Here is a 122871-nt window from a genome sequence, read left to right on the forward strand (position 1 = left end):
GGAATAGGGGACTGTATAGCGTCAAAGGAATTTAAACAGAGTGGGACTGTATAGCGTCAAGGGAAATTGAACATGGGATTTTTTTTTTTAAATTTAAAAAAAAATAAAAAATAAAAAAGGGGTAGGCAATCGAAAGTCATTCTCTTTTCGAGAAATGTGGGTGGCCCTGAAAAGGGCCTTTGGGCTTATGTTAATATTAATATTAACATAGATGGCATCTCTCACATCTTCTTCTTCTTCTTAAACTCCTTCTAACTGCAGGTCCATACACAAGTACCCTCTTGAGACATCCTTGTCTTTCTATGTAAACTCTTCTCATCCATACACTAGTATCTGTCCTATCAACAACAGTCCACTTGGACCGGACATACATGAGCATGTCCGTCCTAAACATCACTGAAGACACAAGGGTGGATGATTCAACTGTGGTCCACATCTTGAGGCGACTAGAACAGGTGAATCAATGCAGTGAACTGCGCTTATTTATAGGTAGAGGAAGGATTGAAACGGATTGAGTTCATTCACCAATCCGAACACGCGTTACAAAATTCAGTCAGCCCGCATCCAATCCGAAGGGAGCAGTCTGTGACGTCACGTGGTCTATATAGATTCGCTAGCGCCTGTGTGCAGTCAATCTATGCGACAGTGATTCAACAAGACAGAAACTTAGAAAATGATCCATTGGGGTGCACCAGCAGTGGAGACCGCCCAAGGGAACCCGGACTTACTTTCAGAAGAGGTAAATTGGGATTTTGTGGATTTTCTTACCTCGCAAGAATTTGTTCCGGAACCTTCGTTACCTTCTTCGTTACTGCAAGTGGAGAATTTTAGACAGAGACAGAAAGAAGAATTGGAGAAATTTATACAACGACAAAAGGAAGCGGAACAAGCTTTTCTCCTACAGCAACAGCAGCAAGAAGAAGAGGTAAGAAAAAAACAACAACAACAAGAAGTAGCAGCGAAGAAACAAGAGGGTGAAAATCAAACGGTCACGGTACTGTTGGACATTTTAGCGGAGTTAAGGAGTCTGAAACAAATGTATCAGACTTCTTTATTACGACCGAAGAGAATACGACCTTCCCGAGCTAAACACGTCAACCCTGTGACTAAGCCTGTCGTACCACCCTTAGTGATTTCAACCCAATCATCATCATCATCAACAGTACGCAGTCCAGAAGTAGGAATTGGCCGTGGCAAAGGCTTAAGGCAGTTAAAGTTGATTGTTTAAACTCACCCTACACTAAAAAAGGCCCTTTTCAGGGCCACCCACATTTCTCGAAAAGAAATACAATTTCAATTGCCAATAACTCAAAAATCAACAAAACAACCCATTTTACCTTTATAGTACGTGTATATGAGTGCGTGAGTGTAGCTTCTTATTTTAAAATCAAAACTCAAAGACACTTACCTTATGTAATTAATTTATTCTTTTATCCATAGTTACAATCCAATTCACAATTCACAACAGATCACTTTAGAAAGTTCATACACTTCTTCTGTCTCCTTGTTTAGTCTCTCTGTTTTTTAAATTTCTTCACCGTCACACTCTTTTCCTCTTCTTCCTCCTCGCTTTCTTCCCTTCTTCTTTTCTTCTCCTGTTTCTTTTTCTTCACCTGTCTGCTTTCTTCCTCTGAAGAATCTCTCTCTTCCTCAGAAGAATCCCTCTTTTCTTCTGAAGAATCCCTCTTTTCTTCTGACTCCTCTTGTTTCTTTTTTGGGCAATCTGGAGACCAATGTCCTTTTTCTTGACAATAATAACAGGTATCTTGACTTTTGTCTTTTCTAGCCCCTTTTTTCTTTTTTGACGGTCTGGACACTCTGAAGACCAATGCCCTTTCTTCTGACAGATATAGCAAGTATCTTCACTTTTATCTCGAAAGGAACGAGAGTAGTCCGTAGGCTGGTCTGAAGAGAATTTTCTAATGACCCCTCGCAAAGCTCTGATGAAACGTTCGATTTGGCTAGTCTCTTCCATCGTTGTGCTCGGTTAGAGAGTGAAATGAATAGTGAAAGGACAAAGACACACACCCTTTTATATACGCTGGTCTGCCATGACTATAAATTAGCCCATGGTGTTTAAACTTTAGTCATTTGACGTTTTTCACTCAAGATGAAACGATCCTATTCATTCGAGAAGAAAGAAGAAGAAAGTAAGAGGCAGAAACGTGATCTATCTCCTCGTACCAGGGCTGAAGTCTTGGCACAAATTCATGCCAGTGATTTTGAAGAGGACATGAGTGAACCAGAATCCGAACCCTCTAAACCAAGTTCACCACCCTTAGTCAACCCTGAAAAGTACTATTCCATTCGAGAGACGGAAAAGCGCTCCTCTAGAAAATTTAGAACCACGGCCTACAAATACACGGTGAAGTTTAAAGATTTCAAGGCTGAAGTACCGTTAGAGAAAGCAGAAGGGTTCATCACCGGAGTGTGGGATTCTTTGCTCACCACACTCAAGCGACAATGTCAACCCAAAGAAGACGATCGCTTGAGACTTTCCATACAACACGACGGTTTGAAATCCCCTGTTTGGATCGAGTTTAGCACCCCTGCAGATTTGACCACTTCCAAAGTCATGGACAAAATTCAACACGTACAACAATATAATGACCGGTTTGACATCACCGATGGAAAAGCCACACTGGACATGACCCACGTCTCTCCTCCTCAAGGGACTGGACGCAAAAAGATGTTATTGGTGAACGAGCTTCGCAGCAATAAGCGTAGCCTCGTCCAAATTCACAATTCTCAAGACCAGATGTGTTTAGCCCGAGCCATCGTGGTGGGACGAACCTATGCCAACAAGAACGACACGACAGAATGGAAAAGAGCCTGGAAAACTATTCGACAATCGGACCGAGCCAAACAACGAAACCAAGCAGAACTCCTGTTGCAACAAGCCGACTTGCCCAAAGACAAACCCTGTGGCATTCCTGAGATGCAAAAATTGCAAGATGTCCTAGCTCCACGATACACTTTGAAAGTGTACCCTCAAGAAATGCGTGGGCCTCTGTTGTTTCGAGGCCAAGATTTTTAGGACGGAAAATACATTCATGTCTATTATCACGATGACCATTTCGATACCATTACCAGTATCACTGCATTCCTGGGATACGGTTATTACTGTGAGAAATGTGACTATGGTTATAATAATCGAGAGCAACACAAGCATTGTGGATTGAAATGCTCAGGATGTTTGGATTCTCCACCCTGTCTGAGCGAAGGACAAGAAAGAGTACATTGTCCTGCTTGTCTGCGCACGTTCGTCAGCCCTACCTGTTACCAACAACATCTGAAGACGCAAGGTTCACAGCAGAAATGTGCTTGTCAACTGCTGAGATTGTGCCCTACGTGTGGACAAAGCCTACGTACCAATAGTACCAAGGCACACGTATGTTCAGGAAAGAAAAAATGTCACATTTGTCACCACATCGTGGACTTGGAACACCAATGCTACGTGCAAAAATACCAACCCCCACCAGAGAAAGAGGACGGTCACAAGAAGAAAGGCAATTTCATCTTTTTTTATTTCGAATGCATGCAAGAGACCGGTATTCACATTCCTAATTTCTGCGTGGCTCATCGAGCGTGCGAGAAGTGCATTCAGGAACCTATCTTCAGTCATTGCCCTCACTGTAGCAAGATTCCCGGAGGGCGTGAAAAAATCTTTCTAGGACCGAACACGTTAGACGATTTTGCCCAATGGGTTTTAGACCCCATCGACAAGACGTGGAGCCAAGAGGACATCGCACGTTACAGAGATTGTCATCGTCATGCCACGGTGATGGCTCACAATTTCTCCGGATACGATGGACAGTTTCTTTTGAGATACTATACGGAACAAGGTACCGAGCGTCCTAAAGTGACTTTGAACGGAGCCAAAATCATTTTCATGCAAGTGGGACAAGTACAGTTTAAAGATTCGATGAGCTATTTGGCCATGCCTTTGAGCCGAATGCCTAAAACATTTGGAATGACAGAAATGGCTAAAGGGTACTTTCCACACTTTTTCAATACGGAAGCCAATCAACACGCCGTTCTACCCCATTTACCTGAGGCTCACTATTACGACCCTGCCAACATGCGTACCGAACAACGAGAAGCTTTCTACGCTTGGTACCAGGCTCACGCCTCGGACCCTTTCGACTTTCAGGAAGAAATGTTAAAGTATTGTCGTTCCGACGTGGATATTTTACGGCGTTGCTGTGGAAAATTTCGAGAACTGTTCATGGAACACGGAGGGGTCGATCCTTTGAAAGAAGCTTGCACCATTGCCAAAGCGTGTTCCTTAGTGTATCGACAACGATTCATGCCTGAAAACACCGTAGCTGTCATCAGTCCTCGGTCAAAGCCCTACGTTGGTTACATTACTTGTGCGACAAGGAAGACAAGTGGATTCAGCATGCTCGCAACGGAGGGGGTGAAAAGACCATCGTAACGTATTCGGTAGATGGCTGTGACTTTGAAAACCCCAAGATCGTGTACGAGTTTAACGGTTGCTTATTTCACGGATGTCCCGTCTGTTACCCTGACCGTGGCACTAAAAATCAGTTTTTACAACGAACCATGGAAGACTTGTACCAGGACACCTGTCAGCGACGCCTAAAGGTAGAACAGCAAGGATACCAAGTGGTGGAAATGTGGGAACACGAGTACGATCACCGTATGAAAACCGATCCCGAGTTTAAACGCCTCGTAGAAAGTTACCAGTTCATGGACCCGCTGAACCCGAGGGATAGTTTGTACGTAGGAAGGACCAATGCCACCTGTTTGCTGTACCAAGCCGACGAAGAGAAAGGAGAAGAAATCAAACACTTGGACGTGTGTTCGTTGTATCCCTACGTGTGCAAATATTGTCGCTTTCCTGTAGGGCACCCACAATTGTTCACGGAACACATCGACCTGAAAAACATTCGACAATACGAAGGTCTGATCAAGTGTAATGTTTTGCCGCCCACGGACTTGTACCATCCCGTGTTACCTCACCATTGCCAAGGCAAACTGATGTTTCCTTTGTGCCGTACTTGTGCCGAAACGTGCAACCAAGACCAACCTTGTCAGCACACCCAGGAAGAACGGACCTTGACGGGAACCTGGGTCAGCGTAGAATTGTTCAAAGCTCTGGACATGGGATACCAACTGTTAGAAGTGTACGAAATTTGCCACTTTCCCAAGACACAACAATACCACAAGGATGACCTCAGTCAGAAAGGCATTTTCGCCGACTACGTGGATGCCTTTTTGAAACTGAAGCAAGAAGCCAGCGGCTATCCTTCCTGGTGTCATACTCCCGAAGACCAAATACAATTCAAAGAGAAATACTATGAACAAGAAGGCATCTCTTTAGACCACATCGAGAAAAACGAAGGCAGGCGATCGTTTGCCAAAGTGATGTTAAATTGCTTGTGGGGTAAAATGGCACAACGACCGTGTTTACCCAAGACGGAATATTTGAAAGAACCTTCCCGCTACTTTCAGATGATTCACGACAAAACCAAATACATGAAACACGTAGACGTCGTTCGAGAGGATTTGATCTTGGTCAATTACGAAGAAGATCTGGACTTTGTACAAGACGACCCTTTTGGAAATGTCATCATTGCGGCTTACGTGACAGCTCATGCTCGCTTAAAATTGTACGAAGCTTTAGAACTGTTAGGGTAACGCGTCCTGTACTTTGACACGGACAGTTGCATTTACATCCATCACCCGAGTCGACAGCACCCTGACATCGAAGGAGACCGTTTAGGAGCCTGGACAGACGAGCATCCCGACGACAAGATTCTAAGTTTCGTCAGTGGCGGTCCCAAAAATTACGGCTACGAATACCGGGACCCACAAGGAGAAGTGCACACGACGTGCAAAGTGAAAGGACTGACTCTGAATTATCGTACCATTCGTGTGGTCAACTTTTGGGTATTGAAAGAAGCCTTGCAATCGGGAGAGGATGGAAACTTTAAAGTGACCACTCACCAACCGAACAAGATTGTACGTTTACCCACTCACCACATCGTCAGTCGGCCCTTGGAAAAAGTCTATCAAATCGTGTACCAGAAGCGAGTTCGACTTCCCAATCATTTCACCTTACCGTATGGACACGTCGGCATTGGTCTGTATATAAAAAGGAACCCTAGGCAAGATCGATAGTTCATTGTGACTACCAAGACCGAGCGAACAAGATGAATACTTTCAGAGAAACACAAAACAAGTTGTTTAGAAAGGCACAATTCAAGTGTGGGGCTTCTGAAGTGGAATGCGATTGTGAGCCTTGCGATGGGTACGATGCTGTACGTTGTGACCTTAGCGATGCCGTAAAGCATCATGGGAACTTTAGTGTCACTACCCCTATCATGGAAAGTGATGCTGTGCGTGTCAAACCTGAGGGATGCTAAAGCGATGCCGCTCGTCCTCTTGGACATTTTACTGGGTTTCGTTTTAAAGGTATATGTTCACCTTCACGTCTACCCCCCTAAGGATGTCATCCAGCCCTGAGCAAACTCCTGTTCATGTCAACCAACCCTCATCGAAACGAATCTGTGAAAGACGAATATTCGTTTCCTGTGCGTTTGTCGGAATACTGCGACTTTGAAAATCGTCTTCAATCGTTCAAAGGAAAATGGCCTAAGTATCTGGGAGGACCGACCCCCGAAGAATTAGCCAGAGCCGGATTTTTCTACTTGGGCGAAGGAGATAAAGTCAAGTGCTTCAGTTGCGGTGTGTCACTTCACCACTGGGAACCGCAAGATTCGGCCTACGTAGAACATGCTCGATGGTCACCGAATTGTCATTACTTACCCTTAGTGGGACCGAGACATTGAAGTAACTTACCATAATCTGTTCATGGATACTTTACACGAGAACATTCGTGCTTTGCCTGTGGAGTTGAGAGAACGCATTTACCGAGAGCTGGTCAAAATACAAGTGAAACGTAAAGAACAATTGCATCCGTTACGTCACCGGTGTTTGAACCACTGGTACTTGAATGCTATAAAAGGACTGATTCAGTTGAAAGTGTTCCATTGGACAGACATTGATCAACGATCCCCTAGTTTTAAAAAGGATTGGTTTGCTCTGGATGATTCTATCTACTACATTGTAAACTTACTGCATCGAATTCCAGAGGAAAAGTTAACGAATTACCGACATCTTGTTCACAATGTCAACTTAGTGAAAGAGGAAACTTCTGAACGAATTGTAATGTGTAAATTAGAAACTAAACGATTTAAATTCGACACTGAAGTAAAACCATGTCTGTGCAAACGGTACATTTGTTGTGTCAGACAAAAGAGGATTTAGTATGACCTATTTATGGATACTTTGCTAGAGAACATTCGTGCTTTGCCTGTGGAGTTGAGAGAACGTATTTACCGAGAACTGATCAAAATACAAGTGAAACGCAAACGCGAAGTTATTGAACCGTTTTTAAATTATGCTCTGTTCCAAAGTATAAGAAGACTGATTATGAGTGGATATTACATCAGGCACAAAGGTAAACGAGGCTATTGGCCACCACCCAAGGATTCCAAGAACAGTGTATATACTTATGGATACTTTACAAGAGAACATTTTGGGCTTGCCTGTGGAGTTGAGAGAAAGGATTTAACAAGAGCTGGTGAAAATACAAGTCAAACGTAAAGAACAATTGCATCCGTTACGTCACCAGATCTTTAACCACTGGTACCTGAATGGCATAAGAGAAATGATTCGTCAGAAATTGTTTCAATGGTCAGACATTGTCCAAAACTTTGAGGTCGCCAATGATCGACATGTTCATAATTATGGTTACTTCGAGATTCACCTAGTGCAACGCATTGAGGAAGACAAGTTAAAGGATTACCAACATACTTTACGTGGAATCTACTTAGCGGAAGAGGAAACTTCTAACCGAACTCTGACGTTTCGGTTACAGTATGCAAGATTTAGATTCACTACTGGAGAACGAAGATCTCTGGCTAGAAAGTACGTGTATTGCATCCGAAAAAAAGAGAATATAAAAACAGGCTGCCATGCCACGACTTATGTCACATGTCATTGAACAGATTCCGTGGAAGGAACTCAATGACCATATTCAAACCGTGGATCATTACCATCGATTATTACAAGAACTGTATCCATTCAATTTGGGTCGACAAGTGGTGTGTGTCTCAGTGACTTGTTTTCTGGGATTTCGTTTACCAGCCGATTCTTTGTGGACTCTTTACGATCAGTACTTACCACATCCCCCATGGCCTTAAATGGTCACGAAAAACTCCTTTTGCTCAAAGCCATGCGTTTTCATCTGGATACTTCTCGACCTCAACAGGAAAAAAAGATTCGTCAACTTTTAGCTACCCAAGACGTGTATGACGATGTGTGTGTAGCTTGTGACTTACATCCCCATTTGACAGATGTCCGTGCCTGGAAAGAATGGGATTTTGAGGCTTGGACCCAAGAAGTGGCCCAGTATGCACGAGAGTTGTTCAAGGAAAAAAGTTACTTTTCAACCCGTGTTACTGACGGTGCCAGAAGAACCCGTCACCCAGGACAGGACTGTCGTGGACAGGCCTGAAAGACCCTTTCGGGAGGACACTTGTGTGACCTTACCCCCTACTATAGAACTGGTTAGAACATTACCCAAAACATGTTGTACAGACACTTGTGTTTATTCCACGTTAATGGTTATCATGTGCCTTTTATCCCTGTACTTAAGCCTTTGGCTTTTATGTATTTTTGTCTTTCGTATTCATGTTTGAAACATTCAATAAACGTGTTCTGAAAAAAGTATATAAACCCTTGTCTTGTTTGTTTTCGTGTCACAAGTGACATTTCTCACACTATGGCTACCTCTGCTGTCTCTGCTCCTTCTTCCTCTACTGTCAAAGTCATCGACGAACACTTAGATCGTGCCAGTTGGGAGGCTTTGTATCTTCGCCATCCCTTTAACATGCTCATTGCTGGACCTATCGGTTCAGGCAAAACCGAATTCGTCAAACGTTTGATCGAACATAAACATCATTTGATCGATCGGCCACCTCAACGGATCGTGTGGTGTTACAAAGAGTGGCAATCGGCGTACAGCCTCTTGCGAGAAAGTCAAGACGATTCCATCGTGTTTGTGGAAGGCATTCCTAAAGAAGACGACGGCATCGTCTCTGACTCCCGTCAAACCCATTTGGTCATTTTTGACGACATGTTAGGAGAAGACGAAGAAGAAATTAAACTGTGGTTCACGCGCAAAGGGCATCACCGTAATGCCAGTGTCGTTTACATCACCCAAAATTTGTTTCAACAAAGTAAAGCCCATCGCACCATCAGTCTCAATGCGCATTACGTGGTCTTGTTTAAAAGCCCTCGAGATAAATCGCAAGTGCAAGTCTTAGCCAAACAGTTAGGAACGCCTTGGCTGACTCAGGCGTACGACGATGCCACTCAAACACCACACGCCTATTTACTCGTCGATTTGAAACCTACAACCCCCGAGGATTTGCGATTTCGTACCCACTTGTTTCACCACTGGTGCCAAGACGGAGGGCCTGTCTTGTACACGTCTCCGTCCTCGATTTAATTTCACTCCACAAAAAAAAATCTATAAAAACCTCAGACCCTTTTCGTACTTCTCACACACATGTTGAACATGACGTCCCTTCAGTCGCATCTTCCCGTCAAATTGATTCGTGCCTTGTATGGCATCAGTCGAGAAAAAATCCACAAATACGAGCTCGTGTCTTAGAAGCTAGTCTCAAAGAAGTCTTACGATGGTTCACGGTGACGGCACGTCAATTACTCCAAGGAATCATTCAGATTCCTCATCAAACCAAACGCTTTTTTGATCGAAACAAAGTCGCTTTGGTAAAACTGGACGATCCCCGCATCGACACTCAAACCAAAAAACAAATCATTTTGAAACCTGGAGGGAGCGGTACTCTAGGAGGGGTTATCATTCGCTCTCTCTTAAGATGGGATCCTAATGCCCCCAAACTTCTCCCCAAGAAAAAAGTCAAACGAAGCCCCAAGAAGAAGAAAAACACCAGGTCCCCAAGGAGAACTTCTCCAGTGGCGGGACCCTCCTCTTACCAGACGCCACCACGGAAAAAGAAAAGAAGCCCCCAGAAAAAGAAACAGAGAAAAAGTCCCCAGAAAAAGAAAAGCCAACAGAAGAAAACTCGTCGCAAGAGAGGCACTTCTTCTTCGGCCAGGACGCAACCTTACACTCGCAAACCACGACCTGCCACGGCGGAGACCGCGTCTCCGGCAGCCTCAAGTTCATCCACTTCTCCGTTGATGACACCAAGAACTGAAGAGTACTTGGAGACGTTGATCACACCAAGAACTTCTCCGTTGATGACCCCAAGAAGAACTTCCCCAGTGGCAGGACCCTCCAATTTAGTGGCAGTGGCTGCTGCTCACAAAGTACCTTCTCCCAAAATCAAAGTCCAAGAAAGATCGGGCATGTTACAAAATTTACTGGATTTGTCCAAGCAAGAACTGGCTCGATTTAGTCCGTTGCGTACCCCTGCACGACGTGTCATGCCTGTCCTCAAATTGATACGACGTAAAGACAATCAGTGGCGACGCGTTCCAGTATAAAAAAGGTGTGTGACCAAGTAGGGTATCAGTGTTTTTTGGTGCTGCTGAAGACTCAAAGATGTCACCCTCCAGAAAACATCAGTCTTCTAAACATCCCCAAGGAAAGAAAAGGAAAGGACTACCACCACGTTTAGTCAAACATGGGGACATGTTATCTGTCCTGTCCAAAGCTTCTCCACCTCTACGAAAAAAACTCATTCAATCGGCCTCCAAAGAGGACATCGATACCGTGTGCGAATGTTGTTTGAACGTCTTGAAAGGCACGATCCCTTTGTCCAAACACCAGAAACAATGCTTAGGCAAACATCGTCACGTTCTTCGCCAAATGGTTCAAAAGAAAATTCCCCTTCGTCAAAAGAAGAAGATGTTGGTCCAACGTGAAGGCATTTTACCCCTCTTCTTAGGTCCCTTACTGAAAGGAGTCTTGGGAACCATGTTGGAAGCACTGGTGGGAGCAAGATAAAAAGACCCTCGGAAGTCCCAAGATCTCAGAATCGACCCCTGACAACCCCATGGAAGGACGAAAACTAGCTTTAGTGCCTTACAAACGATGGATGGAATACCATCGTTGGCAAGAACAACGCATCCCGCATTTACCTCCCAATCCCCATTTGAGCGAGATGTCCCAGTTACAACACGAATTGCAGTCCTTGATGGATCGCCAAGATTTGTCCGAAACAGAAACATCGCAAAAGTACGGTCAACTCTTGCAACGACTGCAACTCTTTCACCAGAAAGCTTTAGACGAAACAGTTCTACCCACTCTGAAAGATTTTAAGTCCAGCACCATCACCAGTACCAGTACCACCACTACCAGTGACCAAGACAGAAAAAGGAGAAGAAGAAGAAGAAGAAGAAGAAGGGTTTCAAACTCCACCAGAAAAAGTACGCAAGTTAACAACACCACCTACCTCCAGAATTGGATGGATTAAAAAGATGATGACCACCCCTTCTTCATCACAAGAGAAAAAGAAAGTGAAGACCGAAGTGAAACAAGAAAAAATATCCCCTGTTCCGACATCCTCCTCAACACCTATTGCCGGTCGCACACGCAAAGCATTGCAATCCAAGAAAGTACCCCAAGAGAAAAAGAGTAGCATCTTCCAAGAGTGGGTGCCTTATTAACACACAAACGCAAAATAATGGAAAAAGTCTTAGCCAGCATTTACTACGATCCCTCGCATCCTGCAGGTTACGCAGGAGTTCAAAAATTGTATCGTGCTGCCAAAACGCGACTGAAAAGTCTCCGTTTACCTCAAGTGCAACGATGGTTACAAGAACAAGCTACCTACACTTTACACAAACCCATTCCACGCAAGTTTGCCAGAAGTCGCACCCGAGTGGAAGGCATCGATCATCAATGGCAAGCCGATTTAGCCGATGTCTCTCATTTGGCCAGCTACAATCGTGGCTACAAATATTTGTTTTGTGTCATCGACGTCTTTTCCAAATTTGCCTGGGTCGTGCCCTTGACTTCCAAATCGAGCAGCGAGTTAGTGCGAGCCCTGCAACGAGTTTTGAAACAAAGCGGTCGTCACCCTCTTCGATGGCAAACGGACAAAGGTACCGAATTTCTGAACCAAGCTTTCCAAAAAGAATTAAAGAAACGTGACATTCATTTTTTTACCACCGAGAATCCCGAAACCAAAGCCAGCATCGTGGAACGTTTTCAACGCACTTTGAAAGAACGCATGTGGAAATATTTTACGCATCACCACACTCTGAAGTACATCGACATCTTACCGCACCTGGTGCAAGCGTATAACCAATCTTACCATCAAAGCATCGGACGTGCCCCGCAAGAAGTGACTCCCGACAACGAAGTGCTGGTGTTTGAGCGCCTGTTTTTGGTACGTCCCCGACGAGGGCTGTCCCCAACAAAAGTGGAGAGTTGACCGTAGGAGATTGGGTGCGTAAAGTAGGCAAACGACGTGTCAAAGAAGTCAAAGTACGTTGGAAAGGATATCCACCCAGTTTTGATTCTTGGATCGACGCTTCGCAAGTCATCGACTATAAAAAGAAGTGACCATCATGCCCTTTCACACAGACGCAGCTACGTCGACCACTCCTTCACCTAGTTCTTCTGTGCAAGATTAACAAAAAAAACCTTTGTGGGTGTGGTGTGGAGAACGTGTGCCTAAAACGCAAATCGTCTTTTTCTGCCAAATCTTCGTGGTGTATTGTGTCATCGGGGCAGCCATTGCCAATTTGAGTTGGCAACAAGGAGACAAACAATTGTGGACCATTTTATTGAGCAGTTGCATCGGTTACCTGCTTCCCAATCCCTCCCTGAAATTCTCTTCCAACAGGAACCACGGGAACCTTGTGTCCAGTGCCAGTCACCACTCCAACAACAACCACAACCAGAACCCCATTTTGGGCGGAGACACGCCTCTGACGTCCAGTAACCCCTCGGACAGCCACAGAACTCTGGAATTATGAGTCACCAAAACCAATTTTACTTAACCTTACCCAGTGACAGTTGTGCTGTTACACGGCCAAATTACCTCAGGCCATCCCCTTAGATCACGAAGCCCATTGGGAAGTGGCTTTGGTAGAAATGATTTACCCAACACAAATCAAAAATATCACTGAAACTCAAAACACTTTTGACGTCGAAATTCTGGACCCAACAGTGCAGCAAACCATGACGGCCACTTCTCAACATAAATCACTTCCCAAGGCCCCAATACTCAGCAGTGACACTTCTCCTCCTCTTTACGTTTATCACTTTAAAATTAACTCAGGCCATTATTTTAGTGGTCAACATCTGGTGGAGGCCATCGCTGACAAATTCTATGCAGCATTTGACAACGTTCTGACCGGACTAAAAAAACGTGTCACCATTGAGTACCACAAACTATCTCACCGTCTACTCATCAGATTTGAAAGTGAGGAAAAAAGTATACGTATTAAATTTTGCCCTGGATTGTATGACATTTTGGGTGGAGACCTCAATATGGTCACGGATAAGCAGACCAAAAAGATTCACATCGCAGACATTGACAACAACGGGCATTTTGCGAGGTACTTTCGTTTCCCGGTAGAACTGAACCAGGGACTGAATTTGATCTTTGTGTACTCCGATGTGGTGGAGTACAACGTGGTGGGACACACCTCCGTGCCGTTACTGCGTGTCATTCCTTTCAAAGCAAATTCTGCCACGGCCACTGACGAGGAAGGTGGAAACACTTATCACGTCAACCGCGAATTTGTACATCCTCATTATTTGCCTGTCAACAAGTCGTATTTGGACACGGTCAACATTGCTATAAAAGGAGATCTGGGACAAAATATTCCATTCACCAAAGGAAAAGTCACGGTGAAACTCCATTTTCGAAAACGGTTCTCTCTCGACTCGTAAGTCATGTATCCAGTGTACCGAGGGGTTGCACGACAGCGAGGACACGGTTTAGGAGATATGTTAAAATCCGCCTTTCGTTCGGTGGCTCCGGTGTTGAAACCGATGGTGACACGCGGATTGCACGCCTTGAAAGATGCGGTACTGACGCAAGGCAAAGAATTTCTCCAAAATGTCATCATCGACAAACAAAACCCCAAAGAAGCCTTCATGAGGGCAGGCAAAAATGTCTTGCTGCAAACGGGTAAAGACCTTTTGGGCCGACGAGACACACCTATAAATGCCCTGCACGCTACCGAGTCAAGCATTCAGCAAGGACAAGGCAGAAAGAGACGACGAAGAAAACATCCTTTCACCAGACTTCACACGTCTAAAGCTAGAAAGGCCAAGAAAAGAAGAACCGTTCGAGACTTAGACGTTTTCGATTATTGAGACACAGCAACAAAAAAAGAAATGATGCACCAAGAGTCTTGTGCCTGTTCCAAGTCGGAAATGGATCTGTTTGCCATGCCACCCACCATGATGACCATGCAAGAATCCCAATGGGTGGAAGTTCATCCGGTCTCCTCATTGACAGATTCCGCTCCCATCGAGTTTGAAATCAAGGGACAGCCCGAAGATTACATCGATCTGAATAGCAGTTACTTGTACTTGAAAATCAAAGTTCTAGATAAGGATGATGGTGCAGTAGAAGACACTGAGAATATAGCTCCCGTCAACAATTTCATGCATTCCTTGTTCAGCTCAGTGGACTTGTACTTGAATAACAAACTGGTTAGCAGCAGCATGGATACTTACCCTTACCGTACCTACCTGGAAAATCTCTTGACGTACGGAATAGATGCCAAGAATACTCATCTCAATGCTTGTGTGCTATGGGAACCTGACGAAGTGACCAAGTTTGACGAAATAGATAAAGACAATGGCGGCTTTGAGGAAAGACGAAGCAAAATCTTAAATAAGAAGAGTTTAGAACTGATGGATCGTTTGCATTTGGACATGTGGTTGCAAGAGAAATATTTGCTGAACGGTGTCAATGTCCGCTTGAGATTGAATCGTAGCAGTGCCGCTTTCCATTTGTTGGCTGATACTGCTGCTGGCAATCCTAAAAGCAAAATCGAGGACGTCAAACTCTACGTACGACGCATGGAAGTGTTACCCAAAGTGGGAAATGACATCAGTCAAACGTTGAGCAGAACGACCGCCAAGTATCCCATACGACGCGTGGAAGTGAAAACGTTCACCATTCCCGCTAGCCATCATTCCATGATCGAAGATCATATGTTTCAAGGACAGTTACCCAAACGTTTAATCCTTGGTATGGTCCTGAATTCAGCCTTCAACGGAGCCTTCCATCAAAATCCTTTCAACTTTCAACACTTTAAGGTGAAGAAAATCGAAGTCGTCGCGATGGCAAGACCTTGTGTACCCGACCTTTCGAACCTGACTTTAGTGACACGAAGATGAATTACTTGAGATCGTACTTGTCCTTGTACGAAGACACCGGCCAGTTAGGAACCAACACCAGTCACGGCATTACGTACGAAGATTACGCAGGAGGCTATGCTTTGTGGGCTTTTGATTTCACTCCAGACCAGGGCAGCGACGAGGGACATTTCCACCCTATAAAATCCGGCCAAATTCGTGTGGAAATTCAGTTTGCAAACCGAGTCCCTGATGAAACGGTGAACGTCATCCTGTATGCAGAATTCGATAATACGATAGAAATCAACAGTTTGAGAGAAGTCATTCTAGATTATTAGAAGCAATGGAAGACTGTTATCCCTCTTTACCTAGTGGAGAAACTTTAGACATGGAATGTGTGGAGACGGTGGAAGAAGTAATCATGATGAAGTCGAGATGGCCAGAACAAGAAGCCCATTTAGTCTCCTGTTTTGCCAAACACTTGGTCGAAAAAATGACGGAATTGATCAAGAAAAATTGCTATGGATGTCAAAACGATCATCCCAGTCAAATTCAACACGATAAATGCCTGATGTTGAGTCAAGAAGAAAAATTGGACGAGTATCTGGACGAAGCTTGGAGTCTCATCTCGGACGAAGTCGTGTTGCATCAGTGGTATAAAGACTTGCGTGAACATTCTTGTCCACCATTAACCACTCAAGAGATCCATCGTATCGAAGCTCTCCTGAATCAGAGTGAGGAGACGAAACGAAGAAACGGTTATTTGTCAGACATTTTCAAGCAAAATGTCAGGATCGAATTGATGACTTATTATTACCTGTGAAGAAGAAAAAAAAACACACAAATGGATACCTGGGAACTTTATTACCTTTTGAACCACAGTTCGTATACGGCTTCTTGGAATCCTGTCGTCTGTGCTAAAGATGAACTCCCTCATCGCAAACCTCAAGACCATCTAGCTTACGTGATCAACACGGACGACAGTCATCTCCCAGGAACCCACTGGGTAGCCGTCTACTTTCCTCAAGAAGGATGTGTGGAATATTTCGATTCGTACGGATTGCCTCCTTTGGAAGACGATATCATTGACTTTATGAGAAGAAATGCTCAGACCACCCGATTCAATAATGTGAAATTACAAGGCACAGATTCCTTGGTGTGTGGACAGTACTGTGTGTATTTTCTGCATCATCGCAGCCTGGGCTATTCCTTAGAACATTTAGTGACTCATTTTGATCCTCGTTCTTCTTCTAGAAACGATGTGAAAGTAGATCGATGGTTTTGTGACCATTATGCTTATCTTTTGTCTCAAGCTAGGAAACGTAGTGTCCATCAATGGCCTAATGACTTCCAACAGTGGAAATCACAATTTCATTCACAACGTTGTCAGCCCTCTTTAAAGTAGAGTGTGAATTGAAAAAAAATGTTTGTGATTTGAAAAAAATGTTTGATGTTATATGGTTGGATTATTGTTAAAAATGTTAGAGTTGTTGGTTAGTGCTAAGTGATTTTTGAATAAAAAAATGTTGTGTTTTGAAAAAAAATGCCTTTGTCTTTTGTTTGGCTATAGGAATGTTGATTCATGCTCTTTAATTTCTTACTATCCCTCTCATGACACTCATTGAACGTTGCGGCTCGAAAACCGTGGAGGAATGTTTTCCTTCACGTCCGCGCTTTGACTTTAAGAACCGGGGAAGTTTCCAGTCTAACCATCCATTGTCGACTCATCCTCCTACGAAGATGTGCTCCAAACTAGCTAAGCTAAACGAAGCCTACATGAATTTGCATAGGGTCAGACACAGTCTGATACCGAAGCCAGAAGAGATAGAGAATGTGAGAATGTTAAAAGTCACTGAAGACCTGATAGAAGAGCTCTTCAGAGAAGAAGTGAACAGGGAGAAAGAAGAATGGACAGAGAAGTACAGACTTCAGAGACAGCAGCAACAGCAACAACAACAACAGCAGCAACAGCAGCAGCAGCAGCAGCAGCAACCTGAACCTGACAGAGGCTTTGTCGATTGTCGTATCGACACCAAAGAGTTCTTCTTCTCTTTCCGAAGAAGCAGACCTATCGTCAGAAAATCTATCCTCAGAGGACGTCGCATTCTTAGAAACTAAAAGATTGCCATAGCAAACAAAAAAAAAACAAAAAAAACAGCCCTTTTCAGGGCTACCCCAATACTCTAGAAAAGAAATGACAATCGATTTGCCAATGTGTGTAGGTAGAGTAGTGTGAATATAAACACTGACTCTTTTTTTATAGTGTGAGTGTATTTGTGTATAGGATTGTTTGTTAGTAAGTGCTCACGTACGTTGGTGTGGATAGTAGATTAAGATGATGTTTTTTGGCTGTTTGAGGTGTGGGGAGAGTAGATTTGGGGATGGATTGGATTGCTTTGCGTATGTGAATAGTATATTGAAGTGGTTAATGAAAAAAATTTTAGAATAGGAATGGGTAGTATAAAAAAGTGAGTGAGTGTTTCTTTTAGGTCCGCGCGTTGTTTTGGTCATGATCTAGCTTAGATCAATTTTATGTTTTTAGGGGGATGTTTTCCTTCACGTACGCGCTTTTAGTATAAATTAAAAGTCACTCGTCAGTCCAGCTACCCTTCTTGATTGATCAACACCAGAATGAACACCAGACTAGCGAAACTGTTGGAACTTCATGTGCGTCTGGAATATGCCAGGCACATACTAAATGAACTGGCCGCGGAAGCCATTGTGGAAGAGGGAAGGATGAAAGAGGAGGAGAGAAGAAACAAAGAAGAGGAGGAGAGAAGATACAAAGAAGAAGCGGAGAGAAGATACAAAGAAGAGGAGGAGAGAAGAAACAAAGAAGAGGAAGAAAAGGAGAGAAGAAATTTCAGAATCCCAGAGACAGAAAATTGGGATTCTGAAGCTATTTATCCCGCCTCTGCTCTCTCCCCAAAAAAAGTAAAAATCAACTGGAGAAGAAGATGTGTATGTGGCGCCAGGCCTGGAAGGTGCCATCATTAACCAGGTGTCCATGAAGTTAAAAAAATAACAGCCCTTTTCAGGGCTACCCAATACTCTAGAATAGAAATAACCATCGATTTGCCAATGTGTGTAGGTAGAGTAGTGTGAATATAAACACTAACTCTTTTTCATTTGTGTGAGGGTATGTGTTTGTGTGTTTGTGTTTGTAAGAGCTCACGTACGTTTGTGTGAATAGTAGATTATGGGTTTGTTTATTGTTTCTTAGCGTATGTGGAGAGTATAGTTTGGGTTTTGTAAATGCTGACGTACGATTGTGTGGATAGTAGATTATGGATTTAGTTTTAATGATTTGCGTGTGTAAATAGTAGATTTGGGGTTTCTTTATTGATGGTTCACGTATGTGGATAGTAGATCATATGAAATGAGAAAAGTAGGGGATGTTTTCCTTCACGTCCGCGCGTTGTTTGGTCACGATCTAGGTAAGATCAATTTTATGCAAGGAAAAGACCCTAACGATATTAGCTCCTACAGACCCATTTCCCTAACAAACAACATTTGTAAGATCATGGAAACCATAGTCACCAACCGACTCAAACACCACCTAGAGATCAATAATTTAATCTCCGATAATCAATGCGGATTTAGAAACAAAAGATCCACCACGGATCAACTAATACGATTAGAAACCGCAATTAAATTGGCGTTCAACTCCAAACGCAAAGCTGATAGGAATTTAATTGCAGTATTTATTGACCTCGAAAAGGCATTCGACCATGTATGGACCAAAGGCTTATTAGCCAAACTCAACCACTACGCCATCGCAGGTCGAATGTTTAAATTCATTGAAAACTTCCTCGCTGACCGTAAAATATCAACCAGAGTCGGCGACACCTACACTGAACCACACACACTTGAAAACGGTACACCACAAGGGAGCGTACTCAGCCCAACCCTTTTCAACATCATGATTAATGACTTGGACACCAACTTAACATCAAAACTAATTGAACTCTCACAATTTGCTGATGATAGTGGATTATGGAGAGCAGGAAACCCCTCCAACCACAAAGTAATCAGCGATATTCAAACAAGTTTAAACAAAATAGGGAAATGGGCTGATAAATGGGGTTTCAAATTATCCCATGAAAAAACCATAGCAGTATTATTCACCACCAAACGTAAATTACAAAATCAGTTTCCCAAACTCACCATCCAAAATCAAGAAATTAAATTCGTAAATGTAGCACGATTTTTAGGAATGCATTATGACTCCAAGCTAAACTGGGGACACCACATAAACGAACTAGTCAAAAGGTGCAATAAAGACCTTAACCTCCTTACAACCCTTAAAGGAACCACCTGGGGATCCAATCAAGAAACCTTACTAGCATTATATAAATCGTTAATTAGATCTAAACTAGATTACGGATGCCAAATTTACAACTCGGTACCGCAAAATAACCTCAAAAAACTAGATAGCATACAAAGAAAGGCCCTAATTATTTGCACTGGTGCACTACCATCCACATCACTAGTGGAACTTCAGATCTTAACTGGAGAACTGCCGCTCCACCTTAGAAGACAAGAACTCACCCTCAGATATGCAGCCAGGCTAACAACACACCCCGACACACACCCCACCCGGCTAGCTATAAATAAATGCAACATACCTTTTAGAACTAAATTATCACAAAACATACCAGCAGGGAAATTAGTCCATCAATTAGTTGAACAACTTCCTATAGACAAACTCCAAACAGAAATTGCAAATCACTATGACAAAAAACCATGGATAAATATCAACCCCACAGTTAACACCCTCATTACGAAATATGGCAATAAAAACGAACAGGAACTCAAACTAAACACAATCTGTACAGAAGAAATCAACTCAAAATATTGCAACTACATTAAGATTTACACTGATGGATCCAAAATTACAGAACCACCCAGAACAGCAGCAGCTTACGTAATCCCCGAACTTAACATTAAAGTAGGACGAAGACTACCTAACCTCTGCTCTATATACACAGCTGAATTCTGGGCCATACTTGAAGCACTCAAATGGATCAAAGAGAACAAAATACCCCAAGCGGTAATAATAAGTGACTCGCTAAGCGTCATAAACTCAATACTTAATAACAACACCAAATCAAGAGAAAACTATCTTAGGCAAACCAATTTATTGTTTAAAATACTGAACAATAATAACTTACAAGTAGAATTTATGTGGATACCATCCCATATTAACATACCAGGTAACGATATGGCAGATATAACAGCTAAACAAAAACTAAACGAAACCACTCACATCAACCTAGATTATAGCATATGCGAACTCAATAGCATATCTAAAACCCTCATTGATAATAAATGGCAGGAATTATGGAACACAAGCACTCAAGGCAGGAAACTAAAAACCATCATTAAAGAAGTATGTAGAAATAGGAAACCACCCAAAACAAAAGGCAGTGAACAAAAATTCATAAATAGAATACTCACGGGCAAAACCAAGCTGGCTAACAGCTTCGGACAGTACATAGGACCACAACCACATAACCCTAACTGCTACCACTGCAGGGTCCCAGAAGACATAGAGCATATTTTTAACAACTCCCATACACTTGAAAAAGAAAGGGCTAAGTTTAAAGTTAAACAGCATAAAATTGGATCCCCTACAACATACCCAGAATTCTTGATGAACACAAACCCCAATATTAATCTAACATTCAAAAATATCATAAGTTTTATACACGAATCCAATCTACTCAAAAAAATCTAAGAAAGTAAATCAAAGACCAGTTAAAAATATAACAAATCACTGTTTGGGAATTATGACGGCCGGCTTGGTCTCGTGGGTTCACAGACTGACACAGCCGTTCATAGCCCAAATAATAAAAACCAGTTAAGGACGAATATTACAAAATCACTGTTTGGGAATTATGACGGCCTGCTAGGTCTCGTAGGTTCACAAACTGACACAGCCGTTCATACCCCGAATAATAAAAACCAATTAAGGCCACAAAAAATTAAAATAGGAAAATAGGAATTAATTAAAACAGGACTCCATAATAACATACAAACAACCATAAAACAAGTTTTCATTCCAAACCAATAAGATAGGGAATCAAAATAAATAAGGAATTCATGAATAAAAAAAAAGAAAAAAAAAAAAAAAAAATACTCCTAACCGTCTCCTTGTCTCTTAAACAACATCTGGCTGAACTTTTAAATCAAGCTTCTACAGCTATTTCTACTAACATACTCAGCCAAATCCAGGCAATGTTGGCAGACGACACTGAAGAATTTGAAACTTCCACGCTGGCAGCGACCCTGGAAGTATCATCATCCAGCGGCGATGAAGCTGATGAACCTGCACCACCTAAACAGAGTGGAAAAAAGGAAGGCTCTGTCTACCGGAATATCGGACTGGGAAAGGCAATTGATGATATCAAAAAAGCGGGCCACTTCGTCAATGCCACAAGACCGGGTGTCCTAATGTGACGTCATCGCTGCCGACCAATCGTGGCGGGAGTCACATACTGCTTGGTTTGACACCTGGGGCATTTCAATCCAACTAAGAAACACGAGTGTGTGGTGTGACTATTCCCACTCATGTCTATTAGCCTTTCAGTCAGGTTGTTAAGGACTAGTTAGTCCTACACCTGAGTGGCTAAATTAAAAAGTACTCTTTGAGTACATAAAAGCCTGGAGGAGTAATTAAAAATCACGCAGTGCGTGAATAAAAAAGTGGTACATGTTCAAAAGAACGAAAACCACTATAATCCAACTAACTAACTAACTAACAATTTTATGTCTTAGGGGATGTTTTCCATCACGTCGGCGCTTTTCATATAAGAACCCAAAGTATTCGTCGTTCAAACCATTCTACAGAGAAGATGGCTTCAAACCACCTGGATAAAATGCAAACATTGCAAGACGTCCTAGACAATTTGGGCATGATGGAACAAATGCTAGTGAGACTAAATGAAGACCACTATTCTTATAGTCCCCATCGAGTAAAGATGGAGATTAATAACTTAAGAAAAGTAAAGGACATGATAAGTGGTGTGATGAAAGAAATAAAGGAGGAGAAGGAGGATGAAGAGGAAAGGATAAGGATAAGAGAATGGAATGAAAAAATTGAAAAAGAAGAAGAAAATGAGAAGAGGAAGAAAGAAGAAGAGGAGAAGAAGAAAGAAGAGAAAAAAAAGGAAGAAAAGAAGAGAAAGAGTGTAGGAGAGAAAATAAGAAGTTGGTGGAGAAATAGAAAAAATTAGAAGCAGAAGAAACCCAAAGGCCCTTTTCAGGGCCACCCACATTTCTCGAAAAGAGAATGACTTTCGATTGCCTACCCCTTTTTTATTTTTTATTTTTTTTTTAAATTTTAAAAAAAAAATCCCATGTTCAATTTCCCTTGACGCTATACAGTCCCACCTTGTTTAAATTCCTTTGACGCTATACAGTCCCCTATTCCCATGTTCAATTCCTCTTGAGGCTATATCGTCCCACGATTTTTCTCCATGTTAAATTCCCTTGAGGCTATATGTTCCCACGATTTTTCTCCATGTTAAATTCTCTTGAGGCTATATGTTCCCACGATTTTTCTCCATGTTAAATTCCCTTGAGGCTATATGTTCCCACGATTTTTCTCCATGTTAAATTTCCATTGAGGCTATATGTTCCCAGGGGGGTCTGTAATATTAATTCCCATTGAGGCTACGGTATCCCCATTCACTACTTGCCTAACCCTCCCAAAAAAAAAAATTATTTTTTAAATGTGGTATCAGTGTTTATAATCCACGATATATTCCCATGTTTATTTCCCTTGACGCTAGGCAGGCCCATGATATATTTCTATGTTAATTTTCCCTTGACGCTATACAGGCCCAGGTTGTACTTCAAAGTACTTGTCGCTATATCGTCCCACGGGACCATGTAATGGTAATTCCCATTGTCGCTATAACTCTTGTCGCCATATAGTCCCAGGGTGGTTTGTAACGCTAATTCCCATTGTCGCTATAAATATTGTCGCCATATCGTCCCAGGGTGGTTTGTAATGCTAATTCCCATTATCGCCCATTCGTCCCACTTACTACTCTGATGTCTTTCTTTAAATGTTGGTCTACATCTGAAAGTGCTCTACAGGCGTAGGCAATAATCTTTCCATTATTAGTTAATAATGTGCCTAGACCGACAGGAATTGCATGTACAAGTAATTGCGTTTCCTTGTTAGGATCGAATTACGCTATTATTGCGTTATTTTATTAAATTCTGTTTGAGTTTTTCAAACGCTTTATCGTTTTTCACTCCATTCCCATGGTTGATTTTGTTTGGTTAAGGCTCGAAGAGGGTCATTGTTTGTTTGATGGAACGCAGCAGGCGAAGTACAAACAAAATTACATTATATTCATTTCAAATAAGGAAGATAACTACATTCATAATTGCATTACTACATGTACTGCATTCCATTGCTTTTGTTGATTTTATACATACTATTCATTTCCTTATTGACGATTCATAAACCCATGTATGCATAACTTAAAACAATATCCGTTAAAAAATGACCCGGAAATCTGATCGAAATTCAACGCTGCGATCAGTTTTCAACGACTGTGAAAATCAAAATTCAACGTTAAGAACTGACCCTGGGTCAACTTTCAACGTTAAAAGCAGACCCGGAGGGTCGGAATTCAACGTGGGTCAAAATTTAACACTACACCGGCATTGTAGAAAATATGAACTATGTGATATGAAAGAGTCGCGTCATCTTAGAAATTAAAATTACATGACTCTTGAGGTCTCCACTAAATATAGAAGTTTAAATGTTAGGTTCGCACTTTATCAATAATGTATTTTTGGATAATTTAATTGCAGTGAAGTTAATACAGGTTGTTCATGAACTCATCTATCTTGCCTTGGCATCCGTCCGTCTACGGGAGACGATGGCATAGCTCCAAAGTACGCTTTTGCTTATCCTTCTTTTTAGCTCCCTTTTCAGCTTGCTTTATTCTTCTCTTTTCCTCTGCGTTTCGAACTCCCTGCCTGACAGCTAGACGCCAGCTGGAACGGTTGTTTGCACAGCTCTCCCAGTCGTTGACATTGATGTTTGCTGTCTTCATATCCTTCTTGCAAACATCTTTGTAGCGCAGATGTGGTCGTCCAGTTGGTCGTGCACCTTCTGCTAGCTCCCCATATAACAGGTCCTTGGGAATGCGACCTGGGTCCATTCTCTTGACATGGCCGAGCCAGCGAAGGCGCCTCTCGCTGAGTATGGAGAACATGCTGTTCATGTTGGCGCGTTCTAGAACCTCTGTGTTGGGTACTTTGTCCTGCCACTGGATGTGCAGAATGCGCCGCAGACATCTCAGGTGGAAGCTGTTGAGTTTCCTCTCGTGTCTTGCATAGGTGGTCCATGTTTCGCTGCTGTAGAGAAGTGAGCTGAGCACGCATTCTTGGTAGACACGCAGTGTGGTCTTCTCTGTGAGGTTTGGGTTGTTCCAGACCCTCTGGTTAAGTCTGGCCATCACTGCTGCTGCCTTGGCAATCCTGCCGCCCACCTCAGAATCAATGGAGAATGAGCTGGAGATGTTAGACCCGAGGTATGTGAAGTTCTCGACAACTTCCAAATTGTACCCATCGATGGAGACAGAGAGAGGGGAGTCTGCGTCCTGTGCCATGACATTCGTTTTCTTCAAACTGATGGTCAGTCCAAATTCCTTACATGCATGAGAGAGGCAGCATACCAGCTGCTGAAGTCCATCTTCCGTGTGTGATGTCAAGGCTGCATCGTCGGCAAAGAGCAATTCACGGATGAGTACCTCTGTGACTTTAGTCTTAGCACGGAGACGGGCGATGTTGAACAGCTTGCCGTCAGCCCTGGTATGGATGTACACTCCCTCGTTGCAGTCCTTGAATGCGTACTGGAGAAGCATGGAGAAGAAGATGGCAAAGAGCGTCGGTGCAAGGATACAGCCTTCTTTGACTCCGCTAATGACTGAGAATGCTTCAGATGTTGCGCCATTGAAGCACACTGTGCTGTGCATGTTCTCGTGGAACGACATAATGACAGAAAGCAGACGTGGGGGGCAGCCGATCTTCTGCAGGAGTCTGAAGAGTCCACTCCGACTAACCATGTCAAACGCCTTCGTCAGGTCTATGAAGGCAATGTAGAGGGGCATCTGCTGCTCGCGACACTTCTCCTGCAGCTGACGTAGTGAGAAGATCATGTCTACAGTTGACCTGCCGGCTCGAAATCCACACTGGGGCTCTGGGTAGACGCGGGAGGCTAGGATCTGCAAGCGCGCCAAGGCAACACGGGCGAAAGCCTTTCCGACGATGCTGAGGAGGGAGATGCCCCGATAGTTGTTGCAGTCGCTACGGTCTCCTTTGTTTTTGTACAAAGTGACGATGTTCGCGTCACGCATGTCCTGTGGGATGTATCCCTGTTCCCAGCAAAGGCAGAGGAGTGTGTGTAGGGGCTGGAGCAGTGCTGGTTTTCCGCTCTTGAGGACTTCAGGCGGAATGCCGTCGCTTCCAGGAGCCTTCCAACAGGCAAGGCAATCGATGGCTTTTCCGAGTTCTTCCAGGGTGGGCTGTGTGTCTAGCTCCTCCATGACAGGCAGGTCTGGAATGGCGTCCAGGGCAGTTCCAGTGACATTGTTTTGGGTTGCATATAGCTCGAGATAGTGCTCAACCCTTCGCTGCAATTGTTTCCCCTGGTCTGTGATGATTTCGCCCGTCTTGGACTTGAGGGAGGGCGGTCTTGTAGCTGGGGGGGGGGGCCTGTCGCCTTTTTGATACCCTCATACATTCCTCTTGTATCCCCGGTGTCAGCAGCTGTCTGTATGCTGTTGCAAAGGTTCAGCCAGTAGGCGTTGGCACAGCGGCGGGTGGTCTTCTGGGCGTTTATTCCTTGCAATCCTGAGGGCTTGTAGTGTACTGGGGCTAGGTGCAGCCTTGTATGCCAGGAGGGCTTTCCTCTTTGCCTCAGTCACGGGCTCCATCTCCTCCCAGTTTGCCTCATACCAGTCGACATTCTTTTGCTCCCTCTCCCCGTAAGCTGTGATGGCTGAATTGTACACAGAGTCACGGATATGGGACCACTTGGAGTCAATGATGTCATCAGGTGTCACTTTGGTGAGGGCTTCCTTCAGTTTGCTGATGAACTGCTGTGTTTTCTCTGGGTTGCTTGCACAGCAGGTGTTGATACGTGGGTGACCCTTCTTCTTGGCGTGGTGCAACTTCTTGGGTAATATTCGCACGTTGCTGGCCACGAGGGAATGGTCCGTGTCACAATCGGCACTGTGGTAGCTGCGGGTAAGAAGGACACTGGCCAGTTCTGCACGCCTGGTGATGACGAGGTCTAGCTGGTGCCAGTGGCGTGAACGTGGGTGTCTCCACGACACCTGGTGGATCTCCTTGCATTTGAAGAAAGTATTGGTCACACATAGGCTGTGGGAACAGCACATCTCCAGCAGTCGCTGACCATTCTCGTTGATCTTGCCTCTTCCGTACTAGCCGAGACAGGTGGACCAGGCCTCATGGTCAGCTCCCACTATAGCATTGAAGTTTCCTAGTAAGTAAAGGCTTTCATTGTTGGGGATACTGGATATTGCCTGATCCAGAGCCTCATAAAACTTATCTTTCTCCTCGTAGGTAGAGTAGAGGGATGGGGCGTACACACTGAAGATGTTGACCGGGCCTAAGGATGTTGACAGCCGGAGGGCAAGGATTCTCTCAGTACCTGGTGATGGAGGTTCAATGAAGGCGATTAGCGTGTTCTTGACGGCAAAGCCTACACCATGCTGCCTAGGTTCATCCAAGGGCTTCCCCTGCCAAAAGAATGTGTAATTGGCTTCCCTGATGGTGCCGCTGTCAGCCAGTCGGGTCTCCTGGAGGCAGGCAATGTCGATGTTCAGTCGGGAGAGTTCTCTGTCAATGACGGCAGTCTTCCGTGCATCGTCGATCTGCTGTAGGTCAGTGGTCAATCCAGGACACATGGTCCTGATGTTCCAGGTTGCAAAACGAAGAGTTGGAGTCTTTTAATTTCTTCTTTTAGTCTTTCCTGGTGCAGAGTTTTGTGGCCCACTTGTCGAGATGGTTCTCTAAGCTCCACGCACCCAGTGAAGCAGGCAGGCCATGGCGGGCAGCACCTTACTGACTGGGGGCTGCCCAGCTTGAGGCGGGCGGTAGCTGTCCAGTGAGACCTGATGATCTCTCCCACCGTCAGACGTAACCCCTGGCGCCAAGCTCTACACCAATCGAGCTTTGACTTAGAACCGGTAAACTGCTACTTCTCGTGTTGTGCCGACGCCGTACGACGACGCTGGAGTGTCCTCTTCAGTGGAGCTATGAAGCCTGGGCAGGGTGGTATGGAGAATCAGCTGTTGCCCATGCAGCAGATCCCCCCTCTCCATGCAGCTGGTGTACCTAAGGCAACGACGAATGCCCATACAGCTTGGCACCAACGGCGTCGCAGGAGTTGCCGGAATGACGTTGAAGTCAATGTCATACCGCCTTAGGGACTCCATCTCCGGATTTTCTGTCGGGGTTTACTCCCTTAGCCTTTCCCATGAGTGGGTATAGCCACAAGGCAGCAGAGGTTTGGAATCGGAGTTTTCCTTCTCCTAGATGAGCTACCATCCAAGGTTTACGAGTCCCATCTACCCGAAGCAACTGGTTTTAAGGTGCCAGTGGGCCGCCTTCACCCCTTCTCCTGTTAGTAGAAAACATGGTCTGCCGGGCTTCAAATCTAAGCCACTCGCGAAGGCCAGGAGCTGGATTTTAGTTGACAGAGGCAGTAAGAGACGCAGGCCGTATGGGGCATTTTGGAGGATCGGGGCGCTTGTCTCCCACTCCCACCCTGGACAATGTCAACCTTAGACCATGAACTCATCTATATTACATGGATAATATATTAGAGGTTACCGCGCTTTATGTATATCATTCAGTTACATCCCTTACACCGGTTAAAACATTTCATGAAAATAAAAGATCACATTTTCAGTGACTGGTTATAAAAATAAAGAGAATATTTGTGAAGTATTATATTAGCCCTCCGTCTTGATGCAGATGTAAGTAGAAGCAATTTAATAATTTCTCACAGTAAAGTTTACAAGTTTAGAATCTTATAAAGTATGTTTTGTTTGGTTCTGAGGTAAGTTCCTGCCTAACTTCAGCCAATTATTGTTAATTTATTATGTAGAAGAAATATACATTATATGTATCTATATTATCTAAATTATTCACCCTTTTATATTAGATTGAAATCAACACCACTTCATCTGAAATTTGGGTACTTTTAAAGGATGTTATAGTACAGTTGCCTTTGGGTTGTCCTTGGACATTTGGGACCCTGCCTTATATATTTGTCCAAGGTAAGGTCATCAAACTTTCACTTCTCATTTTTCGCATTGCTGATTTTGTCTCTTTTAATTACTTTATCATAAGCTACCTCTCCCTTTTAGCAGCAGGGAAGTTTAACAGACCTTTGTGTTTCGCCAAAATAAAGCTTCCTACGCGAACTTTCTCCGTAGAAGCCTCAGAATTCAAAAATAAAGCCTTCTACGGGAGCTAATTTTCATGCATTTCAGACTGAGTGCATCGGTTGGTCGCGCCGGTGTGTTAGTAAATATAGCATCCGAGACAGGAAAAAAATTCCGGGGATAAGTTTTTGTGTTAAATTTTTTGTTGCAACGCGGGGCTGCTTTTTCATGAATAAATTTGATCTAGACCAATTCGATACCGACTTCGTGGATCGTGAAGATTTATCGTAATAAAACCATGCGGCGTTGCCTGAGCGCGGCTGAATAAATTTTTAAATTTGTTTATATCCATGTCGCCGTTGCACCAGGTCTGATGGATATTTCTCAACGTGTGCGTGTCTACGCCGTTGAATACCGATAAAATATTGCAATTGTCCCTAATCACCTTTGGAATCTGCGTATATCTCTGTGTCACGTAAATAACATCGGTATTTTTGTGTCTGCCACGCGAGAATATCCTAGCCGGGTTGGTCTGCTTGTCCAGCATAACATCGTCGAATACAACAAGATTATTAATATCGCCGTCCAAATTTTCCACGGATGGAGCTTCATTGATGTCTGTGATGAATTCGATTGTGCCTTCGTCGGTATTGTCACTGAATTCTTTTAGCACTTGATAACAACGTTGATCGTCAACGGATGGTGCAACCAAATACAATTTGTCCCATTTTAGCCATCGCATGATCAAATTTAATAACAATTGCGTCTTACCAGATCCTGACGGGCCGATGATTATCATTCTGATCGAATTCGGTAATGCCGAATGATGTTTCACCTGCTCGCGTCGTTTCGTGGCTGAAAAATCAATTACATTCATGTTACTAGAATACATGGATCTATATTGTGTTAAGTGCCGCACGCACACAGCTACGATAAATCCACCCGAAATCGTTACACGCAATAACAGGAACGCAATTGCAGGAGAATGCGAAGTTTGCAAGACACGCAAGTTTAGATTTGTAAAAAAAAAACTAGAACCGGAGGAGACATTGCCGCCTCCATGAAAAATCTACCTGGGCTGCCCTGGGCGAAATATCCCGGAGAGAAGCATCTACCTGGATATAATTATTGTGGACCCGGAACAAGGCTCGATATCAGACTCGACGATAATAACCGACCAAAACAAGATGAAGATCCAGTAAACGCCATCGATAACGCTTGTTATGATCACGATCTCGCATATCGCAGCGGAGATTTGCAACAAAGGCATCTCGCTGATATCAAGCTAATTCACGCACTAGACGCAATTCCTGACAAAAGTTTCAAAGAGAAATTGGCATCCTGGTTGATAAAAGGCGCAATGAAAGGCAAATTAGTATTCGGCGCTGGTAAATAAATATGGAGCAAATATATTATTCTTCGCGAGGATTTTGGCGAGGAAAATCAGCGATCGCCAAACTCGCGAAGGCCGCTAAAGTAAAACAATCCGTCGCTGAATCGTGGCTATCAAAACAGGCAATTTGGCAAATATATCTTCCTCCGCCTAAGAAAATACCGTACGCGAGTTTCACTGTCAGTGTCCCTAATGAGGTCCATCAAGCGGATCTTATGTTTCTTCCTCACGATACCGTCGACGGAGTCACATATAAATATGTTTTGACAGTCGTCGATATCGCTAGTAGGTATAAAGAAGCAGAGCCATTATCGAATAAAACAGCGACGGAAATTGCTAAGGCGTTTAGCGAAATTTATTCCCGATCCCCGTTAACATGGCCGAATCTTCTCCAGGTTGATCCAGGTCGAGAATTTCTTGGCGCGTTTACTTCATCGATGAAAAAGAATAACGTTAAAATCCGTCGCGGTATTGTAGGTGTTCATCACAATCAAGCTATCGTCGAAAGATTCAACAAAACGCTCGCAGAACGATTATTTGGATACCAATACGCGCGTGAATTTATTCAAGATAATCGATCTCACGATTGGGTATCAAGATTTCCTCATGTAATCAACGCGCTGAATAATGAGACGACTCGAACAATAGCAATGAAACCCGCAATTGCAATCACAAAATCGAATATACCCCTAAAGCGAAATTCCACAATTCAACCTGTACTAGGTAGCGTCACAGTCAGATATTTACATAAAGAAGGCGAGGTTGAAGGAGGCAGAAAAAGAGCGACCGACCCAACCTGGAGCGTCACAACTCACAAAATATCCGCCGTAACAAGATCGTCAGGAAGACCAGCTATTTATATCCTAGATTCGTTAGCGCCACAACGCGGATTTACCAAAGAAGAATTACAAATAGTACCAGAAGATACTCAACTACCACCAGCGTCACTTATGTAGTTTACTCGAATTCGTCCTAGCTGGGATAATTTTCTTACTCTCGATACGGCTAAATACACTAGATTTGACCAAGATATTCTATCATCGACGATCCAAACTTGTCCATCTACGGTCAATCCTTGCGACGAGTGTATCGTTGTTGCGTAGCCTAATTTCCACGGTGATTTTTCTGCATTTATCGCGTCATTAACGAGACTAATATCAACAAAGATAATATCATTTAGGACCAAAATCTTTTCCTTCCCACATGGCAAAGTAACGTCGATATTTTGTCGTCGAGTATTAGCGGGTCTGTAGCATAACGGTACCTGCAGCGTTGGAAATTTCTCGCAATGCAGCTTGAATAACATTTCCTGAATAATATCACGAATAATTTTCCTACTAGCAACGATTAGATGATCGGGACGCCACAAATTTAGAAAATCGCTCATCGGGGTCTCGTCGATTATTTTCCTCATGACATCACACTGAATCTTATTCGGTTGTAATCGAATTAATTTTTTGAATTCGGTCAACAAAATATCAGTCGATCTATAATCAGCGTCGATTTCCTCGTAATAATCAACGAAGTTTCTGAGCCATTCATGAGGCGATTCGCCATCAATCGGATTAGGCTGGCCGTGATCTCCGCACATTATCACAGCGGTATTTTTTCCTTCCAGCCAAGCTAATATCGATTTTAGTATATCTAAATTTACCGTGCAAATCTCATCGAATATTATAATCTTGTTGACATATTTGTCTCCCATTCGCACCGAGTCCCATGATCCACCGCTGTATTTGAAATAACTGTTATACGTGCACGAATTAACGCTACGCTGCTTTATTTCTCGCGCTAATCTATGTGTCGGAGTCAATACAATCATATCGGAGTTCGTAAATAAATTTATTACTCTCGTTGTTTTACCGCTACCACCAGGACCATTTAGGTAGACGAATTTGCTGCGTGAAATTGGGTCAAATGCAGATGCGGCTGCCGATATTTCTCCAAATTTACCTCGATGAAATTCATCGCGATCTTCAACATCAGCGTCTTCGCAATAATCTAGAATATCCTCGTTTTTTATTCTCCACGTCCCCCAGGAGCTACCATCGGTGATTAAATTTTTCAGCCTATCTTGGTATTTTTTATCGATATAAAACGAATCTGTTGCGACTCTTACCGCGATATCAGAAAATTTGTTTATCATCGAGAGCAAATTTATACTAACATAAGCGAGCATCGATGATCGTAAATGCGTATATTGCGCTGATTCTCCGTCAAGGTAGCTAATCACGGTACCTAACTTTGCTCCATCGATGATAATATTCTCTCTGTTACAAAATATTCCTCGTGATACCGTATCGGCGATTATAAAATCCATCTCGGCGTCGTTGATAAACAACCTAGCGTGTCGATGTTTATGATCAACGGATCCACCCTGGGTAAATTTACCAATTATTTTTCTTCCTATATCTTTCGCGTTGTCACAGTCTGTCGGCAGCCACACATCGGTCTGTTTTCTATGGGATATGATCGCCTCGCTCACCGTCAACGATACTAACATCGACGAATCTAGCATATATCTCAATAACACCGTAGGAACCCAACGGCGCTGAGATAAATGCCTGCCGAACCAAATATAGCAAATTTTATGTAAATTTTCAGCAAACTCGAATGACGTTACATAAGCGAATCCGGTCATGACAAAATTAGGTAACGGTCCGTTAATCGCTACTCTTGTCATCTCGCTGGTAGGATGGCCGAATTTAGCAAAATAATCTGCACAATCGCCATATCCAAGGAAACTTCCAGGATAACACGCGCTCATGTCAACGGAAATCATATCATCGAAATCGTACCTGGTATTCCACAATCCGCCATGGCCGTATTCGATACAACTAAGTTGAATATCAGCGAGATATTCATTCCTCGTAGGCTTCCATGAGTTTTTCTCTCTGGCGGCGTGAGCGGCCACAGACGGAACTGTAAAGTAATTCGTTAGCAACTGATCGGGATTAGACGAATATTTCATCGCAAGTTTTTTCATCGACTCGTGTAATATCTCATCCCGGTAAATATCACCGCATGGCAAAATAAACTGATCGTATCTTTCTTCACTCGAGAATAACCATATCGATATTGGATCAGATGCGCTTAATTTTTTGATAAATCTAAACATGGCATCGGAATTATTATTCTCCGCAGAAAATTCCGTAGAATTTTCCGTGGGATAAAATTTAACAATACGATCCCGCGGAAATATCATTACCGACTGTGACCACGCGTGGGAATTGTGATCGACAATCTCGATTGGTGCTCCTCGGGATCTATACGGCGACGAGTATAATATTTCTCCCGATAACGTTTTCACCGTAATAGGAAATTTAAGTTTTTTGCTCAACGCAGCTACATCGTCCACCGATGCACCATCAGCGACAGTCTTCGCCCACGCGTTAATTTTATTCAGCCTCAACTGGGTCAAACCAGATCCACGTCGAGCGTTTTTCATGTGCTCGATGACACACTCAGCCACGCAATTTATCATCGGCGATTCTTTCATCGCGGGTAGATTTTTCACATCCGGGCTGTTATTTAGCCGATAAATTCCATAAACAACTGCACTAGATGGATATGCCCTAGCATAATAAGGGCCATCGATTCCCAATAACAATCCGGGTTTAGAATTCTTATCGAGAACAACATTTTTCTTACCGCCACGCACTGGATCTCGTTTATCGCGAATAATCCAAGTATCGCCGGGCATTTGTGCGATAAATTTTATTCCAAAGATAAATCGCTCTTCTTTGTGTTCGGTTTTTATGTACTCGATTATTTTCTTAGCTCGCTCCAGGTTCATCGTGGCATCGATAGAATTTGTTTTCCATGTGACCAAGTGTGAACGGCTCCGTCATCGAAAAATTCTTTCTTCGCCAGATCAGCCTCAGGTATAATATATTCTGCCTCATCAAGATCAAATACATCCATGATTATATTTTAGACAAATGTTTAAATTATAATGAATCAATGTAAGTGGATATTAATCGGCTCAACAAAATTCTGTGACAAATCCTGCAGAGGCGATTATTGCGGCGCTCATATACATGCGATTCGACGTGGCAGTAAAGGACCACAGCGATGTTTAGTTTGTCAAGTTGGCACGCGAGGAAAAACTCGGTTGTGTTTGGCTTGTGGAGGAAAAAATTATCGGGAATTGCGGCGATATTACGAAAAAAGATCCTCGTCGGTGATAACATGTGAAGAAGATTATATTAATCGATTCAAGGCAAATAACGATTTAGACATATAATTATTATATATGAATTCAAAATCAGCGATTCCAGAAACAACAATGACATGCGAGTTTAAATCTCATCCAACAATTACCAAATACGAGGCATCGTCGGATGGTGTTGTCAGACATGTCAAAACAAAGAATCAAGTCGGCAATGTTGATAAAAATGGATATCTTGCTTTTACCATCAACGAAAAAAAAGGAAGATACATGAATTATTTCTGTCACAGGTTTGTGTTCGAGTGTTTTCACGGACCAATAAAAATCGGTCTTGTTATCGACCACATTGACGGAAATAAAGCTAATAATAAATTATTTAATCTTCGAGCGGTAACTCCGAGCGAAAATTCCAAATTTGGTAACGGCGGCGGACGACCAGCTAAGGCGGTCAAATCAGTAAATCAAGAAACAGATGAGGAAATTGTATTCACGTCGATGAGTTCCGCGGGAAAATATTTTAGTATTCATCCATCATCGGTGCAACGTGCGGCAGAAAAAAATGATCAACGCAGCATTTTCCTACAAAATTGGCGTTTGGATCAAATTTTATTATATTCCGATAATATCTGATTAAAATCTCAGGATTTTCTAAAAATTAATTAAATATTACAAATTTGTATAATGAACGAGAAGAATATAAATAACATCATCGAGGCCATCGAGGATTTGAAAAATAAAAATGTAAATTTATCCTCAGATTTGGACACAGGTAAAATCCGGTCCGAATTTGAGACGATCGTCCAAGGAAAACTCGAATACAGACACACGCTACCGTCAGAATACAAATTTATAAAGAAAATCCAGATTGCGATGTACCAATCTCTTGCGACTGTCAGCGATGATCAAATCGAGGATTTTGTTAAATTATCGACGCTGGTAGAAAAAGTTAGGTCGAGTTTGTCTGACGAGTACGAGTCAAGAAAAATTACTAGCTCGCGCGTCAGGCAGCTAAAAAAGCTGGTCGATGAAAGTAAAATTAGCGTCAAAGATTCTTAAAAATCTTTGATTTTCATTCTTGCCACAAAAAAAACAACAAAATTTCAAGAATCTTAAGAATCTTCGATTCCAATTCTAATTTTTCTTATTTTTTTTATTCATTTTACTGAAATTGTACAATTTTCTTGTTTCTGACTACCATTTACCCCAACAAATTTACGAAATTATATAAATTGCACAATTTGACGGGTATTTACCCCAGCAGATTCACGAAATTATGTAAATTGCTCAATTTGACGGGTATTTACCCCATCAAAAACATAAAATTACACAAATTTCTTAATTTCCCTGATTTTTATTATTTTTTTTTATTATTTACTAAATTAATTTATTTACTGAAATTGTGCAATTTTCTTAATTTTGACGGGTATTTACCCCATCAAAAACATAAAATTATATAAATTACTCAACTTAACGGGTATTTACCCCAACAAATTTACTAAATTATATAAATTACTCAATTTGACGGGTATTTACCCCATCAAAATAAAGAAATTTACTAATTTTGAAAAATTTCCTGGTTTTTATTTATTTTTTTGGTTATTTTTCTCTGGCGGGCAGATTTAAGAATCTTAAGAATCTTCGATTCCAATTCTACGATCTCACCAGCAAGTTGATACTCAGTGTTTCCCCGCGTATATCAAGCAAATTTCCATTTTGATCCGTCAGTTTGAAATTTATCTTCGATAATAATCGATTGTGGCATCGCAGGTAAAACGGATTTACTGGCTCTTTTATTATCAAAAAACCCGGAGAGGCGCTAGGTGAAAACGAATATAAGATAAATCCCTGCTGTGCCTGCTCTGACACAGACGAATCCACGTTGTAGCTACCTTCAACGACATCCGCGTGAAGATAAATCGCGATAACCTCCGTTATGTTAACGATACCTGGCGAGATATGCCGCCCTTGCCCGGCAGGATCATTATTGTGTTTGAGAATCGATTCTGATTGTATTTTTTTAGTCCACGCGGCATGTAATTTCGGAAATAAATCATCGATGGTATCAACGACGGATTTTCTCATTTTATCAACATCATAATCGGGAAATTTGAAATTTGGTAGCGTTTCCTCGGTTAATCCAAATACTCTCATGAATTTTTGTTTTTCTCCTGAATTTCTGATCAACTCGAATTTGCTAATAGGAAGAATATAATCGGCAATTGATATATCGTCGATTATCGCCCGAATGAACATGTCGTGATAATATTCAACATCATTCGCGAGTTGATTTAAAATCTTCACGCGTTCGATAATTTCGCTACATGAACCTGATTTATTTAAGATGCATTCATGAAAGGATTCCCGCAATAAATTTAAATGTAATTTATGTTCTTGAATAAATTCGTCGAGGGTTCTTCTTATCAAGATACCGTCTACGGGGGTTATTATCCTGTTAATGTTGGTAGCGTCGAAGATTTTCACACCGGGGGGAATTTTGGGAAGAGGCAACCACGAGAGAATTCTTTCGTCCCTGAAAGTAAAAGCGAACATCACCAGGTTAAATTTGTGGTTATTCATGAGGTTGATGGCGCTGTGGATCAGAGGCTTGTGTTTGATATCTCCGTACCATCCTTCGTCGGTGGTAAAATCTGATTTTTTTGGCTCCGGTAGTTCTGGAGGAGCTTCTTCGTGCCAACCTGGAATAATAAAATCAGATTTTTCTGGTTTTTCCAGAGGTGGGTTTTCAGGCCAACCTAGAACTGTCCTAATCGATGATTGGTAAATATCGACGATATATGGCGATTTTACCTCGATTATCGATGACAGCGTTGGTTCGTGTGCTAATATTTTTATTCCTGGATTAGCATCGCCGGTTATATTTGATATCCTACTGGTAAATTCCTTATCTAGTTGCTCAATTTCGTAACTGCCTGTTGGTATGCCAACGACGATCCAATCGGGAGTTCCATCGGGGCGGTTTTTATTGGCAAAAACAAGCGAATTATTCGATGATAATCTACCAAATGATTTCGACCTAACATTGGGCCAGCTATTATAGACGCGTAACTGTGACAGCGCAATTTCCTTGACGCTAATTGGTATTGGAAAATCGATACTAAATTCTGGCCTGGTTGAGCTTGCCGATATCAGCGTTGTTATCGGTGGTGTCGTGTTTGTCACGATTTGAGTTAGTTCCGACATTATTGATATTCATTTGTTCAATCTCAGAATAGATATTTACCATCACAGAAAATTCTAGATCGGATATAACTCCGTCGTTGAGACTCTCAGAAAGCAACGACGATAATTTCGAATACGCCTCGTTGACCTGGGATAGTTTACTCGTGTATAGAGACAATTTTTCATTTGTGCATGAAGATATTTTTTTTGCGATAATATTGAGAACACCGGCGATTGTCGTTGTCGATGAGATTATTATCGTTGCTGCGATCGGCGCGATTGTTGTCACCGCGGATAAGATTATTCCCGCGCCGGCGATTATTGCACTTACCGCGTACACGGCGACATCGATGGCAATTCATCTGCGTTGATATTTTTTTATTTTTATCTGATATTCGTCGAGAAGTTTTTTTAACGAATCTTGCCATGAACGCGCCTGATTGTAACGGTAGTCCGATGCGGTCATTTTATTAGTTAGTTTATCTAACCAATTGCGTGTATTCCGGATAAATATTCGAAAATTGCAAGATAACCGGTTGATTCTGTCGTGGTTCTATCTGGTGGTTCTAGCGTAAATGTTTCCGTGTTATTTGCAGTTATCAAAATATTTAAAAATTCGTCGTGGGTACCATAATATTGGGTTATTATTTTTAATTTTATTCCGAAGAGAAAATATATTCGATATACGCCAGTAATTGGCGCGGTGAAGTTAAATGTGTTATTCTCGGGTGTCCATGTACCCTTATGTATTTTTACCACAAATGGTACATGGCAGGGAATATTTTCTGTTTCTACTTCCGCTGGTATCGAAATACGCGCTAATCTTCCAAGATTCATTGACGATATTTTTGTGTTAATATCGCTAATTTTTGTGGTTGCGTCGAGAAGTTTCGCACTTAAATCTCGAATTTCTCCGTCGTACACCGATGTATCGACTTTTTGAAGCGCCAATCCATGCACTATGTTAAGATCCCTGTCAATGTTGTCAATATTCTCGTTGATTCTTTTTATTTCCTTGTTGATATCGTCGTGCGATGCTTGATCGCTTTTCTGACTCATTACAGTATTTATTTTGGTAATATCGGCGAGAATTTTAGTAATATCCTCGTTAATTTTTTTGTTTTCTCGCTGAGATCGTCGTGTAATGTTTTATCGCTTTTCTGACTCATTACGATATTTATTTCGGTAATATCGGCGAGAATATTAGTAATATCCTCGTTGATTTTTCTTACTTTATCGCTAAGATCGTCATGCGATGCTTGATCGGCTTTTTTCTTTGCTAGTTCGTTTGCGGCGGAGGAAGTATCGCTGGACGTTTTTATATCTTCCTCGATTTTTTTACTAAATTTAGTTAAGGTATCGTCGAGTTTTTTAAGATCTCTATTTAGCCCGTTTAATCTTTTTGTCAATCTTTCTTGAAGATCATCGTGTAATGCTTTATCAGCCTTCAGAAGCAACGTTGCTGATAGCTCGTTGTCCTTTTTTTCCACATCAGCGATATTAGCCTTCAGGGGTAACTTCGCTATAATATCGGCGATATCAGCGATGGATTTTGATACCGAATCTGACAGGCTAGTAAATTGATTAATGCGATCGTTATATTCGTCTCGCTTGATTATATCAGTTATTTTGACGTTGCTTGTTTGTAATCTTCCTTCGCGGCTCTGAAAAACAGCAACTTCGCCAGGATCTACTTCTGACAGCGATAGAAGATTGTTAATATCATCCCTTGTGGCGAATTTTGATAGATCGACGTCAGTCACTTCTGCTTCCTTCTTCCTGTAGATAAATCTACCGTAAATATCAACCATATTTATCTACGGCGTATTTAAATACGATCCTATGATACGGGTCGGATGATTTTGAAATTGCGTCGAGGACATCAATTGATTCTGGGCCGCATATCGGTGGATCCATTAACGTCTGCGTCGGAAGTGTCTAGTACCAAATCGGAATATTTAACTTTGACACGTAATTGATGAATTCTTTTGGTGGAGCTAGTCCGTACGAGTCAAAATAAACAACTTCGCGAGGATTAATCGCGTAGGTGACCCAGTGTGTGCCAGGGCCGGTATTTGAATCGAGATTTATTATTCCTGTCTCGGTGGGGTTTGGTTTTTCTGGTAGTTGATCCCGCATAAATATGCCTCTGAAAAATTTTATTTTTTTATTTTTTGCTTCGCTGAATAAATCTAAATTTGAATAGGCCGTGCTAATCTTAGGCCGGATCCGTACGGGGGGCGTCTTAGATAAAGGCCGCTTCCCTTTTTTTTACCATATCGCCCTCCCATTACTTTGTGTACTAGTTTGTCGCCTACAGCTCCGGCCGCACCTAATCCTATCGCTTTTGCAATTGCCGGAAGAGCCCCGGATAATAATCCAGGAATAGCAGCTAGGAAAGGGAAAATTCCGCCCGTTTTGACCATGTCTCTGATGGCACCTATACTAAGATTCACATGAACGCCGGAATTCGCTGATTTGGCTTTGGTGAAACGTTCACGTTGATTCTTAGTTAGCGACAGTTTGTTAGGCCCACCCTGAATTTGATCATTTTTCAGGGTTAATTTCACACCGCATCGCTTTGCTGTTGCTGTTTGGAGTTTTTTCATCTGACCCGGGGTCAGAGTTACGCTGACGTGTTCGTATGGCATATTAATAATCGTTTAATCTAAATTTAGAAATCTTAAAATCTTCGATTTTAAAGTTACATTTTCTCGACAGGAGCGTCGATGACTCTCATTCTACCACTGATGCCTTCCAAGATCATTGTTCTATCGCTGAGAATAACCGCGATCGCTTTGTGATTAATTCCACCTGTGTTAATTCTAGCCTTGAAATGGATATCAACGACAGATTGCTTTACCAGATCAAGATGCTCCAGGGAAAAGTAATAGATAGGATAAAATTTATTAAAATCCAGCTGTGATATTTGCAATCCGGTATCGATATTTTGATCACGACCCATGAAACTTAGCAAGCGATGATACGCGCGGGCTGTAGAATAATTGGCAAAATCAATCGATATTTCCTCGGATGGTTCTTGTTGCCCGTTTATTCTCAACGATACGTTTGTTGCTCCAATGTGATCAAATATCATGTGACTGTATAATTGATGATATCTATTGGTACGCAAAAAAGCGATAAAGATATGCCTAGGCGCAGAGGTACCCTGCTGCGATGCAATACGCCAGGTAAAATCACCATTAATATTGGTAGTTGTGGAATCTGTTGTTGTTGTCAGCCATGACATGACAGATTTACCGCCTTGGTTCATGAATGATAATAATTTTTCTTCCTCGATTATTGATGGAGTTATCGCTGGCATCCACAAAGTAAATTTAAGTAATCTTACTATGCCGTTATTATTCGCGGCATCATTGGGACCTATCACGCCAGTAGCGTAATCGACAGCACCTTCTCGCCAGATAGCATCGTTGCTATTTTCCTTTCTGACAAACGTAACGGTGTGTTTTGCTCCGTAGATAATTTTCCTGAAATGTCTGCAAAATCCGAATATATGGGATAACGGGATAGCACAAGAGAATCTTCTGTTATCTGGTGCTAGCATAGACATTCGCGTGGTAAATCCGAGATTATAATCAGGATAAGGTTTAATGATCATATCTTCGACAGGAGCGGGAGCAACAGGAGCGGCGCGATCGTTGGGTTATCTGATAAGAAACGGCCTACTTTCGGGACGATTAGTATTATCCTTGGCAAACATCATACTAGGGCCAGCTGATCTAGTAAAATCATCCGAGTATCTAGCTAGGCCTATTATCGTCGTTGCCAAATCAACATCGTTGGTAATTGACTCAATTTCTCTTCCATCAATCATGTAAGTGGCGCTCTTGAATAATGCCATAATACCGTTGTTAACAAATCCGACTCTAAAATCTGCTCCATAATTGGTACCATCCGTTTTAACAACTTCCCCGATAACTTCGATATATGCCTCAGATGGGAGAAAATATCTTGCTGTATCGTGAACTTGAATTTCCAAACGATTGGGTGTGTTTGGTTCAACTGCAATGTACGAGAAATACTGGAAATCTCGCACGGATGTGTCTCTACCTACAGGCTCGTCCATGTCGAACACTTCGTTTGACACTTGTGCGAACATTTATTAATAAGAATTTTATCTAAAACGAAGACCGCTGCCCGATATGAAGCTTGTGTTCGCTACTTCCTGTGTTAGATTTGTGTTAGCAACTTCCTGTGCTAGCTCATTTATTTTTTTATTTGCTGCGTCGTTTATAGCTTTACTGACCTCGGGGGGGCATTTCGCTGGTGCTAGGTAATTTGACGGGCTGCTTTTTTTTACGCGTTAAATTTGATATTTTACCTCTGACAAAATCGAAGCCTTTAGTGGCCAAATTACCAATACCAGAGATGACAGTCTCGCCTATCTTTCCTATTGCCTTTGATGCGATTTGCTTAGTTGCGGGTCCTATTTTAGGGACTACTCGCGTAACGAAACTTTTTACGATGTCGCCGAGTCCATTGCCGTGGATATATTTGTATACAGGCAATCGAGAGTTAACTATACGGACCTGTCTAGGTCTGCGCTGATGTTTGTGAACAATCATGTTATTTCAATTGTGTTGTTTTAATCGATGAGTTCGTCAACGAGTTCCTTGTAAATGTAAGAATCGATGACGCCGCCGCGGAATAATCGCTGACAAATATCTGAGGCCTCGTTGATTATTTCTCGAGAATTGTTTCCGGCTCGTTTCCCCCCGATTAATATTTCAAGGCGAGATACATCGTTGACAACGCTGTCAGGGCAAACGGTATATCCGCTTCCTGTTTTTTGTTCTGGAAACAATTGCCCATGTAACAACCATATTAAATCTTCATCTTCCCCTTCTTCTTCTGGTTCCTTCGGTTTTTCTGTTTCTTTTATTTTTTCTAGAAATTTTTGGTAACCCGGATCATCAAGATTGATGGGTCTTTTCTTTGAAGCAAAATATACTACGGGAATCCAATCATTTTCGGTATATCTATCAAAATGTCTGGAAAACAAATATTTTCCTCTTTCTTCGAAGCCAAATTTGGCAACGTTAATTAAATTATCCTCGCTCTCCCTGAGATGTTCAATAGCATCATCGGTAAAATGTATATAAGACGTTGTAAATTTTTTAATTTCGGGTCTCGTCCCTGTTGGGGAAAGTACCGAAGATGTATCAGTGGATTTTATTTGTTTTGGTCTTGCCCCCAATTCCTGCGGTTGTGGCTCCTCCGAGGATTTAGATTTTCCTCTTGCCCGGGGTCTACTCATATTATACAAAAATCTTTTCCGTGAAGATTCCCAAAATCGAATATAAATCGGGTTAGTATTACTTGTCCGGGATAAATTAAATTTAGCTCGAAATAGCGTTTTATACCAAAGATCTCGTGATTTAATTTTTTTTAATCCGTCTTTTGTTAAAAAACTCGCCCTACTGTTGAAAGAATCTTCCGCAAACATGCCAAATTCATCAATGTTATTACCAAAAGTATCAAATTGTTTTATCATCACGGACCAACCACCATCAGTAAATTTTTTTTTTATTTCATCTCGAGGTTCTATTTCCTGACTCTCCTTCTCTTCTTCTTCTTCTTCTTCTATTTGCAGTTGTTCTTGTTGCTCTTGTGCTTGTTTTTGTTCCCTTACCAGCCGTAATTCTTCTTGAAACTTCTCCCGCCGCGCTTGTGCTTGTGCTCGTGCTTGTGCTTGTTCTTGGCGAATTTGACCAATCTGATCTGGCACTAATCGAGTGTGTTCCTCAATATCTCTCAACACAGGAAGAATTCCACGTTTCTTAATATCTGGATCTTTTATGTCACCAAGTAAAACTCGCTCGGTTGTTTCGGTAACTGGCTTTAACCATTTTGACGATATCTCGGTAATACCAAATTCTGTGTCTTCGTGTGCTCGGACCTTTTTCTTGAATAATTCTTTTGCTGGAATAAGTTTCTTTAATGCCGCTAATTGTTCTCGCGCTAATCTGGCGGAATGAGGCTCTCCAACTGTGCTAGTTTTCCGACTCATATTATTTTCAAGTATATTATTTTAATGCGACGTAAAATTGGCCAAAGCAGCCCCGCGTTGCAACAAAAAATTTAACACAAAAACTTATCCCCGGAATTTATTTTTCCTGTCTCGGATGCTATATTTACTAACACACCGGCGCGACCAACCGATGCACTCAGTCTGAAATGCATGAAAATTAGCTCCCGTAGAAGGCTTTATTTTTTAATTCTGAGGCTTCTACGGAGAAAGTTCGCGTAGGAAGCTTTATTTTGGCGAAACACAAAGGTCTGTTAAACTTCCCTGCTGCTCCCTTTTAGATACACACTTTCCTCATATTTATAACTCCATTTGATGTGCTATACTTAGTGTTTATATTTGGCATTTTTCTGTATTTTATTCCCCTAATTTCACCTCCAATCCATCATAACCACTTACAAGCTGTGATTTACTATATTTGGTGACTGACTGGCTTACTGAATCAATTTTATTCACATACAAAGGAGGGAAGCTTACTATTTGTGTTACAATGAGGATGGGTAGGTAGACCTTTGTGTGAGAACTGGTGGTTAGTGACCTCATGTATCTGCAGACAATGTAAAATGTTCAAAGCTTATACTTTATAATAAGATTGGGTCATGTCCAACTGTCTCTGATGTTAAGTTCTGCATCTACCAAACAAATATAAATTCCTTTCTTTTAGGTGAATTGTACATTTTGAGGTAGGACATGTACATACTATTGCGTACATTGACCTTTGACCTAGTTATTAGATAATATGACATAATGTGATTTATCCCATATCACCCATGTGAAGTTCAGTAAGTGCTGATAATAAAAAGATACAACTCATAGTTAAAAGAATTTGTTTTATTTCAAAAGATGATTTTGCTAGTGAAGCAAAAGTATGAAAACAATAGTCCAAACAGCTCAACGACATGTATATACACATTCATATAAGACACAGCTTAGTACCTCATACAACTGTTTTTCACAAGTGAGACTAAGTACATTTGTTACTTATACAGTCCCGAACTATTTCACATATTATTGGAAAACTTAAGGTTTGCTATAGGTATAACGGTACCAATTGCGCAAGTCCATGTGGGTGGAGCTTAAGGTGTAGGAAAATTGCATTCCGAAATAAAGAACAACACTAGCTGTGATTGGTGCATTATGTAAGAGTTGAACTTTCTGTTAGGCTTAAAAAAAGTTGATCCTCTTGGCAACATGTGAGTTTATGTTAATTTCTATGTTGATCATATTTTGTATTTCTTATGATTTTTTTAAAAATATGTTACACATGGCTGAAAATGTGCTTGTTGTGACTAGATAACTCTTACCCCTGTAAAGTTCCAGTAGAGTTATCTCTCTTAAATGCAATGGAGTACCTGGTTATGTCATTGTCAAATTGACAATCTAGCATTGTTCTCTATGACAATGTGTGACATGCATGCTGAGGTAGGATAGAAAGTATATTTATTTCACAAAACATTAGCATTGAGGTATAAGGAAAAACAATTGGTACCGTGATACAATCTGATATGTGAATAAACTAGCAGCATTACTTTGAACGGTCTCTGTAGTCATTGTCAACCACGACAATGTTGATTTACCGCCTTGACCCATGAAAGATAAAAATAGTTGTTCTTCGTCGATCGATTGAGTCATTACTGGCATCCACAGCGATAGTTTTGTTAGTATTATTTTACCAGCATCAACTGCTTTGGGTCGCCAGATTGCATCATTGTCGGTGGCATTTCTAACAAGTACCACGTGTGTTTAGCGCCAAATATAACTTTTCTAAAATTTCTACAGAATCCAAATATATGTGACAGTGGAATCGCACATGAAAACGTTTTTTCTCCATTTAACATTTGTCTGCGTGCGGCAAATTCTGAGCTGAAGTCGTCATGCATCGATGCAACTGCGTCCCCAGTTGCATTTAGTCTCACGTTGCTACTCTCGGGCTGATCAGTGGTATCCTTTGCGAACATCATTGACGGACCAACTGACCTCGAAGTAATCATCGCTGTATCTTGCCAGACCAATACTGACGCAGCAATATCAACATTTTCGAGACAGGATTCAATATCTTTTCCATCAATCATGTCTATGACACTGTTAAATAATTCCATTTGTCTACTTTCTTGTTTTGTTTGTTCAGTATACTCATTTACTTTCTGGATAAAGAGGTTAAAATTATAAATATCTTCCTCGGATCTGATTTGCTGAATATCATTAGCTATAAGACATACATCCCTAATCCAATCGGCAGTTTTTAAAGTTTTAACATATTCGGGTTTTACATATATATCTCTATTACGACATCCCAACGGGGCAATATCAAGTATTTTGTTTGGGTCTTTGATAGCGGCAATACCTTCAGGTGTAAATTTATCTGTAATGTTAGTTATAACTCTTGGCGGAAGTTGTGGTTGAAAGTCAGGTTGTGGCTGAGGAGGTTACTGGGATGGTGGAAGACAGCCAGCAATATCAACAGGCAATGTCTCAAGTGCTTTTTGAGCCTCCTCAGTTGCTGTAACAATTTTCTCAGTTGTTCGACAATTGGTTTAAATAACTGTTCTGTACCTTCTGCAAACTCCACATGAGACTCCTGATGCACTCACGAACAGGGATATTTTTTTAATTGACTCTAGTCGCTCTCGAGCTAATCTAGCTGTGGTAGATTCCATTATTGATATAATAATGATTTAATTACTCACACATTACAGCAGCAAGGCGGGTGTGACAAAAAATGTGCGTCCGAAAGGTAAAAAAAATACGTATAAAAATTTGAAAACACGAACGACAAAAACGAAGGAACAAAATGAACTAACACAATTAGAGACACTCTCGGGTTTTAGTTAAAGGCTTCGCTTTGGCGTTATTGGCCTTGTATTTTTCATTTTTTCGTATGAAGTTTTATTTTTATAAATGGACTTTCAAGCAAGTGGTCTATTCACCCTCCCTGCTGCTAACCGACCAGAGAGAGAGAGAGAAGAGAGTTAATTTTCGGTGGTACTGTTACTAAGTAGAATAATGACTTATATCAACTTTAAATATATTAAAATATTTTAATTACCTCTTGTTTGTTGGCTTAGTTTCAATTCCACATAAATTTCCATGAGCCGGTAAGGGAATGGCATAGCGTTCGTGTGAATGGCGTAGCTAACCTAGTGTTTGTAGTGATCTACTTTTATTATTAAAACCATCTTTCATGTTAATATCATAAGTATGTATTATATTGATTTAATCAATGTGAAGAAAAATAGAAACTAAAAAAGAAGCAATTCACTTATCAATATGCAAAAGTGATTGTGAATCGCCACAAAAGGCATAGAACAACATTTTGTGGCGGACATACTCGGGGATGTGAGGAGTTCATTCACTCTGTCAATACACAGCAGCCTGTAGTAAATCTTAACTCCATTTATTCCTTTCAAAGGGCAAATATATGTATTTGTATGTGATATAAATAAAATATATCGAAGCCTGTTACATTTTAATGGAAAATTTATAAATCTCGTGGTATATCATCGATACAGCGTACATACCATATATATATATATATATATAGAGAGAGAGAGAGAGAGAGAGAGAGAGAGAGAGAGAGAGAATTATAAATATAAACCAGACAGAACGGAACGTGCTATCCCTGAATTTTACAGAAAAATGCTTGATAATAGTAGGCAGAATTAAAATTTAATACAAATAATACTATCACACAGGTTAGAGAATTTTTAATTCGTGTTCTACGGAGATTCGTGCGAGTGTGTCTGCTATGCACGAGTGCATATAACACCGATTAAGTTGCATCATTTTTTGGATATATATAAATGCAGCAAACTAACAACGAACAGTGCGAAACTATTATCTAACTAGCCTGAGCGCTTTTGACACTTTAATGAGTCATTTTCAAAGGCAAATACAGAACATAGACAAGACAAACAAATAAAACAGAAAAGCGGTTACGTTTGCAAAACTTTACATGGCTATTACTCAGGCTAGTTAGACACTAGTTTCGCACTGTTCATTGTCAATTTATTGCATTTATCTTAATCAATCTCTGACACACTTGATCCCTTGCTGGATCCAGTGCACTTGAAAGGATTGTTTTTTGCCATATATATATATATATATATATATATATATATATATATATATATATATATATATATATATATCACAATATTATCGAGGAATATTTTAATATATTATACAGACATCTCTAACGTCAGCAACAACTTAAAACAACTCAAAACAGAAGTGACTTTAATTCTTTAGGTGCGGAATTGGAAATACATTTCATACATCTGCTGATGAAAAGAAAGGCCGCTCCTCGTTTTGTTTTCCCATTGTACAAGCTTGCATTACGGATGGGTCTCTCCTGAGAAATATATATTTTTAACATGAAATTTTAAGTTATTGAATTGTTGAAAACTAAACGAACTGAAATTAAAAGAACCAAATGCATTCGAATATTGTCCCTGGTACAATATTATGTATATAAATACAGCGGAACGTGTCCGAATGAAGTAACATTTAGCTAAGCATCCAAGACTTATTAAAGAGTTGAACATATGTTTCTCTCAACAAATGATTGTCATGCTTCGGTAGATGGTTTACTACAATATGTGGTATAGAATAAGGCCAGAAGGTTTCATTATCGCGTTGTTAATTAAGACCAAACAAATGACCTATTCACATTTTTGCAATGACTACCTCCCACCTACGGATGGTTCTGTAGAAGTAGTCCATTCTACTAGGGTTCGTTTGATGCCGTGAAGTTTATTATTTACTGCACCGTTCCACGATGCTTGACACTGAAACGTTGTAAACCTTTAACAGATTCAGATGACGAACCATGTAGAGTGGAATCATTCCCACGCTTCATGGTTATTCGTTCAAAAGATCATGCAAAACCAATTGCTGTGCTATCAAAATCTATAGCAGAAAAGACTATACTTTGCCTAATCAGAACTCCAAAATGCATGGAAAAAACCTCAAATCCGGTAGCTTGCTTTATCAATGTGAGCGCAATGCACAGACTGAGAATATCGAGAAAATTCAGACTTTTTATGATATTCCGGTTACTACTTTCACTCATTTGACGCTCAACTCATCCAAAGGTGTAATTCGCTACTGAGACCTCGCAGGGGTCAGTGACACTGAAATCGTCGATGGAATTATGAATCAAAGTGTTACTGCAATTCACCGAATTCGTGTCAAACGCGGTACACAATTGCAGGACATGAAGACTTTCATACTTACCTTTAACACACCAACCCTATCTAAGGTAGTAAAAGTGGTCTTCTTGCAGGTTAAAGTTGAAGTGTATATTCCAAATCCTCTACGTTATTTCAAGTGTCAGAAGTACAGTCACCACGAAGAAAGGTGCTCCAGAAGCCCTGTGTTAGACCGATGCGACGAAACCAGCCGTCGACAAGCAGACTGCGGCGCGAAATCCCATTGTGCAGATTGTGCAAAGGTCACCATGCCAATTCTAAAGACTGTGAGACCTGGAAACTAGAAAAGGAGATCCAGAAGGTAACATACATGTCAAACATCCCCTTCCCAGAGCCAGAAAGATGGTCAAATCTCGAACCTATCAACCTTTTCAAATGTTGTAAAAACCAGTCCAAAGACAACCAATGATGGACAAATTCAAACTGATGTACCCGATTTAAGAGCAACTACTAACCTACTACACTACAAGGCACAAAACACACAATCTCCACGCAGACAACTTTCAGCAACACCATAATACCTAAATCTCCACAAAACAAAAATAAACAACAAACAAACAGGCAGCAAAAGGGGTCTCACGGTCCCATTATAGGTTGGCGACCTTGAGGGGCGGAAGAATCTGCTCCATGTTCTTAGGGTGGCTCCAGACATGCAAACAAATATTTTAACTTTTGCTTCCTCCAGAAAAATAATCACATGGAGTGTCCCCGCGAAAGGTCTAACCTAGCTACATTATCTCTTTTTTAAACTTATAATGAATAAGAAGATCATGCAATGGAACTGTCGAGGACTTAAAATCAGTTACAGTGACACTCTTCTGTTTCTAAACGAGCATGATCCAGCAGTATTATGCCTGCAGGAAACATTCTTGAAAGATACGGACATCACACTCAAAACCTACTCACTTTTTTAAATCTACTTTTAAAATGGTAACAGGGCCTCTGGAGGAGTTTCTGTTGTTGTGAACAATAGGGCTCCTCACAACGTCATCCATTTAAATACAAAGTTACAAGCCATTGCTGTAAGTGTCACTCTACACCGAGAGACTACGTTTTGTTCTATTTATATACAGACCGCTCGGGTGGCCTAGTGGTTAGAGCGTCCGCCTCGGATGCGGGAGGTCGTGGGTTCGATCCCCGGCCGAGTCATACCAAAGACTTACAAAAATGGTACTAACAGATGCCTCGCTTGGCGCTCAGCATTAAGAGGTTAGTGTTAGGACTGGTCGGCCCGGTGTCAGGATAATGTGACTGGGTGGGACATCATGCTACATGTCTGCGGCATGATGCCCTAGTGCTAGACATCACTATAAACTGCCACATTGCAGACATCGTAGCGATATGACTGAAAAATTGTTAAAGCTACGTTAAAAATCAAAATCACATCACATCACTATCTATATACAACCAAACACCAACCTAGTACTGAACAAATTAGACAATCTTGGTCAACAACTTCTCGTGCCATTTGTTTTACTCAGGGATTTTAATGCCCATATCATGTATGGGGATCAAATCACATAAGTGACAGAGGCCACAAAGTAGACGATTTCATTTCTAGACACGTTTTGTGTCTTTATAACACCAAATCTCCGACATACTTACACCCTGGAACAGGCACATACACGTGTATCGATTTGATAATTTGTTCTCCTTCACTGCTTTTGGACTATGATTGGAAGGTCACTGATGACTTCACAGCAGTGATCACTTTCCAATCTCCCTTGAAAACATTAACTATACGATTAATGACGCAATTCCACAATGAAATATTAAAGCCGACAGGGCCAAGTTTGAAACACTCTGTAAAACTAGGCTAAATAAGGATACCCTTTTCAACGTTAATGACCCTATTCAGCATCTTAATTCTATTTTAATCGAGATCGCAGAAGGATCCATTCCCAAGTCCTCACCGAACTGTAAAAGAACCCCAAAACCTTGGGTCATTAAAGAATGTAAATAAGCCATTAGACAACGCCGAGAAGCATTGAGAAAATTTAACAATCATCCTACATTCGAAAATTTAAGTAAATACCGTATTCTCCGGGCCAAAGCTCGCCTCTCGATCAAAGAATGCAAACGAGCACCGTGGAAGAAGTATGTTTCTTCTTTAAACTCGCGTTACTCTATTAAGAAAGTTTGGGACACTATCCGCAAAATAAATGGAAAGAGAAAACAAATCCAGCCTTGACAGTACCAAAATTGATCTTTCTAAAATTCAGAAAACGTCCATCTCCGAAACACCTCCCTGGATACTTAATAACCAAAAGTACTTTTTACGCTACACGATGGAACAAAATATGAGACAAACCCTTCTATCTTCCACAACTCTTATCATGAACTCCTCACCGAATTTAAAAACTACACAAGAATTTATATCGACGGATCAAAGGATGAGGAAAAGGCTGCTGCAGCCTTCGTTAGTGGAAATCACACAACACGAGTTCCCTTACCAAATGGTACATCTATTTTTTCAGCCGAAATCAGAGCAATAGACCTTTCTCTGCAATATATCGAAAACCAACGTATTTTAAACAGCATCATCTTTTCCAACGCACTATCAGTACTTCAATCACTACACAATAGAAAACTGGAGAACACATTATTAACCAATATTCTCGTCAAAAATACCGAGCTGAGTACCTCCCACAATATAGTATATTTTGTTGGTTACCCAGCCATATTGATACTAAAGGTAATGAAAAGGAGACCGTGATGCCAAAATGGACATATCCCTAGAACCATCTCATTTCAAAATACAGTATACTGATTTTAAACCTAGTATCAAAGAGTCTTTACGTCAGAAGTGGCAGGCGTTATTGAATGATGCCGTGCATAACATACTTCATGCAGTCAAGCCAACCCTAGGGGAATGGACTCCTTCCTACAGAACCATCCGTCGGGAGGAGGTAGTCATTGCAAGAATTCGAATTAGTCATACTTATATAACCCACTCACACATGCTAAAAGGCGAAGACCCACCAGAGTGCGTTTCTTGCAATGAACCATTCACTGTTAAGCACTTTATTTTACAGTGTTTCTACCTGCAACCAGTCGCGCAATCTGTACTACGATGTACACGACATGAAGGAACATTTTGATACAATCAACGTCTCTTGCATTATAGAATTCTTGAAAAAAGTAAATATTTATTCTACACTATAATTTACACTGGTATCACCTTCAGCATTTTTATGTAATGTATATACGGTCATTTATATTCAATACCTTTTTATCTAAATCTTCATTAACATACACCATTTACATTTCCCGTTGATTCGGAAGTTTTATATATTACCTTTACCATCTCCTCGTTTTGTTTTTAACTGTTTGTTTTTTTCAGTATCGCTGGTCGATAAGAAACCTTTTATCACTTTTAATTAATCCTACATATTACCGTTTGCAAAGCGCTAATTAACCTAACAGAGCTGATGCGCCGTAAAATAACAATCAATCAATCATGAAACACGTGTACGTAATTTTACATCTTTTTATATATTTTGCATGTTAAATAATTGACAATATTAATAAATTGTTTAGAAACAGCAGTTTAATAATAATCATAAATTCTTATTTTAGACCTATTAATTTTAGTTGAATAAATCCACATTTTGTCCAATTTCATTTTTATGAAACTGGTTCAATTTCTATTTAAGACATTTAACCAGTACTTTTATAAAGCAAAATAACTTTATATTTCAGATACAGAACCTACACAGAAGAAAGCAAAGAAACAGGCAGAATAAATATAAGTAAGTATCGTTCAGTTGATTTTTTAACAAAATATAATTAAAGCAGTAATGTATTATATTTACAAATTATAAAATAATTTTAAATACATATTGATTAGGAGTTACTGCATATGTAAGAAAATTGATTTTATAAACTTATTGTGTATGTTTGAAAAAGAATAGAAATGATTTTTACCTTAACTTTAGACAGTTTAACTCAATTTACCAGGATGGGGTTAAAAATAAAATCACCATTTTAAATGCATGTCAGGCGATGATAGAAAATAAATTCGTAAATAAACGTTTGCTATATCTGAAAAAAGTAAAGAGTTTTTGTTTTCTGATAATCTACCAATGACATATGCCAAAGTTCAGTTAAATATTTCAAACAATTAAAAATATCATTGGTTCATGCTAGATGAGGGCGTAATATTGAGAATTCGAAAACAAAACTTTTGCAGTATTCAGTTTTGGCGAAAATGTAAAATGGAATATGTTGCACTCGTTGTGTTACTAAGCAGCCAAAGGACAATAGAGATTACAACAACCTGTATTTCTATATAGAATTATACTCTATGTTTATCGAATTAGCCGCTAAGGTCGATGCTTGTCGAATTCGTGGCAGTTAAGCCAGCACATGCCCTTTATACACTTTTGCGCCACTTGTACTAGCGATATTTATTACGGTATGATATTGTATCCCGGAAAAAATAAATTTGAATAAAGCTTCTTGTTATATTGAGTCCAAACTACCGATCGTGTGTGTTGTTTTGTTGGTGTGTTCATTTTTATTTTCTCAAATGAACATATAGGAATACAAACCCTACCGCTGGTTAGTATTTTTTTTAAATAATTATTACTAAAAGTATGCATGTAGGTGGGTATATATGATTGTAATTTAGTTAAATGAAGTTACCGGTAAGTTTTTTTTTTTCTTCTTACCCTTGACTAGTTTGAATATCCCTCCCTGTTTGTGTGTGCCGATTTCAATAATGGAAATCTTTATTGTGCTAAAAAGTGTTTAAAACTTAGTCAATTCACTCATTGGCTTATAAGTTCTAACCTGACTGTGACCAGAGTGGCCCTAACACTGGCATTCTCTGCGCCTTTCATACTTAACGGACTTTCCATAGTAACACACCATCATATTGCATACACTGTATGCCTGTCTTTGTTCCTCAGTCTTGTGACGTAGTTCATCCTATTCGGTAACTGCCGGGTAATTCCGTAAATTACCATAATGTTCAGAGTTATATCTCATTTTTACATGAAAATTATTACACCGCTTGTTAAATCCACGTGAAAGACAACTTCGTAGTTGTCATTCGTTTCCTTTGCTTGATTCGACATTGTAAATATTGGAAGCAGACGACAGTTTTTTTTTCGTCACTGTACATACATCCGAGGTCTTGCATTCACCCCATCGCTGAAAATGGACTTGTCCAGGAACTGGAAATTACTGACGAGCATGGTCGTCTTTTACACTGAAAACTTCTATTTGGAGCGAAACGTGCTGACGATAACGGCGTTAGGGTCCCAATGTGATAATTAGGCTTGGAATTATAAATAAATAAATTAACTGCCTAAGTTCTGTGCGTCTTTTATGTCATTGACCTTTTCATGTTTTAAATCGGTAGGAGCATACAAACAAATCGGGAGGTATATTCAGACTATAATAGTAAATGAGTAAGAGATGCATCTCGTTATAGATCGTTCGCAGCAAGATACCCATAGTTCATGATGTGCACTGGTACTTTTACTTTGGGTCTTGCACGTGCACTTTTTTAGCATTTGCAGGACACATGCTTTATATGCCGACACGATGATTCCGATATCTTGTCAGATATGGTCTAGTTTACATGCTGTTTACTACAGCCATAGCGGTGAGTACAAGTTTGTGTGTGTGTGCGTGTATGTGTGTGTATGTGAGATTTGGAATTTTAACGTACCATTAACTTTTTAGTCATAACGCTACGATGTCCTCAGTGTGTCAGTTCATAGAGATGTCTAGCACTGCCGCAAACATGTATCATCATATTCTCATTATCCTGACACCATTATCCTGACACCAGGTCGACCAGTCCTACCATTAATCTCTTAATACGAGGCTGCTTTTAGTACCATTTTTATAAGTATTTGGGGTTCGAACTGTATCCGAGGCGGACGCTTCAACCACGAGGCCACCGGAGCGGTCAGTTTACTTTAGGGTGGTACTAAGTTCTATTTGTAGTTATACTCATTCTTCGAATGTACTATTTCAGCATTTATTTTTATATATTTGGACGTTCGGTAAATTACAATGAGTTTAGTCTATTTGTTGCTGGCAGCATGGCCACAGAGTCGGAAAAGTGGCACTGTGAGTAAAAGAATAGCCTCAGAGTTGTCAACGGAGAAACATAGTGGTGTGACTGGAAAGATGATGGAGTAGCAAAATGATGGTTGGTGCAAAGGATGTGAATTTTGAACTATATATTTAGAATCTTGAAGTGTGAATTTGGGATGTTGTAAATGCATATGGTTACAGGAACCACGCTCATCTTTTATACAAATCGTGTTCACGGTACGATGAATATAAACCTCCTTAGCTGTGTATGTCACCGTCAATATCATACCATTTGATGAAGATCTGCATATATTCATTGGATTGTCTAGCTTCATGTTTGTGTCAATGTCACGTTAAGTACATCCATTTTGTCTTTAACTTATCGTCCGTGACTGTAGATTGTAATGAGTTATAAAAAGGTTGTTTGAGTTTTTGTTCTTTATAATGAACTTGTTTGGGGCACTTTCCCATTGGATTACTAAGTCAGGTGGGTTGTGTTGCAATATCAATCGCGTGGAAGGTATTGCCATTTAGAATCGTACTAGATTCGTCGCGGGGTATATAAAGTAAAAAGAGAACATTTAATTCACTCCTATTTCCTATGTTTTAAAATTAGTTTGCAGATGTATTTAATATTTTGTTTAGTTATAATTTGAGAGGAATCATTTGTTTGAGTAATTCAATGGAATTAAAAAGAGCTTATTGACTTTGGACTAACACATTCTGGAGTTGTTGTGAATTCATTCAAACGTATTTTGGACAATGCCATTGTGATACATCAAGACTGTTGGCACTTCAGCATATTCAAAGATATATTCAGGGAGATTAATACATCAGCACATTGAAGACCTGGAATTCAGTCTGAATAATCTGATGGTTTGGACTTGTGATATAAGAGGAATTTACATTATTGTTTGTTTTGCTGTTTTCAGCTGCTTGGTTTAAGATCACAGAATTTTAAGTCGTGAAGTGTCAATCAGTGCATATCGTGTCCTAGTTTTAAGTCTTGCTTTACCTTTTATTATATTTCCTTTTTCGTTTCATTGTTGCATTAATCTGAATGGTGGTCATTTGTACCGACTCTCATACTTTATCACATACATTTCATTCGCATTCATTGTATTGTGTTTTCAATTAATATATAAATTCAGCTTCAATCCTATAATAATAGTAGTAGTAATACTAATAATGACAACTTTTTTGGTAAGAGGGTGATAGTTTTTTTATGGAACTAACCCTCATTGAGACAATTGGGTACATAACCTCATTGAGACAATTGGGTACATACATATGTATGGAATGCATCAACCCCGCTGAGCATACAGTTATAAAAGAAAAACATCGATAATGAGCTACATTTATAGATGGACATAGTAAACACAAATGCTATGCCTTATGTTGTAATGTATTTGTCTAACTGACTACATTCCACTGTTCATCTGCTGAATTAGATTATAATTAAGTGTAATAATAGTTGTCCTTTCATTAATTTCCTTCGGGAATCTGTTCCAAATTAACGACTACGAATGTTGAAAACTTTCTTCAACAGTTCTTAATTTGGTTTAGAGTGGAAAGATGGTTTTCTGAAAGTGATCTTAAATTTCGAGTGTTGCCTTCTTTTCTAGCATAAAATATTTCCTTCAGCCATATTGTTAGAAACATTCTGCGGAAGTATCTCCTTTCTCAAAAATATGCGTTCCCTTGCTGATAACATTTTAATATCAGTTGCTGCATTTCGCAAGTTTTTTGGCCTTATCTAGGCTGAGTGTACAACCTCTATTTTGTTGGCTGAATAGTTTGCAAATATTCTTGTCAGAAGTGTTTCCCCAGATAATATTCGGGAAGCGTCATGACATGGATGTATATAGCTTTTGTAATATGTTTACTTTTGAATTGACTTTATGACCAATGCAAATTGTTCTCAACTATCATCTCAAAAAACTTTTATTAGTAACCATTTGTACAGAAACTTCATCCAACGAAAGACTCAAAATAGTATTTTTGTCCAATAATGTTCTCTTTTGTTGGGAAGTATATCATGAATGCTTTATTCTGTTCTAGTCAGGCTATTTGACTGGTGACCTCAAGATTTGATTTTAACTGCCTGTAAATCTGATAGAGGCGTCATCTGTATATAAGTCGGTTGATAAAATAGTTTCCTTTTTCAGTGGCAGATCACTTACGAAAATGAGAAAGAGTGGTCCAAATAGTGTTCCCTTTAGTAATACACATGTAATTGGTTCTTCTTTACAAAAACTACCATATATTTTTTCATCGTTAGATATGCTGTAAACCAAACAGTAGTTGACTTGCCACAATGATAAATGATCAATTTATTGATTTCAAAAATAATATGATCAGCAAGGTCAAAAGTTTTTGAAAGATCAGCTAGCATGAATCCAACTTAAATTTCCTTGATCTAAGGTAGTAATCCATCTATCTGAGACGAAGGCAGTCACATTGGAGTAGTTTTCTACTGAATTTTGATTGAGTTATACCTTTTTGGGTACATTAAAGAATTGTCATTAACATCTTTTAAAGTAGTTCATTTAAGTTAGATACAGGTCTGTAATTATTGACATCTTCTTTGCTCTCAGACACGTGAATGGGGGTACTTTTGCCAATTACTATGTTTGGAGTAACACCGAGTGTATATGCTTATAATATAGATATAAGTTATGCTTTCAGATATTTGCAGCAGCGCTCAAGAAGGGTTGTCAGATATAATATAGGCCTGTTGTACTGAATGCAAGCAAGAAATCCCTATTTGCCAGGTCTGTGTATGACATTCAGACTTTCCATATTCAGCAAACCAACCTTGAACGCAGTATGGCCATATGGTTCACATGATCAGTACCCATTGACTTTAAAACTGTACTTTTCCTAGCAACAAAATATATAGTTTCAACTTCTTCGTTGCTAACGTTAACCGGAATGGGGATCAGTAATCCCTGGGCAGTTTCTTTGGCAATCATGTAATTGTTGTACCCTGCCAAGACATGCATTTCAATAAAATGTTCCAATGTCTACTGAAGCCGTGTCTGTGACAGGGTCTTGTATGTTCTCATTTTGAAAACTGTTTAGATCAGAAACCCCGATGACATCACACATTGCCTTTGCAATATTTGATTTAACAAATAATAAAAAGAAATCTTTGCCCACATCATAATTATTCTCCACATCATGCAGCTTGATACAAATACACTCTACATTCATACAGAAGGCTTAAAAACTCTCCAAACTAAAGAGTTTCTGATAAGCTATTGACACGAAATTCATAGCTGTATGTAGAGTTCAAAACTAATTGGATACAGATCCCTAAGCCTCCTGCTGGCATCAAAAACACATTGATGTAATCTTTTTGCATCCTATAATCACTTCCTGTTCAATTGACAACCACCTATATGCATCAGTGACTCCATAGTTCTGGTCTATTGTCTAACTGTATGATTAACTTATCTTATAGACCTCACTATACTGTTGTTGGTTATACGGAATATCTGGTTGTGGAACTATGCTGATTTATTGGCAAGCTCCTCGGAAAATTCGCCGTCAAATTTGCTATAGTATAAGTCTTTAAACTTTTCAGAGAGAGGATATAATCGACTGCCACATTTAACACCAGGTTTGCATAATTGTGTTTTAACCTCCTCTGATGTAGATGGCTGATCCATGGCCCGGTCTCGGACTCATCGCTATGACGCGTCTGATAGATATTAGCAGCACAGCTCCTGAACAAATAGACAAATTCATATAAAGATTTTTAAAAACATACCATTACCTAATTTATATAACAAGCAAAGTTTTACACAGCTGCATGCTTTATGACTACATGTGATACATGTCAGAAAGTTGTAGTCCAATGTGAAAACCAATATATTATGTTACCTAGGTCATTGTGACGTTCTTCTAAATGTTTTTTTCCTCAAAATAAACACATCGAGTTTTGAGCAAACATTTTCATGCAACTAGTAGACACAAAACCCCTAGTGGACCTCTTGTTTGCTGATGCATTTGACCATTTTTTATCATGTCAACTTGGTGTGTTAAAACTATTGTTTAGCATTGTAAAGTAAATGACATATCAAACTGTAATTAATATTGCAAGCCATCCTTGAATCATTTAGACATTTATTAGCCATGCATGAATCATTTTGACATTTTATCAGCCATGCATGAATCATTTTGACCATAGTTGCACATCCCCTGGCCTGCGGGTCAGATGCGGCCCACAAACATGCTATGTCCGGCCCTCAGTGCAAATTAGGACAACACAGAAATCTGGCCCGTGAACAATAATTATATTACAGAAATTAGTGTTTTTGGCCCTCAAATGGTCTTAGAAAATGCAATCTGGTCCTTGGCCAAAAAAGGTTGTGCACCCGTGATTTAGACATTAGGCATACATGAATCATTTAGACGTTTTTCATGCATGAATGAATAATTTAGACATGTATCAGCCATGTTTGAATCATTTACACATTTATCAGCCATGCATGAATCATTTAGACATTTATCAAGCCCCAATCTGTAATTCCAGGAGAAAAAAAACTGGAATTAGGCCAGATACCATTATTTGACTTTATAGTGTGACCTTACCACACACTAATAAGGTTTAATAAGTTAACAGTATTATATTTGTTCCAAATGTAAACACTTATTATAGCATATATGCCGTCAAAGTCTATGACAACAAGAATGTCATTGCAAACAGCTAGTAATGCCCGACATAAACTTCAAAGACACTGATATGATAAAATGTCACCAACAATAGACTTTGAACAATATACATTTAGATTCTTAATGAGCTAACAATGAATCATACATATTTTTGAAACAGAGTAAAAAAGCACTCACCACCCATTATGATACACTAAACTGTTTAGATACACATAATTTTATTGCTTTGAAACCCATAAAGCTCTAAAATGAAAAGACCTAGAAACCTGGACTAAGTGTGAAGTTTTAAAGACTAAGATGACAACTAAAAACTGATATTCCTTAATTAACAAAATATTTTCTAATCAGTGTGTATCATATTTATCTGGCATGGTAGAAATAAATTATTTTAGCAGAATATATTTTCAACTACACTCCAAAGTCTGTACAGTCTAATAACCTGACCCACATTTCCATTGCTCCCAAGTATATGAATTTTGGCAATGGTAAATTTAATCAGTAATATCAGAAGATAAGGGCACAAATTTCAGACCAATTATATGCAGGTTGTTAAAATAAACTAGCTAATGGGATGCATTCAAGTATACTGGTCCGGAGTGTGTAAGGGTAGGAATAAAGGGTGGGTGGTTTTAAATAAAGATACGAAAGGATTCATATTTCTGTATAAATGTTGCTGAATGTAACATGATTTCACAAGGCCAGGAGTCTGGAAAATATAGTGTGCACACTTCTCTCATAATATGTTAACATTTACTTATGGTATCCCATGGTCATCTGCAAACTCCATAATCTCCAACTTCTCTTTGCACCATTTCTTGTGTGATCTGCTATGGTCTGAGAACTGCAAAAAATGAACAGTTTAAGAGGTATAATGTGTTAAATGAGCTGTAATTATGAGTTGGTATTTGTCTTATAAATCGCAAACATATTATAATATCTGGGAACACATTTTTGTATCAAGAATTTTCACAAAGCCCTTTTAGTAATTTAATAGATGATGCTACCTAATAATACAATTATTTCTTGCCTATCGTCTTCTGAAAATAAAGACCATGTTTTCGACCCACCAACCACCCTTTAAGTAATAATGGCTCCTAATGCATAACAATGTAAGAAACTGCCATGCATCTGTATCAGAATACCAAGATGATTAACAGCAAGAAGATGTAATGGCTATAGGACCGGATTAGAAGCTTTTTCACTATCAGCTAGTGAAATGTGTGTGTTTATGCCACATATCTTGATATAAAAAACATGAAACAACAATTGGTTTTAATTAACATTTAATAATTTACATATCTTATTGATGAGTTAAAAATGCAAAACCCCATGTAAATTAGGAAAGGAATTTAGAATGGGTATCAAGACAAAATGAACATCTCTTTAAACAAGGTGCTTTAATTAACTACATAATTAATTAACCATCCATTTAGAATGCATAGCAAATGCAAGATTTTCAATACCTTGGAGGACAAATTGACACCATTTCTTTGGGAAAAATGAGGCATCACAGCGAGTCTGTTAATGAAAATATCATTTCAGTATGACATCCCTCTAGGAGGAGTAGCTCCAAGAAGATTTTCAAGATAGCAGCAATGCTGGATGTCAGAACAGCACCAGTTTTCTTCAGGACCAAACTAGATATCCTCTTAAGTCTTTTGGTGAAAACCCGATGACATGAGGACAGATCGTGAAAGAGTAGCAATAATAAGATTTTCCTGATGGCAGCCATACTGTAGATCAAACTGACACTCGTTTCATTTAGGATGAACTAGACATTGCAAGAAGTCACTGGCAAAAGGTTGATGTGGATAAGGATAACTATTCATGAGGTGTTGCAATGAAAATAAGATGTTCAAGATGGCAAACAAAATGGAATGTCAGATTGGACCTATTTTGATCTAAGACCCACCAGCCATCATAAGAAATGAAAATCCCTGGCTGATATGACCAACTGTTCAAGAGGAGTTGTGATAAGCCACTGCCACACTGGATGTCTGAGCAGGAACTTTAACATTTGGGACAAACTAGACCTTGGAATTGATCAAAAACTGTCACAATTCCTAATTATGGGCTTATTAATGTACTTAGAATCAAATATAGGGACCCAAATTTGTACCTGGAATTTATCAAAGACTAACTATTAGTGCACTACAATGTTTTAGAAATGCACCACAGAAAGCAGCATTGAAGACATCTCCAAGTCTCCACCATCCCACTGTCACCATGGAAGTGGGAGTTTGAGGGTGGCCTAAGGCTGCCTAAGTGGTTAGAGCGCCCACTTAAGATGCAGTTCCAACCCCCCTGCTGAGTCATAACAAATACTTATAAAAAATGGTTTTTGCAGTTGGCTTGCTTAGGCACTCATTATGAGGTTAGTGTTATGAATGGTTGGCATCATGTCAGGATAATATGACTGGGTGGGACAAGATGCTACATGTCTGCGGTATGATGCCCCAGCACTAGACATCTCTGTAAACTGCCACATAGCAGAGATCATAGTGATATGACTAAAATAAAGCTATGTTACAACTCTAAATCACACACACACACACAAAAACACATTCACTCCTTTGAAAGAATTTAAGAAGCTGAAATGATCTTAGTATCCATGTACAACTTGGCTTGAAAAGATGGTGGGGTGGGGCCTTAATTATGGTAATGTATAAAGATTCATTATACATGTTAGCAGTTAGTGTTATGAACAATACACAAGCAAACACAAGTTATACAATATACTGTGGCTACACTCTTTATATCACAATTCTCTCTTGGTACTTTAAGACACACCAATACACTAAATATTTTGGCAATCATTTATCTCACTCTCTAAAACTCCCAGATAAACTTCAATTATGACTGACTGTGCAATATTGATCTCCAATGCTGCAAAAATGTTTTCTTCAGTGTTTTGCATGCTAGAGGAACAAAGTGAATCCTTTAACATATATGAGACTCAATGAAATGTTCCATAATACAGAATAAAAGCCTGGACAGGAAAACACTGTCTTTAGTCGCTAAGTGTCTGTCATAGTTGACAGTGCTCCGAGTTGTAATAGACTGACCATTTAATTATGGGAGAGGTGGAGAATTTGGTTTTTATTCAAACCAGAATATTTGTTTTCTTTTATCTCACAATGTTTTCAGCTAATAGATAGAATTAGCTCTTTTTTATACAAATCAGACTGGGGCCCCGAGTGGCCGAGTGGTCTAAAGAACTCTCCATCATGGATCACTGCCATCTCACCTGTCTGCATGGGTTCAAGGCTCGGGCTCAGCCAATGTGGATATGTGAGAAAGCTTGCCTGTAGCTTCTCGTGGGTCGGTGGTTCTTTCCGGGGTTTTCCCAGGTTCTTCCTCCACCATTAAAACTGGCCGCCATGTATAGTCTGTCTTGTGCTGAAAAATGGCGTTAAACCCTATAACAACAAGAACAACAAATCAGACCAAGAATATTTTACGCAATTTGTGGTTTAATTAAGAACATCACTTTTGTCATCTTCTATGTTAGATTCCCAACTTAATTGATTACTGATATCAAATGCCATTTCAACCAAATTATTATAGCTCAGCAACCTAAATCTGAAATGGCCCACCAAATAATATTTCTAGTAGGTACCTAATGGCAACCAGAGTATGAAAGGCGCTTCAAGCAATGTAAAAGGCTTAAGTCAAGAATAAAAGATTGTTTTAAAGATACAGGGGCATGGTCTTCTATGGGAAATTGCAGTACATTATGGGTATAGAGAAACTCTTGTGGGAAATCTGCCATGGGAAATTACATACTTTATGGGAAGAGAGGCACTGTGTTCTAAGAGATATTACTGCACTTTATAGGTACAGAGGCATTGTGTTAAGGGAAATTGCAGTACTTTATGGGTACAGAGAAACTCTGCTATGGGAAATTGCAGTACTTTATGGGTGCAGAGAAACTCTGCTATGGGAAATTGCAGTACGTTATGGGTACAGAGAAACTTTGCTATGGGAAATTGCAGTACTTTATGGGTGCAGAGAAAGTCTATGGGAAATTGCAGTACTTGATGGGTGCAGAGAAACTCTATGGGAAATTGCAGTATTTTATGGTTACAGAGAAACTCTACTATGGGAAATTGCAGTTTTTTATGGTTACTGAGAAAGTCTATGGGAAATTGCAGTACTTTATGGGTCATGAGAAACTCTATGTGAAATTGTAGTACTTTATGGGTACAGAGAAACTCTGCTATAGGAAATTGCAGTACTTTATGGGTACAGATGCACTAAGTTTTAAGGGAAATTACTGCACTTTATGGGTACAGAAGCACAATGTTCTAAGGAATTTTACTGTACTGTATTGGCACAGAGGAAATGTGTTCAAAGGGAAATTAATGTACTTTATGGGTACAGAGGCAATGTGTTCTAAGGGAAATTACTGTACTTTATGGGTACAGAGGCACTGTTTTAAGGTAAATTACTGCTCTTTATGGGAACAGAGGCACAGTGTTCTAATGGAAATTACTTTACTTATGGGTACAGAGTCACTGTGTTCTAAGGAAATTACTGCACTTTATAGGTACAGAGGTATGTTCTCTAATGGAAATTACTGTACTTTATGGGTACTCAGGCACTGTGTTCTAAGGGAAATTACTGTATTTTATAGGTATGGAGGCATGGTTTCCTATGGAAAATTACTGTATTTTATGGGTACTGAGGCACTGTGGCCTAAGGGAAGATAGTGTCCTTTATGGGTAAGAGAACTCTCCTATGGGAAATTACTTAATTTTATAGGTAAAGAGGTAGCGGCCTATGTGAAATTACAGTATTTTATGGGTACAGAGGTACTGTGTTCTAAGGGAGATGGCTATATTTTCTCAAATTATTTATGCACCTCTTATCCACACACATTTTAAAACAATATTTTCCTGTCAATTCTGGAACAAAGAACTTGAACCTGAGATAAAGATATTCATTTTCTTTTACTAATAATTCAATTTAAATGCAAGAAAAAAATGAATAAAAACAAGTTCTTTTATATACAGGCAATGCAGTATAACTGCTAAATCATGTATCTATGAAGACAACTGTCAGCACTAATAATGACATTTATCTACTCTGTCTTCTTTAGAACAATAAAAAAATAATAATAGCACACTCCCCCTAGATTTAGCATGCCCAGATAACTCACAAATCTGCTTACAACACTGTGCAGGTGTAGGTCCTATTTTTTTCCTATTAAAAAAGCAAACAAAATAGGCCCTGTTTGCTGAAAATGAATACAATTAAACCTTCATAATCATTAAGTTTATCATCAAAAATTATGGTTATTGCTCACATATTTGACTCAACATCCACAAATGAACAATTTTTATTAAGCAATCATATCTTTTGTTACATATCCTTTTTAACAAGTTTTTGTGTACACTGTAAATAATGATATACAACAAATATTGATCAAATGTCAGAAATGCCTACTGGTGAGAGCAATTTAATAAATAAATGCCATTTAAACTATTCTTGTTGAATTAAATTCATATTTAAGCTTTTTCTTTCAAATCTGCATCAGTGTAATAATCATACTTGTTATATGCTCATTTTTTTCCCTGTTAACTTTACATTGTCAGAATTGTGCAGTATTAGCCAACAGTGAACCCACGCGCCAATACACATGTAGCATTCATGCGCATTAAGGATCTACATTCTATTGTAAACAAGTAATGGATGCAGATGCCAGCACTTATGATTTGTAAACAAATCATGTACACTCGCATAAGATGCGCATTATGTTGTGGTTGTTTAAATTTGTTTCTGAATGAACTAAAACAGACATTTCATGGACTGCCACATACCAGCTGCTTTGGCACATTCCGCGTTGATACAATGTTTCGGATTTAGGCTAGCTACAGTATACAACTAATGCAAAAAAATTCCTTACAAATAATGTACAAGTGACAAGTCATATACTGTCTTCTTTAGCTGGTAATAAGAATGGCAAACAATATACTTACAGTTTTACATCCTGAATTTCCTCAGAATGTACTTTCTTAGTTCTGCAAATCTGAATTACATGAGCCATGTCAAAGGTTCTCAATCTTGATTACACATTTCGAAATTGTACTGTTCATTTCGAAAAGTGCAATTACATCCTCCTTACTGCACTCAAAATGAAATAAGCATTAAATTCCATAGCGTCTTTTTAATAATTTCAATTGAAAGACTTTTATATTTTTCCCACATTATGATTTCAAACATTCAATGACAGAAACAGAAACACATTTGTAGATGTCAACACACTTCTCCCTAGCTTCTTCAATCCCATGTATTTCATGTGGAATGGTCACACACAAATCCAGTCCATAATCATAAACTTTTGTAGAATTGAACAAAATACCAAAATCTATTCATTCCAGATCAAATTGAAAAGTTGTTGCAATGCACATTCATTCACTATGTGACTCCAAATTTCAATTTTAACCAGACACTCCATTTTCTTTCGAAAGTTATGTAGAGCATGCGACTAAGTTCAAATTTATCTGGGCGGAGTTATGTGCGCAGTAATAATGTTGTTGCATAATGATGAATATGCACTTGTGTACTTAGTTTGGAATAAGGCATATATTCATTTACTTTGTTTCTTGTAGTGTATTTTGTTTATATAATTAAGCCTTAGGTAGAATAAAAAAATGAGCATATAATAAAAAGGTTACTGTATTTGTATGGGAAAATATGAACTCGTTTTATCGGATGGATATGCTCCACTCCCAAGGTCGTGCAGTATTCCATCCAAAAAACTCATTCATATTTTCCCGTACAAATGCAGTAACCTATAGATGTGAAATGCTATCTTGTATTCAAATGTCAAAAGTGCCAATCGATCATCATTCATCCCAATTAGCATATCTTTGAGAACCTAATTAAGTACCTTCTTTGTTTTGATGACCAATGATCTGTGTAACTATTTGTTGCATCTTTATTATCAGTTAAAAAGTATACCCACTTTATATTTTCACATTACGTATTTTGTGTCAAATGAAGTATAAAAAATGTAGAATAACAGAGATAAAAATCAGGCAAATCCTATCTGCAAAGAAACTAATTGTCATGGTCATGTGTCAAGTCAATTCATTTCAACTGAGCAATCAAAAATCATTTTAATATTATTATGTAGGCATCTTAACTAAAGTATCTAACATTAACCAGTGGCTTACCCTACTCATTCACAAATTTGATCAAGGCGAGTAATGGAACCAAGTGAGAGACATACCTGGAGCATGCAAACCTTAGTTTCACAGATAAAATTTGTCATGTAGAATAAGTTCTAAAGATTTTAGTGAACTAAATGTTTCTGACCACTCAAATTTTCTCAAGAATGAGTACAAATTAAATGTTACTTGCAATGAAACATCATCAATATTTTATTCAAAAACACTAAAAAATAGAGTTTCAATATTGTTGTTTCTCAAAATAAATGTCCACTCTTTTTGAAGGGAAAAAAATATTTCTTTTGCTAATGCTGTTAATGATTTATTGTCATTAAAATAAAGGTATCTGGACCAGAAAATGAACACCATTAACAAAAGCAATTTATTGACACATATTTCGAATGCAATTATATAAAAAATATTCAACCATTTCCCAACCACCCATCCCCACTTCCATATAATATCAATGTCCATCCGATTCTTATTTTTTCCTAGGTCACAAAGTAGCTCTCCCTTGCTTTTTCTGCCATCTAAATTTTTGGCCCATAATGTGTGCAAGTTTTCAAGGAGACATGTATATATGTACATATAGGGTACAATGACAAACAGCATAACCCTGGCCATATAGAGTTTACTAAGCACAAGTATCATTTAAAAAAAGCCATACAAAACAAAGATAAATGCAAAAAAGTTTAAAATCCTTAAAATACAAAGTCAAATTGTATAGCAAGCTGCTATCTCTCTGAAAAATCAAAGACCATCTCGGCTGGAACATCATCATGGGAGGCGAAAATGGCACACACACCTCACCCCCGTTTGCTGCATCTCATGAAATGCAGGAGGGTATGCTGGGCCTATTCTACATCCCTGAGACCACAGATGGACAATAACAATTACAATAATGATTACAATAACAATTACAATAATGATTACAGTAACAATAACAATACAAATAAACGATCATGGTCAAAACAGCAAGGCATCAACAACATCTGTTTTGAGTTATATTTATCTTAACTGGCGTTCCCTTCTATTAAAATCCTAAATCAAGATCACTGCATCTCACAATTTTGTGCGTCTTGACAAAAAAATAATTATATTCAAAAATGTACAAAAATATATACACCAGTCAAGAAAGAAATGGGGAATCCAAGGAGTCCCTGCATCCATTGAGACAAAACAAAATACAGTAAACACATCATGCTTTATGGACTGCCCACTCTATCCAGTGGACATGTACAGAAGGGCAGGGGATTAAGTGTGCACTATGAGTAGTAGCAGACATTATTGAGAGATATGATGTGTTCAAGCTAAACAAGGGGGGAAAAGATAAATGAACAAGAATTCCACATAAATAAAGCTAAAACCAAATCGATGTACAAAAACCGGACACTACTTTTCATGTGCAGCAAATACAATCATATGTACTGCAGACACTCAAACTAAGTTTGATTAATAATCTGCATTTCAGTTTAATTGCAAAAAAAGATGATATAAAAGATGTATAGGAGAAATTAACTGTACTGCAATTTCAGGGAAAAAAGTCCATCCGCACATATTTACTGGCCCCACCTTTCTTTTTATCATGTGTACCAGCATATCATCAGGCAGTTAACCTTTATTATTGCTTTTATTTGTACAAGTCCAACTTTTAAAATGTTTATTTTAGTTAAGTTTTGGTTAGCAAACATTCAGTGCCATTTGGGTGATTATGTGTATAGTTTCTGAAAAATTTCACATAATGGCCTTATTGCTAAACCCTGTATAAATACACACTGGATCAATGTTCTTTGGAAATAAATGCTTTATCTGTAACACAAACACTTTTTAACAAGGATAATTGGGTCAAAATGTAAAAATTTGTGACTAAACTGATAAACAATATTTGTTTGACATTTGGGGTACAGTTTGCAGTGTTTCTCATGTGTGTTGAAAAAATTTACTGTACCAAATAAACTGCACCTGGATTAGCAGAGAATAATATCTCCTATAACAAATATTTAAGTGATTACATTTTCTCATCACTTTCAACCATTATTTATGTAATATTACATATAAACTCATCAGATGACCAAACCACCAATCCTAAATATATTTAAGCTGTTGTTAACAGAATGCAGCATTGCATGCTTCATCGAGTCCGCATAAAAACAGATAAACAGAAAATGTAACCATGTTTAGTTCCTGATAAAATGTGTCACAAAGACATGTATATTTGGGTCACAAGAACTGTACAGGCTGGACTAGCAGAAGTTGTATATTAATATTCATTATGTAAGATCATGTTAAGCAATGAATGTAAAAGTGACTGGGAAAATAATAAGGTAAAAAACTGCATTTCTTGTCTTTATTTATTTTAAAAACAGAATGAAACCCATTAATGCTTATGTGATTTTTTTTTTGTATGTTTAAAATCAGCTATCTTTCTCTCTTTCACTCTTTCATTAAAATTAGCTTGTATATTTTGTTAAGAACCAATATAGTCTCTGCTTGCTTGGAAAATTATCTTTCATCTTTTGCAATACATGTAAATGCATTTTAGTGAGTGAATCTTTGAATATTAGATAGCATTACGTACAACTTAAAAAGAGCATTCTGCACTGTGTACTGTAGCTGAGCTGACAGGTAAGCTCCTTGTGATGAAGTAGACATCCATTATTACATAATTTTACTGCTGTGATTTTCTGATTGCAGCAATAAAACTTAATCCATCCACTATCAGCAGTAATGTGGGCAACCACTAGATCCAGTCCATGTTGGAAACAGCAAGTAACGATTAAGGTCTAAGTGGGAACATGGATTTTCCATAAAATGAAATGTGTGTGCTGTAAGCTAGGTTAATTATGTGATGTTTATCCTCACAAAAAACATGTAAATAATTTGGCAAATTAGTTATCACTCCTCATTCAACTATTCACAGCCAATTTCATTAACAAGAGATTTTTCTAAAACATGTCCACCACATCCTCCAAATGTTGCAGAATAACTACCATAAAATTTATAGCCAACCTGATGCCTGTTCTACCTCAAAAAGTGTATTTAGACCCAAGAAACCAAAAACTGGCATCTTAAAAAAGTACATTTTTACAACCTGGTGAAAATATGTTTAATTTTCAAAACACTGGTATCATTGTTAGTGACTGAACTTATTTTTAGGTCACAAAAGAGTGACTTCTCCAAAATTACAGCTAAACTGGACAAGTTGGGTCAATTCTTATAGGTAAGACAAACTGAACTGGATGATGTGGGTGTACGTTTTGATGGTAAGACAAACTATACAAACCAAAGAGGACAATCTGGGGTGATTTTTATGGCAAAACCAGCTGAACAGGACATTCTGAGTGGATTCTGACAGTAATACAAACTGAACAGGACAATTTGGCTGGATTCTGACAGTAATACAAACTGAACAGGACATTCTGGTTGGATTCTGACAGTAATACAAACTGAACAGGACAATTTGGCTGAATTCTGACAGTAATACAAACTGAACAGGACAATCTGGCTGCATTCTGACAGTAATACAAACTGAACAGGACAATCTGAGTGGATTCTGACAGTTATACAAACTGAAAAGAACAATCTGAGTGGATTCTGACAGTAATACAAACTGAAGAGGACAATCTGGGTGCATTCTGACAGTAACACAAACTGAACAGGACAATCTGGCTGGATTAAGACAATAATACAAACTGAACAGGACAGTCTGGCTGCATTCTGACAGTAATACAAGTTGAACAGGACAATCTGGCTGAATTCTGTGAGTAACACAAACTGAACAGGACAATCTGGGTGGATTCTGTCAGTAATACAAGCTGAACAGGACATTCTGGATGGATTTTGTCAGTAATACAAACTGAACAAAACAATCTAGGTGGATTCTGACAGTAATAAAAACTGAACAGGGTAATCTGGGTTGACTCCCTCAGTAATACAAGCTGAACAGTAAATCTGGGTTAATGCTGACAGTAGTACAAGTTGAACAGGACAATTTGGCTGGATTCTGTCAGAAATACAAACTGAACAGGATAATCTGGGAAGATTTTGATAGTAATACAGGTGGAACAATCTCAGAGTTGGTTTAAAAAATAAGATAAACGTTTAAAAAAATGTTTAGCTCATCATATTAATGTAAGATTTGGGAAGAAAAGTCATAAAGTTAAAAATCAATTACCAATATAAATTTGTAGAAACTACTGCCAAAATCCATGCAATTTTCCACAGTTTTTTTAGGAAGTCTGTCACGAAGGGAAGCAAGGACAGAAAGTGAGAATAAAATCAGAGCAAATTAATAAAGACTTGCAATAACGAAAGATTTGATAAAACTTTCATTGCAAAACTGCTTACAATTACACATCACATGTTCACTGTAACACTGTATCACCCAACACTTAGTATACACTATATTACTCAATACATCACACATATACTGCATCAGTGTATCACTCAACACTTCACATATACAATTTATCACCCAGCACTTCACATATACACTTTATCACTCAACACTTCACATGTACACTGTATCACCCAGCACTTCACATGTACACTGTATCACCCAGCACTTCACATGTACACTGTATCACCCAGCACTTCACATGTACACTTTATCACCCAGCACTTCACATGTACACTGTATCACTCAACACTTCACATGTACACTGTATCACCCAACACTTCACATGTACAGTGTCCCCCAGCACTTCACATGTACACTTTATCACCCAACACTTCACATGTACACTTTATCACCCAGCACTTCACATGTACACTGTATCACTCAACACTTCACATGTACACTATATCACCCAGCACTTCATATGTACACTTTATCACCCAGCACTTCACATGTACACTTTATCACCCAACACTTCACATGTACACTTTATCACCCAACACTTCACATGTTCACTGTATCACTCAACACTTTACATGTATAATTTATCACCCAACACTATTCATCTACCATAAGGTACCAATTTGAATGTAAAATCATTCTCTCATAAATATAAACACACATAAATGTCGAGTTGCTGCCTGGCTTCTTGCAGCACTAAAATCATAGATGCAGAATAATACAAGATCCAAATGTTAATCTAGACTCAACTAGGATGAATACACTGGTAATGGATGCCCTTCACTGTTAAAAACAAATCTATCCAGTGGTATTAAATTAGGATCGTCACTAAATAGAAGATACAAATATTTCAGAGTTTCTGCCAAGAAAAAGCTTTCCAGTTTGTCTCTAAATCCAGGGCTTCCTGGATTTTTCACATTATTAATAGAGGAGAAACCAGCTCCTTCTACTTTTGTGTGCTTCATAAAAGCTTGAAAAATTCTCCATCCCCACTCCCTGTATTTCTCGTCTTTAGTCAATCGGTACAGGTAAAATATACTTTCCACTGTCTCGGGGCGCAAAAGGTTGTGTGCATCCAAAGGCTGCAATGAAAATTAGATGTTATTAAAGTTATCAAATACTATTCTGTTAATAAAATTAAAACCTAGATACTCGCTTAATCACCAAACACTTAGTCTTGCATCATGTTCATATATATTCTAAAACCTAGAACTCTTTATCTTTCCCACCCTAAAACCTCAAACACAATCTAACTGTGACCTTGGAGTTGTAACCCAAAATAAATTATATAATTATGTGTCCTCCTTCAGGAAATGCATGTACAAACTGTTATCAAATTGGTTGTTTTTTTCGAGTCACTGAAATTCCAATTTTTGTATATCTGAGCTAGGACACCTGAAATTTACTCTATTCTCACCAGATAGGCAACATATGTATAAAGTGTGGTGATTTTCCACCCAGCAGTTTAGAGTGATTACAGACAAATGGACAGACCAGACATTACTTATTTGCTAGTATGGATAAATTAATTTACAATAACTGAAATCGTTTAAATTTCACATAAACAAGGGGCAATAACTCTTGTCAATTACCTCCACCAGATGTTGCTAGTTTTAAAGCTGAGTGATATACCAATGAGGAAGCTCACATGCCTGGATGGTCTGGAGGGTATCTGTAGTAATCTATTAGGTATGTATTCTCTAAGAAGCATAATTTACTTTAAAATTTGCTGACTACATCATATACATTTTCTGATCACATAAAAGATAGGAGAATATGTATCATTAGGAACGAGTGCTAAGCATGCCTCAGGAATCGTTCTATTGAAGACGGATTGGATTTAATATGTGAATGATAACCCACTCTCCTACATAAAGCAACACAGAATATGCTGACATGAACTCTGACCAATCTATCGGGTTAAGATGATTATAGAGATCTTCTTACTGCCAAAAATTCGCTGGTGAATACAGTGAAGCAAAGAGGCTGTGTAGGTTTATCTGGGTCTGGTGGTCATCTTGGCCGCAGCCATGGCACCCATCAGATGTATGTTTTGTCTCTGCAAAGCTAAATCCCTGAGAAACAAACTCAGGAAGGTTGATACTTCGTGCCTGCCAACAGCTTCTCTATCTTTGATCAAAATGATGCATTTGAATGCGATGCTCAGAGATTACTTTTATTTCATCAGCTGAAAACTCTCACGAAGCAACTCTGATCTTTTGAGAATCTGAGTATGCCGCTCATACAACCCACTTAAGCCACAAAGATTACGTTTCTGAGTGCTTCACTTGAGGGTACTGTATGACCACTGCTTTTAATGTATCAACAAATGAGAGAAAGATGACTCTCCAACTACCCCTGATGGTGATTGGTTCTTGGTGACATCTGACTGAGTCAAGAGGATGCCAAACCATTCAATCTGAATTAAAGATTAAAAGTCACTCAACCTGAAGCTGAAACTCTCAGGCAACAAGTTAGTATAATGACAGCTTCAGCGAGGCCTTCTTGCTCTTAAGAGTCTATCCACAATCAAAGGTCTAAATTCTTTCTCTTACATGGCTATACTAGAGGGAGACATGAAAGAGACAACAGTCCAGACAGGAATGTAACACTTGCAACCATGGCTGCTTTAAGAGATTCAGTTTGACCATAACATACCTGAGTAGGTTTATTAGAGAGGGGAAATCTGAATTATTTTGCAATTCTGACCACCTGTATTGTTTTCTTTTGGAAGTGCATTCAGGCCCCAAGCATTGGGGTCCAGAACCCATAAGACATAGGTGGCCCATTTGTGGTACCACCTTGTTGCAAAAGGGTGATGCCCCCAATCTGATTAATGAAGGAACCCTCTATGGACAAACTGACCCATTCTGGGGAGAATGTCTACTAGGAAAGTCAGCCTGGACATTGAGTCTGCTGGACATGGGTCTGATTAGGATGTTGATCTGAGGTCTGTAGCACAGACCAAGACACTACCAAACTAACATGCATAGGGCAGGCAATTTGGTGCCCCCACCCCAACTGGTTCAGGAAATAAGTCACCACTATGGAGCTGTCCAACATAACCAGAATGGACTTCTCACTGAGTCTGTCCTTATAGAACTGAAAAGCATTTGTGACAGCATTCATATGAAGGTTGATGTGAAAAGGCAATTCCCCCCATCCGCCTTTGCTGCTCGCCTTTGCTGCTGACCATATTCAAACTTGAAAACAAGTGGGCCCACCAATCATATGTACTGACATCGGTACATACCATCACTTAAGGTTGGGGCTTCCAAGAGGAGATCCTGTTCTGAGTCAACAGTGGTTGAGCACTGACATGGGAATAATTATACTTCATTCATAACATTGATATCTTGATTGAGTGGACTGGAAAAGGGTGCCACTGGGCCAGCAAAGGCAACCTAGCAGAATAAAATCTACTGCCACATTGAACTGGAATGACTGTACAAGTTTGACAATCCACATCTTGCAGATACATGGGAAACATACATGATCGAGAGTGGTTATAACCTCCATACCCAGTTGGACAAACACTGGGATAGGTGAAGGTTGGATTTTTACAAATTCATGAGAAGAAAAAAAGAGCTGATTCAAAAAGAACAAGAAACTGCTTCAACCTTTTCGGAGAACAGAACCTACCATAATGTTATGGAGGAGATCATCCAGATACGCCACCATGGCCATACATGTTATTGTTGTCATTGCTGTAGGGTTTAGAACTCTTACATCAGGTGAGAAGGATGGATCTATCCCAGGCCTATGAGTGAAACTGTATGTAGCTGTAGGCATGTTACGATGGCTAATCTATCATTTCTGTAATAACTGTAGAGATATGAAGGCACAGGTCTATCACCAAGATCAAGGCCAAATATATCATTAATATCTCCATAATTGCTCAAAGATGGAGGCATAGACCTGGTAACACAGATGGATCTTTCAGTAGGATCCCGATTGTAAAGGCTTGACTGGGTGGATGTCAGGTCCAATTGGTTGGACAATCATGGGTGGCTTTAGACAACTATATGGTAGTAAAGATAGATCCACTGGATCCATTACAAACCCCATGCACCATGAATTAAACGCCTGAAAGCCATGCTCTGTTATACAGAGGGACTGCCTAAAAATTGGGGTACACTCCCCCATTTGATCATAATTACTTGCAGGAATTTTTAAATTTACATCATCATCCTCTTTCTTTGCCTTGGTTAACTTTTGCAAAACTGAAGTCTTTACACTATCAGACAATATAGCACACACACTAAATGGAATTAACAGGTACATTTTGTACACACAAGGCATGACTCATGTAAATCTATCTTAGCTATGAACTTGTATTTATTACACTTCTTCAACAGGTTTCACTGAAATGACAAGATAAAGCAAAACAAAATATGTATAGATTAACAATGCAGTATGTTAATAAGTTGCTAAAACATAACTCATTCCTAAGTGGCTGAGCAAACAACAGACAGTGTATGCAAAACCATGAATAGCAACATGCATCAAAAGTGTGTTGTACCATGTGATCTAAAAATTGCAAAGTACAAGTAAATGTAAAAGTTTCACAAAATATGCACAAAATTTCAAATAGTATATTTAGCAATTGCTAAGGAATGAATATTAATCTAAATAAATCCAAACTTATGTATGAATGGTTTGAAATTAACATAAATTAGACTACTGGATTCATAGAAGTTATCTTGTATGATGTTGTAGAGAGCCGAAGCATAAAAACTATCAACAAATGGTGGAGGCAAGGGGAGGAAATGGGCAAGAGTAACTGCCCTTTGTCTATATGAACTAGACAGCAAAGACGAATTTTCATCTTTTTAGTATGGCTGGATTTAGGAGTTAGAAGGCTTAGCTTATATCCCTAACATCAATTGATCCAGGAAGGAGAAAGCAAACTGATGAACAAGATCAGGCTTCAGAATATTAAGTGAACAATATAAAGATACCTGTCTATAAAAGTGTGACAACAAAAGTCTATTTTTTATTGACAGTTTTCCTTTATACTGGAGGGCACATAGTCTAGACATGTTAATGTTTAGAAAATGAAGTTTCCAGATTCTAGTGCTCTCCATGCTAAGGCAGGGGGATCAGCACTGTCAACATCCAGTCAGCTTACTAATTTCTTCAATAATATCTACCATTGTTCAGTGCTAAGCAATGGCTGGCATGATTCCCACTTACATTTCATGCATTTAATTTGACATAAATAATCCTTTGCAATTTTAAATTTATTGTTTTATTCCACAAACTGATGATGTAACTTCATTCAACACTAATCAGCATTGGAACATTTCAGTGTTTATCTCACTGAATGGTTGCTTATTATATTTACTATCACACAGTTAATGCTTTTAGTAACCTAGCTTTTTCAATTGCATTTAATATTTAATTAACATTTAGGTTGCTCCAGAGAGTACATGGTTACTGGAGTTTCCCTGTGGTTGCTACCCACCAAACATAATTTTTCCTGCTTAGCACAGAAATTTAACAAGCAAATGTCAGTATTTGTGTCACAACCTGTTTGGTTTCCAAGGTCATGTTGGAGGTTCTGTGTATTCAGACATTCCATGGAAAGGTTTTTACTATTATCTTGCAATAAATTATGTAAAAGGCATTGTGCAAAGGTAACTCTTTTATATTTAATCTTACAGTGAATAACAATTTATAATTATTTCATGATATCATTACAAATATTTAGCAAGGATACAGAGCATTTTTATAATCAATTTTGGGCAGGCAATAAATGTAAGAACTGAAATCCCATATCAATATAATCTAAAATGTTCAGGATATTTATTACTTCCCCTTCAAGTTTCAAAATCTGCAATTTAAGTCTAAAACACCTGCCTAAACATTACAATCACACACAGGCAATACTTTTTGTGATACCTTGTGGTCAAGGTCAAGTGGTTCTTGCAGAAGATAATAAAATAATAATACTTATTACAGTTCAATTGGAAATCACGGTATAATAATGCAATAAGTCTAAATTTGATCATATAACTGGTTGAATGTTTCTCATGGCTTTGTATATAACTTGTCAATTATTATTTTTAAAAACAATAAATTTTTTTTTTTTAAAGACGATTCTTAAAAGTCTTTCTTGTATTGCAAGAGCTTTAATTGCCCATTTTACCTGGGCATCAAAGACCTCTTGGAACTGAGGTAAAATTTCTACTATGCCTTTATTCTAAGGTGAGTATATTGACCACAAAGAGTACTGTGAGTTACAGAGTGGTCAACAAGCCAGCACTTTGCTTTAACAATTTTGAGGTAAAACTGATATGAAAATTAACAAAAGGGACACATGAACAGCATTGTCTTACAGTGAATTAACAAAAGGGACACATGAACAGCATTGTCTTACACAGTGCTCTTTAGATGGAGATGACCGCTATTGCAGTTTTCACTTCACTGAACATCATATTACAATTGTAAATGATTCTTTTAATTTGGCAATATATAATATTTTTTTTAAACCAAAGATAAGGGGCAGTAACTGATTTTAACCTAGATATCAGAACAAGGGTTTATTCCACTTTTAAAAATGAATAAATTTAAGCCGTATGGCATTCAAAAACATGAACACAAAGCTTAATTTAGTTGAAAAAGATAACAACATTGTTTCCACCGCTGAAAACATTATATGTCACTTCCCATTCACACACAAAAATGTGGCATCTGCCATTTCTTAATGGTACAGGTCTAAGCAAACTCACCTTAACAAAGAGATCCTCCTGGGAACCTGGAGCTTGGTTAAAATAGACAATTTCTGGACTAAGGCGAGTGGGCATCCTTTTATACATCTCATAGCATGTATTTGTGAGATTTTTGGCCAAGTCCATGTACTCAGCTGGCAGACCATTATTGGCTGCCAGAGCAAGAGTCCCTCCAAGGTAACACACAAGGTGATCCTGTGCAAGAATGCAATATTGTTAAAATATAAAATGCTTCATCCATAAATTAAATTACATAAGTGTTCTTGAGCTAATATACACATGAGCCAATAATGTAAGGTATAAGTGTGCTTTAAACATATTCTTCTCTTTCTGCTACATGAAACATTAGTGACCTTTTGCAGCAAAAGAAAAGAAGGAATATCTCAAAGAAGATTGTCTCTGAGAAATATCTCAATGAAGAATATCTCAAAAGGAATATCTCAAAGGAATATTTCAAAGAAGAATATCTCAAAAGGAATATCTTAGAGGAATATCTCAGTGAAGAATATCTCAAAAGGAATATGTCAAAGAAGATTATCTCAAAGAAGAATATCTCTGAGGAATATCTCAATGAAGAATATCTCTAAGATGAATATCTTAAGGAGGAATATCTCACATCTCTATCAGTTTGATCTGTAGAAAAGAATTCAAGCTGCATCTAGCATTAAAAAACTACCCAAGAAGAATATCTCAAAGAAGAATATTTTAGAGGGATATCTCAATGAAGAATATCTCAAAAGAATATCTCAAAGAAAAATATCTCTGAGTAGCCGCACAAGCGATGATCTTTGCTAATGAAATGATGAGAACCAAGGCTAAGAACTCATAAGTAGTAGTAGCTGTATAATATACAAAACCTGTCAACTCTAAGGACACCTTAGTAAGGCAATAAATAGTTTTCAGTAAATTAGACTAAATTTCAGTAAGTTAGGCTCATTTTCAGTAAGTCAGATTAAATTTCAGTAAGTTAAACTAATTTCCTGTAAATCGATTCATTTTCAGTAAGATATGCTAATTATCAGTTAGACTAATTTTCAGTAAGTCAGATTAACTTTTGGTAAGATGGACTATTTACAGTAAGTTAAACTAATTTTCAGTAAGTAGTTGTTGTTGTTGTAGGGTTTAATGCCATTTTTCAGCACATGATAGACTATACCTGGTGGCCAGTATAACTGGTAGAGGAAGAACTGGGGAAACCCCCAAGAAGAACCATGGACCCATGAGAAGCTACTTGCAAGCTTTCTCATGTACCCACGTTAGCTGAGCCTGAGACTCGAACCCACGCAGACAGAGGTGAGATGGTAGTGGTCTGGAACGGTGAGTACTTTAGACCACTCAGCCACTTGGGGCCCCTTTTCAGTACGTTATAATAATTTTCAGTCAGTCAGACTGATTTTCAGTAAGATGTAAAAAATATAAAGTACTGGCAGCAAGTTTTGACAACTGTCCCAATTCATTTCCATTTTTTAACTTGCACTATATAGTTACTGTTGCAACTGGTAATGGCACTTTTGTACTTTCGGAGAAACTCATGATTAAACTTCATTTTTAAGAATTATTCTCCCTACACTTTAATTACTATGACTGCCAAAATGTATCAACTAACATAGATGACATGGATTTTTAGTTGTTCCTGTAACAAGTGAGAACTTCCTCTCAAAATGTGCATTATAATGTGGAACACTGAACACTGTTTTCATGGACAACAATTTGTATTTCAACTGGCCATCTGCATCCTTAAGTTGCCTGACATGATCCCACTACTTGCCAACTTTTTTAATGTTTAAGATCTCAGGTCTCAACTTATCCACTTGATATCTGAGAAACTCTGCTTCAAAATTACTAGTACTTTCTTTTTTCCTTTTTGTGAAAAGAAAGATGAGGAAGTTTATCTTTTGTACTGGAGTGTGTGGTATTATACTATCCATCAGACTTGTTGTGGTGTCAACCTATTTTAGACTTGCTACCTTTGGTTTCAGTCTATTCTAGACTCTCTATCATACTTACTACCTATAGTTTCAGCCTATTTAGACTATCAGGTTTGCTACCTTTGGTTTCAGCCAATTTAGACTATCAGGCTTGCTACCTTTGGTTTCAGCCGATTTAGACTATCAGGCTTGCTACCTTTGGTTTCAGCCTATTTAGATTATCTGGCTTGGTTTCAGCCTGTTTTATACTTTCTATCAGACTTGCTACTTTTGGCTTTAGTCTGTTGGCCTCTATCTTCTTTCTTGGTTTCTTTCTCAAAACAACTTTGTAAACATTCCCACTGTTCCAGTTGTTTCCTTATACCTTCACCAAGTGACAACCATCTTGCTACACAATTCTTCAAAAACTGTTTCTCCTCTTTTCCTGAGTCTCTGAAGAACTTTCAATTCCATTGGTCTATTCACAATTTTATCAGAAAAATATTTAATGTTCACTAATAAGTCATCAAAACTCAGTTTACTGACCTCCTTTTTAAACTACTAAATTTTATCAAATTGCATGAACATACACTTCAGTACACTGAGAGATTCGCTGCTAAATGTATCAAATGACATGTTGTTATGTTTATAGGGTTTCATGCCATTTTTCAGCACAAGATAGGCTATACATGGCAGCCAGTATCAATTGGGGAGGAAGAACCAGGGAAAACCATGGAAAAACCATTGAACTACGAGAAACTACCAGCAAGCTTTCCCACACACCCACACTGGCCAAGCCCAAGAGTTGAACCCATGAAGATAAAATGACATCAACACACACTTTGTACATGGAGAGATTCACTGCTAAATGTATCAAATGACATCAACATACACTTAAGTACATGGAGGGATTCGCTGCTAAATGTATCAAATAACATGAACATAACATTTAAGTACAGTGAGGGATTCTCCCTAGTTTATGTCCAAACACACCATATAGCAACCTGTCATCACTGAAGCATTGTCAGATTCAAATGAAATACAGTTATTCCAGCTAACATTCCTCATTTTCAAACCATCATCCAATAATGGGAAAATATTTTCACCAGGAGAAGCTCCATCACAACTTGGTTTCAGTTAGAACCTCTTCTGTGTCATCAAATTTGGGGAAAAAGCCAAACTGGATAGATAGAGAGGAATAACATAGGTAAAACCTTTGTAAAATACATTTACATTATTGAGTGGAATTTGTCATAAACAAATTGACAACTTAAAATATAACCATTTTTATGAAACAAAATCCTTTAATATCCATAATGCTTGACATTTTCAAACCACTTATATGATATTTTAAAGAATTTAATTATAAGCCACATACTGGTATGATAATAGTAGTTAAGAATGACCTGTGAAATCTACTGAATGATGCAACTGATCAATTGTCAGGTGTGTAGCAAGATCATAGATAGTTTAAATAACCATGATCTATTGCTTGATACTGAGCAAGTATCAAAATTATGGCTTGATCAAAGGGTTAACATGTGGGTAAATAAAGAGGGTGCTGCTAAGGGATTAGGGTAATAAACTGCACAGAAAGTTCTAGAACTCAACTTGGCACTGAACAAGTGTCAAATCTGCAGCTCAATCAAACGAATTGTCAACTTGACAACAAAGTGAATGCTGCCTTTACAAATCATAGACTTATCAGGCCACGTGCACTGGCAGAAAACCCGAGAATTACGATTTGGATTTTTTACGTAGCTTTAACAATTTTTCAGTCATATTGCTATGATGTCTGATGTGTGGCAGCTTATAGTGATGTCTAATATCAGGAAATTGTGCCACAGACATGTAGCATGATGTCCCACCCAGTCACATTATCCTGACACCAGGCCGGCCAGTCCTAACATTAACCTCTTAAAGCTAAGTGCCTAGCTAAGCAGCTGTTAGTATCATTTTTAAAAATCTTTGGTATGACTTAGACAGGGTTTGAACCCATGACCTCCTGCAGCATATTTAGGTGTACTGGTGTCTAGTGCTGATGCCACAGCCCCATGTATATTAGGACAGGTTAACCTTGAGTTCAGTCAACTACATCTTGTCTTTGTGCTCTTGAACCTACTGAATAAACCTATGTGCTAAGTTTTCTTTATTTCTTTTTTTGAACCACTGAAATACAGGCAAAACATTTTATCCCTTTGAAACATGATGAATTTTTTTTTTACAGGAAAGTATCTAAGAATAGCTTAAAGGCACAGAAAGCTCATAACTGTCTAGATATTAAAACATTAAGAAAATTTAATTTTATTACCAGTCAAGGGGCAGCATATGGACTGTAATTGAATTGCATGTTTCTACTGAACAAGTGTTACATATTTTATTAATCAGAGAATCTCTTATTTAACTGAACATAACTAATGTGGTTGTAAAACATACCATTTTGGGACTAAAAGTTCTTCCAGCTAAGAGTTCTCCAATATATGTTAGTTTACTTGGCTCCGATTCTTTCAGCAAATGTTTCTTCATGCCAGTTATGGCTTCCACAAAGTCTTCCTTAAACCTGAAAATAGTAACCAATTAATAATAATATAAATCACTTTAAATAACTTTAAAGACTTACCAGTGCCAATCCCTTTTCATTGCATATTAAAACATTTATCCCTACCAACACATGGATCTAGCCATGATAATTCCACACTCATCATACAAGTATACATGATGCAATAAAAAAACACTCATCCCTACCTACACATGGATCATGTAGTAATTTGACAATTATTTTGTAGCATTTATTTTCCTGAAGACTGCTGTTTTATTTGCAATTCTTTATCTTTATGTTTTGCACCAAATATTATCAAAGCACACACATGCATTCATGCATCTATGCATTCATACATCCATATAATAACTGAACAGACAAGCCTGGGTCAGCTAGCATGCTGTGTTCTTTAGCAAGGCACTTTACTCCATTTATCTTGGTACAAATAGCCAACATGTGTTGCTATGCCTAACAAAATAAAACAAACATACAACAAACAAAAAAACAGAATGCAATGTCATCCCTGCTTCAAAGAGGCATATTCCAAATATCCAGAAAAGTCAACTGAGCAAGAAAAGTACATCATTGTGACCTCCTTTTGTCTGTGATAAACAACATGATCCATGATGAATATATCCAATAACATTAATGACTGCACATGCAACAGTGTAATAAAAACTTAAGGCTGACCCTATGTAAACAACAACACAATCAGAAAAGTGGTACCTATGTCTCATCAATGCTTTGCAGGCAAGAAAAAAACAGGGGATAGGAGAAATATTTGCATAAACATAAGTATGGAATTTTAAGTCTGGCCACAGCTCCTTCTTATCTGTGGATTTCTCTTTTAAACATTACAATAAAAACATTTTAGATTTTTGAAGCAGATGTAGGATTTGTGATATGCAGGACTGGAAATCAAGACAAATCTGCAAATTCTGTTATTCTAACTTTATTCTTTTAAAAGTTACTATCAGCAGTTTTGGACTTTCCACTTCATAAATCATACTGTTAAAGTTTGGAAAATAAAAGGCCTTGGTTACATAATATCTCCACAAAGAATACAAGAACATGATTACATAATATCTACAAAAATACAAGACCTTAGTTACATAATATATCCACAAATACAAGACCTTAGTTACATAATATGTCCACAAAGAATACAAAACCTTAGTTACATAATATCTCCACAAATATAAGACCTTAGTTACATAATATATCCACAAAGAATACATGACCTTAGTTACATAATATCTACAAAAGACTACAAGGCCTTGGTTACATAATATCTCCACACTAGATACAAGGCCTTGGTTACATAATATCTCCACACTAGATACAAGACCTTGGTTACATATTATCTCCACATTGGATACAAGACCTTAATTACATGATATCTCCAAAATTAAAACAAGGCCTTGATTCACACAATGTCTCTACATCTTTTAGATAAGTGTTAAATATAGATCAGGCATCAATTTCACCAAAAGAAGTTCATGCTTCAGACATTTGATTCGTAAATTTCAAGTCAAATTTAAATTTCAGATCACTGGATTCTAAATTTAAATTTACGTCTAGACCTAAGTTCTGATGTTGAAATGGAGGCCAGGAATTTCAGCATACAAATTTGTGTAGTTCATTTAGCACAGAATCTGCATTTGCTGAAATATTTTTCACTAACACATATACAAGATTAAATTATATATCAGTTATTCATGAAAATTAATTGAGTCAGTGGATCTTTTTAATGGCTGAGAAAATATAGCAATTTAGCCAATCTCTGAGTGAGACTGAAAAAATAAGTGAAGTCAAAATTTACCACTTAAAATATCACAACCTCTTTAGTTTTGCCACTCTGAAGATATAGTAGCATATATTAAAATTCCCAGCAGCAAACACAAAAAATGTTTTAGGGTCTTACAATTCCAATATGATATACTGAAACACAATGATTCTGATGGATAATGTTAAAATAAATCAATGCTACTGTACTTACATGTTATTTGTCTTCCCAGTCTGAAGCCACTGTTTCAGGAGGTACTCGTAGTAGCTGTCTCCACGAGCTCCAAAACTGATGGTCGCTGATTCACGGAAATGTCCACTCTGAGCATTGATAAATATGGGAACAAGGCCATCGTTCTTTGGCAGAGAATGTACATGCAATGAGACATCATGGGCTGCTTTCTGTTCCAAGAAAATACAAGAATAACTGAGGGAAAAACATTAATCCCAAACATATATTTCAATCATTTATAGAAGAAAAATGTCATGTAGTCAAAAGGAAATGAGACTGATCATAAAGATATTCTCAAAATAATGCTAGTTATCTCTTTTATCTTTTATTCTTATCTTTAATTAACTGTTTGAACAGTGTATAAAAAGTATACAGTGCATCCCATCACTCTGACCCCTTCATCTCTCCATCATTACAACAGACTTCATTATAACACAATTCTGAATACAGCTATAGACACCATTACCAAATTTAAGCATTTATATTTGAAATAGTTGATCAAATTTATCGCAATCTAGGGTTGAAATAATGTGAAACTCAATACTATATATTTATTTCCTTTTTACAAAATGTGAATGATTCTGCTTATGTGGGTATGTGAGAAAGCTTGCAGTAAATTCTCATGGGTTGGTGGTTCTTTCTGGGGTTTTCCCGGGTTCTTCCTCCATCAATAATACTGGCCGCCATGTATAGCCTATTGTGTGCTGAAAAATGGCGTTAAACCCCACAACAACAACAACACGTGATAATCCCCACTTGGTATGTTACACAAGCCACTATCTGTGTTCTGTTTATAATGATGTTTTAATTATATTGTGGTTCTGTACCTAACAAAGTTATTGGTTTCAGATCCCAACAATTGCATATAAAAATAGAGAGCTGTTATATGCCTTCTTCATCCCCAATGTCAATGAATTAGTTTCTCTAAGAAGTGACATGACCATTGTATTCCAAAAAGATGATAGCGTAAGGTTCCTTTCTTTCACTTCTAGCGAGAATTCTTTTTTTTTTAAAGCGGACATCAATTTTCAAACTCTTCCATGGACACATTATGAAATGTTAATTCAATGAGAAAACACTGAATCATTTTCTTCTGTAGGAACACTGCAACATATTCTTCAATCCATGTGGAAACCCTGGAACCCATTCCTCAATATCTCAGGAAACACTGTCACCCATTCTTCAGTCATGTTAAAATGCTAGAACCCATTCTCTTCTGTGCAAACACTAAGACAATTACTTCAAACCATGTGGAATCACTGGGACCTAATCTCTTTTGTGGAAATACTGTGACCCATTCCTCAGACCATGTGGAAATACAGTTACTCGGTCCCCAATTCATGTAGAAGCAAGGTAACCCACTCCTTAATACATGTATAAAAAGTTACCCATTCCCCATTCCATGTAGAAATACTGCAATCCATTCCTCAATTGATTTGGAAACACTGTGACCCAGTCTGTAATCCATGTGGAAACACTGTAACCCATTCCTCAAATCATGAGGAAACAATGTGACTGATTCCTTGATCCCCATGGAAACAGTGTGCCCCTTCCTCAATCCATGTGGAAAGACTGCAACCCATTCCTCAATCCATGCGGAAACACTGAGATCATTGCTCAATACATGTGGAAGCATTGTGATCCACTCCTCAGTCCATGTGGAAACAGTGACACATTCCTCAATCCATATTGAAATACTGCAACCCATTCTTCAAAAGAGTTGGAAACAGTGACCCATTCATCAATTCATGCAGAAACACTGTGAGCCATTCCTTAATCAACACGGAAACTCTGTAACCCATTTCTCAATCTATGTGGAAACAGAGACACATTCTTCAACCCATGTTGACAAACAGCAACACATTCTTAAAAAGATTTAAAAACATTGTGACCCACTTGCCAATCACTGTGGAAACATTGTGACCCATTTGTCAATCCTTTTGGAAGTACTGTGACCCATTCATCAATTCATGTAGAAACACTGTGAGCCATTCCTTAATCCACTTGGAAACACTGTGACCCATTCTCAATCCATGTGGAAACACTCTGACCAATTAACAATCTATGTGGAAACAGTGACACACTCCTCAATCCATGTTGAAAAACAGCAACCCATTCTTCAAAGATTTAGAAACACTGTGAGTCAGTTGTCAATCCTTGCGGACACATTTTGACCCATTCATCAATTCATGTAGAAACACTGAGCCATTCATTAATCCGCATGGAAACATGGTGACCCATTCTCAATCCATGTGGAAACACTCTGACCATTTCTCAATCCATGTAGAAACACTGACCCATTCCTCAATTCATGAATACAAGTGTCAATGAAAATGAATTTAAAGTATCACTAAAGTTCATCTAATTATCTTAAAAATAATACTGATATTCTACTAACCTCATATTTAGGATTTCCAGTAATCCTGCTGAGATCCCTAAACTCTAGTTGTATGGTGGTGACTTCAGAGGTACTGCTGTCAGGGCCCCACTGGGGGGCATGGGCTATTCCAGTCTTCAGGTTTACATCAGAAAATGGTACTAGGGAAGGCGATTTGAAACAAGGGAGTAATCTGTCCCCAAGATCTCTCTGAAGAAAATAGGGGAAGGGACTTTACTGATAACCAAATTCAAGAAAATAAAACCAATCTACTATAAAATATGATATATGAACATTATGACAAGAATAGGTGATTTGCAAGTTACATGACTTTACAAAAAATTGTATTATGAGTAATTTCTGTTCCTTCCAGTAAAAAAAAATCATCAATTCTTTCTTTGCACATACAGACAAACAAAATATTCAGTGAATTTTTATCCACTGACTACCATGGTGAGGCCACAAAAGTGCAAAATCTTTAAACCTATGACTACTAAGACAGAACTGTAAAGTTACAGACAGACATTAAGAAAGTAGCCAAATTTCATCACCTATCTCAAAGGTCGGCAGAGGATAATTGCAGAAAAGGGTTTCAAAACTGAGAAGTGACCTTGTCCTTGAAGATAAAATCTCAAATGTGACATACGAGAAATGAAATTGAGAAGCACATATCAAGGCAGTACTTCAAATAGTTTTAATTTTTTAATTTATGAAATACAGCAGTAAAAAAAAATTTAAATGCTTATCTCTTACCTTGAACTTAAGGATAAAATCAAAAACATTCAATGCAACATGCTGGTTTCAAAGATAAGACTGCCAGTACAAGCCAACAATGATTAATTATACAAATTTTCAATCCTATATCTCAAAGGGCTAAAAAATTATATAAGGGAGGGTGAATTAAGATGTAAAACACAAAATACTGAGCTGTAACCTTGGCATTCAAGACTGAACACCAATATGGTACTTGATATACCTTCTTATGATCATATGATTACATACATCAATCTTAAACAGTTCTAAAGTTAATCTTAAAAGTCCCTAAAGTTACAAAGTCCATAGGAAATAGTGAAGAAAAAGTAAACTTTATAATACGAAACTAAGAATGTGACCATAAAGGCAAGAACCCTATTTGGTCACATGACATACCATCTAGTGTTGATCTGAGTCTACAAATTTTCATCCATGGATCTCAGATGGAGAGCACCTGAAAACTTAAATTTTTTTTAGTTGTGTCCTTGAAGATATGACACCCACTGTGGTATGTGACACCTTCTTATGATGATTTAAAACTATATCAAATTTCATCCTATAAGTACAAACAGATTTAAAATTTAAGAATGGATGTGAAAGTAAAATGGAACATTTATAAATAAACCTGCACTATGACCTTGACGACAGCACCCCCATGCGATATGTAATGCACATTGAAGTGATGATGTACAAGTATATAAAGTTTCACAATTTAACTCCAACAGTGAAAACAGTCATAGATTTAGATGACTACAAGGCTACAATCACAGCTTATGACATACACTACAATCCAGTTGACAAAATACAACTCTACCTTGTACATGTAAGGAAACGGGTAAACAAACTCAGCTTTTCCCGCATTGCTGTTTTTCAATTTGGTTCAGAACAATCTCAGCGCTGCCTGTCGATTAATTTCAGAGATTTTCGTTACAAAGGTTTAAATCAAGATCTTTAATCTCTGGTACATTATTTGAAAGCACTGTTTAAACACATATCTCATCTAAAATTAGTGGCCACTGGTCACCTTTATCAGGTGGTTGCTGGTAGCTGTCATCTGATCCATGTACAACAATTTTGATCACAAATGACAAGTGGTCACACAAATACAGTAGTGGCTCAAGTCAGATTTCATGTGATCATTGTACAGAAAATATAGGACCATTTCCCAATCAATGTATTAAATGATATAAAACTGCAAAATTTGATAAAAAGAACAATAAAAGAATTTGCAGTGTACTGTCAGAAAGATACTGCAATGATTAAAAATCCATGCAAACATTCATAAACACTGTAAAATAGAATAATCACTGGAAGTGTGAACCATATTCATTATCAAGGAGGCATCGATATAGAACCAAAATATTAAAATATCAGAAACTGATTGCTGTGTTTTTGACCTACAGACCAGTAGATATATTAATACACCACAGAAAGCAGCTATACTGTACATGATGTAAATTCATCCATGACAGGGGCCCCGAGTCGAGTGGCTGTGTGGTCTAAAGCACTCACTGCTATGGATCACTGTCATCTCAAATGTCTGTGTGGGTTCAAGTGTCAGGCTCGGCTAATGTGGGCATGTGAGAAAGCTTACCAGCAGCCTCTCTTGGGGTGGTGATTCTTTCCCCAGTTCATCCTCCACCAGTTATACTGGCCTCCATGTACAGTCTATCTTGTGCTGAAAAATGGCATTAAACCCTATAACAAAAGAACAACAACAATCATCCATGACAGAATGTTAACCAAAATCACTGGGCTGTGAAATATAGGTCAAAGTGGCCTTGTTTTCACTCATTTTCACTGAAAGGTGTAGTACTCTCCTTACCGCCTTGTTCCTGAATAAGTCATCTCCAGTCAGATGATAGGCACTAAGGAGTCCTCCCATTATCCTAATGGTAATCTCGAACAAGTTGACATCCTGATTCTTGTCAAAGTTCAAATCTTGCTCCACAAACTTTCTGGCATCTGCAAACTCTGTCAAGAAAACTCATATCATTATATCTGGCAGCTGCAAACTCTGTCAAGAAAACTCATATCACTCTTTTTGAATGGTAAAAGTAAAATATGATAATTAACTCCCTTGACAACAATATAGTCTATCTTTCAACTTTCTAAAGAATAGCCAATGATAAGGCAGATTCCCAACAAATTTTCTAGAATTTCTTGAACAGAAAATGAAAACCATATTAGGTTTTGTTAGCTTTTTTGTAATTAATAGCAATATAAATGACAACAAAGCTTCCACTGGCTTAATATTTACAAATTTAGTAAGACAACTTCATACAAACAAGTAAATGGTGATATTACTGGACTGCAAATGCTAACAACCATAAATCATTTATATTTTTGGGGTACCAATTGTTGTAGATATTTTGGTTCCTTTTGAAGCACTGACTGTCACTTCTAACTAAATACCAATTTGTGATTCTTTGAGCAACAAGGTCTGAGAAAATAAACCAAATGCAAACCCATACTACAGAAACTGGCCTCAACTCAAAGGTAAGCACAAGTCTCTGAACCATGCAATACAGGTAATAATGACATAGTTTTTATGGATGTAGTATTCCTCATGATACAACTGAATATAAAGGTCACACTGACCTAATTTTCACTAAAGGGTGTAGTACTCCACATGACACATCAATATACCAATACATGTCACTTATAAGCAACAATGTCTGAGAAAATGGCCTATTAACACAAAACCTGAATGTTAAACTGATGAATGGAAAGAGAAACAAGCATCATTAATCCTATGCCAGAATTGCTTGCAATCCAGCAACTGACACTTTAAGGAGAAATTTCTACCATCCACAACTGAAGAAAAGAAGGTAAAATTTAGGTGTAATTTAACAGAGAAATAAAAGAAGAGATTGAAATACTGTTACATGATTTTCATGCCTTTGGTTGACTGGTGGAATTTTCAAGAATTAAAGCGTAACTCACACAACTATACATGCTATAATAGACCCTTATCTAGTCAATAAAATAAATACATTTATAAACTAGCTAGAAATGATGTTATGGATCTAACTGTGACCTTGACCTATGACCTTGCAAACATAGTATTCCACTGCTAGTATAAAACCATGTCTTACAAACTGAATCCTGTCAGTCCTTTTCAACAATACCATGTCTTACAAACTGAATCCTGTCAGTTCTACTCAAGAGAGACATGTCATACAAACTGAATACTGTCAGTTCTACTCAAGACATGTCTTACTAACTGAATCCTATCAGTTCTACTCAACATAACCGTGTCTTACAAACTGAATCCTGTCAGTCATATTCAACAAAACCATGTCTTACAAACTGAATCCTGTCAGTCCTATTCAACAATACCATGTCGTTCAAAATGAATCCTGTCAGTTCTATTCAAGAAAGACATGTCATACAAACTGAATCCTGTCAGTCCTATTCAAGAAAGACATGTCTTACAAACTGAATCCTGTCAGTTCTATTCAAGAAAGACATGTCATACAAATTGAATCCTGTCAGTCATATTCAACAAAACCATGTCTTACAAATTGAATCCTGTCAGTCCTATTCAACAATACCATGTCGTTCAAACTGAATCCTGTCAGTTCTATTCAAGAAAGACATGTCATACAAACTGAATCATGTCAGTCCTATTCAAGAAAGACATGTCATACAAATTGAATAAGAGGTGAAAGATGTGCAGCAAGCGAAACAGTCACAAGCACAGAAAAGAATGTCTTGTATATTATGACAGGAATCAGCTGTTCAGTAAGCCTAACAGGTAAATAGGGAAAAGTCCTGATCTTACTGAAATTACAATTTAATGACTTAATAATCTGTTTAATGTGCCAGTAATTATAAAACAAGAATGAATGGCTGAGCCACCCTTAACAGTTGGATTTACATCAAGCAAGCTCTTCAACACTGATGGACAATGCAACTATTATTATGATATGCAAAAAACAATCAACACCTACCTTCCTTTAACCCCATGATTACAATTGTATCCAAGGAATCAATTATGGTAAGGCCCACTCCAAACCACTCCGAGTGTGTCTTACTTAATGGATGAAACTCATCATGTCCCCAGGCATACTGACGATATGCCGACCATGCCTCTTTGAAGGCTATGATCACCGCCCTCTGCTGTTCACTGGGAGGAACCTTGGCTGAAAAAAAAATTAACTCCTACTGAAAAATATATACTTCTAGCAAAAATGACAGTATGAGAGTTGTTTCCAAACAAAACTTATCTTTAAACTGGTTGACACAGTCCCTTCTGCTTCTTATTCTACTTGTGATGTATATGTGTTTTAAGCGAGTGACTCTTTGGCATACTGCATACATGTTGTGACTCCTTGGTATCCTTTATATATACTAGTCAGTGAGGCCAGGCATACTATATATATATATATATATATATATATATATATATAAAGGATTGTTATTTGCCATATGATTTGCATTCTTCATATATATTTATGATGAAAATGAGTGATTCCTTGGCATTCTGTATATATGTTATGAGTGACTCCTTAGTATACTGTATATATGTTGTGATTGACTCCTTGGTATGCTTTATATATATATGTCAGTGAATCCATGGTATACTGTGTATACCATACTGTATAATTGCCGCTTCCAATACCCAGGACACTGACCCAAAATACAAGTACCATAACGCTGGGACGACCAATACCCAAGAAACTGACCCAAAATGCATGTACCATGACAATGGAATTACCCAGTACCCAAGAAACTGACCCAAAATGCAAGTACCATGACACTAGGACTGCCATTACACAAGAAACTGACCCAAAATGCAAGTACCATGAGACTAGGACTAACAATACCCATAAACTGATCTGAATGCAAAACTTCACCAAGGTGTGATCAATGGACAGGTGTTCCTAGACAGATTGGCAATGATAAGTTTATGCCTCTGCCATATTTATGGCATACACATACTCAAAACTGTCACTCTAATTGAAGTTTTTTGTACATATGACCTTTGAACTCCTGAAGATCGTAGACAGAGCCACAAATTATACCCTTACTGAACATGGCAACCAAGAGTATATACAGTAGTCCCCCTCTTGAACAGCCCCCTTGACCAGTGGCCACCCGCTCCTTACGGCCAGAATCCGTTGGCACCGACAAATTTGTGTTCAAAAGTACCCCTCACGAAAGGCCACCCAGCTAATGCGACCAGCATATTAGTGCAATAATATAAAATCTACCCCTCACAAGCGAGCATTTTTATTTTGATATGTATCCAGAACCAGTATTTTATTCATAACGCGTGTTAAGTAATTGATTTCTGTTTCCTGATGTCAGGTTTTCGTTACTGAAAGAAGTGTTGACTAAAGTACGTGTACCACTAAGGTTAATATTATATCATTTATGCCTCATGGGAAGCCACATTTATTCCATAAAGCCGAGAAAGACTCAAATTTTAATCCATACAAAAGGGTAAGTACATGTAATCCAATTAGCCTTACTGCTCCATTTTCATAAGATGTCCAGTTTAGTCACTTCGATAATTGTTAAAATTACAATTATTGAACAGTAGAAACAGCTGAGAAGTGGCAGCATCGATGTACAATACACAAGTCAGCAGGAAAATGGTTTCCCTTAGTAAGATGTTCACTTTGATAATAAGTGGTTATTACTAATGAAAAAAATTGTCAAAATTACAAATCCTAACAGCCGCGAGGTCAAATCTGCGTGATGTTAAATGGTACATATTGAAGCCATTTTGGCTTCATTCACTTAGTGTAAAGAAATATATAAAAACAATAGGGTACCAGACTGCGACTAATGAATCACGTGATAAGATCACTTCCTTTAAAAACACACGGCAATTTGTTGAGATGCATAAAAAATTGTTTTGTCAGTAATGTAGTTGGCAACATGAATAACTTACTGCAAAAAGATCAACTTGTCATCGAGGAAAAGAAAACTTCGCAGTTCAGAAGAGAAAGTGAAAGTAATTCAACTGACAGAGTGGTGGGGGGGCTGAGGATCCTTGCAGAAAACTAATGTCGGTAAGACTCAGATAAACAATATCATGAAAGATGAGGAAACAATTCTGCAGAAGAGGGAAGGTGAAATGGACTAAGAAAGGAAGATTGTTTGAGCCAGGAGTTGTTTGTATCCTGATTTGAATGACAAGAAAAACCAACAATTTTGTCAGCTGAATTGAGATATGATTACTTTACCACAAATAACGGATGGTTGCACAGATTTCAAGTGCGACACAATATTAAGTGTTCTGTCCTTAGTGAAGAATCAGCTGATGTTAATAATGAAATTGTCGAAGATTGGAACAAAAGACTAAACGATATATGCAGGGGATATGACAGCAAGGATATTTTTAATTGTGACGAGACTGGTTTTATTTTTTTGACTGTTACCAACAGAGTGACAGATGATGTGATCTGTAACATAATTATAAAGACAGTTTTAAAACTATATCAATGGTTATTCATAACATTATTTTGAAAATGATGAAACAGTTTGTTTTCATTTATTTCACAACATGCATGTGATATTTTAATGAAAATATTAAATGTTTTAGAATTAAACGTACTTGTGGCTTTCTTCATATGCATTTACTATTCACATTTGTCATCCCCCTCTAGAAAGGCCACCCTCATTATAAGGCCACTTCCCTGCTGCAGTAGGGGTGGCCTTATAAGAGGGGGACGACTGTACTACATTTTATAAAACCCTCAGTTTAGTTGCAGAAAAGAGTCACACACAGAAGGTGTGTGTGTGTGTGTGTGTGTGTGTGTGTGTGTGTGAGAGAGAGAGATCTGGATTTTTAATGTAGCTTTAACAATTTTTCAGCCATTTTGCTATAATGCCTGCAGTGTGGCAGTTTATAGTGATGTCTAGCTCTGGGGCATCATGCTGCAGACATGTAGCATCAAGTCCCACCCAGTCACATTATCCTGACACCAGGCTGACCTGTCCTAAGACTATCCTCTTAATGCTGATAGCTAGGTAGCTGTTAGTACCATTTTTATAAGTTTTTAGCATGACTCAACTGGGAATCAAAACCGCGACCTCTCACATCCAGAGCAGTCCACACACAGAAGAATGGATGGATGTACTAATGGAGGATATTATATCTCTAACTCTTAATTTTAAAGTTTGGAGACAATGAAGTGGCAATGATTGTATGCCTATATACTGTTGAATTGGTCATATTAAACTAATGGGGGGGGGCAAAAACATGTTCAAACTATTGAGTCCACATGATTGAAAATGGTTGGTTAGCAGGTTTTTTCATTGATTTGTTAGCTGACTGGATGACTGGATTTAATGGCCCTTATTAACACTTTATTGGCATGATCATGGCAAGAAAATCGGTACTAAGCACCCTTCCCAAAGATGCATGGAGACAGCCCATATGGTCCAGCCTGGGGGTGGGGGTTAACAAACCCACACCCCATGCATTATCGGTACCATGTGGTGGATCCACAAACCAAGCTACAGAATTGGGAAGTAGCACTGGATTGCGAAGACTTCAAACTGGATTAAATAATATGATAATACTGTGATTTTGGTTTAATGTTTCTTTTCTTGATGTTGATCATTACAATAATCAGAAGAAAATGTACTTACGATGAAAATAATTTTCAGCCTTGTAGAGAAATTTCTTTACTGGCGAGTCCTGTAAAAACACCAATAAAACCACAGTAACAAGCAGTAGCATTTTAAGAATAAAGAAATCTAACATGAGTTATACTGTCTCATTTGGATTAGAGTTGGTTCAATAGCATCAACACATCAATTAATTGCAATATTTAATATGGCAACACAGGCTTGAAATATGAATAAGGGATGATAAAATGAAGCATAAACCAAATGATATCAACCATCGAAAAGTAACCACTCTCTAGCTAGTTTTTTTTTCTTTCTGTCCCTCTGAAAATTAATCTTTTTTGAGTTTTTGTTTTTTTACTGCATTTTTACTTTTCACTTTTGCAGAGATCCCTTATCAGGTTCTACAAATGGCGTTTGAAAGAATTATGTGCATTTCACCTGATTAACACCTGAGCTAATTTCAATGTTGGTATATCAGTCTTCATTAGAAAACCAATAGCTTTTGCTGTTCTTTATTTTCCAGGAGCTAGATATAGGACAGTATCAGAATGAAATACAAACTTAATGATATAAACCATCCAGAACTAAATATTTTCTTGTCTATTTTTTCATTGATTTGTTAGTTGACTGGATGACTGGATTTAATGGCCCTTTTTAACACTTTATTGGCATGATCATGGCAAGAAAATGGATACTAAGCACCCTTCCCAAAGATGCATGGAGACAGCCTATATGGTCCAGCCTAAGACTGAAGTAAACAACAAGGCACCCAAGAAAAAAAATTAATCCTTTTCAGTTTGGAGAATTTCTTATTGATTCCTCTCAATGAAATCCCTTTACATTTTCTAAACATCCAAACTACTTTCGACATGAGAATAAAACATTACATCAAACAAACTAAAGGTATCCTTGGGCTATACATTTTTCTTGAAACTTCTTTCAAAATTGCTCTTAAATTTCTTGCAGGTAAATCCTAAACTTAAACAGTATTCTTGTAAAAGTAACTTGTACTGCTTAATGACTTGTACAGCTTACTGACTTGTACTGCTTACTGACTTATACTGCTTATTGACCTGTACCACTCATTGACTTGTACTGCTTACTGACCTGTACCACTCACTGGCTTGTACTGTTTACTGACTTAAATTGCTTACTGACCTGTACCACTCATTGACTTGTACTGTTTACTGACCTGTACCACTCACTGGCTTGAACTGCCTACTGACTTGTACTTCTTACTGACTACTGCTTGCTGACATGTACCACTCAATGACTTGTACTGCTTACTGACTTAAACTGCTCACTGACCTGTACCACTCACTGGCTTGTACTGCCTAATGACTTGTACTTCTTACTGACTACTGCTTTCTGACATGTATTGCTTACTGACTTTGTAATGCTTAATGACCTGTACTGCTTACTGACCTGTACTGCTTAGCTTCTGAGCACATGCAATAATGCTCACATGGTCCCAAAATCACGTAAAACTGGATATAGTCTGTAACATTCATCACTATAAATGAGGCTGATTTAAGTCATATTTTTCTTGAAAAGCAAAACAGCAGTCATTAATATAGCAATGTTATCTAGTTTCACAAGTTCATGTGACCAGTCTTGATGTGTATTTAAAATGTTAGTGGTAAGGATTGAATTTGTTAAGAGTGCTGTTTCAGATTTAGCTGCCAAGAAAGTAAGAAGAATGCTTAAAACTGAAAGAATGTGTGAGACAAAAAGTATACACTGTCAAAGAATAACCTCCAGTTGCCTGATTCAAACTTTTATACCAGTGTTGAAGTCTGTTCAAATGTTTACCAAGTTAAATGCACACAATACTCCATTACACTTTCTTTAAAGTGTATGGGTATTCTAATGCGGGGAGAATAAATATCCGATAAAAATAACTATAAGTCAAAATCCCTGAAGGGACTAGAAACAAGCATCAGAACTGTTTCCTTTTATAAACTATATCTACTAACACAAACACCTTGTAAATTCCAGGAATTTTAGTTTCTAGTGAGACAGCAATTAATAATACTTGAAAGTATTTTTTTAATAATTAAACTTTAGTTAGTATCCCATCCTTAAGATTGATTCTTATCCCATCCTAAAGATTGATTCTTATCCCATCATAAAGATTGATTCTTATCCCATCCTGAAGATTGATTCTTATCTCATCCTAAAGATTGATTCTTATCCCATCCTAAAGATTGATTCTTATCCCATCCTAAAGACTGATTCTTATCTCATCCTAAAGATTGATTCTTATCCCATCCTAAAGATTGATTCTTATCCCATCCTAAAGACTGATTCTTATCCCATCCTAAAGATTGATTCTTATCCCATCCTAAAGATTGATTCTTATCTCATCCTAAAGATTGATTCTTATCCCATCCTGAAGATTGATTCTTATCCCATCCTAAAGATTGATTCTTATCCCATCCTGAAGACTGATTCTTATCCCATCCTAAAGATTGATTCTTATCCCATCCTGAAGATTGATTCTTATCCCATCCTAAAGATTGATTCTTATCTCATCCTGAAGATTGTTTCTTATCCCATCCTGAAGATTGTTTCGTATCCCATCCTGAAGATTGATTCTTATCCCATCCTGAAGATTGTTTCTTATCCCATCCTGAAGATTGTTTCTTATCCCATCCTGAAGATTGTTTCGTATCCCATCCTGAAGATTGATTCTTATCCCATCCTAAAGATTGATTCTTATCCCATCCTGAAGATTGTTTCTTATCCCATCCTGAAGATTGTTTCGTATCCCATCATAAAGATTGATTCTTATCCCATCCTGAAGATTGTTTCTTATCCCATCCTAAAGATTGATTCGTATCCCATCCTGAAGATTGATTCTTATCCCATCCTAAAGATTGATTCTTATCTCATCCTGAAGATTGATTAGTAATCAACCTCCTCATAAAGTGTACATCTTATTCTCTGTATTCCCCCTCATTTAAGCAAATGCTTACTTTTGACTTTATAGACATATACCAAAATTATATTTCATTAAGAAATCAAGAACTAAATATTTAACATGCTAGTTTTATGCATGAGGCATAGAACAATGAATTTAACATAAAATAAAGCATGATTTTGCAGGTGACATAGCAACTTGCCTTGTGGAGTTTGATTCAATATACACTAATATTTTGGCAAGAAAACGGCAATAAGAAAAAAAAAGACCAATCAACAACTGAAAACTGTCAAGTACATGGATCTACAAATGCATCCAGAGATGACAAGATAAATTAGCTTGTGGGGATCCTAAATAGAGGCTCCCTTTTCATTTGTTGCCATGTGCCATCCGAAAAAGAGGCTCCCTTTTCATTTATTGCCATGTGCCATCCTAAATAGAGGCTCCCTTTTCATTTATTGCCATGTGCCGCAGAACATGGTAATGAGTCTGTTTTTAAATTATTTTAGTGTATTTAGTCAATGTTAAGAGAAAGCTTAAAAGAAGGGCTCAAATAAAAAGGAAAAGTTTTCTTTCTTCTGCGATTTTACCAAATCCCATGAAAGAACTGTTATAAATATTTAATTTTCAATGTTTGTTAGATTTTTTAAATTCATTATATGATGTGGGTTATGTAAAATTGTATCTTGTAGCTGACCATGTCCAAAATCAAGTTCATTGTGTACCTGACAAAATTCACTGATTTTTGTTTTTTAAATTCTGCAAAGAACAAGTACATAGCTAATATTTTCTCTGTGAGTATAGGTTTAATATTAGGATCATTATCAATGGAAGTAAACATATTTATCTTGAACTGAGTCAACGACACCATATTTACTATAGTCTATATTATAATGTTAATAACAGATTTTACTTCTTGTAAATATTTACAATATTCTAGAATGAAATTTTCCATTTGGTCATAGATTGTTTAATAGAAAATGCTAATTGTGACTTGGATAAGGAAGGAGTATAAAATCTTGTTTACTGCAAAAATTATTTATTCCTGTGATAAATTCTGGTGAGAAATCATTTTATATTGTTGTATTCAGATTCTGATTTGGGTGAAATTACTTACTGTTCTATGGAAATACAAAGTGCTCTATGTGATATTCTTGGAAAGAGAGATTACGGGGAATTATAGTGAATTCATACAGGGAAATATTGGACTATATTACTGTCATTCAAAAAAAAACTGTTGGCACATATCCACTTTACAGGTCACTAGAAGCACATCAACACTTTCAGCATAGTATTGCAATACAATATCATATCATTTGAAGGACAATTAATTTGATAATTGTACTGATAAGAAATAACTAGCAATACCCAATTCTAAGCTGAATAAACGATACTTAACATAATATAGTACAATGGTCATGTGCTTACTTGGCACCTTGGTGCTCCAAAGTTTGAAATTTCAAATGTTCCATGTACAGTGGAACCCCGCTATAATGCGCCCCGCCATAACGCGAATTCGGATATAACGCGGTCGTAGCATGGCTCCCGAAATTTCGTATATTCATTCACACATGGAGAAAAAAAATTTGGAGAAAAGTAAAAAAAAACAAAACAAGAAATTAACTTCATTTTGGGCATGAGATTAGTTGTGACTTTTAAAATAATATGATCGTGGCATGGTTCCTGAAATTTGAAATTCATTTACGTGTATTTTTATCGGACCGTGAAAATATTTGTTTAACGTACGAGAAATAGTGTGTAAAACGTTTATTATAATTTGGTGGAAGAATTCGCGTATGACTTTTAATAATAAACGATCTTAACTTAACAATTTATCCAGGTTCTTTAAGTGATTTTGGAGAAGTGATCGTGTATGAATTCTAAAATAATACGATATATATAACGTACGAGAAATAGTGTGTACAACGCTTGGCTTCTGAAATTTATCAATTTGAACAGGTTGTGGTGAAGCTCCGTATTCTACTCTAGAAGAGAAAACTGGTTTCATTAGGTTTTTGAACTGTTAAGCCGAAGTAAACATTATCGAAGTGTTACTTATTACGGATCCATGAGTAAAGCGAGTAAATCGTCTTTGTGATTGTCTTCCATGAATTCTGTATACAGTCGTTGCTCAAACAATAGCCGACATGGGCTTCTTATTTAACTGCAATCACAGCCAAGCAGCAGACAAAGCTGTGGTTGATACAAGAGTCGCACAATTTAATAAACATCAAAGAACGAAAGCCGCCAACATGTATGCTGTGCTTGGCGGTGTGATCAAACAACAAACAGTTGAAAGTAAATAATATCCACTTTATTATCTGTAAATTAAAAGGGTATGAAATTGTACATCCGTTCAGCTTAATTTTGTTTTATATAAAAAGTGATTCGTAACCATTGCAGGCCTTCATTACTTAGTTATCAAGCTTTATCTGTGTACGTTGTTTGCTTATATAAAAAAATATTTTACTGTTATGGAAAAGCAAGTTCAAAAACGCAAGTCGTTTTCTGCTAAAGAGAAACTGTATGCCCTAGATCAACTAAAGAAGGGCAAACAACAAACTCAGCTTGCCAGAGATCTAGGAATCAGCGAGTCCACTTTGCGAGGGTGGAAAACAGATGAAGGAAAGCTCCGTAGTCTACCCAACATTCTTGAAGAGGAAACTGGTTTACAGCGTAAAAGGGTTAAGTTAGCTAATGACAATGTCCTAGATTCAGCTTTCTACCAATGGTTTGTACAAGCTCGCTCAGAAGGTGTTCCAATTTCTGGCCCAATTCTGAAAGCCCAAGCAGAGAAATTTGATCACCGTATCAATGGAGATGATTCCAAATTTAAGGCGAGTAATGGCTGGCTAGACAGATTCAAGAAAAGGCACGCTATCAGCCAAGTTCTTGTGTCTGGGGAAATCCGCTCCGCTGACAAAGAGGCTGCCAATTCCTACCCGATTGGGCTTAAAAAGTTGCTCGAGGACGGTTGCTACACAGCCGACCAAGTTTACAACTGCGATGAGACTGGTTTATGTTATAAAATGTTACCCGATCGCACCCTTGCAACCAAGACTGACAGTCACAAACGAGAAGGTTTCAAGAAGAGGAAGGACAGAGTGACTCTCTTATTTTGTGTTAACATGTCTGGCAGCCACAAAGTCAGACCTCTGATGATTGGAAAATCGAAAGCTCCCAGATGTTTTCATCATGTAAATATGAAGGCACTTCCATTTCAGTACACTAACAGCAAGAATGCTTGGATGAATAGCTCCATATTTGACGACTGGTTTCACAAAACATTCGTTCCAGATGTTCGGGCTCATTTACGAAAACTCAAGCTGGAGGAAAAAGCTCTCCTCCTGCTGGATAATTGCCCTGCCCACCCCCCCAGCGGAAAATCTTGTCAGCAGTGGTGGCAAGATCAAAGTTTCGTACCTCCCGAAAAACACTACGTCAGAAATCCAGCCACTTGACCAAGGCATAATTTCCGTATTTAAACAAAATTATCGCCGTGAAATGATAAAGGGAATGGTAGCAGATAATAACGCATCCGTCGACACATCATTGGCATTACTCAACTTAAAAGAAGTATGTCACCTTGGAGGTAAAGCCTGGGTTGCTATCACTGCACGCTGCATTGAACGATGCTGGATAAAGGGTCTTGGGCCAGCTTTTACGCCCTCGACACAAAATGATAGTGACGATGAGCTTGAATTTACAGGATTCACTGAAGACGACGTACGTTTAGCAAAAGAAGCACTCAAAAAATACGAGCACAGTCATCATGATATCCTTAACTGGTATTCAGTAGATGACATCTGCCCTATATACGAACACATATCAGATGACGAAATTGTTACAAATGTCAGCAGGAAGAATGAAGCTGCACAATCAGAACCTGAAACCAGTGACGATAATGATAACGATGACGATGGCACCCCAACTCCCCCACCAAAAGTGTCTGAAGCAGTAGTACATTTAGAAGCAAGTTTAAGGTGGCTGGAAACACAAGATGTTGACAGCGTCAAAGTCCTTCAATTAAGAAACATTCTTGACTTTGCTAGAACCCAACAGTTCGCGGCAAAGAAGCAAACGTCATTGGATATATTTTTCAAGAAATGATGAAATTTAAATTTGGAACCACACTGACTTTGCACTTTGCGCAACGATTAATTTAGCAGTTTTCACATGTTTCTTTTGATGTTCACAAAATCTGAAATAAAAGTTATTTGCACGCTGAAATCATGCGTTGATTGTTAATTATTCTTGCAGTTGTCGCATATGATAAAATTTTAGCGGTATGAAATTTGTATAGACACCGTATGTAGACCCGGGAATAGCTGCATGCAATGACCATACGATATCAGACGGCAAGTAAATGGTTTCAATATTTTGTTCATCCTATATTTTACACGACGAATTCAGACTATTACAAAATTATTGAATATTTTAAATCTGTACGATTTTCAATTAAATTACATCCATTATGGATGAACTGCATGCCACGACGGCACGGTAGCATACGGTGTTGATACACTTTTCATGATATAGCGATAGTCTGGTATTATCGGTCAATCTGTCAATCTGTATTATCGTTCAAACAAATAAAAATTAGTAAATGTTTTTAATGCACAGTAATAACCTATAAATATATTAGCCATCGATTATTTTGAATATATCTTAATTAATGCATTCCAGTTAATATTCATCTGATGATAAGCCGACTTTTGATCATTGTACATGTATACACGTATATGTTCTCGGAAAAAAAGTTAAATATTGTAAAACCCCGCATTAACGCGACCCCGCTTTTAACGCGATCCGATTTTATGGACCCCGATCATCGCGTTATAGCGGGGTTCCACTGTATATGTAAATTGTTGACATTCTAATGTTGATGGTTTCCACCAGGTTCTTTAAATTTTCTCTGCCTCAAAGACCACATCAGCATTTTTCTGAGTTACCCGCAGCTAGTTGCCAAACATTGTTTGGCTATCAGCAAAATTTTGTCAGCTATTTCAATACTTACAATTTGCTCAACTTTATTCTCCTCCTTTCCTACTTCATGAGCATCTTTGACTGGGGGTTGAATGTTTTTCTGATCTTCAATGTCTTCATGTTTGCCCTCTAAGGGGGAATCTATTCCTTGACCCTCTCTTACAGCAAGCTTGGTTCCCTTTCCCTCACCTGAGGGAAGCTTGATTCCCTGTTTTTCCCCTGGGGGAGGCTTGATTTCATGAACTTCACCTTGGGCAGGTTCACCTTGATCACCACTCTTTGGGGGCAAGGGCTGGTTTGCTTCAAAAGGTGAAACTGGTCTTTTCTTCTTGGCTAATGCATTATCTTTGTTAACTTTTTGCTGAAGAAAAAATTAAAATCTACTTGAAATAGAAGAATTCTGGCTTTTCTGTAACATTTAAAACTGACAGAGAGACCAAACTAGCAATCCTATATGTATGTTGGTATTAAGTCATGTTGTAAATTATGCCTGTAACATCACTATCAACTAAATATTGCCAAAAGATTACATATTAACACCAAAATCAAACTTATTTTCATTTTTATATTAGAGAAGGAACTACATTAGATTATTACAAGTTCTGATAATTAATAACCTTTCACCATTCCCATCATAAAAATTCAAAATAATCTTTTAAATAAAGTCTTGTGCTGAAAACCTACATATGGAATGTTACACACTGCATATACTACCGACTCCCCTCACTCTGACCCAGGTGCTGTAACTCAAAATCTTAATACATATAGTGTTACATCACACATATATTGTCCCCTCCCATGAGGCTGTCCCTGAAGTTGTAACCCAAAACCTTATACATACAGAATATTATGTTATATACATTGTCCGATCCCCCACCACAACCCATGTGTTATACCCAAAACCTGCTACATAAAGCATGTTACTTATATTGTGCCCTCTGACCCAGGGGTTGTGACCCAAAACCTGCTGCAGTTAGTCTGTTACATGTTAAATATATTGTCCAATTCCCCAACACTGATCTAGAGAATGTCACTCAAAACCTTATTTTACTTTGCCAAATTGCTTATTTGACAGTTTAATGGAATGACTTACACACAATATTTGAAAGATGATATATGTCAAATTGGTCAGAGTTTTAGCCAGTCAAAACCTTTCATCTGCAGGACAGGTCCAGTAAATACACTGATTTCAGGGTCTGTGATTTTGATATTCTGTAGTTGTATTTATTTTCATTCACCTCCTGACCTACTGTGTGCAATCACACATTGTGGAATAAAATGCATTTTAAGAATGCCTATGATTAGGTTATTTTTTGTACAGACATAAACATGTGCACAAAAAGCCACCACAATATTGACAAACAAGATGCCCAAATATGCACAAGATCACATTAGGCTGTCATCTGCCTAATAACCAATGCAACAAACAACTGGCCAGAGTCAGTAGGATGCTTTCTGTATAAATTATTTCCAATGCTGTTGCTTGCATATTTTATTAAAACAAATGTCTCATGGATTTTTGCATTTTATCAATATATGTTATCAGATATGTATCATCTGTCCAGTAATGAAAGGTCTCCATGCCAGGATGCTTTCTGTTGGACTAATTATACTGAGTGCTATTTTGAGGCAAGGCTGTTTAAATGGTTTCTAATGCGTTTTCTTTGGACAGCATTATCTGATGGTGAATCTGCATCATGAACATAAATCTGAAAGGTGTTCAAGCTAGAAGGCTTGCTTTATCCATACAAATCTGTCCAAGACAGAACACTTGCTGTACCCATACAAATTTGTCCAAGATAGGACACTTGCTTTATCCATACAAATCTGTCCAAGAAAGGACACTTGCTTTATCCATACAAATCTGACCAAGATAGGACACTTGCTGTATCCATATAAATCTGTCCAAGACAGGACACTTGCTGTACCCATACAAATCTGACCTAGACAGGACACTTGCTGTACCCATACAAATCTGGCCAAGCTAGGACACTTGCTTTATCCATACAAATCTGACCAAGACAGGACACTTGCTGTACCAATACAAATCTGACCAAGACAGGACACTTGCTGTACCCATACAAATTTGTCCAAGATAGGACACCTGCTTTATCCATACAAATTTGTCCAAGCTAGGACACTTGCTTTATCCATACAAATCTGACCAAGATAGGACACTTGCTTTATCCATACAAATTTGTCCAAGCTAGGACACCTGCTTTATCCATACAAATTTGTCCAAGCTAGCACACTTGCTTTATCCATACAAATTTGTCCAAGTTAGGACATTTGCTGTATCCATACAAATCTGACCAAGACAGATCACTTGCTGTATCCATACAAATTTGTCCAAGCTAGGACACTTACTTTATCCATACAAATTTGTCCAAGCTAGGACACTTGCTTTATCCATACAAATTTGTCCAAGCTAGGACACTTGCTTTATCCATACAAATCTGTCCAAGCTAGGACACTGCTTTATCCATACAAATTTTGAAAGGCCTTGAACTAGGACACTTGCATTATAAACTCCTATCTAAGAGACCTTCAAATTAGGAAATAATCTATGCACATCTAAAAGGACTTCAAACCAGAACACTTACTTTGTGAAGACAATGTTACAGGTTTTCTATTTCTTGTAACTGATGGTGGTTCAACATAATTTATACCAATTTAAAAGCATTTATATTATGTTGATTTCTGTCAAATTTAGTCAAATTCAGTTAACTGGTTTTTATGTAAAAGTCATTGAAGGGTTTGTTTTTCTTCATTTTCTGTTACTGTGGCCATAGTTGAAGTTGAATTGTGATAATCTGTTTACAAGTTCGAATGGTCATCATACTAGGTTGTTTCTGAACATTTGATCAAATTCTGTAGTTGTTAGAAGAGATTTCAATTTTGTTCTTTTCTAAGTCTAAGTAGCCATATTGCATAGCAGACTGCAATCATGTTAGTATATTTTAATGGTGGCGACATTTGATAGCTGTATTTTATTCTTGATCAGCAAAAGTTTTAATGGTTCTTACACCAGAATGCTCTCTATCGAGGATGCTATCTGTCCATATTGGCTAACTTCTGCTGTATGTTTTTTAAGAAATCACTGCAAATGTTTTTTTTCTTCCATTTTTAAGTAACATTAACATATTGGATGTACATCATCTGTATAACCTTGAAATACCCTTGAAAGTACTTTATGTCAGGATGCTCTCTGTCAAATTTTATAAGAATCTGTGAATGGATGCTGAGAACATGTGGTTAGAAGTTTAATATTTGTAGCAATGGTTGCATTATTTAAAGACAGATCTGAATCTTCTGCACAAACTTGAAAGTTCTAATGCCATGATGCCCTGTATCAAATCTGGTCAAATTGAAAGTTCTAATGCCAGGATGCTCTATATCAAATCTGGTCTAATTATGTTGAGCAGTTCAGGAAAAAGGTCTTCAAAGATTTTTTATTCTTCAGCAATGGCAGGTGTAACTGAATAACTGGTGGTGTAGCACAATCACCCAAACAAACTTGAAAGTTCTTTTGTTAATTTGGTCAAATTATTTAAGCAGTTTTTGGCAAGAAACAATTAAAGGGTTTCCCTCTTTAATATTGGTGATTACATCTGATTACAGATCAGAATAATTAGTGATTGAATGGCTTTATGCGAGTACACTTTTGTCAAATTTGTTCCAGTTCTTCTTGCCATGTTTGGTTGAAGTTGTCACATGTTTTTGAAGATGTTCAAATAGCAATTGTTGATGGATGCACAACAAAATGATGCATAACAAATGTTATGTTACTGTATCATAATATCATGTACTTGTTACTGTATCATAATGCTGTTACTTGTTACTGTATCATAATATCATTTATTTGTTACTGTATCACAATAATGTTGCTTGTTACTGTATCATAATGTAATTTACTTCTTATGGTATCGTAATACTATTACTTGTTACTGTATCATAATGCTGTTACTTGCTACTGTATCATAATATCATTTACTTGTTACTGTATCATAATGCTGTTACTTTTTACTGTATCGTGATGCTGTTACTTGTTACTGTATCATGATGCTGTTACTTGTTACTGTATCATGATGTTATATTACTTGTTACTATATCATGATACTGTTACTTTTTACTATATCATGATGGTGTTACTTTTTACTGTATCATGATGATGTTACTTGTTACTGGATCATGATACTGTTACTTTTTACTGTATCATGATGCTGTTACTTTTTACTGTATCATGATCTATTACTTGTTACTGTATCATAATGCTGTTACTTGTTACTGTATCATAATGATGTTACTTGTTACTGTATCATGATGTTGTTACTTGTTACTGTATCATAATGCTGTTACTTGTTACTGTATCATATCATAATGATTTTACTTGTTACTGTATTATGATGTTATATTACTTGTTACTATATCATGATACTGTTACTTTTTACTATATCATGATGGTGTTACTTTTTACTGTATTATGATGTTACTTGTTACTGTATCATGATACTATTACTTTTTACTGTATCATGATGCTGTTACTTTTTACTGTATCATGATCTATTACTTGTTACTGTATCATAATTCTGTTACTTGTTACTGTATCATAATGATGTTACTTGTTACTGTATCATGATGTTGTTACTTGTTACTGTATCATAATGATATTACTTGTTACTGTATCATATCATAATGATGTTACTTGTTACTGTATCATAATGCTGTTACTTGTTATTGTATCATAATGCTGTTACTTTTTCTGTATCATAATGCTGTTACTTTTTTCTGTATCATGATGCTGTTACTTGTTACTGTATCATTATACTGTTACTTGTTACTGTATCATTATACTGTTACTTGTTACTGTATCATGATGATGTTACTTGTTACTGTATCATGATGCTGTTACTTGTTACTATATCATTATACTGTTACTTGTTGCTGTATCATAATGCTGTTACTTGTTACATTATCATAAAACCATTTACTTTTGTTACTGTATTGTAAGGCCATTTACTTGTGACTGCTGCATATCATTAAGTTGCTACTGTATCATATCATTTACTGTATCATAATGCTGTTATATGTTATTGTACCATAACGCTGTTTACTTGTTACTGTACCATAATGCTGTTTACTTGTTCCTGGGCTTTTTTCTTCAGTTGTTGTAGTTTCAACTGTTTCTCTAACTCAAGTTCTGACCTCGCTTTCATCCCTAACAAGTCCAGATCTTCTGCTTTGATTTTCTGCCGCCGCCCTGGTTCAAATATTTCACTAGGGTCCCCTCGATGTCCATATAAATATGGTATTATGTAGAAGCCACAGACAAGTCCAAGAAATAAGATTAGAAATATTACTGTCCGTTGTAAACTTGAAAGTCGCCGCCAGATCTACAAAGGGAATATATATATATATATATATATATATATATATATATATATATATATATATATATATATATATAAGCATATGTTTGTTATATCAAGTAACATTATCTGGACATGCATTAAATGAACAAGTTTAACCATTTGTCGAAAGTGTCAACATACATGTATGTGAACCCGCCAGATAACTGTTAATATCTAGATTTTGTATTAATCAGAGATTGTTTATTTATAAGTTTTTCATTGGCATGCAAATGACCATAAATATATGACAATGCTTATCAATATATTTTCACGAAGTCCCCTACAATTAGTCAAACACTTGATGGGACGTCTTGGGGATACACACACCCTTCCCTGGCCAAAACAGTCAGTGAGGGCTATGGAGTCGCACACCCCCTCCTGCCTGTCTCCTCCATACTTCCACTTCTAGATCTGATGGACTGTTTTATATTCTGAAAACACACTGATGTATGTATGACAACTTGCTTTCCATGCAGCACCGGTATCTTTCAGCAACACGCCTTGTTCCTTAAAAGCCCACCATCAGCATAGCTCAGTGAGTAAAACCTACGATCGCTCTTGGCAACATGTTTCTCCCAAGCTGTTAATTTGACAGGTTTGTGTGACACACACACACACACACACACACACACACACACACACACATATATATATATATATATATATATATATACTGTAAAGGCCCATTTTGCCTTGCAGACAATAAATAAATCAGAGGTAAAAATATAAGCTGTGACAAACCCATATTCAGAAAGACTCCACCAAAAAGTTCGATTCCAAATCTGGAAGCCTTTATCAACTCGGTTGAAAACGACACTTCCAGACACATCAACCATACTAACAGATACCTTAATTTGACAAAGGAAGAAACCAATGCCCTAAACTCACTGAAAAGCAGAACAGGCATCATAATTAAACCTGCAGATAAGGGTTCCGCTGTGGTCGTTATGAATAGGGAAGACTACATTAGTGAAGCAGTTAGACAACTAAGTGATGGCAGGTTCTACCAAAAACTAGACCATGATCCAACACTGGAATAGGCAAAAACCATCACTAATATTATTGATAAGGCTAACCAAACCAGGTACATAGACCAGCAAATGAGAAACTACTTAAGCCCAGAAAACCCAAGGGCAGGTAGCTTTTATCTTCTACCTGAATTCCACAAACAAGGAAAGCCAGACAGACCTATAATTTCTGGTAACGGGCATCCCACAGAAAGGATATCAGAATACCTGGATCATTTTATGAGACCACATGTCCACAAATTACGATCATAACTTCAGGACACGACAGATTACCTCATAAAAAGCAAAGCAAGTGAACCATTACTGCCAGATACATTGCTTGTTTCATTAGACGTCACATCTTTGGATACTAACATACTGCACAATGATTGGATACAGGCATGTAGAGAAGCATGGGGAACTAGAACTGTAGACAATCCACCAACACACTATCTAGTCCAACTCCTGGAGCTTGTCCTAAAACTCAGCAACTTTGAATTTAATGAAGAAAACTGCTTCCCAATCAATGGAACAACAATGGGTACAAAAATGGCACCTTCATATGCTAATAATTTTATGGGAAATCTGGAGGGTCAATTTTTAGCATCGGTTGAACTTACACCAAACCAGTGGGTACGCTTCATCGATGATATAGAAATGAAGTGGCAACATGGAAGAGAAAGTCTGGATGATTCCATATCAAAGGCAAACAGCTTCCATCCCTCAAAAAAATTCACGGCAGAAGTCTCCAACTCAAACCACGTTTTCCTGGACACAACCAGACTGGTAGAAAACAAACTACACACAGACGTCTACTCGAAACAAACTAACAAACAACAGTATCTCCTCCCAACCAGCTGTCATCCAAAATATTGCATTACGAACATCCCATACAGCCTGGCACTGAGGATACGCAGAATTTGCTCCGACAATGAAACATTCCTAAAAAGGTATGAAGAGCTATGTCATTTAATTTAGCAAGGCTACGACAAAGACCTGATTACAGAGGCAACCCAAGGGCTAAACAAACAAACCACAAAGACCTACTAAAATATGGAAAGAAGGAAAAGGCTGACCTACCATCAAGACAACCCCAAAGTAGATAAAATCATTGGAAAACACTGGCCCATCGTGGAATCATCAAACGCACTAAAGTTAATCCTCCCTAACAAACCTGTGGTAGATTACTGGAGACCAAAAAACTTCAAGGACATCATAGTCAGGGCGAAGCTAACACCAATCACTAATCAAGACCACCCTAGTCAATCTGGCCCCTGTGGCGATAAATGGTGCAAAATCTGTCAACATATGATAGAGACCAGGACTTTTCTAGCACCGTGACTAGAGAAAAACTAAACATACAGGGTTCAGACAAAACGTGCAAAACAGATAATGTAATTTATCTCGTCACATGTAAAATCTGTAGCCATCAGTATGTCAGAGAAACTGAAAAACTATACAAAAGGATCAACCTTCATAGGTCTGACTGGATGAATAAAAAGCTGTACAGAATTCTGGTCGCAGAACACTTCTCCTCCTCTGGCCAAACTTTTAGTGATATAACACTTATTGCAATTGCTCACAACCCCAACTGGAGTTCCCAAACCAGGAAAGAGAAGGAATCTTACTGGATACGCTGCCTTAGAACATTGAAACCAAGCGGTTTAAACCAAGAAGACTAGAAAAAGACAGCCATGCACAAATAAAATTATCTTTTGCAGCCAACACATTTTCTTTTAAATAATTCTCTAAATTTGCTTAATAGCCTATAATGATTACTATAACAAAGAAATATCCGGAATGTAACTTGCACTTACATAAATTTACATAAAATACCAATGTCATTATGGCTTATCGATTTCTAAGTCAATACAAATATTTTCCAGTATCCGCAACAAGTTGAAATAAACTAGTTGAAACATAATAAATTTAAAGGTTTAATTCCTGAAGAAACAGCCATGTAAATTTTTGCAAACATAACTGTTTTTCTGTTTTATTTGTTTGTCTTGACTATGTTTTGTATTTGCCTTTGAAAAAGACTCCTTAAAGAGTCGAAAGCGCACAGGCTAGTTAGATACTCGTTTTGTACTGTTCGTTGTCAGTTTATTGCATTTATCTTAATCAATCCCTGACACACATGATCCCTTGCTGGATCCAGTGTACTTGAAAGGACTGTTATTTGCCATATGATTTGTATATGTATAGACTAATGGCATTGAAGTAAACAAAATGACAGAAATTAATGTACAATACATATGATTACAACAGCAAATATTTCAGGCAGTTAACATGGCAATACTGCATGTACCAGCAAAGCAGGCTTCCAAATATTTAAGAATCTCAAATGTGACAAGGTTTCAGAAGTAATTCTTTGGAAATAAATTTATAAATTTAAACATCATTTTTAATAATAATAATGACTTTATTTAAAGAGGGTAACACAATTAGCAAGAACTAATCTACCTTGAGGCACTCATACAAAGGAATTTATTTTAGCTGCATCTCTGAAGCCACTGGATATACTGGGTTTGGAAGAAGGAAACAGAGCGGGCATTTCTAATCACAACTGGAATACTATTCCAGAGCAAAGTTCTAGAGTACTGGAAACTTTTTTTAAATAATTAAATTCCTTATATGGTTTGGGAATTTTTTACTGTTTGGTAGACATGGATCGCAGGTGGGAAGTATTGCCAGATAGCCTGTACTGGAATAGTAACTGTAAATATTCAGGAGCACTATTATTGGATATCCTGTACATTAATTTGTCTTTTCTCAAATGGATTCAATCTTTAATAGGTAATATTTTTAACTTACCAGCTAAATTTTCCTTGTTTTCTTTCTAGATTGATATTAGCCCAAATGCTCTTTCTTGAACATGTGCCAGCTTTGCTATGCTTTCATCATTTGAATTACCCCATACTGTATTACAGTAGTCTACATAGGGCTGTATGTAACTGTTATAAAATAGTTTTCTGTGCCTTTCAGGGAGAAAATGTCTTATCCTACTGAGAAGCCATAAACTTGATATGACTTTTTTACTGATATGTTTGATATGTTCAGTCCATGATAGGTTATTATCTACCAAAACAACAAAAGTACATTCTCCCTAAAGCAAACATATTTGAAGAAAAAAAGCAAGAAACATAATTACTAATAAACAAACATCCATACATCTATAAAGAAATTCTGATTCATAATTATAGTCATGCACAAAATTTATCTGGGCCTGCAATTTGTACATTTATCTAATGATATATCTAAAATCAAAACATTTAGTCAGCTAAAAATGACAAATTATTCATTTTAAACCATGGAGGAACTTTTTTCCTAACTTTTATATATTGTTCTAATGAGGTTCATGCATTTTGTATTATACAATTTGTGTTTTTTTAATCCCATTTGCACAAATTTTGAAATTAGAAGAGGGGGCCCAGAGTGGCCGAGTGGTCTAAAGCGCTCTCCGTTACGGATCACTGCCATCTCACCTCTGTCTGTGTGGGTTCAAGTCTTGAATTCAGCCAATGTGGGTATGTAAGAAAGCTTGCCAGTAGCTTCTCGTGGGTCGGTGGTTCTTTTCGGGGTTTTCCCGGGTTGTTCCTCCACCATTAATACTGGCTGCCATGTATAGCCTATCGTGTGCTGAAAAATGGCGTTAAACCCTACAACGACAACAACAACAACAAAAGCAATTAGAAGAACTCTGTCTAACCATAACCTGATTCTCATTTGTCATTAACACTGGATGCTTTCCTTTAGAAAGAAGACCAGTATTGTTTTATGAAAACTGATTTCAGCGCATCACTGTCCTCGATTTCTATATTATATATACATACCACTAATAATAAAACTCACCTGTCATCTTTATGATTTAAATCTATTTACCAAGTTTTCTAAAAATCAAATAAAAACTACAGTCCCTAATTACAGTCCCTACAGTGGTAACAATTTTAAAATCAATATAAAATACAGACCCAACAGTGCAAATTATTTCAAAATCAAATAAAAATTACAGGACCTAATTAGTCCCTACAGTAGAAAAAAGATTAAAATCAATATAAACTACAGTCCCAACAGTGCAAATAATTTCAAAATCAAATAAAAATTACAGAACCTAAATAAAGTCACTACAGTGGTAACAAGTTTAAAATCAATATAAAATAAGTCCCAACAGTGCAAATAATTTCAAAATCAAATAAAAATTACAGAACCTAATTACATTCTCTACAGTGGTAACAGGTTTAAAATCAATATAAAATACAGTACCTAAAGTGCAAATAATTTCAAAATCAAATAAAAATTACAGGACCTAATTACATTCCCTACAGTGGTAAAAAGTTTAAAATCAATATAAAATACAGTACCAAAAGTGCAAATAATTTCAAAATCAAATAAAAATTACAGGACCAAATTACAGTCCCTACAGTGGTAACAAGTTTAAAATCAATATAAACTACAGTCCCAATAATGCAAATAATTTCACAATCAAACAAAAATTACAGGACCTAATTACAGTCCCTACAGTGGTAACAAGTTTAAAATCAATATAAAATACAGTACCAAAAGTGCAAATAATTTCAAAATCAAATAAAAATTACAGGACCTAATTACAGTCCCGACAGTGGTAACAAGTTTAAAATCAATATAAAATACAGTACCAAAAGTGCAAATAATTTCAAAATCAAATAAAAATTACAGGACCTAATTACATTCCCTACAGTGGTAAAAAGTTTAAAATCAATATAAAATACAGTCCCAATAATGCAAATCATTTCACAATCAAACAAAAATTACAGGACCTAATTACAGTCCCTACAGTGGTAACAAGTTTAAAATCAATATAAACTACAGTCCCAACAGTGTGAATAATTTCAAAATAAAATAAAAATTACAGGACCTAAATACAGTCCCTACAGTGGTAACAAGTTTACCTAATCAGATACATGATAAAATGTGTTGATTTTGCACATTATTAAACCTGTGTGAGACCCTGATCATAGAAGCCTATATTTTATGAAATTTAATCAAAACTTGATCTAAAATATGATCTATAATGAGGTAAATAACTCCACATATTAATATGCATGAATTTGTACCTATTACTGAACTCATTTAAGAGCCTGACAATATAAGCTAAAATATGATTCAAGTCAGGTCACAAATATGGTTTACATAATGACAAGAAAATCAACCAATATTATGCAATATCAGCTCATTAATATCCATTTATCTTTTTCATTATCAAATTTGTGCAATATATAAGTGATACTTTATAAACCTATATTTCAAGTTGGATTCTTAACAAAAGTCTGGATCAGAAATGTGGACTCGGGGGCGGGTAGCAAGTTCAGTCAGTCAGATGCTGGAATACCTCATTAATATACAAAGCCTGGATCTCACTGATTACTGAACTTTGCTTGATGATATAAGCATATATTCCAAGTCTGATAAAATCATCACACGTCTGACCTCCAGCAAGGCAACAAGCTCAACTAGTCATATGCAAAATCACCCCTTCTTAATGGACACAGATCTTGCTCATTCTTCAACTTAACAAAGACCTTGATGATAAAACCAAATATTCTACATTTCCTCAAAATCACATATAACATGGCCTCCTGAAGGGTATGAAACAAAATTTATATGGACAGACAGACAGACAGAGAGTCCATGTGAACAGTGCTGACACGTATGCTCACTTAGCCTTAGGGCCTCATGAACTAAATTCAATTCTAAAAGTTGCTTATAAAAGGTTTTTAAAAAAATCTTCCAACGTTGGTACTTGCCAAACTTATACAGATATTAGGACCTGAATAATCCAGATTTTGATTTTATGTGAATAAAAATTGTGCTCAAAGCAACTCTGGTGCATTCAGTTATAAATTCTAATACTGGAATTCCCTATTATCCAGGCTATTTTTCATCGGGGGGCCCCGAGTGGCCGAGTGGTCTAAAGCGCTCACCGTTACGGATCACTGCCATCTCACCTCTGTCTGCGTGAGTTCGAGTCTCAGCCTCGGCTAACGTTGGTACGTGAGAAAGCCTGCCAGTAGCTTATCGTGGCTCAGTGGTTCTTCCCGGGGTTTTCCTGGGTTCTTCCTCCACCAATTATACTGGCCGCCATGTATAGCCTATCTTGTGCTGAAAAATGGCGTTAAACCCTACAACAACAGCAACAACAACATTTTTCATCAGAGGCTGTACTGTACAACTTTATGTACCAGTATGGAATTCTATTATCCGGTCCATTCTGATTTTCCCTGATGGAATTCTATTATCCAGTCCATTCTGATTTTTCCCTGATGGAATTCTATTATCCAGTCCATTCTGATTTTCCCTGATGGAATTCTATTATCCAGTCCATTCTGATTTTCCCTGATGGAATTCTATTATCCAGTCCATTCTGATTTTCCCTGATGGAATTCTATTATCCGGTCCATTCTGATTTTCTGATGGCATTCTATTATCCAGTCCATTCTGATTTTCCCTGATGGAATTCTATTATCCAGTCCATTCTGATTTTTCCCTGATGGAATTCTATTATCCAGTCCATTCTGATTTTCCCTGATGGAATTCTATTATCCAGTCCATTCTGATTTTCCCTGATGGAATTCTATTATCCGGTCCATTCTGATTTTCTGATGGCATTCTATTATCCAGTCCATTCTGATTTTCCCTGATGGAATTCTATTATCCAGTCCATTCTGATTTCTCCCTGATGGAATTCTATTATCCAGTCCATTCTGATTTTCCCTGATGGAATTCTATTATCCAGTCCATTCTGATTTTTCCCTGATGGAATTCTATTATCCAGTCCATTCTGATTTTCCCTGATGGAATTCTATTATCCAGTCCATTCTGATTTTCCCTGATGGAATTCTATTATCCAGTCCATTCTGATTTTCCCTGATGGAATTCTATTATCCAGTCCATTCTGATTTTTCCCTGATAGAATTTGATTATCCAGTCCATTCTGATTTTTCCCTGATAGAATTCTATTATCCAGTCCATTCTGATTTTCACTGATGAATTCATCATATGTTCTACTGTACAACCTTTTGCACCAGTATGTATATTTCATTGGGGCCTTGACTAAGTATACATGTATCATGCTGTCAATTAATCATTTTTCCATAAGGATACAGTATCTCATTAATAATTTATCTATTATCAGATCACAGATAACAATGCCTATTCATTGGCATAGTTGGTTATTAAACAAAACAATGTATAATTATCTCAGCAGACAATATAAATTTTCAGCATGGTAGAAAAATACTGAAGTTATGACTAATCAAAATTTGCATATGATGGTAAGTGGCATTAAGCTAGGAAACAGATGTACAGATGAAGATGAACATTTATAACAAATTTATAGACCAAGATGAATGTCTTTAACAGATGATTAGACCAAGATGAATGTCTTTAACAGATGATTAGACCAAGATGAATGTCTTTAACAGATGATTAGACCAAGATGAATGTCTTTAACAGATGATTAGACCAAGATGAATGTCTTTAACAGATGATTAGACCAAGATGAATGTCTTTAACAGATGATTAGACCAAGATATCTAAAACAGTGTGTTTGTTTTTAAGTAATACCTTACCTATTTCAAAGCTAAGGTGTGTCAGTCTGTAGGTATCATCAGAAGTCAGTCTTTGATTGAGGTATGGCAAAACAAGAAACTCAAGTGGGTCTGGTATCAATCATCTGGCTCTCTTAAATTAACAACTGTATAACACTAACTAGGTTTACTGTGGTATAGAACCTATATAAATTATCTCGCAAACTCTAAATAATTTACCTATTTTACTATTTCCATGAATGATTTATGAAGTCATTGAAGATCTTAATGATATAAAACCCATTTACCAAATGGGATGACAAATATATTGTCAATATCTTGAGATGTAACAAGCTCAACCAATCAGATGCAAGGTAGTTCATTAATATGTGCATATTTCACTTATTATAGAACCTTTCTACAACAATAACATGGACTTAAGGTAAAGCAAAATTCTGACTGCAATTTGGTCTCCAGAATGGTAACAAGCTTAGCCAACTAAGGTCAAGTAGAAGAATATATCATCTTGTTACAGGAAAGATTAGTCATTCTGGCCTGAGATCTAGCAGAATCAATTTGTATTATTGTTGTGTTCAGTATATATTTGGGTTGGAATTTAGTTCTTCAAATTACTTAATTCATTGATTACCTTCTCTGCAGATAAAGAGTGCTCATAACAACAAAAAATATTCTTGGACAGAGACATTCACTGGGATTAATAGTGAATTCAACCTGGAACTATATTGCTGTGTTTCAACAAAAGAATGTTGGAACATCAGCATTATACAGGTCATCATAGACAATTCAACACTTCAGCATTGGACTTAATATATGGATTTATACTTTAGTTCATTTAAAACTTTAAATCATTTGAGCTCATGTCTGTAATTCTATGATTAATTTGAGATTTAATTCGCAATATTGTAAGTTCATTTTTTCGTCTTCACTTTGTATCCTAAGAAAATAAATTATTTGTTGAATTTTAAAACTTGAGCTTGTACTGTTACTTTTTTTAAGAGCATATACTCTCTCTCTCTCTTTATATATATATATATATATATATATATATATATATATATATATATATATATATATATATATATATAAAGAGAGAGAATACTCAATACTGAACCACATTCAGAAGTGTTAATCTTGCTGGATACTGACCTCACTCAGATATATATATATATATATATATATATATATATATATATATATATATATATATATATAGAGAGAGAGAGAGAGAGAGAGAGAGAGAGAGAGAGAGAGAGAGTTTGTACCAGTTTGCTCATAATCAGCCCACACATGGCTTCCAGACTGGCAACAATTTAAGACAATCATATGCAAGATCACCTCATTCAGATGTGTTAATCTTGCTGACTACTGACCTCATTCAGATGAGTTAATCTTGCTTACTACTGACCTCATTCAGATATGTGAATCTTGCTGACTACTGACCTCATTCAGATATGTGAATCTTGCTGAATACTGACCTCATTCAGATGTGTGAATCTTGCTGGATACTGACCTCACTCAGATGTGAGAATCTTGCTGAATACCTCATTCAGACTTGTTAACTTGTAACTTGGTAGTTTCTTAATTGCATAATTCTGGAAGCTGTTCACACTGTTGATTATAATTTGGAAGAAACATTTGCTCCATTTGGATTACCTTAGTTGCTTCTCTACAGACAACAACAAAGAAGTCTGATGCATGGCACAGTACTGCATTTCATTGTGGATCATTTTTGATCAGTTTGCAAAGTGGAAATTGATCATGTAAATTAAAATGGAGACTTGTGGGCAAAAGAGCAACTCTAGTCACTTTTTTGCCTGTTCATTTGAGTTCAGTACCAATTTGAATTATGAATTGTACATTCGTGGTCATATCTGATACTGTAACAGTATACACTCACTGATAAGATGAGCCCAACAGCAAGCTGCAGAAACCCAGATCTGCTATTGCACAATGTAATGGCAGATCTGGATATGAGTTAAGTGCAATCATTAGAACAATCTCCTGGACCACACACACATTAATGATGAAAAAGACTGTTTTGAGGCTGAAAAATTGCATTTTTCATGAAATTTTAAGGACATATAACATTGAGTTTAATCAAACATTCTCATTAGAAACAATTGACAGAGTTATTTCCAACACTATTGCAGTATCAAAGTTATTTTTAAAAATTTATCTTCAAATTCAGCAAACATCAGGGTGAACATTTATGGTAATATAACAATATTTTGTCTCTTGAAATAGAATAAAATCAATGACTAAACCTCTTATCTGAACATTTTTCTTTTCAAAATGGATTTAATTCCAATAAGTAAATAATACCCAAAGGTTACCAAAGCAAAGAAGATACACTCAGCCTCATGTCCTGGACCAGACAAATTTGGGAACAAGTGGTAATCCATATTGGGCATATCACTAGAGACACAAAAGATTTTATTGCAAAACTAAAATATAACATCTTTAGATATTTCTTATTCTGTTTATACCCTGGTCATGTCAACTATAATTAGAGCTAATACTGTGTGATTTCAGGAGTTATCTCAGCACCATTAGTTTACTATTATTCTGACATCATTAGAATGCTATCCTTTAAATTGTATAAATATAAAAATGTTTTACAATTGACTAATTTTCTGTGTGTGTCTGAATCTCATAAGTGAGTACTTCACCCTCTGCCCCCCCCCCCAAATAATGTCTCAATCAATGCCTATGAAAATTTTGATTTGATTTTTATTTTTATTAAAAGCAATGATTTCTCGAAATTCTGATGTAAAGTACTAATCAGTTTCATTTTCTCAACACCAATATAAAAATCTCCATTATTCTTGAACAATGTTGACAATATCAATTTAAAAAAATGAAGCCAGAGAGGGACTTATCTTTTCATTTATACCTATCATTTCAAATAGTAGCTTCAAGATTCAGCCAATGTGGGTATGTGAGAAAGCTTGCCAGTAGGTTCTCGTTGGTCGGTGGTTCTTTCCGGGGTTTTCCCGGGTTCTTCCTCCACCATTAATACTGGCCGTTATATATAGCCTATCCTGTGCTGAAAAATAGCGTTAAACCCCACAACAACATCAAATAGTAGCTTCAACTGTCATATTTAGTTCAAGTCAATGTAATGTACAGGTATCATAATTACAGAAAACACTATGTATGAATAGAATTGGGACTAAAACCTCTTTCAACTCAATGAGTTAAAATACAATCTAATTATCTCAGTTTCTTTACAGTTAAAAACATTGTAAGGAAGGCTTTATTACTTGCTAATCACCTAGCTTAGTTTAACTGTCAAACAATTGTGTAAGTACCACTCAGTGACAACATTGACAGCAACACCTTGACAAAGGGTTCTTCAGTCCAATACCGGTCCTGAAGATTCGAACACATACAATGACATCAAAATGTCCCACCTGGCCAGATCCGGCTCAGATGACAGCTTCTATGATAAAGATGCTATCATAAAGATGATCTAGCAATAAGATAATTTTCCAGCTAGTGATTGCAACATTTACAACCATTGCATGAAATGCAATGCAGCCAACCTTTTCCTAAGTCACAAAGAAACATCTGAAACACTTCTTAACACAGAAACACTCTCTGAGTTAATTCAACTTGAACCAAATGGAAATGTGTACATTATTTTGAACCATGGACCACATGATGGCAAAAACAAGGCAGGGCTACCCCAATAATTTTGCTGTGTGGGACTCAAGTGCTGCAACTACTGTCAACTAAAAAATTCATAATTCAAGCAACAACAAGACCTATGGCTATTGAAAAAAACAACATACTTTGTGAACGCAAGGTAATAAAAAGAAACTCACATATGTTCCCATAAAAATGAAACCTCTATATAGTTTGACAATTCATCAGGACTATACTATACTAAACTGAAATGACACAAACTACCCAAAAACAATTCCTATATCTAATAACGATATGAACTTTCCCGGGCCTTTCCATATAGTTTTGGGTGTTTGTGATAGTTTGGGTTAGTTTTTAGTAGTTTGGGGGTTAATCCTACACTTAAGACCAGACGCTGATATTTATGTTTTGGCTGTCAGGCACTTAAACAAAACAAAATCAACATGTGCCATGTCTTGCATCGTACTCCTAGGACTAGTTTGGGTATTTTGTGCTGCCACCCTAAAGTTACGTGTTTAAGGAAATGATTGTAATTGCAAACGCAATGTTTATATTCACATGAACATCAGCATCAACAACTACATACCCATCTTTCATTACTGGCTTTGCTTTTGTTTCTCAAGCATGACAATACACAATATGACTTATCAATCTTCCAATGCAGGGCCAGGCGAATACATTTATAGAACTCACCCGCCATAATGACTGTCTTTTAATTGACTTGCTGTTGTCGTAGCTATCCTGGTTTGAAATCCCCAAACTAATAGATAAGAAATCTTGTCTCGGCGTTTGACTTAACATGTTTTAACCTTTCTAAATAAATTAAAAACCCAAAACTTCACTCAAGGTACTTCGAGTGGCGATTCGTGTTCATGACTTTATCTGCCCCAGAGACGCTTGATTTTTCACACTGTTTTAGTTTTATCGTCTTTGCGAGTACAAACGAGCACCTTGCGAATGATTTACGGCAACAAGGAATAAGACTAATTTTAAAAGCAACACGTGGGCTTAACTGCACATTACTTCACAGATGATATAATTCACGTGTCCGTTTATTTTTTTTAAGAGATAAGCGATTTAATTCAAGGTGTAATTACATCTTTTTCGATAATATGTATATATTTTTTTTTTGTTGAAGTCGATACAGATTCGTCTACACCGGGAATATTTTAGATTATCATAGCACATTCTTCTTACTGATTTTGAGATATTTATTTCATTTTTTTATTATTTTCTTATTATTATTCTATTATTTTCCAAAATCTATTCTACCTACTGAAAATGTTATGATGATGAAAGTTAAGTATTCAGCTAGATTTGAGCTTTCATTGTGCTTTACATGTGTCTGACCGAGATCGGGAAATGGGTCTAAGCTACATACATGGATTCAAACAAACATATATATATATATATATATATATATATATATATATATATATATATATATATATATACATACATACATACATACATACATACATACATACATACATACATATATATATATATATATATATATATATATATATATATATATATATATATATATATATATATATATATATATATATGTGTGTGTGTGTGTGTGTGTGTGTGTGTGTGATGGCAGTGACGGTGTTGATGAAACCATATATTCGCTTTAAAAAAGTTTGTAATGGTCCTACAGCTTCTTATTATTACAGTAGTACCGTATATTAGTTCTGACTGATACATACATGGAATATACAGTATATCTGTATGTTTTAAATTACAGTGCTAAATTACCATTATAATGGTGTCCATGTTTGGTATGCAAACACATACTGAGAATGTTTTATAAAACTGTTTGAACTCGTTTATTAAAAACTGAATTCATGATGGAGTAATATTGTATTCAGTTTTCATAATTTCTGAATTCTGGATGATCTACAGTTTTATTCGCTTTTTCTGAATTGTCTTTTATTTAACTCGATACGGGATTCTGAACTTGGATAGATTCTTATTCAGTTTTCTTTTTTAATGTCAGTATCAAATGTTTAAAATGTTTTGATAGAACTCTGCTAATACCATTGAGGGTGTCAGAAGCAACCGGTCAGCTTAATTTCTGAGAGTAGATTTGAAACAATACGTATATGTCGTACAATTCAAGACTAAAGACAGTTAATAGTTTTAACTTTATTAGAAAATTGATGACCACAGGTTTTAAAAACTTTGAAGTCTATATACTGTTTATATCGCGCGCTTGCGTGCGTGCATGCATGCGTGTGTGTGTGTGTGTGTGTGTGTGCGTGTTACACCACTTGTTACGTGGCGGTGGTTTCGTTTGGTTATCGCTACCTAGA

At 37.8% G+C, this 122871-nt stretch overlaps 1 protein-coding gene across 2 annotated transcripts; it reads right to left on the bottom strand.

The window, feature by feature from the left end:
• Positions 1–69049: 69049 nt before the first annotated feature.
• On the bottom strand, positions 69050–121451 carry LOC149777804 (endoplasmic reticulum mannosyl-oligosaccharide 1,2-alpha-mannosidase-like). Of its 2 annotated transcripts, none has more exons than XM_089938855.1 (11): positions 121244–121451; positions 108040–108291; positions 102930–103259; positions 95008–95056; positions 91353–91544; positions 89222–89370; positions 86665–86853; positions 84249–84436; positions 82147–82270; positions 77804–77998; positions 69050–72151 (listed from the first exon to the last, which is right to left on the bottom strand). In XM_089938855.1, the coding sequence occupies exons 1-11, from the start codon at positions 121349–121351 to the stop codon at positions 71819–71821; spliced, it is 2109 nt and encodes a 702-aa protein (XP_089794981.1). In that variant the 5' UTR covers positions 121352–121451; the 3' UTR covers positions 69050–71818. The 2 variants fall into 2 exon arrangements, with proteins under 2 accessions (XP_089794981.1, XP_089794980.1); XM_089938854.1 differs by having other exon boundaries at positions 108025–108291.
• Positions 121452–122871: the final 1420 nt, after the last annotated feature.

Source organism: Sinohyriopsis cumingii, chromosome 17, assembly GCF_028554795.1.
Source record: "Sinohyriopsis cumingii isolate HCF-2022 chromosome 17, ASM2855479v2, whole genome shotgun sequence".
Lineage (NCBI taxonomy): Eukaryota > Metazoa > Mollusca > Bivalvia > Unionida > Unionidae > Sinohyriopsis > Sinohyriopsis cumingii.

Bases quoted from the DNA above. Each gene is read 5' to 3' on its own strand.
- LOC149777804 (XM_089938854.1), bottom strand. From the start codon at position 121,351: ATGTTAAGTCAAACGCCGAGACAAGATTTCTTATCTATTAGTTTGGGG. The intron at 95,057-102,929 runs GTAAGTATTGAA...GTGTTTTTACAG, and splicing joins AGAATAAAGTTGAGCAAATT to GACTCGCCAGTAAAGAAATT. The intron at 89,371-91,352 runs GTAGGTGTTGAT...TTTTCTTGACAG, and splicing joins AATCATGGGGTTAAAGGAAG to AGTTTGCAGATGCCAGAAAG.